At 42.1% G+C, this 120,698-nt stretch overlaps 1 protein-coding gene and 1 non-coding gene across 2 annotated transcripts; one reads left to right on the top strand and one right to left on the bottom strand.

Annotated features, from left to right (window-relative positions):
- The first annotated feature begins 8,416 nt into the window (after positions 1-8,416).
- Positions 8,417-8,545, top strand: LOC138997518 (small Cajal body-specific RNA 24). Its single transcript, XR_011468975.1, has one exon. It is a non-coding gene; the product is annotated as a small Cajal body-specific RNA 24 (non-coding RNA).
- A 10,136-nt stretch (positions 8,546-18,681) lies between these two features.
- CFDP1 (craniofacial development protein 1) lies at positions 18,682-116,090 on the bottom strand. Its single transcript, XM_070399060.1, has 7 exons — positions 115,895-116,090; positions 105,364-105,481; positions 103,747-103,966; positions 102,990-103,117; positions 90,113-90,232; positions 30,835-30,993; positions 18,682-18,996 (listed from the first exon to the last, which is right to left on the bottom strand). The coding sequence occupies exons 1-7, from the start codon at positions 116,088-116,090 to the stop codon at positions 18,906-18,908; spliced, it is 1,032 nt and encodes a 343-aa protein (XP_070255161.1). The 3' UTR covers positions 18,682-18,905.
- Positions 116,091-120,698: the final 4,608 nt, after the last annotated feature.

Here is a 120,698-nt window from a genome sequence, read left to right as displayed (position 1 = left end):
TGACTTTTTTGCCTCTACTTGTATTCTTTGGAAGGAGGTGTTATGCTCTACCTTCCTGAGGACACAGTATCTACATAAATTATTTGGAATTACTCTGTACTGGAAATTTGTCTCTTCTTTATTTATTTATCCAATCATTTATATCAGTGTGAACTCATGGATATTTATTTTACACTTTGGATTAGAAACCCATATTGCTTCATTTTCTTGCTCAAATTGTTCCTGTGTTGGCTATTGGGAGTTCTTTCCGTTGGTAAATAAGATTTTTCAAGAGAATCTAGAAATCCAGATTGTTTTATAAAATCTCTGGATTTTGAAACGTTGACTGAGTGAGCCAAATGAAATTCTTCGGCAGGACAACACCAGGCAGCTCTGGGCTCAGGAGTTGTTACCTGGTTGGAATCCTGCTCTGCTGCTTGCAGCTGAATGACCTTATGCAGGAGTTAACTTGCCTGGGGCTCAGTTTCCTCCTCTGTGAAATGGGAGGATAAAACTCTTTGGGTGGTTGAGGGGGTTCTGTTGAATGACTCAGGTAAAGTTTGGGGCACTGGACCTGACACAGAATCCTGGCTTATTAAACATTGTTGCCACACACATGAGCCAGGTGTGATTAAGCAACTCCCTATGGAGGGCAAGAATTGAGTTTGTTTTGGGGAGGCTTGAGAGGGTTGGGAGTGACTGACGGGACCCTGTGAGCTCTGGAGTAGATGAGAATGGGAACTACCTACCCAACCCTGGGTTTCAACATGAGATTTGAGCGCTACTACTCTGTAGAAGCACCACATTGACAGGTGGGAGAGAACGCAGAACCAGATGTCCTGTTTCACTCACTCTAAAGTGTGAATGGCTACCTCTCTTGGAAAAGCAAGTCAGACTAGCACAGAAAGAGAGGCTTAGTGGAGTGGGTGGGGAACCCACTGGTCTGCCAGGCTAGACCTTGGGGTTTGGTCATAGCACCACCTCACACTGACCCTTATGACCCCTAAGCAAGTCCCAGTTTCCAACCCTTGAGGATAATTTCAGAGTCTGGTCAAAGGTGGGCCCTGGGGGCTGGGACAGGGTACCTCTTTGTCTGTCCTGTATGCGCAGAACCTTGGGGGCCTCAGGTTAAGGGAGCGGGTGATGTTCAGGTCATCAGGCTGCTGGGTGCAGAGGGAGACCACTATCCCTCAGACACTGGGGCTTCGGGACCTGGTGGCAGAGGGGAGATGTATTAGCTTCTTATTGCTGCTGCAACAAATTACTGTAAACTTAATGGCTTGAAACAATTGAATTTATTATTCTACAATTCTGGAGGCCAGACGTCCAAAAGGGTTGGAGGGCTGCATTCCTTCTGGAAGCTCTAGGGAAGAATCCCTTTCCGTGCCTTTTTCAGCTTCCAGAGGCCGCCCGCATTCCTTGGCTCCTGCCCTGCATCACTCCCACCTCTACTCCCGTCATCACATCTCCTCTGACTCTGGCCTTTAAGACTCCCTTTTTTTATTGTTAATCCTCACCTGAGAATATTTTTTCCATTGCTTTTCCGAGAAAGAGTGGAAGGGAGGAAGCGGGTGGGGGGTGGGGGGGGAGAGAAAAGAGAGAGAGAGAGAGAGAGAGAGAGAGAGAGAGAGAGAGAGAAACTTCATTGTGAGAGAGACACATCAATTGGTTGCCTCCTGCACGCACCCCAACCAGGGCCGGGGATCAAACCCATAACCCAGGTAGATGCCTTTGGCCAGGGAATCAAACCCGAAGACTCCTCCGTGTGTGGCTGATGCTCTACCCCAGGGGTCCTCAAACTTTTTAAACAGGGGGCCAGTTCACTGTTCCTCAGACCGTTGGAGGGCCGGACTATAGTTTAAAAAAAAACTATGAACAAATTCCTATGCACACTGCACATATCTTATTTTGAAGTAAAAAAACAAAACGGGAACAAATACAATATTTGTATTTGCATCTGGCCCGAGGGCCGTAGGTTGAGGACCCCTGCTCTACCCACTGAGAAACACTGGCCAGGGCCTGACTCCCTCTTATGAAAACCTTGTGATGACATTGGGCCCACTCAGATAATCTAGAAAAATCTCCCCATCTCAAGATTCTTAATTTACTCATACCTGCAAAGCACTTTTTGCTTTATAAGCTTTGTAAGGTGACCTAGTCATATATTCTAGGGATTCAGATATATAGACGGGGGGCCCTTGGCCCTCCAAACTGCTCCCCTACTTGGCAAGACGGCCTGAACTGCCCCATGGCTGAGTTTGGCCAGCGGGGGATCCTCTCACTCAGTTCAAGCAGCATCTCTCAGTTCACGGGAATAGCTATAAAGAACGTGTGGCTCTGGCATGCAGTCCGGCAAGACGAGACAAAAACCCCTAATAGGCCTTGACCCTTTGACCCCCAAATTTCAGGAATTTACCCTAAAACATGCACTCACAAGTATCCAAAGACGTATGTGCCAGAACAGAACTTGCAGCTTTCCTGCTGATCAGGAAAACATGCAAACAACTTACATGTTCAATAACGGACGCCAGTTAAAGAAACCCCAGAACATCCACAGAATCCAATCCTAGGCGGCACCACAGATGACACAGAATGACATGGAAACACGTTTACAATATCCTGTTAAGTGGGGGGAAATAGTCTGCCAAATAATAAGTACAGTTGGACCCTATTGTCACAAAAATTCACATATTTAGCCCTAGCCAGTTTGGCTCAGGGGATAGAGCGTTAGCCTGCGGACTGAAGGGTACCAGATTCGATTCCCGTCAAGGGCACATGCCTGGGTTGTGAGCTCAATCCCCAGTGTGGGGGTGCGGGAGGCAGCCAGTCAATGGTTCTTTCTTATCATTGATGTTTCTATTTCTCTCCCTCTCCCTTCCTCTCTGAAGTCAATAAAAATATTTTTTAAAAACATTCACATATTTATGTTTATGTCACATTTTTGCATTGGGAAAAGTATGGAAAGATAGATACCAAAAGATCAGCTGTGGTTTTCTTGGGGTGGGGGTTGGTTTTATTTTAACCATTGTGTAATATTATTTAGGGCAGGCCTATTGGGTGCTTAGGACTTACTGTGGTCGTTAGGAAGTAAGACTTTTTCTCTCTTCATGGATTAGAATCTCACAGAAAACTAGTTTGTTTGGTGGAGAAGGGGAGGAGGTTTCAGTGTAAATAAAATTATTTTCTCATGTTACTTGAATGAACATTCATTGGTTGTGCAATTTTTTTTACAGTAAACACTTTTTAAAATTGTGGTAAAACTTAACCTGAAATTTACCATTATACACTGTTTTTAAGTGTATAATTCAGTGGCATAAAGCACATTCACCATGTTGTGCAACCATCACCACTATCCATTTCCAGAACTTTCTCATCATTCCAAACAGAAACTCTGCCCCCATTAAACAGTAACCTCTTTTCCCCTTCCCCCAGTTCCTAGCAACCACCATTCTACTTTCTGTCTCGATGAATTTGCCTATTCTAGGTACCTCACATATAAGTGTAAGTGTGCAATATCTATCCATTTGTGTATGGCTTATTGCACTTTGTAAAATGTTTTCGAAATGTGATTTTTCTTTTCTTAAAATATATTTTATTGATTTTTTACAGAGAGAAAGGGAGAGGGATAGAGAGTTAGAAACATTGATGAGAGAGAAACACCGATCAGCTGCCTCCTGCATACTCCCCACTGGGGATGTGCCCGCAACCAAGGTACATGCTCTTGACCGGAATCGAACCTGGGACACTTCAGTCTGCAAGCCGACGCTCCATCCACCAAGCCAAACCTGTCAGGGCTGATTTTTCTTTTTTAAAGAACACTTTGACAAGTTCTAGGAAATGCAAGCCACGCTGGACAGATTTCCACGGACCCCCTGGGGCCTGGTACAAGGGTCTTTCCAAGGGGCTCACCCAAGTGAGGCTGGGGAGGGGGTACAACTGAACATGAGCAGAGAAAGGCCCTGGGTCACACACACCAATCCACACAGCACTGTCACCCCTGAGCAGGCAGGGGACAGAGAGGAAGGGATTTGACAGGGGCCCCGAGCACCTGACAGCTGAGCCTGTACAACAGCAGGCTCCCACCTGGGCTCCCAGGACCCGGGATGTTTGTAAACACCCAGAGACCAGAGTCCCTTCCAGGAACAGGCTTGTGATCCCGGTGACTGTGACAAGTAGAATTTCACTCTTCACTGGAAACACAATCCCCAAGGCATTGTGTTTCTGAATCCAGAGATGAAACCGCCCAGCTGAATAATATACATTCTCTAAATTACTAAAAAGCCCAAAAGAGGGGCTGCCACACCAGGGTCACCACTGCGAGTCCCCAGAGCAGCAGTTGGAGTTCTCAGCGAGGCAGGACCAACAGGCTCCCACCCTCAACCAGATGCTCTGCTGCCTGGAGGCTAAGGGTCGGCCTGGGGGCGCTGGGAAAGTCTCCCTGCTCCCAGGGTTGAAACTGACCCGAGTGAAAACAGGAAAGTACTCCCTGTAGGGAGTGAGGTCTGCACTTGGGCAGGAGCCAGGCTCCCTGTCACCTTTGACTCCGGCAGCAGGGCAGGCTGGGGTTTGGTCATAAGGCAGGCCTGGGTCTGGTTCTGCCATGTGAACTTTGGCTCAGTGTTTATGCTCTAAGCATGTTTCCCCCATCTGTCAAATGGGGCTTAATAAAGCACCCAAACACCCACAGCCCCAGGGAGCCCATCCCTATCTCATTCCAGATGGGAGCCCGAGAGTGTGCAGTGGGTGCCCTGGTTCAACATCCTGGGAGGATGGGGGTACAAGGCACGTGAGGGCTGGTATGGCTCCAACATGGGAAGCATCAGTTAAACGCTGCTGCTGTCAGGATCACTGACTCGGTCTCTCCACCCTGCACCCACCAGCCCACCCTTCCTGGTCCCGAGCTTCCTACTTCCTGTGCTCCCCTGAGGCAGGAGACACCAGCTCTCCTGAAGGCCCCCCTGCGCCCTGCACTTATAGTAATAAAGATGCTGGAGGCTGCACTTACAGTAATAAATATACTTCCAGGCAAATTCTTTACACAAGGCCCTTGGGCTCAACATTTGATAGAAGGAATGGCTGGAAGAAGGTTCTAGAAAGACAAGGTTGCACATCGCCTGTCCAGATGACCGACCCGTCAAACACCAGGATAAGACCCAGAGACATTGCAACAGACCCAGATGGGGAAGCTGGACTTGGGCTCCGCCCTCCTGGCCAGCCTGGGGTGGCAGAGGCTTCCCGAGGCGGCGGTACTGGAACAGGAGCTCAAAGGATGAGTGAGAGTTCAGGGAGCTGTGTGGGCAGCAAAGCCAATGTGGAGGTTGGTCCCCGCAACAACCCGGTCGCGCAGCCTCAGTCCCATGTGCTCCTGGGAAGAAACACACCAAGGTTCCAGAAAGCAAAGCCCAGTGGGAGGCTTGCCTTCAAACCCTGGCTCTGCCATGCTCTGCCCTGAGCCAGTCACCCCTCCCCAGACCTCAGCATCCTCTCAGTGCAATGGGACAGTTGTGCAGGGTGCTAAGAGAGGGTGCGGGAGAGCTGGGGTCAGCCCTCTTGGGATCCACTTGTTTCCTCAGAACAATGTGTGTGTCTTTCCCCTGATAAACAAATCTCTTAGGGTATTTGAAGGCATCAGGACCAGACTCCTGCTGGGCACTCAGACCTGCGAAGTCCCAGGTGAGCAGAAACTTGTAAAAGTTATTGTGTACCTAATACGTTCAAGACATTGCAGGGGTTGCCATTTCCTGGAAGTAGAGCCTGAGGTGGGGAATCTTTGAAAGTACCTCTTTGAGAGAAGGGGAGTGAGGGAGCAGGAGGGGGCAGAGGGAGGTCTGAACTGGGAAGTGGTGCCCTGAGCCGTAATCCAGCTCCAGCTGGGAGCTCCGGTATATGGATTGCAACACAGAACTGATTCCACCTAGACTCCTGACCCACTGCCTGGCCTGGGGTGAGGGGTAACCTCTGGCCAGACAGGTCTCGCTCAGCCAAAGGCAATTTGCCAGAAACAGGGTGGCTGCAGCAGTTAGCAGTCACGTCTCCCAGCAGCTGGGGGCTGGGCGGGCCTGAGAAAAGGGGTCTGGGCGGCTCTGGCTGGTTACCTCCAGCACCCTCCCCGGAGGTGGATGAGTCAACCAGTCTGCAGCTCTACAGGTCCTTTTGCCCTTAAGGAGCCAAAAACCATTGGCTGCCCTGGGCATGTCTGGGGAGTTGCTTGTGAAAGTCAGTCCGAAAGTCCCTGCATATAGGTGGGCATGGATTTCCAGATAGCCTTTCTGGCCACTGCCCCTCGCCCCACCCCTTAGGATCCCTGCAGCACCCCACTCAGAGTTCAGAGGGAGAAAGTCTCAGCCCACACCCTTCCCTGCTCAGGGGGGCCCCAGGTGAGAAACGGGTTCACCAAGGCACTTGGAACTGCGGCTGGGCCCCAGGCCTCCGATTTCCAGTTCTTTCCCCGCCAAGAAAAAAGCCCATGGCAGACTCCCCTGTAAGCAGGAGCAGGGTCTCCCTTTTGGGGGTGAGATTGGGGAAAGCTCCAGAAGCAGGCTCCCTTCTTACTCTCTGAACACCCAGCCCGCAGTGAGACCAGGGAACAAGGACACAGCAACTCTGGGCCAGCTTGGAGGGAGACTAACCGCCATGACTGGGCTCAGAGACAGGCCGGGCAGCTGGGGGCTCTGAAGGGCGAGGGCTCTGAACATCGAGGGGTGCTGTTCCTGCTGCCAGTGTCTCAGGCAATGTGACTTGTTGGTTTTAAATGGTTCCTCCCAGACGATCCCTTCACCCATCTACAAGGAAGGAATCTTTACCGGTTCTGAGGCCCGTGAGGGCCTAAGCCCCGCTCATCCCGGGAGCACAGACCAGTTCTCCACCTGCAAGCACAGGACCGGGCCAGCGGGCACCCACACTGCTCATCCTCACTGGCTCCCTCCTGTCAAGGATGCACTGAATGGAGCTGTTGCCACAAGTCCAGTCTGCGCTGCTTCCTAATTGTCCGGAGGCACCCCCATATTACAGAGAGGAAAAGTGCAGTTGTACAAAGCAGTCCAACTTACAAAAGAAACAGTGGAGCCAGATCTGACACTTGGGGCCCGATGCTCTGGAATCCTGCATGCAGGTCTGACTGTCCCAAGTCAAGACCAGATGGTAGACCTGGAGACACACAAGGGGCAACTGAAATGACAAAGGGGTGGGCAAGTCATCAAAGGAAGAGGAGCCTCAGTTCGGGAGGATAAAGGCAGAGAGGGGATAAGATTGGAGGATACATGGTTGTGAATAATAGCGAAGGCATACGTGGACCTGCTCACCAAACCTCAGAACCATCTGAGAAGCGTGAGGGAAGTGAAGCCCCACCTCTTATCTGAACAAAACTCACTTACCCTGAAAGGTGACAGGATAAATGGATTCAGAAGTTCAGAGCAATTCAGAAATGAATGGGCCTCAAAACTGGGTTTGTGATGAGTCAAGTCATTGGGGCATATTTCAGATGCACTCGTCAGGGGCCTGAGAAGCAGAGCCAAAGGGATGGATACAGGCAGAAACCCCACGATCTGACCTCTGCACGCTGGAGACCCAGGGGAGCTGATGGTCTAAGTTCCAGTCCAAGAACCAGGTCCTAGAACCAGGAGTGCCCATGGACAGGAGGAAATGGACGTCTGAGGTCAAGGAGAGAGCAGGTTTGCCCTCTGTCCCACCTTTTGGCTCTATTCAGGCCCTCGGCGGATTGGATGATGCCCATCCACACTGGTGTCAATGATCTTTACTCAGTCTACCCATTCAAATGCTAATCTCTTCCAGAAAAACCCTTACAGACATTATTTTGCCAGCTACCTTGGCATCTCTTAACCCCATCAAGTTGACACATAAAATTAACCACCAGATCGACCCTATCCAAATGCCCCTTCCAGAGATAGAGCCCAGGCTGATACCATAGAAAGTTCTGGTACTTAGGGGTGATCTGGTCCACTCTTCTCGAAGGGTGGCCATTTCCCTCTTAGTTCTGGACATGTCTTGCCCAAAGCACTGGGCTCTGTGCTCACAGACAGGCAGACAGAGCTTCCTTGCTGAATCTTGTCTTCTCTGAGGGTTTTCACGGGGAGAGGGCACAACTGCCCTGCTGGAGAGGGGGAAGATCTTTCTAGGAGGTAACTGGGCACTGTATTTCAAGGCCTTGAAAATATGCACTTTCCCTGACACAACTCCCCTTGTAGAAGTACTCTAGAAATAATCAGGGATGCCTGGCCAGCGTGGCTCAGTGGTTGAGCCTCGACCTATGAAGCAGGAGGTCAGGGCTCAATTCCCAGTTAGGGCACATGCCTGGGTTGTGGGCTTGATCCCCAGTGTAGGGAGTGCAGGAGGCAGCCAATTGATGATTCTTTCTCATCGATGTTTCTCTCTCTCTCCTTCTTCCTTCCTTTCTGAAATCTTAAAAATATATTTTTAGTGGACATTTACTTTACTCAGTTTCTTCTTAAGGTGAAGAAAACTCTTTGTAAATGTCCTAGAGAAATATAGTAGCTTTCTGTTCACACTTTGCAAGTAAAAAGGGTGGATTGTTCCACTACTGACATATATATATTTTAAAGGAATAATCAGGGATACAGATCAAGATCTAAGGACAAGGTTGGTCATCACAGCATTATTTATAATAACTACTAGAGGCCCAGTGCACAAAAATTTGTGCACTCGGGGGGGAAGGGGTCCCCCAGCCCGGCCTGTGCCCTCTCGCAGTCTGGGACCCCTCGGGAGATAACGACCTGCTGGCTTAGACCTGCTTCCGGGTGGCAGAGGGCAGGCCCAATACCTAGGCGCAGCCCCTGGTCAGGCTCAGAGCAGGGCCGATTGGGGAGTTGGGGCGCCACCCCGTCATGCACAGAGCAGGGCGGATCGGGAGGTTGCCATGCCACCCTCAGTCACGCTCAGGGTAGGGCCGATTGGGGGGTTGGGGCACCGCCCCCTGTCACACTCAAGGCAGGGTCGATGGGGAGGTTGCGGTGCCACCCCCTGTCATGCACAGAGCAGGGCCGATCAGGGGGTTGGGGTGCTGCCCCCTGTCATGCACAGAGCAGGGCCCATCAGGGGTGTTGGGGCTCCATACCCTGTCACGCACAGAGCAGGGCCGATCAGGGGGTTGAGGAGCTCCCCCCCGTCACTCACAGAGTAGGGCCGATAGGGGAGTTGGGGCACCGCCCCCTGTCACACACAGAGCAGGGCGGATCAGGGGGTTGGGGCGCTGCACCCTGTCACACTCAGGGCAGGTCCAATGGGGAGGTTATGGCTCTACCCTGTCACACACAGAGCAAGGCCCGTGGAGAGGGGTTGGGGCGCCACCCTCTATCACCCACAGAGCAGGGCTGATCAGGGGGTTGGTGCGCTGCACCCTGTCAAACACAGAGGCGCAGGGCAATCAGGGGATTGGGGAGCTCCCCCCTATCAGGCATAGAGCAGGGCAGATAGGGAGGTTGTGGCCCCGCCCCCTGTCACACACAGCCGCAGGGCGATCAGGGGGTTTGGGCGCTGCCCCCTGCACACTGATCCCGGTGCCGGGAGGCATATTACCCTTTTACTATATAGGATAGAGGCCTGGTGCACGGGTGGGAGCCGGCTGGTTTGCCCTGAAGGGTGTCCTGGATCAGGGTGGGGGTCCCCACTGGGGTGCCTGGCCAGTCTGGATGAGGGGCTGAGGGCTGTTTTCCCGAAGCGAGTGACTGAAGCTTCCAACCGCTCCTTGTTTTCTTTTTTTTTCTTTTTTATTCTGGGCCAGCTTTAGCACTGAGGCCTCGCTGCTGAAAACATCGATACAATGTTGCTAAAGCCCGGCTGAATGAAAGCCAGTTTCTGGGGTTTTGTTTATTTTCTTATTTGCAACATAGTACATAGTTGCTTAGAGTTGTAGCTCAGAGGCCGGAAAGTAAGGCGGGGAACGTTGGAGTTCGCAGTCACTGCAGCAAGCAAGCCTCATGTTCGCTTCCAGCTGCCTGGCTGCCGGCCGCCATCTTGACTGACAGTTAATTTGCATATACTCATTGATTAGCCAATGAAAAGGGTAGCGGTCGTACGCCAATTACCATGTTTCTCTTTTATTAGTGTAGAAAAGTGAGTAATCTTAGTGACCAATGGTAAAAAACTAGTAAAATAAATTATGCTACAAACACATAATGTCATATTATACAATCACTAAAAGTCATATTCTCAAGGAATGTTTGAATAAATGTTTGAAGAAATGCTCACAGGGTAGACCACAGGTTCAAAAACCTGGATACACCAGCACAGGCCAATAGGGTTTTGTGATGATGAACATGTTCAGTACCTGCTCTGTCCACCATCATAACCCCGGGCCACATATGACTTCTGAGCACCTGAAATCTTTGGTGGGTGTGATTAAGGAACATCATTTTGAATTCTATGAATTTAAAACTTAAATGTAAAGAGCCACACGTGTAAATATAACTAACTTCTATGTTGAGCTGCAGAGGTGCAGTATAAATTAAACTGGGTTAATAAAGGTGTGCAGAAATAGTACGGAAAGAGTACTCTGAAATGTATATAGCAGTTTTCTCCGTAAGATTATGGGAGATTTAAAATATTTTCTGCTTCCCCATTTCCCAACAATGAACAGTTTCCTTCTAAAATCAGAACAATCACAGAGACATTGCAATGGGGAGGAGAGAGGAAAAGCCTGGCGCAGGTGGAGTTGGCGCTGGCAGCAAGGCCGGGGTGCTGGCCTGGGAACTGGGGCAATCTGCCCTGAGAGGGGCTTGTTTTGACAGGAGTGTTGGGCCTCTGGTGGTTTGGGTCGTCTCCAAGCTGTAGCTGACACAGTACCACTCGGTTTAGCTGGTGTGAGCATGTGTGTGTGCACGTAGGTCATGCCATCTGTTGCCAACCTGGCAGTGAAGTGTTGCCTCTTCAGCTGTGTGTTGGGTCTTGGGGGGGATTTTGTTACTTGAATTTCTCTCTTGCTTCCCAGGCCTGACTTCAGCTGCTTCTCCAAGTTACTCAGAACTTTAAGGAGCTTCCAGCCAAGCTCTCCACTGGGCCTCCAAAGACTTGAAAGTAGGAGAAAGTTCCTGCAGGTGGGTCTCAGCAGACGGACGAAACCTGGACTTACTGATGATATAGTTCACTGGTGCGTCAGGAATTTAAGAGGTTGAATTATTTGAAGTGGAAAGAATAAAGGAAGATGGAATTTCCCTAAATACATAGCTGGAGGCTTTTACATTTTTTATGAATGGGGAGGCCATAAGTAGTGGTTCTCCAACTTCAGAGTGCATAAGAGTGTAAGAGTCACCTGGCTGCTTGTTAGGAATGCAGAGTGCTGATATAACCCCCCGGATTACTCAGTCCTTCCTCATTTTACAGATGGGGACAGGGAAGGCCAAGGGGGCACAAGCTGGTCAACAGAACTGGGATTAGAATCTGGGTGCCCTGACTGTGCTGCGTGCGTGTCTTTCATTATATCACACTGCCTCTCAGTCGCCCGTGGCACATGTTTGGCATTAAGGAAAGTGTTAGACAACAGTGGGGTCCAACCAATTCTCTAATACCAATTGGAGGCCCAATAATTCATTTCTGTCACTAATTACCAAGTTAGTGCAGACCCCACAGATTAAGGGCTTAGTCAGCCAAGACTGCCCCCCTTCAGACACAGCTGCAAATGGGGTGCCCAAGCTACCCACACTTCTGCCCAGCCCACGACCACCCCCACAGGTTTGATATTTGCTAGAACAATTCACAGGCTCAGAAAGGGGCTTAATCACTAAGGCTACAAATGAACAGCCAGATGGGGATGGCCAAGGGTTCTGTGCACCGGAGCCTCTGGGCCTGTGGAGTTGGGCGCGCGCCACCCTCCCAGCACGTGATATGCTCATCAACTTGGAAGCTCCCCAAATTTTGTTGCTTAGGGGATTTTATGGAGGCTTCATTTCGTAGGCATGATTGATTAAATCACTGGTGTTTGTGATTGAGCTGCATCTCTGGCCTCCCTTTCCCCAGAGGTTGGGGGTGGGGCTGGAAGTTCTAACCTTCTAGTCACATCCTGAAGCTATCTAGGGCTCCCTCAGGAATCATCTCATTAGAGTACAAAGACAGTAAATTCCAAGGGTTTTAGGGGCTCTGTGCCAGGAACTGCACAAAAACCAAATATTTTTTTTATTATACCACATGGGGTATTTGCAATCATCTGGAAAATACCACTTGTATTGCAAAGACAAAATAGGCTACTACAATGATGCTTATTCTCATCATTTCTAGCCCCAGTTGTCAACAGCAGTCTCACGGGCACACACAGGTTACGCCAGACGCTGTTGGTGCAGGAGGCTTGTGTGTGTGTATATGTGTGTGTGTGAGAGAGAGCGAGAGAGAGACAGAGAGAGATTGAGGGATGGGCAGTTCCTCTCCCTGTTCTCAGGACCCCCAACCTCAAAGATCCCATAATGGTGCTCAATGGCAGAGCTGTAACAGAACTGCAAGGCCCAGCTAGAGATGACAAAGATGAGGCAATGTGAGGAGGTGTCAGGGACACAGAGGGTCCACCTGCTACTCTCTGGCACCCAAAGAGCTTCTAGACTTTAAAAATGTCTTCCATTTGTCAGTCAGGGTGCCTCAAACTTGGGTAGGTTATAATGCAAAGGCATTAAGTGGGAGAAGCAAGACATTACATCATTAACAGAGATTACTGGGGCTACTCAAAGCGGTTAGTGTCCTGCCCTCCCTGCAGAGGAGAGCAGAGCAGCTGGGCCCGGGACCGTCCTCCACACACAGGAGGGTTTGGCCACAACTCTCAGGGAGAGAGGGCACCCACAGCAGCCTTGTGTCACAGCTCAGAATGCTGGGCAGAGTTTGAAGATGGACAGCTCCATAATTTCTGCTAGAAAACCCAGACATTAACTGTAATCAATTCAGTGTCTTCAAATTTCAAGCTTATTTATCCAGATCAGGAACCATTTATTTGCTATCGAACAAGTCAAGGCCTGCTGCAATATCTGTCTCCATATGGCTTGTGCGTGCCCTGTCTCTGTGCATCTGTCAAGGCTGTGTGGGCGAGAGGAAGGCTAACTCGGCAGGCCTTGCCCATCGGCTAGGCTGGGAGGCAGCAAATGGTCCCAGCCTGCTTTTCAGAGAAAGGGGAATTGGGGGCCCCTGGTAGTTCACCTATGGGAGTCACTCATCTCCTGGAGAATGTTCCAGGAGCTGCTTGGGGGGAAGAGGGGTCATATTGGAATGCCTGCTAGCCCAGACTGGGACGCAGACCAAGCTCCTTGCAAACCCAGCAAGCTCATCACCATGGTAACCACTCCATCCCTGAAGTGCCCATCCTTTGGACATCTCACTTATAAGGAGATTGACAGAGGAGATACAAGTTTAAAATTTTTTCAAGGTGAGATTCACAAACATAAAATTAACTGTTTTAAAACATACAATTCAGTAGCATTTAGTGCATTCACAATGTTGGGCAACCATCACCTCCATGTTCGCGTGTTTTTTAACTTGTATAACTGGGATTGTATTTTAGGTCTTGTGCAACTGGCTTTGCATCAATGCTGCTCAAGAGGTGCAGCTGTAATGATGCATATAGCCCTGGTTCATTCTACCTAGCTGTGCATCATATTCTACCAGTGACTAGTTCACAATTGACTCTTTCTCCTGATGGGCATTGCGGGGGAGGGGTTCCAGATTTGCCCAATCACCAACAAACCTGCCTCCCTGTGCACATGCTGGTGCTCTTTTGGTGCAGGAGAGTGTGAGTGTGTGTGTGTGTGTGTGTGAGAGAGAGAGAGAGAGAGAGAGAGAGAGAGAAGAGAGAGAAGAGAGAGAGTGATTGATTGGGAGATGGATGGGCAGGTTCCCCTCTCTGTTCTCAGGACCCCCAACCTCAAATTCAAAGGTCCCACAATGGCTCTGAATGGCAGAACTGTAACAGAACTGCAAGGTCCGGCTAGAGAAAACAAAGAGGAGGCGATGTGAGAAGGTGTCAGGGACAGAGAGGGTCCACCTCAGGCACCCAGCAGGGTTGCTGTGCAGCTTCAGATTTGTTAGACGTGGCCAGTGTTCTTCAAAGTTGTGCTAATTTATATTCACATAAGCTTGGCTGTCTTGGGAAGCTGGGAGCCAGGTGCACAACTTAATTATAGTAACTTAACACTTAAATAGTGTATTTCATTTCATAAACTGCTGTGAGGTAGGCAGGGCAGGATTATTAACCATTCTCAGCAACCTTTTGAAGACAAGAAATCTGAGACTCAGAGGGTCTCATCCTGGATCCCGGCACTGATTTCAGGGTAGAGGCAGGAGACCAACCCCAGTGTCTGACCCTGGGAGTGTTCTCCGCATGCTGTTTTGCCTCCTTCCCCTCCCCAACACCAACACCTGTACCCTACTTGAGTATAGATCAGGCAGTCTACCCACCAGCTTTCTGGGGTCACAGCAATGAAAGCTCACTGGCAGACCCTGGAGAGAAGGCCCTGAAGGAGAGCCTCTGGTGTGGGCCATTCCAGGCTGCGGGGAACTAGGACAGAATCTTCTGGACTCTCACATCCCATTTTCCTTGTTGTTGTTGTTGTCAACTTGCTTGTGCACAAAGATTGCATTTGATAGTATTTTAAATCTAAGTTGCCCTAGAAGGGTACCAAAACAAAAAGCTGCAGAAAAAAAAGACTGCAGAAAAGTCCCAAGCAGGAACCATGGTATCACCTGTAAGCCAGGGAAGCAGCCCTGTCCCCTGACCTTCCTGGTCCCTGCCTGGGTGCAGAGGGAGTGGCATTTAGGACACCTTGACATTTAGGGTATGTTGGCAGTCATCCTCCTCCCCTCACTCCCTGACACCAGGCAGCATGCCAAAGAGGAGAGGGCACCGCTGTCTACACTGCTCAGCACAGAAACCTAGCTCTGGAACGGAGCTTATGCAGGTGTGACACCTCACCAGGAGGCCTGTCTGAACAAGGACTGAGGGGTCTGGGTGAGGCCACACTCTCCTCCCCCTGCAGGGAGTGTCCCTGGGCACAGGCAGGATGGGAAGTGAGGCCTTTGGCGACTTTGGACACAAAGTCTGGCAGCGAGTGTGCCAGCCACCATGCAACTGCAAGCTCGCCTCATTGTCGCTTCTGTCCCGTAGCACTCAAGTCCTTTCTTCCCAACATGAACCCTCCATCACAGAGATCCAAGGGCGATGAGTGTTTCATCTCGCCTGTTCCCGTTCCAGTCATGAGACATAGGTGTGACCATTGACTGTTTTGCAGTTTGACTTCAGGCAAGTTTCCTCTTCTCAAAAACGAGGAGGATCTGATAACATGTGTGAGGAAGCACCTGGCACATGGAACCAGGCCACCATTTGCTGATGAAGCTAAGAGCTTCTGATCCTTCCCCAGGAGGCCACCATCTCATACCACTTCCTATTTGTTCACTTGTTTGGGGATAATGAAAAAAGGTCATGAACTCTTACCCAACATGCCTGAGCAATTCCAATTCTGAAGCCAAATGCCAGTGTACTCTCATGAGCCTGCTCTAGGTCCTTCCCACCCCTCCCCTCCCCTCACCCCATGCCTCCCCAACTACACATTACACACCCATACCACCCCTCCTCTGTTCTGCCAGTGCCACGAGGAACATAGCACCCAGAGAGCCCTATCCCTTGGCTTTCGTGGTCCCTGCCTGGGTAACAGAAGCGCCATTACCCCATCCTCTCTGTCCCTCTGTGGTTCAGCCATCAGCTGGCCTCCTCCACCTAGATAGGTCTCATGAACTCGGGCACTGGGCTGTCTGCCAGGGCTCTTAGTAAAGTTCCTCCTCATCAGCTCGCTCAAGATTTCATTCTTAATGCGGCCCCTTCTCCCCTAGAGACCTCATGCAGAGCTCCTAATTAGAGCACCGTGTTCCTCAGGAAATAGGTGAGCAGAACACAAAGCGGCTTGTTTTATTCTTTGACCTTATGCTGTTACAGGGCAGTTTTTTCTGTAATGGGAAGGTACCAGAGGCCCTGGAAATCCTACACACCCACCTGGGACAAGGAGAAGACAAAATGGATGGCCAGAGCATGGCCAGGAAACCCAACTCTCAGGGATTCTCTGGACTCCGCAGACCAGCCAGGAAGTGACCTTGGGCTGTCCTCCTCCGTCACTCGTGCTGCAGCAAGAGAGGCACATGGTGCCCAGCAAAGTGGTGCCAAACTGCCTCTTAGCACTGACTCAGTCTTTCCACTTCCCACTTCCTACAAATGTTTTCCTTGACAATTCCCGACTCTCGGATAAAGGGACAGTATTTTTGTTGGGAGTGAGGCAGATTAGTTTTCACTAAATGTGGATGTGAAGAGCTAGATAAAATATTACACATTTGTTCTTAAAACTGTGGGTTAGAGAGTGTCTGCTGTGGTTCAAATAAGACTGATGAAAAAGGTGATTCCTGACTGAAGACGAACACACCTCAATCAAACTCACCACCCAGCCTGGCCTCAGTGGGCTCACCGAGTAAGGCCAGGCATTCGCTGAGGCAGCTCTGTCCTCTGAGTGAGGTAAGAAGAGGTCTGGACAGGTACAATGTTGGCCGAGAAAGTAGGTTCAGATGGGTTTCAGACAGCAGCACAGATGACCAAGAGGAAGGCCCAAGGCTGGACCATGCCTACCTCTAGCCCACCTCACCCTCTCCAGAGTTCACCACTCACTGAGTCATGCAGGCCTGCCTCATAGTGGCTATGCCATTTCCTTCCTATTCTCTTACACCTTATTCCTCTGCTTGGCAGGAGGCAGACACTCTATTCTAGAGCCATGGCGCTCAACCCACTGGGGATGGTCAGGAAGGGCCAAGAAGACGCACATTGAAAAGGAAAATGGGGGGGGGGGGGGGGGGGGCGGGGGCGCTTGTAACCTAGTTCAGTATCTGGTTAAAACTGTAGTCTTAGCCCTAACTGGTTTGGCTCAGTGGATAGAGCGTCGGCCTGCGGACTGAAGGGTCCCAGGTTCGATTCCGGCCAGGGGCATGTACCTTAGTTGCGGGCACATCCCCAGTAGGAGGTGTGCAGGAGGCAGCTGATCGATGTTTCTCTCTCTCATCGATGTTTCTAACTCTCTATCCCTCGCCCTTCATCTCTGTAAAAACTCAATAAAATATATTAAAACAAAACAAAACAAAACAAAACAAAAAAAACCCTGTAGTCTTAAATCCCCACTCTGACTGACTTGGGCGGAGCTGCAGAGCCTAACCCCAGGGCCCCGCCACAGTTGACTTGGGCGGAGCTGCAGAGCCTAACCCCAGGGCCCCGCCACAGTTGACTTGGGCGGAGCTGCAGAGCATGCCTCCAAGGTTCTGCCAAGACTGACTTGGGTGGAGCTGGGGGGACCCTCAGGGGCCCGCCACAGGAGGAGATATATATAGGTCAGAGCCTCCCCACGAGTTCAGTTCAGGCTTTGGATCCGGAATTCCCCTGGACTAGCAGATCTGTGAAATAAAGGTTAAACTTTCCTCCCTCAGAGTGCTGGCTGATCGTTCTCCTGTGCATTCTGCCACAACATCTCCTGGGGCCTGGTTTACACCTATAAGACACAGCCATTCATTTGGAGAGACCAGCTGTCCACGCCCGAGAACCTGTCTTGCTGGCCAGTTCTTGTCCCTTGGAACTGAGCCACACAGTAAAGAGTGAATGTTAGGGTTAGAAAAGGTGCTTCCACATCTGGGAGATGGATCTTAGATGGTGGGGCACAATTCTTCCTATACCAGGGTCCCCTCCAATTCATTCCTGGCCACTGCCAGACCTGTGGGGGAGGGGCTGCTCTAGGAGGCCACCCATTCTGTCCTGGACTAGGCAGAGCACTTCAACCTTTCCTTATACACAGCTCAATTCTGCCTCAATTTAAAAAAGGATTATGAACATTGTAAGTCTATATAAAATTTAAGTCTATATAAAGAACTTGATGTATAGCTTCAATAGTTACCAACACACATGGCCTATCTTGTTTCATCTCTAACTCCACCCACTCCTCTGAGACAATTTTAAAGACCAAATGGAGAAAAGCCTGTTTGTTTATTACAAAGAACTGAGTGTACGAGGTACCACTGGTTGGCTGACCTATCACCTAGCCCTAATCTTCCCCATTCAGCCCACTTCCTGTCTCCCAGGTCAGAGGTTTTTCCAGCCTCCGCCACAGCCAGGGGCGGTCAAAGGACCCAGCTATGGCCAATGACACATAAATGAAAGCCTGCTCTGAGGCTGCTTTTTCTTTATCCTCACCTAAGGGTATTTTTTCCATTGATGTTTAGAGAAAAAGAGAGAGAAAGAGAGAGAGGAAGAGAGAGAGAGAGAGAGAGAGAGAGAGATCAATATGAGAGACACATTAATTGGTTGCCTCCCGCACCCACCCCTACTGGGGCTGGGAGATTGATCCTGCAACCGAGGTAAGTGCCCTTGACCGGAATCAAACCTGGGATCCTGGGATCCTTCAGTTCTCGGGCCAATGCTCTATCCACTTAGCCAAACTGGCTAGGGCTCAGCCTTACTTAATACCAGTAATTGGGATCCCATTCAAGGAGAGAAGCACAGATAGAACCGAGAACTAAACTGCCCAGAGACCTGGCATTGCACCAAGACTAGGGAGCCCCCCTGCTATCAGTCTCCAGGGCCAGGCCGACTTCAGAAAGAGCCCCATGGCCCCCAAGTTCACATCCTCACCCTGGCCAGCTGGACAGGCCTGGAATGTAATAAAGAGAAGGCGAGTGGTGTCATCAACTTCACCAGCCTCTTATAGGACCAACTTTTATTTAAGAACAAACTTTTAAAAGTAAAAATGAATGAAACTGTGAGATGAAGATACAAAGATAGAAATTCAATGTAGAAAAAAAGGTCTTGCTGGGAAACAGTCGAGGAGAAACACTAGAGACATTTCACAGACCCACAAGAAGCTCACATTGTAAACAGGATTAAGCCGCTACGATGTCCCCCCACACCATCAGGGTTTCATTTTGCTCAGCCTGAGATCTCGCTCAATTTCAAACTGCCTGTGATCCACTCGGTCTAGAAAAGCTTTCCGTTCAATGTACCTGGAAGAAAATGAAAAAGATGTTTGTCAGAATCCTGTAAGAGAAAGTGTCTCCACTGCACTATCCCATCCCCCCAGGTGTGAACAGATCCACTTGGGCAGCAGGATCACCAGTCACAGCAAAAACAAACAGATGACCACAGTTGGTGCCCAGAATGACCACCCACGACTCTCAGTAACACGACCCTCACATTTGGTCTAAACAAGGATGTTTCTGGTTTAGATGTGAATGAAAAAAGAAAGCAATAACTTATCAAAGGGAAAGGACATGAGAGGCTTTGGTGGCAAAAAAAGTTAACAAGGCTTTAAAGAGAGAACAGGGGCGGAGCCAAGCACAGGTTCAGAGTCCAGCTCACTTAGTGGTGTGCTGAGTTGATGGGGAGAGGAGGCCATGCACCCTGCATATATACATCAAAATGTCACAAAAGGTCATCTGAAAATGGAAGGAGAAGTGTAGCAAAAACCACCTTACAGGGCTGCAGGGAAGGTGAAGTGAAGAGGTACATAGAGCGCTCACGTTAGAAGGTATTTCACTGCCTCCCCCCTTCCCTTCCCCTCACCCTCCCTCCTCCATATATCCTCCACCCAGTTGGGACCAGGTTGCTTCCAGGCTGACAGAAGAGACCTTTCCCTAAATTATTATAAGTAAATGAGATCAAGTGCCTCTGCTGTCCATAGTCCACATACTGGGGTGCCTTAAAAGGTCGGTGACTAGCTCCCTAAATCTGAGGCCAGGTTCAGTAGACAAGGCTTCCCTGGGTCCTCCCAGGCAGGATGGGAAGGAAGCACAGAGATGAAGCAGGCAGGCGAGACACAGCTGCATTTCAATACTCCTTCTAGCCATAAAGTGTGCCGAGATTTGCCCGAGGGAGGGGGATCTCTACTGCTAATTAATCTATTTGAGAGAGCAAAATTGCCATTGACAATGGGACACATAATTGAATCTCTGCACTAATTTTTCTTTGTTGCATCTTGGAAAATGTGCATCTGTCATTACAAGGTCATTGCGTTTATGGTGAGAACCTTACCAGCTTTAGGAACTTATGCTCCTTTGCTGAGTCCCAGACCTTGCTTTCCCTCTCACAGCACCCTGTGAAATGCAGGCTTTCCTTTCTGCTTTCCAGCCAAGCTGCCCTATGCCTTACTACAGGGAGGATGGCTCTAACTGTGAATCCTGACTCTGCTTTTGCTGGCTATTTGACTCTGACTAAGCCACATAACCTTGCCAATTTAGCTAGCACAGAGAAGGTGCTCAACAAAATGGCAGTGAATGCTATCACCATCACTTTGGGAAACTAGCTTCTGTCAGGGTCCTGAGGACAATTGATCCAAGAGGAATAGTCAACTCTCTAGATGCGTGTTATTAGAACTAGTAGCCAGCTACCACCTGGTCTGGGATCAGGAACTAAGGGGCTGTGTCAAAACTGCCAACTAGAGCCTAGCGTGGTTCAGTGGTTGAGGGTCGATCTATGAACCAGGAGGTCAATGGTTTGATTTCTGGTCAGGGCACATGCCCGGGTTGCGAGCTCGATCCCCAGTGTGGGTGGTGCAGGAGTCAGCCAATCGATGATTCTCTCTCATCATTGATGTTTCTATCATTCTCTCCCTCTCCCTTCCTCTCTGAAATCAATAAAAATATATTTTAAAAAAACAAACAAAAAAACCCCTGCCAACTAGAAGCCAGAATGGCTAGAAACACAAGGGCAGGGTCTGCTCCTAGGTTTGACATAAGCCCTCAGGGTTAGGTTGTCATATTTCCCAAGTGAAATACAGGATGCCCATTAAATTTGAATTTCAGATTCCCTGCTAGACGGAGAAACCACAGACACGGGATCCCTTTTTGATACACAGAGAAAATAAGGGAGACTAATGGGGAGGAAGACACATGGCAGAACAAATTCCCCTTCCATCTGTCACCAAAGGACCCAGGATTCTCCAGTGGGGACTGTTAATCAAAATCAACTGAAGGGCTCTGTCACACTACAACCACCATGTCTCCCCACCCCAGCCAACCAGCCCTGGGTGAAGATCACAGTGGGGATCAGAGTTTTGATAGCAGTGTGCTTTAAATGCCCCTCGAAGTTCCAGCAGAAAAAAAAGGGGTGAGCTGGAGCTCAAGAGGAATTTAGGGCATGTTTCAAGAGAGCCACGATCCAGTGCTACCTGTCTGAGAGAGCAGGTCAGTGGTAAGGAAAAGGAAGTATGGTATGTGGCTTTGAGAATTTGTGGTCTTTCTTCTTGACTTTCTTTTAAAGAAGAGGAAGTGGCCCAGTCGGTGTGGCTCAGTGATTGAGCACTGACCTATGAACCGGGAGATCACAGTTCAATTCCCGGTCAGGGTACATGTCCGGGTTTCGGGCTCAATCCCCAATAGTGGGTGTGTAGGAGGAGCTGATCAATAATTCTCATCATTGTTTCTCTCTCTCTCTCCTCTTCCTTTCCTCTCTGAAATCAATAAAAATATATTTAAAAAATAAAGAAGACAATTAAAAAGAAAGAAAGAAAGAAAGAAAGAAAGAAAGAAAGAAAGAAAGAAAGAAAGAAAGAAAAAGAAAGAAAGAAAGAAAGAGAGCCCTGACCAGTTTGGTTCAGTGGCTAGAGCGTCGGCCTGTGGAATGAAGAGTCCCAGGTTCGATTCCAGTCAAGGGCATGTACCTTGGTTGAGGGCACATCCCCGATAGGGGGTGTGCAGGAGGCAGCTGAATGATGTTTCTCTCTCATGGATGTTTCTAACTCTCTATCCCTTTCCTTTCCTCTCTGTAAAAAATCAATAAAGTATATTTTAAAAAAATAAAGAAGAGGAAACGATACTTAAATTAGGATGCATGCTGAGCATGAATAATGGCCTTGAAGGTTCCTGATAGTTGTGCTGGTCCAGCTGACCTTGAGACTATCAACAGTGAAGCCAGGTTGGGTGCTAAAGAGGCAGATGCAGGCAGAGTTCAGGTTTAGGGGAGGCCTCAGGCAGCAAAGAGGGGCACATGTGCAGAATGCAACTGAATTCTCAAGGGCACTCCAGACAAAGGCCATCAAGACAGGTCTGCTGACTTCATTCCCCCATTCACAACCATCTGCAGCTGCTAACGGGGTCCTTGTGATGGCTTTGGTTTACTGCCAAGAGCTGACCAGGAACAAAATTTCTATTGGACAGGGACGCCCCACCACTGAGAGAGAGAAAAACTGCCAAGGATGAGGATGGCATTTACTATTTGTGTGACTCTGGGCAAGATACGGTGCCTTATTTTTCTTCTCTGTAAAACAGGAATGAAAATTACTGTGCCACTCTAACGATAAAATGAAACCGTGACAACTGCTTTGTAAACAATAAAACCCCAAATAGCTATGAGCACTTCAGGATTCTTGCTTCCCATTTCTGACTTGACTGCTTACTATAAAGCCTCACAATCTGGGACAGCTGGAACAGGGACCAAGGGACCAAATGCTCCAGAAAGGGGAAGGCTCATGGGGAAAGCCCCTCCTCCAAGGTAAACCGAGCCCCAGGAAGTTTCCAGGCACTTTAAGCAGGTTACAGTCCCAGAAGAGAACTGCCAGCTGACAAGTGCTTTTCTGACCTGAAATGCTGTACCCTCACTCGGGGGACCAAGGCTGATTTGGCCTAGTCCACTGGGAAGCGGGCCGTAGGGGTGTCATCCTTTCCCTCCACTACTGCGTTATGTGGCCCATTTAAGAGACAGCAGTTCTTCACTTTCATTAATAAAATGTGCTAATAGCATCAAAACCTCAGGGATTTTCTAGCCTTTCCTTTCAGAACCAGGTTAGACACAACAGGCTCTGACATCTTTTTGCTCTTTCAACCCAAATTACTTTTCTGCCACCAATTTTCGTGAGATCCAGGCCCATGAGGAGGGAAGGGAAAATGGAAAAGGACAAGAGAAGGATAGAAAATGCTTCCAGGGAGCATGTCAGCACCTACTTCTGGAAGCCCACATCACAAACGAGAGGGTGACCACCCATCCTCCTGAGACATCAGAGGTCTGTGAGGGTGGGAAGACCCTCACCTCCAAATGGGTGTGCTCACCCCCAAAAGCCCCGTTCCATGCTGGTCACCCAGCCACCAGAGACCTCTTGCCCACTGGCCAGCGAAGGAAAAAGCACAGGGAGGTGCAGGGACAACTGAAGCAGGGACAGAACTTCAGGGCTGCGTTATTAGTTGGCTGCAAGCACAGCCAATATGCATTCAGTGCAGCACAAACACAAGAAGGAAAGGGGGAACTTCAACACCCAACACCAAAGCAACAGGCAGTGGAGGTGCTCCGAGGCTAGAATAAAGCTATGGGGTGGGTGTAATGAGGTGGGCACTTTTTGCCCTGAGAAATGCAACTGAAAGAAGCAATCTGTCCAATAGTGCCCAAGCCTGTGTCTCCCCTTCCACAGAAGAGCTGAAACTGGCAAACATCTTGAGGGCCGGAGTGACAGGGTGGTGATTTTAACTTTCTTCTCCACTGCTTTCCTCCCATCTCACCTCCACACTGGGCTGGTTCTGAAAGAGTGACTCTTGGGGGTCATGGAAACAGATTCTTTGGAGAATCTGCCTGGAAACTTCCTGGGGCTCGGTTTACCTTGGAGGAGGGGCTTTCCCCATGCCTCTGTTCTCCCCTTCATGCCTCTCCAAATCACAAGCACACCTGGTTTCCAATCATCAGCCCAAACCAAACCTGCATATCTCTCATTTTCTATGCACTAATCCCTTCCCCAAAGCCTGCTGGCCTCTGCTGCTGGGGAACCTGTGGGATCACTTATAAGTGAGAGGGAAGCAATGCCAAACGCCTCAAGTGCAGACTGCTAACACGTATCCTGAAATGCTGGACCCAGCCCTGGGAATCTGGGCTCAAAGGAAAAGCATCTTTGGTATAACCAACTTTTTTTAAAAAAATATATTTTATTGATTTTTTACAGAGAGGAAGGGAGAAGGATAGAGAGTTAGAAACATCGATGAGAGAGAAACATTGATCAGCTGCCTCCTGCACACTCCCCACTGGGGATGTGCCTGCAACCAAGGTACATGCCCTTGACCGGAATCGAACCCAGGACCCTTGAGTCCGCAGGCCAATGCTCTATCCACTGAGCCAAACTGGTTAGGGCTGGTATAACCAACTTTGCTGACCAAAAATGATGCCTGGGTGGAGACATCATTGGGATGTATTCTACCCTTCTTTTCTAGGTGGTGAATTCTAATCCTACTGGGCTCCAAATCAAAGTTATGGCTGTCAGCTAGCCAGAGGGACGAGCACTGAGATAGTGCAGTGGCTCAGCACCTACTCTGGGCAGATGCACTTAGGGGTGCTGGCGACAGAGTGGTGAACCAGACCCCATCCTTCGGAACTTACTATTTAGGAAACCAAACACAATGACATGCACCAGTTGGTAATAAGTGTAATGGAGAAAATCAAACAGGGTGATGTGATTGAGGGTCCCTGGGGTGGGATTGCTCTAGAGAGTGGCATCTGAGGGGAGTCCATTGTGGAGTAGTGTCTGGAGGAGCACTAGAGACTGGACTGCCATGAGCATGGGAGAAGAGGATGAGAGGTGGGCAGGATATGAGTGGAAAGAGAGGAAACCAAGGATGACTCCTAGGTTTCCCTTTTAACAGTTGGGCGGATGACGATGGTGCCATTTTTTGAGAAGTCTAAGGGAGTCTGTTTATGGAAAAAAAATAGGCATGTAGTTTGGGATGTTAACTTTAATGTGTGCCTTGGACATGGAGATGTCAACTAAAAAGTGATATGGGAGTCTGGAGATCAATGGAATGGTCACTTTTTTGGGAGTCATCAGAAAAACATACCTAATCTGTGGAACTAGTGAACTTTGTTAGGGGAGAGAATGTGAGGAGCTCAGCCCTGGGACTTCCCAAGTTTAAAAGCTCAGAGAAGGAAGAAAAGTCTGCCAGGGAGAGTAGGAGGAGATGCCCCCAAGCTGTATTTGCACCCACTGTGGAAAGTATTCCTAAAGGGCTGGCAGGAATACACCAGCAAGGGATTTAAAGGAATAAAGCACCCAGCTTTTCTGTAAGGCCCTAGACTTGGGGTGGTCAATAAAGGCAAATGGGAGAAAGGAGTGGAGGTGGGAGTGGGGTGGGGGTGGGGAGGGATTCCTATTTACAAACATGCCAGGCATTTCCTCTACTTATTTAATTCCCATAATAAACCTGACAGGTATACTTTATAGAGAAAGAACTTGGGACTAGAGCACTTGGCAGGTTGGTAGTAAAGACAGGATTTGTATTCAGTTTCAATTCAGTTTATGGTAAAACATAACACAAATACACAGAGAGAAAAGTATATAAAATGTGCAAGACAAATGAATTGCTATAAAGTAAACAGGCATGTGGCCATCACCAGCTCAAGAAGCAGAATGCTGCCAGCCTCGAGGAGGCCTCTGCAGCTCACCCAGCACCCAGGTTGGCCAGGTGGGAGCTTGCCCGCCTTTCCTTGCTCTCCTTTCAAGTCTCTGTTCCCTCCATGTTACGGGCTAGTTGTGCTGCATTTTGAACTTGACAAAGACTTACACTATGTGTATTCTTTTGTGACTTGCTTTTGTGCCTAACAAACACACTAGTTTTGCCTGTTTTTGGCCTTCATAGAAATGAAATCATACTGCATGAACATCTTTGTGTTATGTTATTAAAATTTATTCATGTTCCTTCCCATTGCTGAAGAGCATCCCCGTGTGTGAACATATCACGTGTTGCCTGTCACACTATTGATAGACATCTGAGTTGTTTCTAGTTTGGGCATATTATGAAAAGTACCGTTATTTAAATTCTCACATTTGTCTTTTGGGGAATATATAACTGAATTTCTGTTGGGAATATAGCTAGGAGTGAAATTGCTAAGTCACAGGGAATAACTATACTGAGTTTCAGTAGATAATGCAAAATGGTATATATGAATTTGCATTATTTTATCTCCCAGATAAATTGAACATTTTTATCATGATGAGATTGCCTTCTTTATTTCTGGTAATGTATCTGCCTTAAAGTCTATTTTGTCTAATATACATTAAGTTGTAAAGCTATCATTTTATTTTGTGCTTATTATTTGTCCTGCATGTTTGGTTTCTTTAATTCTCTTTTAGGGTCTTCTTTCACAAATCATTTCATTATTCTCTCTCCATTCCTTTGGAATTTATCCAAATATGCACATTTAATCAATACCTTTACCCTCCTCCTGGATAATACAAGATCTTTGAAAAACTAAACTCCACTTACCATCTTCCAACTTTTATATATTAGTTGCCAGGTGTTTTAATATTATCTGGCTTTAAGGAAAAAAACCTGCCCTAGCCAGTTTGGCTCAGTGGATAGAGCGTTGGCCTGCAGACCGAAGGGTCCTGGGTTGGATTCCAGTCAAGGGCACATACCTCGGTTGCAGGCTCCTCCCTGGCCTGGGCCCTCGTTGGGGTGTGTGTGCAGGAGGCAACCAATCAATGTATTTCTCTCACATAGATATTTCTGTCTTTCCCTCTCGTTTCCACTCTCTCTAAAAATAAATGGAAAAATATCCTCGGGTGAGGATTAAAAAAAAGAAAGAAAAAAACACCTAACACTATACAAGACATTAACATTATTGTTTTATATAATCAGCACTCATTTAAATTCACTATGTGTGTGTGTATGTATGTATACACACACACACACACACACACACACACACACCTCTTTGTCTGCTAGGGGCAACTCTCTCAGCTTTCATTATTCTGAAAATGTCCATATTTTTCCTCATTCTTGAAGGAGACAAACAGACGCACACACACGTAAACAGATGAGATATGAATCTCATATCTTTATCTATACACACGTAATACAGAAGTCTAGGTTGGGGGCTGTTTATTTTTGCACTCTGAGCAAATCATTCCAGTGTCTTTGGCTTGTACTGTTGCAGATAAGAAGCCATGTGTCAGTCTAATGCCCCTCCTTTCACAGAAATGTCTTTTTTCTGTGAAATCTGCTCTTAAGATTTTTCTGTTCGTCTTTGGTTTTCTGCAGTTTTACTCTTTTATGTCTAGTTTGAATTTCTATTTTATTTATCTTGGGATTTTTTGTGTTTTAAAAAGTCTATAAAGAGGTGTCTTTCATCTTTTCCTACTTTGTCCTCCGAGGTGCTTAACTTCCCTTCCATATTTTTTGTCTTTGTGAACTATATTCTGAATTAATTTCTTCTGACGGTTTTCCAGTTCAGCTGGTTCATCTATTGTTAAATCTAATCATTTAGTTTTTAATTATGGTCATTATATTTTTCTAGAAATTACTTTTGTCTTTTTCAAATCTGTGAGGGTATTTTTTTAAAGTTAAAAATCTGTACCTGATATTTCCATTGCCTAAAAATTCTTTGCAGATCTGATTCTGTGCCTGCTGTTTCTCAAGGCGCCTTGTTCCCTTATGTGAATATTTTAAGATAGCAAAATCATTATTTAAAAAATTGGAAATAATAACAAATCTAGCTTCAAATTCTATCAAATCTTTACAAGGGCAAAAACATGATAGTACTTATTAAACTGGAATTAACATCAAAACACAAAAAGCACAACAACCTTTTAACTCCAATCCAATCTTATTTTAACCAGAACTGCATAACAGGAATAATTTTATCATGGGTCATGACCTGAATTCTTATACATGAGATCAACTTAAATAAGGTGCTTGTAAAAAGGTCGCGATCTCATAATGAATATGGTGGAGGCCAATCATCACGCAAAGGTAGCTTTTTGAGACATTATCGTATGTGCCCTTTCCCCTTCTTTGTTCAGTAAAGATCACTTTGTTCCAGGGGTACACTTCTGGGGATTCGCCACATCTTCATGCAGAGGATCCTCTTCCTAGATGATGCCTTTGGTTTTGTTGGCATCTGTGTAGGAGAATTTGGGGGCCTGACCTGCCTCTGCCCAAAAAGACCTTACAGGTTTGGTTCTTGTGCTTCCCTCTCTTCAACACTGTGGCACTGGGCACACTTCTCAATAGGAATCTTCTTGCCCTTCTTGATATCATGTTTTGAAGTTGGCTCTCTAGTTACCATGTGCTGGAAAGGCTCACCCAGCAGCTGATTGTCTTGCTCTCATCTCTAGACTTTTTAAAATTTTTATTAAATTAATTGGGGTGACATTAGTTAATTCATCTTTAGAATTCTGATGCTGTGGTCTAAGTGATTCTCAACCCTGGCTGTGCATTGGAAGCTCCTAGCAGGGGTGGGGAATGTGCGGCCTGCAGGGCATGTAAGTCCCAGGAAACCATTTGGTCTGGCCCTGCCAAGGCATTAGGGGTGAGTTAATTAAATGTTTGAACAAATATAAGAGGCTAATTTTTAAGTTGATAATTTTGAATGGCCAACAAATGATGTTATAAATATTCAAATGGTCCTTGGCAGAAAAAAGGTGCCCCACCTCTGACTTAAGGGGTGAATTTAAAGAGATAGGTAAGTATGACTCTGACTTAGCAGCTCTGTACAAGGGTCTGTTCCCTGAACTTTGGACAAACACCCAGAGGATGGGGTTTGGGCCCTTTGATCTGTCTGCAGGAGCTAGGTAAGCAAGTGAGCGGAGGGTAAAAATAGCCAAAGGCAAAGCACAGAAGTTATCAGATCTGCCTTGGAAAAACTTGATCAGACCTGCAGAATCACCTGGCCAGGGGAAAAGTCTCAGAGAAGGAGGGAAAAGCAAAGCACTTATCTACACACACGTAATATAGAGACTTCTGTATGACGTGTGTGTAGATAAAAGATATGAGAGACTCATATTTCATCTGTTTACATGTGTGTGTGCGTCTGTCTCCTTCAAGAATGAGGAAACACATGGACATTTTCCAAATAATGAGAGCTGAGAGAGTTGCCCACAGCAGACAAGAAGTTATATATATGTGGTGAATTTAAAAGGTGCACACAATCAATTGTTCTCTAACCCAGTTCCTCGATTTTCCATTGCCTGAAAAGTCCTCCTCATGGAGATGACTTCTTCAATCTCATGTTCTCTTTCAGTTTTAATTTTATTAACTGTCCCTTATCTTTAAAGCATCACTCCTTATTTTTATAAGACCTCTATAAGCTCAAGCAGAATGAACATTGTCCAACCCATATCCTATATAATAAAAGCCTAATATGCAAATCGACCGAACAGTGGAACGACCAGTAGAAGGGGGGCAGGGCCAGCCAGTGGGCAGTGCCAGGCCAGCCAAGGTGGGTGCCAGTGGGCAGAGGGAGGAGACAGTGATTGGGGGGGGGGGCGTCACCGTCCTGATAGTCCCTCCAGTTGCCGCAGAGGAAAGCCACCAGCAGCAGTGGCAGCAGTGGGGCGATGGGGGGGCAGGGCTGGCCACTTGTGGCCGGCTGGCGCTGTCTCCCAATTGGCCCGCCAGTCACCTCCCGTCACCTCCTGCAGACAGGGAGTGGGCCTAAGCTGTCAGTCGGACATTCCCCAAGGGCTCCTGGACTGTGAGAGGGCACAAGCCAGGCTGAGGGACACCCCCACAGTGCATGAATTTTCATGCACCGGGCCTCTAGTAATCAATATTGAGAGAAACACACTGGTAGTTCCTTTGCTGCCTTAGATCACTAGGCAAATGTGAGTGAGTACAGCTGAGTCAAGGAGTGGGGAAGTTTGGGGCAAATGTCAGAAGCCTTCTCTAGATAACACTGACTCCTGTCTGCTCTTTACCTGGGCCTTCCCAGGTGGCTTTGGCACTTCCACCTCTGTTCTGTGACATTCCATCTTTGACAGACTAACTTAGAAGTCTGGCAGTTAAATAAGCTCATAAAGTCAGTAAAAAAAATGTTTTTCTACTGATACTAATCAGCTTCCAAGTACACTCAAATAATCTTAAAGCCTAATTTAAAATACATAACCCTCCAAATAAATCCCTCATCTGTCTTCATTATAGTTTAGCTTGTAAATAATCTAAGTGCCTACCACTTAATGCATGACTTTATGTGACAAGCATTCTGCAAAGGGCTTTATGTATATTACTTGTATGTATTATACATATATTACATGTAGTATTTCATAAGATCCTCACAACCACTAGGGGTGGTATCATTATTCCATTTTATTGGGGAAGGAGCTAAGCCTCAGAGACGTCCAGTGTGCCTCAGAGAGAGCCCTTACTGGTGAGGGGAGGGGTGATGAACATCCAGGACTGTCTGATGAGCCACACAGCACTTCCTGTCACTATTAGGAGTGGGGAGTGTTGACCTTGAACCATGGACCCACTTCCGTAGTAGCTTTTGTTCCTTAGCCTTCTGTGGTTCCTAAGTACTCACTAAACACTTTCTTTCTTGATATTCTTAAATACATAGTTTATGGACATTCTCTTTGTATTGCAAAGTGAAAAGGAAGGGGTTGCAAGTGATGGCCAGGGCTGGCATGTCATACAGGCTGAAGCCAAGGGTGAAGCCCCACCCTAGATCATAATGACATGGATAAAAATAAATCCCACGGTAATGAGACATCTAGGCCTTCTGTTGGCTGCTTTTGAAGCACTGAGTTAGTTTGGCTTCTCAGAAGGCCAAATAACTCAGGTCAGGCCAAGACTGATACAGTGAGCCACATCTGACCATGTGAATCAACGAGGTGACTTAGAGTTCACAGGAGCTGTAATTCAGCAAGTTCAGATCAGCAGAGAAGTGCTGTCCCCAAGAGAAGTGCTGCTCACATGGCCCTCCCTTCCTGTCACCCCCAGTGATATTCTCACTGCCAGGACCTCCCCTACTTAGAACAGAGCTTCACTGACAAACCAAAGTACTCACAGTTTTCATTTAAATTGGGTGGCCTGTCCATAATAAACTATTTCAGAGTTCTTAGGGTTTTTCAGAGGAATAGCAGCTTTTCTTCTTACCCTTCTTTTCCTCGATTGTGGATGGCTAGTTCTTCACCAATGCCCTCTTCCTCCTTGAAGCTCTCCCAGTCCAATTTGGACTTCTCTAGGGTGCTCATCTTCTGCTTCTTGGCTCCAATTTTCCCCAAAAGGCTGCTCATTCCACTGGATCTTTTTAATCTAGGGAAAGCGAAAACACAAAACATGTAGCATGTGAAAACTATAATCTCTTGATTAATGGTTTTTCTGATTGGCATGGGGCTCCCTGGATTCAAGTATTTATCTTAATGGGACATGTTTGGATCTAGGGTACTTCCTGTCTAGTATGGAGAACACGTCAAATAGAGCAGAAGTCTAATGCACTTTTCCTCTGACCGCTCAAGGACCTGGGGACAGAAAATCCCGAAGACCTCTGTATGCTCTGACAGGTCTCTGCTTGCAAGGATGGAGAAGCAGAGCATGATTCAGACACGGCTTTAGGATCACATGCCTAGGTTCATATTCCAGCTCTAACCGACTTGAGGCTAGTTATTTAACCACATCTGCCTCGATTTCCTAATCTACAAAGTGAATAGTTACTCATATGCTATAGAGTATCTTACTTGTAAAGTGCTTAAAACAGCACCTGGCACAGAATAAAGGTGCAATACATGTTAGCCATACTGAATCATTGTCATAATTTGTGGACTAAAGCCCCAGGGAATTCTTTTAAGAGAAAGAGAACCAGATCCCAACAGTGATGATCAAGAAGTCACATATCTTGTAAGGATTCTGAGATCAGTTTCCTTTCAACTCCTGTGAGTCAGGGTCCTGGTTTTTCCCAGGAGGTGGAGAACATTCCTTACCCTGAAAGCAGGGAATGTACAGCCTATGTTCTATTTGCTGGTGCTGCTATCATGGACTGTGGGAGAAACTCCATATGCCCAAGTTCAAGTCTTGGCAGGTCAAATGTTTCCAGTCAATGTTATGCGATAAAATAAGAGAAACAGAAAGCAGCTAGTCAGCAAGAGGTGGTATTAGGGGAAGGATACGGCTTTTGGCCTCTTCATGAAACTAAGACCAGTAATATACCAGCATGCAGGAAACTGGAAGTTATTTTCTGCTTCCCTGGAATATGCAAGAGAGTTAAAGCATTTAAACGCCTCTATGAGCTAACAACATCATAAGACCTACTGATAACATCAATAACTTTCACTTGCCCAGAATGCTGATTCTCCAAGTGCCTTCATAAACATTTTCTTATCTTATTCCCCCAATGGCCTGTGAAAGAGGAGCACTGTGTCTCAGAGTTGGAGGAGGCGGCTTCGAGATGACCCTGTGTCACACTAACCATTCTGAAACCCCATCTCCCTGCAACACGGAGCTGGTGAAGGATGAGTCCCTGTCTCTGCCCTGGAGTGAGCTGACAGGCCAGTGTCCACACTGCACACAAGATTCTTGGGGCTGAAAAATTCCCCTCCACACTCTCATTGTATTCATGTTGATTGAGAAGATGTTAGCTTCCCTGTTGTGGTCCTATCTCATTACATGCTGATAGCTTCAGATCAACTCAGAATAGGCTGGGCAGGCATCCTCATCTCAAGGCTTAATAAGAATAGTTTTCTTGAGCTGAACAAATAAACAAAGTTTGAAGAGGTTAAATGATACAACAAAGGTCAAACCAATAGAAAATGCAGACCCAGGACGAAGCAGTGCACTGTGCTATTTCGCCTCTAAGGTGAGAAGTTACTTGAAATATTTTGACAGCTATTTTACTTCTCAATTTGCATGAGGATTTTCCAAAGGGCTCTTTATGAGCTTTCAATCATGTTTTCTAAAAATTCTTTCCCTACAACAATCTCTTCATCAACACACACACACACACACACACACACACTTTTACCAGGAGCAGAGCATGATTAGAAACTAAATATGTTAAGTCTTTTTACTTCTCACCTGCCTCACCGTCACTAACTTGGTTCACATTGTTATAGCCTTTCACCTGGATAATTCAGGAGCCTCTTCACCCATCTCCCCAACTTGCTCTATCCTGGCATCTATTCTACATGCTGTTATTAGAATGAATTTTCTAAAACACAAAGCTTACCATGTCTTTCTGCTTAAATGTCTCTTTCTGGGCCCCTATTGCTCTCATAATAAGTCTAAACTCCTTAACTTACAAGCTCCTCCTGATCTTCTCTTGCCACCCCTAACCTTGAAACCTATGCTGAACCTCTACCTCACCTCTACTTGCCTCCAATTCATCTGGCCCTGTCTCAGCTTAGAAACCACTCCCTCCAGGAAGCCTTCCAAGACCCTTCCCCTCAATCTCTAGATTAGCTATCTCCTGGTGTTGTTTCTATTGCACCCCAGTCCTTTTCCTATTATAGCATGAATCCTTTCCATAGCAGATGCTCGAGGACTCTAATTTTAGCTGTCCCCCACACTGGTCAATTCTGAGTAAGCTCAGAGTCACTGCTGACAACATTCCACCAAAGCACACACCTAGAGGCTTTCCATTTCTGACTGTGGGGCCTCCTTTGACCCTGCCTACGTGTCACAAGCAATGCCTGGACATGTGGTAGAGTTCATGCCATTGGGACCACCCTCATGGGGACAAGAGCTGGTGGCCAAATGGCCCAGTCTCCTGTCCTCACACAGGCAATTCTGGGAGATACTCTGAATGCTTCTCAGAAGTTCTGGTGGCATTGAGCCCTCGTGGCCTTGGAAATACACAATTGTATCGGCTTTTCCTGATTCCCTATCTCACTGTCCCACCCCCTACCCCCACTCCTGCTTGCTGGGATGACTTCCCAAATAACCTACCTGCACTTAAAGCCTTACCTAAAATTCTGCTTTGAGAGGAATCTAAAAGGTTTAAGAGAAACAGGATTTTCCTTACGTGGATACTTCAAATCTCCCCAGAGAACACGGATATAGTTCTGCAAATAGCAGGCACTTGATAAACCCAATAATGTCACCTAGATCAAAGAACCAATCAGTGGGAGAGAAGCAGCTCTTTGTAGAATAAAAAGTGTTCAAAACACTTTTAAGTTGGGGGATTCTAAGGGGAGCAATTTCCACTTGTATTCACCCATCAGCTCTCAACAACCAGTTCCCCACTGTATCGGGGCAGCAACACAGGCTTTGGACACCATCTGTGCCCCTCAGCCCACAGCTCTGATATTCCCAGATTATACCACCTTTCCCACAAATCACTTTGAGAAGTCTATGAGAGAACGATTTTTTGCTGCATAGCAGTGAAGAGACTTCCAGCAAAGCAAAAACCCATAACCAGCCCGCCCCCCCCGCCCTTGCCTTGTTCACCCTGAACATCAGCACAATGTCACCTGTGCTATTATGCTTTAGGGGAAAGCTTCTAGGTCTGACTTCATTGGATCATTAACATGGTTTGTAATTTCCTAATTTGATAGTCTTGAAAGCAAAATTACCTCTTTTATTTGAAGCTAAATCAAAGTGAATGACACATTTATAGTAGCAGCCAGGACGCACAGAGGCTCATCGTAACAGAGAAACCGGCACTTTCTTCCTGGAACCTGGCATGTGGGGTCCCTGCAGGCCTTCCAGCTCCCACTCACTCTCCCACCTTGACAGGGAGCTTTAGTGGCATAACCTGGCGACATTCCATCACAGGTCTCAAAAAGCAGGTTTACCCTGGCCCTATCTCTGTGTTAAGGTTCACCTATCAGACTTTCAGGAAAGCTGAGGCATGCAAGAAGGAATCAGCTCTGGGCAGGGATTGGTGGCTCTCTGTGCTGTGAAAGGACACTGCAGAGGGCACTGTGGCAGTACATATCCGTCTCTAAGCACTGTGGTGAGTTGAAAGGCAGTAAATCAGCACAGGTTTCCCATAGGCATTTGCCAGCTGTGTAGACTCCAAAGCTGTGGAGAGGGAGGCCAGAATTCCCTTGGAGACCTATTTGCTGTCAGCATGAACTGCTGCAGTACCAGCACCACTGATTTTTCTCTGTTCTGAAGCCTAAGCTGTAAGGGCAAGGTACTACCGAAAGATGGCTTTCACAGACCACCTCTAGCCCCAGCCATGGATTTCTTGGTTTTGCTTCTAAAGTGTGGTGAGCTGTGTCACAGAAGACCGTAGTACTTCACTCAAGAGAATCCTCACCCACCTGTTGCAAGTCAAAGTCCAAAGAAAGGCACTGTGCACTAGCTCACTCACAGATGACATCCAGAATGTTATACTCAGACATGTCCAGAGTATTGTTGCCAAGATGTTTTCAATGTAATAATGATATTTCAACCACCTCCTCCTGAATATCACACTACTCCATTGATCTTACTCCCATAGTTTGATGTAAACACTAATTCTGTCTGAGGAGCAGGGCTTTCAAGGTAACCAGCCAGCTTCCCACCATAGAGAGAGCATGGCTGAGTGCAGCAGGCATTCTGGTGAAAGACACTTACCAAGCTTTTTCTTCTTGTGTATTCTGTCCAGTTTTCTATCAATCAGCAATTATATCTTCAATTCCCTTCCCACCTCGCCCAATGACCTCACCCAACACCAGATACCAGCCAAGACCTCACAGAAAACAATTCAGAAACTCAGAAAAGGAAAAGGGACAAAAACGATAGTTGTCTTTTTCATCTCTGAATCCAAAGTTTACAACGATAATTTGCTAGAATTTACTGTTTTTCTTTAGTTCCAGAAATGTAAGCATGAGAATATTGATTGCAACTAAATGAACTCCATCTGTCATAAAGATATTATAGTAAGTGTTTGCTTGGCTCCAGCCTATGAGCATGGACTCAGGTTCACCCAAATTGTAGCAAAAGCACTCTTCTATATGGCCACCCTCAGTGAGGTACTGGAGCCTGGCTAGTGTGTCTCAGTGGTTGAGCTTCGACTTATGATCTAGGAGCTCAAAATTCGATTCCCGGTCAGAGCACATACCCGGGTTGTGGGCTCGATCCCCAGTAGGGAGCGTGCAGGAGGCGGCCAATCAATGATTCTCTCTCATCATAGATGTTTCTATCTCTCTCTTCTTCTCCCTTCCTCTCTGAAATATGGAAAAGTAACTTTTTAAGTGGAACTAGAAAAGATGACAGAACACAACTGGCTGTGAAGGCTAAGTGGGAACATTTTTCCCCTTATCTTTAAAATCAGTTTAAGCACCCAGTCATCCCACAGAATAGACTTTTAGGTTTGGGGGTACATTTAGAGTCCTTCATCATTGTCTTAATCCAACAGAGATTACTGAGAAATTACTGTATACCAGACATTATACTTGGAACTGTGGACACAATACAAGGCATAATCTTTGGCTTCAAGGAGAAAATCTAACAGATGTAACCATATACTAGGAGGGCACGAAGAGGGAGCAGCTGAGAGGCTGTTTAATCCAACCTCTTTATTTTAAAGAATCCAAGAAGGATTCCAAGAAGATTAAGAAACCTGCCCAGGTTACAGAGGGAGAGTTGGGACTAGTACCCAGTGCTCTTGACATTCAGCCTGTCTTCTCCATCTTCTGATGCTGGAGATGGGGATTACTTTTGGGGATGCCTTCCATACTCTGATTTCTATCATTGCTAATTTTGGGGGGAATGTATTCTTATTTCCCCTGTTGTCCTGGATCTCAATGTAGGATACAGGCCCATGTCTTACTCATTTTTGATTCGGTCACAGTGTAGCACAAAGCCTTGCCATGGTACATGATTGCTACATGTTTAATGAACTAAATCCCCAAGACTTGACAATAGACTTACCCAATTTTTTCTCATAACAAAAAGATTCAATATTATACTTTAACTGACAAGCCAGAAAAGATAGCTCCAAAACTGAACCAGCAAGGATGGGGTCAACACATGTGCTTGGAAGCACTACTGATCTTTATTTAACTTCAAACATACAGAGCCTGGCTCAAGTCTATGCTTTCCATCTCATAACTTGCATAACCATTGAAATGCAAATTATTTGGAACAAAGATTCTTTGGCAGAGATATGCAGTTTTCTTAGTATTTGTCATCTGTTTACAATGCAGGAGTGGACTTTTTTGTAGCTCATACATGGACTATTTTCCAGAACCATACAAGGATCTGGAAATGGCACATGGTACTTTCTGAAAAATGGGAAGAAATTTTATGATGACAATTCTTCAGTGAGAACTGTCTGCTTGAAACCAGTGTTCTCTTTCAGATTTTCTTTGGATTTAGCTGAAATCCATAAGAATGAAAAGTAAAGTCCCAATCCCTGGGCCAATTTCACTCCACATTTGTATAAATCTCTAAGTAATCTCCCCAAAGGCCAGACCATTCAATGAATAGACTGGATGCCAGCAGTACTTTAGGGAGAGAGTTTAAATACCATTCACCACCCAGCCAGTGTGGCTCAGTGGTTGAGTGTCAATTTATGAACCAGGAGGTCACAGTTTGATTACCAGTCAGGGCACATACCCAGGTTTCGGGCTTAATCCCCAGTAGGGGGCATGCAGGAGGCAGCCAGTCAATGATTCTCTCTTGATGTTTCTCTCTCCCTCTCCCTCTCCCTTCCTCTCTGAAATCAATAAAAATATTTAAAATAAATCCCATTCACCTCCCAACCTTGTACTGACAGTATTCTATGGGACATCGGGTTCAGGAAACTGGAAAACCAGAAGTAACACAAGAAGTTCCACATGATCTTTAACATTCTGTGGCTTGCAAAATTGTCAGGACTCTTAAATCTATTATTGACATTGATAAGGTGCCAGCAACAACAACAACAACAGGAAGTGGCATTTATCAGCAAAAGGTAAAAATAAAAGCTGGCAAATAGCAGCAGCTTCACAGTTTTTCTACAAACAGAATTTTTTTTTTTGCTACAAAGTGTTATTGCTCTTATGCCAATTCCAAGAATGAATTGCACTTAAGTTTGTCTGATTTGATTTCAGCTGCTCTACATCTTTATAACATAACTCTGAAAGATACCTACTTTAGTCCATGTTTGAAGTTTCATTAGTCTCCTTTCATCTTTTAATCCAGCATGGTCTGCATCTGTAAATAATGTGTAATATGTAGGACCATACATACTCTCAAGAGTTCTGAATGCTCATTTCTGGTGCCTCACTCTATAATACCCTGACCATGTCTAAGGATCCTATTTATGGACAAATATTCAGAAAATCACAAAGGGATGATAACATTTTGGCTATAAGGAAGTCTCTAAACAGTGAAAAGAGCAGTAACTAGAAAAAAAGCCAGGGTTTATGCGTCATTTAGCAGAGTCCTAGATTGGACAGGCCAATGGTGAGAACAGAGGTCTCCAGCCAACCCAGAAGCATTTACCTAAATGTCTGAACAAGGAGCTAGGGGACTGTATGTATAAGGGTTAAGGGACACAGAAGTCAGTGGCAAAGAAAAACTCTTCTGGTCAGCCCACCAGACCTCTAGAAAATGATGCTTTTGAGTTTCCTTTCTCTTTTGTCCCACTCCCAGGTGGTTTCATCTCGTTCCCTGGGAAAGAGATAATGCCATATCCCTTCCTGCTTCTGCTCCAGTAATTTCCTTCCTGTGCCATTCCCATGGAGGCGGGTCATGGCAAAGCAGAGAAGGGCCTCCACTTTATCACAATTGGGGAGTGAAGAAGCCTGGGGGCTCTCCAAGGAGGAAATGTGTAGTTTATTGGGAATGAGGATAATGCCTGGGGAGGGAGGATGCTTTCCCTCCAAGGTGCAAACTGTTGTTGCTATAATTTGTATGATCAGGCACAGCTGGGGAGAATAATTTATTGACCAACACAAATAGGCCATTGATATTTATGAGACAGAATTTTAAAGGAATTATTAAATACAGCTTCTAACAAAGTGCATAATGACATTTTTCCTTATGCAGAACCCTGGGAGCTCAACTGAGGACAGCATAGCTTATTTTCCAGATACTGGTTCCATATGGGCTCTTAAACAATCACAGCCACAGAGGCAAAGAAAAGATGAGGCTGAATCAGGATCTGGTAGCTAACAAGTCAATGACTTCTCTAAGGTGAGCTCTGTTGGCTTTCTCCTGTGACAGAGCTAAGCCAGGGCGGGTCTGCGGCCAGCCTACCTGACAGGGCTAAGAACAGGAGCCTTACTCACTCTGATCACTCCCATCAGGAAAGTGCAGTTGGGTAAACAGGACATCTTTCAAACTAGCTAACTTGAGAAGCAAAGCACGGGGCATGTAAGATAAATGTGCCTCAATTATGGGTTGTTTGGCTAATTGCTGATTAGGGAGTTGGCATGCTTTCTCAAACCTCAGCATTCTGCTTTTTCTTTGACGTTCAGCTTTCTTTTTCTTCCAGGCAGATCTCATCTCCTCATGAAAATATCTGACGATGTCAACATAAAATACATTTTAAATTCCTGGGTACCACCCAGGTTGACATCAAGGTTAAAGTTTCAGGATGTAGGACTGTTTTCAGGCAGACCAGAAGTATTCTTAGTCTGACATCACAGAGACCTCACTGAGAACAAGTCATGCCCGTACTCCTTTTTAGAAATGGGTAAGCACATTAACCACTTGGCTTTCTATGAAACTCACAAGTTGGCTAGCATACATTTTATAAAATTACTCCCCCCCCAAAAAAAACCCCCACCAAAAACCAAAACATCTCACAGCTACTAAATAAGCATGCTAAATTCCAAATGAGAAGGATAAAGACGTTGGACACAGCTGTGATTCCTGACACCTCAAAGTTCTGTCTGGAGAGGAGTGTGTTTTATGGTCCTTTCACTAACGAGGCTAAAGTGGTAACAAAGGTCCTTTGCAGCACTTGGCACTCCTGCTGGGGCCTGACTCCAAATCTCTCTCATGATGGCATCTGTCACGGTGCTTGCTCACTTAGTTGCCAGGGTATCTTCTTCTGCCTCTTAGAAGCCATAATCCTGCTAACTCAATGGGCAACTCCAGGCTCAGACCTCAACCTGCTCCCCTCCCCAGGGCAGCTCCCCCTGCTCCTCAAAAAGCTAGGGCACACTATCACCAGCATCAGCAGTTTCCCCGTGACACAGTACCCTTACAATCCAGGACTTGAAGAGCAATTATCTGCACAAGAGTGATCAAAAGAAGGGGGCTTTTTCAGCCTGAGCTCACGATGTCACTTTGCTAAGGCAATGAAATTTCAACAAAGAGAAATATCTGTTCCCACAGAGTTTGTTAGAGAAAGCAGGACACTTTCTTTTTACTTCACGCAGGAAATGGTTCTCATAGAGGCTAACCACAGCTGGGCAATCTGTATAACCACAAAATAGTTTCTCTTTAATAGATGGAAGATGTTTACTCATTGCATCACTCATTGCGTTGACCACCAAAAAAGAATTCCCATCCTCCCTCTCTAAGGCAAGAGGGAACAGTAAGTAGAGTCTCTTTCCTTAATCTGCCAGCTCGGGTTGCTAAAGCAGCTTTTTCATTCAGACATGTAGATTATTCTTCAAGATTCCTGTCACCCAATCCCACTGCTGAGTGATGGACAAATCTCGAATGAATCTCGTTTCTTTGCACTCGGGGATCCCCTCAGAGCATTTGCTTTTATCACAACGATCCATAATGTGAATGCATGACTGCGCCATGGCCAAAATGTTAGAAAAAGGTGCTTTAGCAATCATTGGCAGGAGATAAGTTCTGCTAAAACGAAGCTGGCCAACCCTGCCATATATAAATGATTTGAGGGAATGAAAACAAAACAAAACTAATGTGATTAACTAAAGATGTGAAGGGTGGACTATTGAATTCTTTGATTCAATCTCACATACTATCAACCATTTGCTTTGGGAAATTAAGGCATCACTCTCTCCCTGCTGTGAGAGCAAGGCTCCTAGCCCGGAAGCCAGCATAGCAGCCCATGAGAGTCTATGACCCTCTCCTGGGGGGCCGGGGGCTTCACGATGCCCTTCCCTTCACTGTGAGGCTCAGCTGGTAATTAGCAGACTCTGTGAGCGTGTTCATTATGCTCACTGCCCAGATGAAGGAAGGAGGCTAGGAGCGAGGGGACACTGATATTCTCATTTGAGTGACACAACTAAAACTAAAAGGGCACACATATAAAAAAAAACCACACACACACACACAAACACCCCCAACTACTTAGCTGTACAGAGGAAGAGTTTTCCTCTAAGAGTGAAGATAATAGAGACAATAACCCAACTACATATAAGCTACTGAATTCATTTGTATTCTGAAAGAATGCTGGAAAATCTGATGACCAACCATTTCTTGTTCCCAGCTAATGCCTTTAAAAGGGCTTTACTGAGATATAATTAACATACTAAAGAATCCACCCATTTAAAGTATGCAAGTCAATGGTTTGTAGTACATTCAGTTGTGCAGCCATAACCACAATCTAATATTAGAGCGTTTTGTCACACCCCTCAAAAAAACCCTCACACTGGTTAGCAGTCACCCCGTTACCCAACTCTAGGCAACCACTAATCTACTTTCTGTCTCTATAGATTTGTCTATTCTCTCAGCTAATACTTTTAAATCATTCAGAAGCAACATGTCTCTCAGTTGATGTCTATTACAGCTTCCTACAGGAAACACATTTAAACTTTTAATTTGTCCTTTATGCTGATGGGCATATTTAATTTCATAGGGGCCAGGAAAATCCAAAATCTAGCTTTCAGACAAGAATACTGGAATATCTGAGCACTGACTGGAGAAGTCCCCATATCACCGATACTATTTTGGAGCTGTGTTTTTTAAGCAGTGGGGTAGAGTGGCTTCACACCCTGTACAGAAACCTGCCCTTGCCAATTAATCTTTTTTTTAAATCCCTGGACAAGTTAATTTCTCTGAGCTTCAAATAACCAATTAGTAAAATGAGGATAATAACTACCTTGAAGAGTGATGATTACATGAGCTATTAGTCAACTCAGTGCTTACTTACTAAGTGCCTTCAGCGTGCCAGACTCCTCACTGGCCACTGGAGTTAGACACACAGATTTCTTATCCTCATTTAATTCATTTGCGCAAGGGACAGATATGCAAACAAATAATTACATTACGAGAAAACAGCTGCACAGAAAGCAGCAGCAGGAGCATAAGAGTGTGAGTTGGGGAAGTGCAGAGGAGGAGGGGAGATATCTGCAATGTAAAAGCTGGGACAGAATTTGCCAAGGAGACAAGCTGGAATAGAGAAATCCAGAAACAATGCCTTCAATGTATGTGAAAACACTTAGCACAACGCCTGGCACATAGATAATCAATACTTCCTGTCATCCCCACTCTTATCCTCTTTGAAAAGATGCTCTCTGGAATCCAGAAAGAAACAAAAATCTTGCTGCTGCTGAAGAAAAATTAACGGATCTGAAACTTAAGTAGGAGTTGCTTGTTTGTTTTTTTTCCTGTGGCTGATTATTCTTTGGCAGCAAAGTACATTTTAAATTTTGACTTCCTTTTCCCTCACACACTTTTCATTTTGAAAAATTTCAAACCAAGAAAATTGGTCTCCTTTAATCTAGAACAGTTCCCCTGCCTGTACAATGACCCACGATTTGGACTCGTCTGACTGTTAATGTCGGCTTCTTTGAAGGCATCTGGGAATCTTCCAGCATGCAATTCTTGGACTGCTTTTCTCCATCCTCACTCACTTCCTGAGTGACTTCATCCAGTCCCAAGGCTTAAATACCAGTTATATGCCTCTAACCCCCAAAAGTCTTATCCTCAGCCCAGACCTCTCTTCCTAACTCCAGCCTTACACACCAAACTGCCCACTGGACATTTCTACTCAGATGCCCAGTGGACTTTCCCTCAGCAGCTTTCCACATCTTAGTAGAGGGTAGCAACACCTGGCCCAGGACTTAACTCTCAGACTTCCTCTCCTACAACTAACCCCCATTCATTCCATCTCAGATTTTCTTGTCTCTATAATACTTGACATTTTCTAACATACCATATAATTTATATGTTTATTATCTACTCCCTGCTGAAATAGAAACTCCACACAGGCTGGAACCCATCTCAGTTTTGTTCACTGATATAACCCAAGCACCTGGAACAATGACTGGCACATGGTAAGCATTCAAAAAAATTTGTTTTGCCGAAACCGGTTTGGCTCAGTGGATAGAGCGTCGGCCTGCAGACTGAAAGGTCCTGGGTTCGATTCCGGTCAAGGGCATGTACCTGGGTTGCAGGCACATCCCCAGTAGGAGATGTGCAGGAGGCAGCTGATCAATGTTTCTCTCTCATCAATGTTTCTAACTCTCTATCTCTCTCCCTTCCTCTCTGTAAAAAATCAATAAAATATATTTTTTTTAAAAAGTAAAAAAAAAAAATTTGTTTTAAAAAAGTATGAGTATTGGGAAAATACATCAACTTCATACATTGTAAACAGATTCCAATAATGATATCTACTAAAGTAACAATTCTCTGTGTTGGCTAATCTTGTAGCTGCTGCCCATCCTTAGCTAGGTTTTCTCCAGGAGAACTAACTACTTCAGGGCAGGAACAGGAAAGGCATTTGTTCACTGGAACAGATGACAGACCTCCTGGAATGGCTGTCAGTAGCCTGGAATTTGTCCTAGACTGGCCTTGGCACCACCCCATGAGAGCCTGAAGAGTGCTCGACAACCCTGTCATTAACTGTAGTCTGAGGGACAGGGGCTAAGATATCTTAACTGAAACAGAAATGAGGGACAGAATTAAGGGCAATGCCGGACCAATCTTTTCTTTTTGGTCCTTTGCAAAAAAGAAAAAAAAAGTCGTATTTGGATTCATTTTATGTGAAAATCTACTGAAAGACTTAGTTGTATGTGGCAAATGAGTTTTTCCCTTGCTATTGGCTGCCCCACAGCTTTTTTTTGTTTGTTTGTTTGTTTGTTTGTTTGTTTTGAGGGGTAGTTTAGAGTCACATACACTAATATGTTATGAGCCAGAAGCAATGCCTGCGACCATCCTTGAAGCTAAAACCAACACTATATGGATGTAATTGGAGCAATTAGCTAACTCAATATTCAGCCAACAGAACAACTTCTTGTCAGAATCGGTCAGAAAGAATTATTCAGGTTTGCTATGGGCAGCAAACTGAGCTTGGGCAAAGATGACCACTCCCTCCAGCTATCACAACCACCAAGATAAGAGAATTATGCAGACACTAACTTTCTCTCTTGTTTAGTGGGAATCTGAGCTCTGTACACAATGGAAGGGATAAGATGGTGACAAGCAGCTAGAAAAGGATGCAAAAAGGAATTGGTGGTTCTCACTGCTCATGAGAATCCCAGGGGTAAAAGATCCTAAAAACTTCCAGGAGGGGGCACAAATGAGATCATATACAAAGATTCAAGACTTCCAAATAGCTTCAGACTTATAGACACCTGACTGGGAACAATGTCCTCACAATTCTGAAGGAAAATAATTTTCCTCTAAAATGTTACAACCCACAAAACCACTAAAAATGTGAAGTTAGAACAAACTTATTTTTAGACAGGCCAACTTTCAAAAAAAATTTTTTTTTAAAATATATTTTATTGATTTTTTACAGAGAAGAAGGAAGAGGGACAGAGAGTTAGAAACATCGATGAGAGAGATAGATCAGCTGCCTCCTGCATGCCCCTCACTGGGGATGTGCCCGCAACCAAGGTACATGCCCTTGACCAGAATCAAACCCGGGACCCTTGAGTCCACAGGCCGACGCTCTATCCACTGAGCCAAACCGGTCCGGCAACTTTCAAAAATTTATCTCCCATAAACTGTTTCCTCAGGATGTTACAGGAGGATGAGCTATATTAAAACGAGGGAATAAACCCACTTCAAGGATGGGCCTCTTCTTCCATCAGGTACTGCTTCCTCCATCTACTGTGTGGGGGTGCCAAGCACTGATGGCCACACTTCAAACCTGCCCCCTTCCAATGGTGGCCAAAGGCAGTCTGTGGTTTGTCTTTTTAATTATTGTCATAGTTATATATATATATATGGCAGGTATATATTTTTGCAAATATTTTTTTCTTGCCTAATCACTTAATAATACCTTTTGATCAAAAGAAGGAAGGGTATCTGTATGGCTATTGGTTCAACATAAAAAGGAAAAAAATGGTAATGTTACAGATTTAAAGAAAAATCCATCAGCATTTCTTCTTTAAACTATGTGCTTTTAGAAGCCAACTGTATATCTTAGTGAATGCAGAACCATCATAGTCATTCCACTGTCTAAGAGCAAGCTAAGTTTTGGAAAGGCAAAGTCTTTGATGCTGCCCCTTTAGATATACACTGTGCTGCAGAACCAAATCACAAAAATGGCTAAGAGACATGACTCTGTCAAATGAGAATTAGGGAGGAAAGTCCTGAAATGCCACCAAGAATGTCGTCAAACCAGAAAGTTTTTGTTTTTGTTTCAAATAGGGGAAGGGAAATTTAAAAAAAAGCAATGAAAGGAAGTCGTTAAAGCCTTCCATACCACATTCTGGTTATTAATACAGCCCTTTCCTTCTTAAACTGATTAAAAAATAAGGAAGGAAGTTACGGTGGTTACAGCAAGGCGCTCAGATGATACAACTTCTGAGGTGCACTCCTAATTCATCTGCTGTGTGGACTGCCCCCAGCCTCGATAAATCAGTCCTACACATTTTCTACTTTAGTGACTGAGACACAGAGAGACCAATTTAACTGTGAGAGACTGTGAGCATAATTAATCATTAATGCTCTGCAAGAGCCTCTGTGGAAACAGTATTGCAATATTAGCTACTCATGATCATCTAGAAAGGCCAACAATCACTGCCATCCACCCTTCCTCCCCCATCCACGACTTGCCTCCTTGTAGCACCTGAGCCACAGAAACTGTGGAAGTTTGCTTATTTTTTCTCTTGTAATTAATTAATATAAGCAAAACCTTTTAAAACAACAGAAACAGATGAAAAGGAACAGGAAAGCGGATAATAATAATAAAGATAAACTGTTGCAGCAATCCCACATGTCCAGTCTGAGATGCTCTGAGAACATCTGCACTTCCCTGGTATGCAAGCCCAGAAAGAGGCTGCCGGCCAACAGACCTAGGCTGTGCTGCAAAGCAAAAGCCATCAGCTGAAGGTGATGCAATGGGGGAAGGAGGTCTGCATCAGAATAAAGGAGGGAGGAGGGAGAAAAGTCATGTAAGGTACAAGAAGAAATCTCTTCTACTATTCATGTTAAACTTGGTCAAAACAAGGCTGAAAAAGAAACAAAAGGTGGAACACTCCCAGCACAACCTAAACCCTACCAAACTGAAAAAAGCTGGAGACAACAAAAAACATCTACTCAGCAGATCATTGATAAGCTAAGGAAATGTCTATGGATGGTGAGAAAGACTCATGCATCCCTAAAATTAATCCCCCTATCAATACCTCTTTTGTTTCCTTTCCCTCTTTTTTTTCCCCCTGGACAACATACCCCTGGTAGTTCTATAAAATAGTGGCCACAAATGAGAAACTGAGTTCTTTTGTTAAAAAATTTGAGTTTATTGGGGTGATGTTGGCTAATAAAATTATATAGGTTTCAAGTGTTCACCATCCAAAGTAATCTCTTTCCATCACCATTTATCCCCCTCCTACCCTCTTCTACCTCACCTTCCCCTCTTGTAATCACCTTACTGTTGTCTATGCCTATGAGGTTTTTCCCCCTTTTTCCTTAATCCCTTCACCTTTTTCACCCAGACCTCCCAACCCTCCCTCTCCCCTCTGAGAGCTGTCAGTCTGTTTTCTGCATCTACTAGTATAAGTCTGTTTCTAAACTCAGTTCCTGTGTACCTGAAAAATGTCTTCATTTGCTCTTGCCATCTGAGGAATAGATTCCCTGGATATGGACTCTTAGGTTCCACGTCAGAACTATAAATATGGTGCTTTATTGTCTTCCTGCATTTGCGCTGCCACTGATGTCAACCTGATTCTTGCTTCTTTATAGGCTAGAACAGTGATGGCGAACCTTTTGAGCTCGGCGTGTCAGCATTTTGAAAAACCCTAACTTAACTCTGGTGCCGTGTCACATATAGAAATTTTTTGATATTTGCAACTATAGTAAAACAAAGACTTATATTTTTGATATTTATTTCATATATTTAAATGCCATTTAACAAAAATCAACCAAAAAAATGAATTCGCGTGTCACCTCTGACACGTGTGTCACAGATTCGCCATCACTGGGCTAGAATGTTCTCTTGCTCTGTTACCTTTTAGAATTTTTCCTTATCCTTAGTGTTCTGAGACTTCCATTATTTGTGTAAAATGTGAGTCTTCTTAAGTTGATAAATTCACGGTGAGCACTCTGTGGTGGGCCCTTTCTTTTTTTTAAATTGAATCTTTATTGTTCAGATTATTACAGTTGTTCCCCCCCCCCTCCATAGCTCCCCTCTACCCGGTTCCCCCCCACCCTCTGCCTTTATCCCCCCCCCCCACTGTCCTCATCCATAGGTGTACGATTTTTGTCCAGTCTGTCTGCACCCCCACACCTTTTTCCCCCCGAGAATTGTCAGTCCACTCCCTTTCTATGCCCCTGATTCTATTATATTCACCAGTTTATTCTGTTCATCAGATTTTTTATTCACTTGATTTTTAGATTCACTTGTTGATAGATATGTACTTGTTCATAATTTTTATCCTTACCTTTTTCTTCTTCCTCTTCTTAAAGAATACCTTTCAGCATTTCATATAATACTGGTTTGGTGGTGATGAACTCCTTTAGCTTTTTCTTATCTGTGAAGCTCTTTATCTAATCTTCAATTCGGAATGATAGCTTTGCTGGGTAGAGTAATCTTGGTTGTAGGTTCTTGCGATTCATCACTTTGAATATTTCTTGCCACTCCCTTCTGGCCTGCATAGTTTCTGTTGAGAAATCAGCTGACAATCGTATGGGTACTCCCTTGTAGGTAACTAACTGTTTTTCTCTTGCTGCTTTTAAGATTCTCTCTGTCTTTTGCTCTTGGCATTTTAATTATGATGTGTCTTTGTGTGGTCCTCTTTGGATTCCTTTTGTTTGGGATTCTCTGTGCTTCCTAGACTTATAAGTCTATTTCTTTCACCAGGTGGGGGAAGTTTTCTGTCATTATTTCTTCAAATAGGTTTTCAGTATCTTGCTCTCTCTCTTCTTCTGGCACCCCTATAATTTGGATGTTGGTTCGCTTGAAGTTGTCCGAGAGGCTCCTTACACTATCTTCATATTTTTGGATTCTTTTTTCTTTTTTCTTTTCCGGTTGGGTGTTTTTTATTTCTTCGTATTTCAAATCTTTGACTTGATTCTTGCAATCCTCTAATCTGCTGTTGGATCTCTGTATAATATTCTTTTTTTTTTTAAATGGATTTTAAAAAATATATATTTTTATTGGTTTTTTACAGAGAGGAAGGGAGAGGGTTAGAGAGTAAGAAACATTGATGAGAGAGAAACATCAATCAGCTGCCTCCTGCACACCTCCCACTGGGGATGTGCCCGCAACCAAGGTACATGCCCTTGACCGGAATCGAACCTGGGACCTTTCAGTCCGCAGGCCGACGTTCTATCCACTGAGCCAAACCGGTTTGGGCTGTATAATATTCTTTATTTCAGTCAGTTAGTTTCTAGTTGGTCCTTTTTCATATCCTCGAGGGTCTCACTAAATTTATCGGTGGTTTCTAGAAAATTCTTGAAAAACCTTATAACCGTGGTTTTGAACTCTATATCCAGTAGTTTGTTTTCCTCCATTTCTGTCATTTGTGACCTGTTTCTTTGTCTCCGCATTTTTTATGCTTCCCTGTGTTGATAGAGTGGCTTTCTGTGCTAGGTGTATTATAGGGCCCAGTAGCTCAGCCTCCCCAATTACCTGAGGTGGACACTCTTGGTGCACCCCTTTGTGGGCTGTGTGCACAGTCTTGTTATAGTTAAACCTTGATTGTAGTTGCTATCACTGGGAGGAATTGACTTCCAGGCCAATTGGCTGTGAGAATCAGCAGTGTCTATGGTGGGAGAACTTCTGTGCTGGAGACACCCTTCTGGGGCAAGACTTGCTTCAGTGAGGCTTTGGTGCTCACTGAAGTCTGCCCCCTGAGTGTGTCCCTTATGCATCTGAGGAGTTGTAATCTGGATGGTCCCACTCTGACCACTGGGTACACTGGCACTTGGATCTCTAAGGAGGTGTTAATTTAGCCTCTGCCTGAGGCTACCCAGCAGGAGCTACAGAGAGATCTGCAGATTCCGCTTCTTTGTTTGGGATTTGGAGGTGCCCAGATGAGGCCCAGCTGTGAAGCAATGCAAGTTGCTGTGGGGCCTTGGGCCTTCTTTTGGATGTTCTGGGTCTGTCTGACCCAGCTGCAGTTTGTTATGTAATTTTAGATTGCAAAGGGTCAGGTCATTCATACGCAAAAGCCTCTGCGCACAGGTTGGGTGGGGCAGGGTCTCAGGGAATCAATAGGGCGGAGCAAACAGCTATGGCTGATCCTCAGTCCTGCCCTAGGAGGCCCCGGGTCTCAGTGTCCTGGTAATCACTGCAAGCACCTCTGAGAGAAAACTGCCCTCGAGTTCCGTCCTCTGCCAGACAGTCCAGTTTCTCCCCGTATGAGTCTGGGTCCCCAGAGACTAGCCCAGAACTGGAGTTCAGAGCGGGAGTCTGTGTCTCCCTCCCGACTGAAAAAGACAACCGCATCCTCAGTTGCCAGCCCTTTCTGCGTGCGCCTCCGTACCTCTGCACTTTACTTCCGCACCTCCTCTGAGTCTCAGTGTGCTTTTCTCTTTCCTTCTAGTTGTAGAATTTCCACTCAGCCAGCCTTCCTGTGGTTCTGGATGATGTCCATTTTGTCTTTTACTTGTATTTTTGAAATGGTTGTTTGAGGCAGCAATTTCAGGTGTTTACCTATGCCGCCATCTTGATTTCTCTCTCTGTGGTAGGCCCTTTCATTCTAAGGATTCTTGCTTTTCTTCTGTTTGGGAAATTTTCTTCCCTTATTTCTTTGGGTATTTGCCCACCCCCCATTTTCTCCTCCCAAAACTCATACTGGATGAACTCAAGAAGTTCTTAAATAACCCCCTCTTTTTATTATTTTATATTCTAGGAAAATTTTTTGGTCCTTTCCTTCTCACTAATTCCCTTTAGTTGTATCAATTATGCTGTGCAGCCCTTTTAACAAGTTTCCAGTTAAATAATCAGGTTTCAATTTCCAAGATCTAGGAAATAAAACTCATTTTTTTCCATAATAGTCTGCTTTTGTTTCATGAATGCAATATTCTCTTTTTATCCCTTTCAGGGTATAAACACACTTCTCTTAAAGTCTCCTTTTTTGTGTTCATTTATTTAGCATTTCAATTTCTCAAGCATGGCATTTTCTTTATGACATTGGTTTTCCTCTGATATTTGGCAACTCTTAGTTATTTCCAAATGGCATATGGAAAAGGTGCCTTTGAGAGACAGACCAGTTTTCATTTCTTTGCTCACCAAACAAATAAAGCCTTCTGTCACTTTTTATGATTTTCCAGGTACTGCTTTTGGGATGCCTCAATAGGACAGACTCTTCTGGTTAATGAAATAGTAATGATAAGTTAACAAACAAGCATTCTAAACCAAATGTAATACCAGCCTTATGAGTATGGCTGCCATGAATCAGCTCTTTGGAATCACATGAACTGATAAAATCACATTTCTAGAATTCACAGCTGAGAAATAACCCTGTACAACAACAACAACCTTGGGGCCCCTTCAACTCATGGAACACCACCAACAATCAATCACTAAGAGAAAAAACAGTGTAAGAGAAGAAATCACTTCTGGTTTTCAAAGATAACTAATATAAAGGAGATTTTAGCTAGTAAGCTAAAAAGAGAATCTGTCCCTTTTAATAAATGCTAGGTTAATAACATTTACGTACAGAAGTAAAAAATTTATTTTCTTTTCTCTACAGTTAGGTGTTTTCATAGAACTCAAGTACTTATGTTGCTCAATTCAAAGTAGTTTCTGATCAGAGTAATGAGTGGGGAAATCCCTCAATACAATGTCATTTGCCTCGGGTAACATAGTAAGTACAAGGCCAGTTTTATTCAGGTTCTGCAATAAAAGGAAAATATTTTGGGGGAAATAAAATTTCTGTCTGCAAATGAAGTTAATGGTGTTCAATTTTTTAAAAAAAGAAGCCCCTTAGTAGACTCTCTACTTCTCTGCCTCACAGGTCCTTTTCTCCCCCCTGTTTCTAATTTGCTAAGTAAGAAAGAGTTAACTCATAAATTAGAGGAATGTTGTTTCAGCTCCACAGAAAGCTTTTAAGGATAGGGTCAATACCAGGACCAGATTCTTCATTAACTCATTAACAAGACAGGTCACTGTGGCCTCAGAGTTCATTTATCAGCAGGAAAACCTCAGCTGGTAATGGCTGGTTGTTTCCTGCACATCTCAAAACCCAGAATGGAGAAGTAGACTCCATTGTGAGTGTTTCCTGGCTTGGAAGGAAAAAAAACATTTTCATGATGACTATTCTTTTCTCAGGCGGGTGTTACATTTGGCCCAAAAGCACAATGGGCAAGCAAGGGGCTCCTACTCCCACAGCACTTTCTAATGCTGGTTTGCTCCATTAATTATGTTCTAATGATTCTATGTGTAACCTCATTGGGTTTTACTGACATGGCACTAGTTTTTAAATAAATTTGTATGTAAATATTAATAGCTGTAAACTAGGCACATTTCAACACTAATTGCCAGCATATCCACCTGCACCACATACCATCAGCTACAATTCTCCTAGATGGCTGCTGTTCTCGACTGTGACCTACAGTTCTTAGTACAAATGCGATTCAAGGCTATTAATAACCCTATGGAAACCCAACTGGTTTTGCTATAATACTCAAAAAGACATTCTTTTGTACTGCTGAACCTGGCATCTACCTTGAAGACAAAAATCATGAAAGACTGAGCAATCATCACACTCAAAAAAACCACAGGTACTTTCTCTCCAAAGTAAGTGATTGGTTGGATTAGCAGAATGCTTAAAGCAAAACTCCAAAGTAAAACCTCTCAGCTGGGGTATTATAAGCAGAACTCCTGTTATTTGGCATTGCTCTGGCAATGATGCCTTGGGAAGGCTTGTTTTACAACAAATAGGAGAAGGTTTCAGTAGCGTACAAGGAAAAAAGACATGATTTCCCAGTCTCCCCTCCCAGCCCTGAACCAGCAATGCTGACACACCTTCCATAACTCCACGAGAAGAAAAGGCAGCCGAGGCACTTCATGAAGGAGGCAAAGCTGTTGTGTTCCCTTTCCACTCCTTGCTTTGCATTTGCCACCATTTCTAAGGCTCCCTTTATGTGTTCAGTTGATTGCTCTTCTCAAGCAGCCAGCTCAGGAGGCAATTCGGTACAAAAGACCTGGCTGGAGGAATCAAAAGGCCTCAGTCTTTTAATTCTGCTCTAGTCGTTAGCCTGTCTCGGCTCCTTTCCCATGGTCTCTTTCACGTCTAAATCTCTAGTGGCTTTCTCTTTTTAAAAAGTCCTAATACTTGTATGGCACACATATTCCAAGCTAAATACTTCAAATATGCACTTCAGGTACCTGAGTATCTATCACAGGCCACACCAAGGGTGTTAGCTGTTGCCAGCACCATGTCACAAAATCTACTGCCAGGACCAATCTGTGGCATGGGATGCAAAGGGTTTTATAATCCCCAGTTGACACCAGAGTTTACTTTTTACTATAAGATGTAGGAAATAGTGGTACTTCCTAATGGTTACAGTTGTATAAAAATCTCAGACTTACTGTTTTGAAAAACTGCTACTCACTATTGTCACAAATCCATGATGGCACTTCCATTTTTTACTGGGATCCTTCCCCACTCTCCAGGAAGAAAAAGTCACAACAGGAACTTATGTGTATAAACTCTGCTATGCCCCTACCCCACAACAGCTTTGGCAAAAGAAGAGTGTTTTCTTTACCAGATGACTCATTAACAGAAAGACCATAAAAGTTTGTTTAATTAGAACAAGAAGCCAGGTAGTAAGAAGCTCACTCACTGCTGGCTCATCACTTCCCATTCCCCGCGTGGTTGTCAAAGATAAATCCAGTTACAGTTCTGACCAAATCCTGTAGATCAGCACACCCACTCTCTAATCTGCACACAAAAGTAGAAGAGGCATTCTTTCTCTAGACTCTTGAGAGAGGAAAAAATATTTTGAGGTTAGGTAGCTAGGTGAAGAGTTAGGAACCCTCATCTTTACTTTGGGAGAAAATGTAGGTCTGTGATTCTCAATCTTAGGTGACTTTTGCACCTTACAGAACATCTGGCAATGTCTGAAGACATTTTTGGTTGTCACAACCTGGGGAGGGGAGAAGAGGTATGACTGGCATCTAGAGGGTAGAGGCCGGGGATGTAGCTACACATCCTGTAACTCAGTTCTCCACAACAAAGGACTATCCAGCCCAAATGTCAGGGGTGCAGAAGTTGAGAAGCCCTGCCCTAGGTGAAGTGGTAGTCCTTCTGTCCAACGGGAACAACTCTCTAAATCTGCTGCAATGTGGACAGCAGTCTCCCTGATAATGCAGTCTGAGCTCCTTGAAGAAAACTAGATTTAAAGTTGGGTCCATCAGAGAACATACCCTACAAGTCCCAATTTCTGGTTGTTGTTGGGGGAGATGGAACTGGCTTTGTCCTCGGGAAAATGAAAGAAGTCTAAATTTAGATTCTACTGCATAACACTAAGCGTTCCTAAATACCATTCAGCGAAAACCCTTTCACATCTTAGCAGGTTGGAGAACAAAATGCTGGCAGCACTAGATAGCCAGTTTCCTCTGTGTGTTCTTCTCTCTTGTTCAATAGCAGTTCCTTTGTTGAGGATTCCACCTCTGAGCAGCCCTCAAGTGGCCTGGTAACAGCCTGGCTATGATTCCCTCACACTAATGTGTTGAGTCCATTTATTTTCTCCAGCAAAAAGGTGCTGGTCCACATCATGTAGATGAGAAACAAATGCTAATGGAACTGTTCCAAGATGGGAAGGAATTTTAGAGAAAATATATGTATATGACAAAATAGGAGCAATTCCCACAATCTTTAGTGGAGCACAAGGCCCTAGAGCACATGAGGGAAGCCTGGGAGGGAGTTCATGATTTCATCACTAGCTCAATTATTTTAAAAGCTTTCAAACAGAAATTGAGCAATAAGCTTTGCAACTGCCTTAGCTAGTAAACTAAGTAGAACTCTCAAAGGTGGCCTGATGAGCTGAAAATGATCAATATCCTAATAGTGACTAACCCTACTCTCTTTCCTGTCATACTACTGTAAATCAGTTAATCAATGAAAGATTATGCAAAGCAGATTTCCTAAGGAGGCAAAGCAAAGAATAATTTGGTGGATAATTTGTTAAGTAGCCTGGGCAACAAATGAATATGCAACCATTTGTGGAAAAATTTTAAGGCATTTGTTTAATTATGAGATTTTAAGAATCTCTATTATGAAACAGTTTTCCCCTTATTTCAAAATTAAAGCAGCATGAACAATTTTAGAGCTACTATTTAGTGCAATTATGGTTTGACAATGAGCTATAATAAACCACAGTTACTTAAAACCCAATGGACCAATTGTTCGGCTGTTGGATGAAACTAACTAATCTCTAGAAATAGTGCCCAAATTCTAAAACTAATGAAAAGCTTGCCCTGTTGGCATATATAGGCTTTGGGTGCTATGCATGTTTTTCTTCATTGCTATTCACAAATATAAAAAGAAATCAGGATAATGATTGCACAAAAATGTGAATGTACTAAATACCACTGAATTGTACTCTTTAAAATGGTTAATTTTATGTGAATTTCACCTCAAAAAGAAAACAAAGAAATCAGGAGTTAAACCCTTTTAATTGCTTTAAAAAGCAAAATCATGGGAAGTATGCTAATTAGAAAGATACCTATAAAATCCTATCTAGCTGAACCGGTTTGGCTCAGTGGATAGAGTGTCGGCCTGCGGACTGAAGGGTCCCAGGTTCGATTCCGGTCAAGGGCATGTACCTTGGTTGCGGGCACATCCCCAGGGGGGCGTGCAGGAGGCAGCTGATCAATGTTTCTCTCTCATCGATGTTTCTAAATCTCTATCCCTCTCCCTTCTTCTCTGTAAAAAATCAATAAAATATATTTTAAAAAAATAAAATAAAATAAAATCCTATCTAATAATAGACAAACAGGGTAATTGACTGTATCTTCGCTATGCCTCCCATTGGCTAATCAGCGCGATATGCAAATTAACCACCGACCAAGATGGTGGCTAATTTGCATATGTAGGCGCCAAGCGGCAGAGCGAAGACGGAAGACGGCTCCGGCCAGGGCCGCGAAGATGGAGGACAGAAGGCAGCTCCGGCCAGAGTGAAGGCCTGGGTTCTGGGTGCCGGAGGAAAACCAGTGCCGGCAGCCAGAAGGGAAGGCCTATTGCACGAAACTCTTCGTGCAACAGGCCTCTAGTAATGGTATAACTGATGACCATCCATATTATAGCTCATGTTTAGATGTTTTATTATAGATGTATATTCTCATGAGGAAAGCAAAAAAGAAGGAAAGCTGAATGAAAAACTACTTAAAATAAATTTTTAGGATGAAAATAATGATCCTTAAGAAAAGCCCAGAAGCAATGTTATTTAGAAAGAACATCCCCCAAAGCTGAGAGTTCGGTAATAGGAGATCATGATCATTTGTTCCTATTGTGATTGGTTTGAGGTAGACCAGTGTGGAAGCTCAAATAAGAAATGTAATCAAGTGAACTTTAAGATCTGAGGAAATGTTGATCCCTTTAAGACACATATTATTTGGTCTTAAGTTGGTGTCCAGCTGCCACAAGACCTGGTAAGTAACCAGTGACTGCACTGAGGCTGCACAAGGGAATAATCAAGGTCTTCTTGAGATGAAATCTGGAGGTTTCCAGGTCTCCACCCAAGAACTCGGAACATCCATTAAGAGAGAATAACAGAATTGGATGACAGTGTGAACAATACTGAGTGATAGCTCAAATGTAAATATTCAGTGTTTACAATACATCTCCCACAAGGACTCACCTTTCATAAATTTCACAGTGTTTACTAGGATCTACCTAGTGTTGATAATAGAAAGGTGGTAAAGTCATGTCCTGGATTCTGACATAAAAGTTCCTGGTGAAATGTAAATTAAGTAGCCCAAAGGACCAGGAATGTTAACTTGCCAAAGTTATCAGGGAGTAAATGCTCTACCACACATAGTATCAGATGGACAGATAGGATGAAGGAAGCCAAGAATAAACTATTATGTTTCTAGATATTCTACAAAACTTGCCACTTAATAAAAGTCAACACTCCCTGTGAAAGAGATGGGTATACCATCCAGACTCTACTCCATTCCTTTCCTCTAAGGCAAGACTGTGCTGACTAATAAAGACTTGAAAATCCAGTCAGTAGGACTTCCCCACCTCACCCTCGAAAAGTGATTTAGCTATTTTGGGAAAATGCAGATGGTCTCATCTATGCTTCCTATGTAACAGGAAATAGTTGCTGCCACAATATGTTCTGGGAGCTCAAGTTCAGTAATAAGTGTACTCCTTTATTAGTATCAATAGAACACTAATGCAAAGTGACCTGAAAAACTTGAAAAACAAAGCAATAAAAAAAGATCAATTTAAAGGGGAAAAATACTAACTTTACAGTGGAGAAACCTAGCAATCCACTTCGACCAAATGATCAAAGTTAACATCACCAGTAAAATGTTACCATGTGTGTTAAGAAGGGCATGCTATCTCTCTGGCAGTCTTTCTTTCTTTAAAATATATTTTTATTGATTTTTTACAGAGAAGAAGGGAGAGGGATAGAGAGTTAGAAACATCGATGAGAGACATTGATTAGCTACCTCCTGCACACCCCCCCACTGGGGATGTGCCCACAACCAAGGTACATGCCCTTGACCGGAATTGAACCTGGGACCCTTCAGTCCGCAGGCCGACGCTCTATCCACTGAGCCAAACCAGTTAGGGCACTGGCAGTCTTTCCAAAGAACCACAATCCCAGTCTCATCATGTGAAAACATGAGGCAAACTCAAATGGAGGGACATTTTACAAAATACTGTACCTGACCAGTATTCTTTAAAAATGTCAAGGTCATGAAAAATAAAGACTTAGAAATTGTCACAGATTAGAGGAGACTATGGAGACATGACAACTAACTGCAAAGTGAAATCCTGGTTTGGATCCTGGAACACAAAAAGTGGGAAAACTGGTGAAATCCCAATAAAGTCTGTTGTATAGTTAAAACTGTAGTATACTGCAAGTTGTTTTTCCCTTTGGGTTTACCTTAAATCAAACTCTATTGAGGTAATAATTTATTGCAAGCTCTTTTTTTTTGATTGAGATACAATTTGATATCATAAATGTACTCTTTTAAAGTGTTCATATCAGTGGTTACTAGTATAGTCACAAAGTTGTGTAACTAGTCATCACTACTAATTCTAGATTTCCACTGGCCCTCCCCCTGCCAAAACAAACAACCCCTGTACCTATTAGCAGTCTCTCCCCATTTCTTATCCTCCCTAGCCTCTGACAACCATTATTCTACTTTCTGTCTCTATAGATTTGCTTATTCTGGATGATGTTTCACAAAAATGGAATTATACAATATATGACCTTTTGTGACTTCTTTCACTTAGTACAAGGTTTTCAAGGTTCATCTATTTTGCAGCACTAATTAGTGCCTCACACATTTTCAAGGCCAAATATTCCATTGTATGCATTTTATATACTTTATTTATGCATTCGGGTTGTTTCTACTCTTTGGCTATCTATAATAATAAAAGCATAATATGTTAATTAGACTGGACAGCCAAATGACCTTCTGGATGTCTTTCCTGATGAAGCCGTGGCAGTGGGGGCCAAGGCAGAGGCAATTAGGAGTGATCAGGCAGGCAGGCAGAGGCGGTTAGGGGCAACCAGGCAGGCAGGCAGGCAAGTGGTTGGGGTGAGCAAGCAGGCAGGCAGAGGCGGTTAGGGGCAATCAGGCAGGCAGGTGAGCAGTTAGGAGCCAGCAGTCCTGGATTGTGACAAGGATGTCCAAGGGGTGCTGGATTGCAAGAGGGTATGGGCCTGGCTGAGGGACACCCCCACCCCCATGCACAAATTTCATGCACCAGGCCTCTAGTTACAAATAATGCTGCTATAAGAGTTACCCATTTGTCCCAGTACCATATGTTGAAAGACTATTCCTTCCCCATTTAGTTGTCTTGGTTGTCTATTCAAAAATCAACTTACCATACATGTGAAGGTATATTTCTGAACTCTCAATTCGGTTCTATTGATCTATATGGCTGTCCTCAATTTGATTACTGTACCTTTGTAGTAAGTTTTGAAATTGGAAAATGTAAATCCTCCAACTTTTCAAAATTGTTTTGGCTATTTTGGGTCCCATGAGTTTCCAAATGATTTTTAGAATCAGCCTATCAATTTCTACAAAGAAGCCAGCTGAAATTCTGAGAAGAACTAAATTGAATTTGTAGATCAATTTTGGGAGTACTACCAACTTAACAATATTGTCTTCTAATCAATCAACATAGCTGTCTTTCCATTTATTTAGATCTTTTTATTATTTGGACAGAAGTGGCCCAGGACTTGTACTTGGCTTCTGAAGTGGGGGCAATCTTGTGGGACAGAGTCCTTAAGCTGTGAGATGTACACAAACTCTAAATAGTGTAAGATTTGAAATAAATCGTTGAACACCCAGTTGGTGTCTGGGGAATCAGACAACTGGTTGTTGGTGTTAGAAAACACCTCAGAATGAATGTACAACATTTTGCTTATCCATTCGTCAGTTGATAAACATTGGGTTGTTTCCACTTTTTGGTTACCATGAATAATGCTGTTATGAACATTTGTATACAAGATTTTGTGTGGACATATGTTTTCAGTTTTCTTGAGTATATACCTAGGAGTGGAACTGTTGGGTCATATCGTAAATCTATATTTAACTTTTTGAGAAACTGCCAAATTCTTTTCCAAAGCTGCTAGATACCATTCTACATCCCACCAGCAACATAAGGGCTTCTTTCAATTTCTCCACACCTTCACCAACACTTGCTATTTCCATCTTTTTTTATTAAAGCCACCCTGGTAGGTGTAAAGTGTATCCCATTGTGGATTGATTTCCATTTCCCTTATAAATAATTACATACAAGCTCTTTTTAAAATTGTGTTATTTTAGAATTACTACAGATATTTAATTGGATACAACTTAAATAAGGATAGCCTTAAATCACAGAAATCCTTACCAGAAACCACAAAAACACATAGGCATAAAACACATTCATTGTGGGATTGTTTATAATAACAAAAAACTAGAAACAACCCAAATATTTATCAAAGAAAACTAAATGAAAAACTCCGGTATACTCAGACAATGAAATAGCTTCCTTCTAAAAAATAAAAAAATAAAAAGAATGAGGATACTCTCTAAAGTACTACTATCAATTGACCTCCAAAATATATTATGTGAAAAAAGCAAGGCAGAGAAAACTGTATATACTATAGTACTGTTAATTTAAGTAAGGGGAGATAAATGTTATCCTTTTTTTTGTTAACAGAAAGAGAAACCAGTAAAAAGAAAAACTCCAAGTGACTTCAGAACACAGTAATTTGGCTATATATTTTTAGTGAAATAAAGACCAAAAACCTAACTTAAACTATTTATAATAATCATTCTTGTTGGCAGACATATCAATATAGTCATTCTGAGACTTTTGTGTGTATACTGTAAAAAGAAGTGATATTCTATAATTCCTGTTGTTTATTCTGTTTATGAAGATAGAAACTCCACATATAAGATAACGTGAGGGTCCTAAAGTAGAAATTTGATTTAAAAGTAGTAAGTAGTGCCCAGCCAGCTTGGTTCAGTGGTTGAGCGTTGACCTATGAATCAGGAGGTCACGGTTCAATTCCCGGTCAGCACATACCCAGGTTGCAGACTCAATCCCCAGTGTGGGGCATGCAAGAGGCAGCCGGTCGATGATTCTCTCTCATCATTGATGTTTCTATCTCTCCCTCTCCCTTCCTCTCTGAAATCAATAAAGATATATTTTTAAAAATAGAAGTAGTAAGTAGTATTACTTTTAGAAAAACAAAACAGCCCTGGCCGGTATGTCTTAGTTGGTTGTCCCTGCCGGAGTCCATTCATTGTCTTCACTAGCTGAGTTTAAACAGAGACCCCCAAAAGCTAGTAACCTTTGAAGTCCTAGCAAAGGTCAGAACTGCACCACCCAGTTAATCTAGGAACCACCCAGTTAATTTAGGTAATAATAGCTGAAGCATCCCCACCTTAGTTCCCTTAATTCCCATTTATTATTATGTAAATCCTTGCTGATGGGCTAGTCTGCCTGTTAATGGGGTCACCTGCCAAAGGGCTATGCTATGAGTGCATCCCAGATCAATAAAAGCTTGGTGAGACCTAAGCACAGAGGAGGAAGTCCTTCGGGACTTGCCCGCCTGGTCCCCCAATATTGCAAAATTATCTCGTGTCTTTTTCTTTCATTTGTTGTGCGGCTCCACTTTCAGATACCGAACCCTACTCCACGCAGAACGTGGAGGGAGTGTTACTCGACATGTCCCATACACCCAAAGGTTTCAGGTTCAACCACCCCTCTCATCAATAAAACAAAAAAACTGAACTCTGCTCTGCATACTGAAAAGTCCTTGGGACAATGACTAACTCAGTAGCAACTAATACTCCTTATCCCCAGTGTCCTGAAATAATGTTTCCCATTAAAAAGCACTAGGAGCCCTAACCGGTTTGGCTCAGTGGATAGAGCGTCGGCCTGCGGACTGAAAGGTCCCAGGTTCAATTCTGGCCAAGGGCATGTACCTCGGTTGCGGGCACATCCCCAGTAGGAGGTGTGCAGGAGGCAGCTGATCGATGTTCCTCTCTCATCGATGTTTCTAACTCTCTATCCCTCTCCCTCCCTCTCTGTGAAAAATCAATAAAATATATTTAAAAAAAAAAAAAGCAGCACTAGGTTAGATAACTGATAGCAGGTCTGGGGGAGGAAATGTAAAAAACAAGCCTGGAAAATTTTGTCATACCAGAACATGGAAGCTATCAAAGAAAATTAGGGTCATTGTCAAAAGGGCTTATGAACTTACTTAAAGTACTTACTGATCAGATGAAACAATTTGATGCAATGCATTGAAATAACATCAAATGTTTTCATTCATGAGTTATAATAAAAAATACCAATTTGTTATTACTAGAGGATGTTAGTAAACCAACTCATTTTGAAAATAGGTAAAAAAAATAAAATCAAGCATTTAGCATTTATCCTATCTTTCTTATAGGAAGCGGGAATCAAACAGATGAGGAGAGGTTATTATACAAGTATTACAGCTAATAAATGAGGAAGGAATGATGTCACTGCTATAGAATACTTGTGTCCCTCCTCCCCCAAATTCATGTTGAAACACAGTCTCAATGCGATGGTAACTGGAGGTAGGCCTTTGGGGAGATGATTAGGTCATGAGGTGGAGCCCTCATAAAAGTAATTAGTATGATTTTTTTTTAAAAGTATGATTTAAAAAGAAGCTCTAGAGTGCTGGCTGGTGTGGCTCAATTGGTTGGTGCGTAGTGCCGTACACCAAATGGTGGTGGGTTTGATGCCTGGTCAGGGCACATACCCAGGTTTTGTGTTTGATCGCTGGTCGGGCATGTTTGGGAAGCAACTAATCGATGTTTCTCACATTCATGTTTCTCTCTCTCCCCCTTCTTCTCTCTAAAAACCAATCAATAAAAAGAGACCCCAGAGAACTTGTCCCTTCCACCAAATAAGGAGAGTGAGAAGAGAGCCATCCATGAACCAGGAAGCAGGTTCTTACCACACACTGAGTCTGCCTGCGCTTTCATATAAGGATAATAAAATGTTAACATTAGGGGAAGCTGAAAAGTATATGGGGACTCTGCATAATTTTAGCAACTCTTCTGAAATAATCCATTCAGAGTATCCAATATAAAATTACTCCAAAATAAGAATTTTATAAAAACAAAGAAGTGCCCTAGCTGGTTTGGCTCAGTGGATAGAGCATTGGCCTGCGGACCAAAGAGTCCCAGGTTCGATTCTGGTCAAGGGCATGTACTGCGGTTGCAGGCTCCTTCCCGACCTGGGCCCTGGTCAGGGCATGTGTAGGAGGCAACCTATCGATGTGTTTCTCTCACATTGATGATTCTCTCTGTCTTTCCCTCTCTCTTCCACTCTCTCACAAAATCAATAGAAAAATATCATCGAGTGAGGATTAAAAAAAAAAAAAAAAAAAAAAAAGAACAAAGAAGTAACAGGTAAAATGAATTTCTATATACCATATTTACTAGTATAATTGTATTTGTAATTAAATAAATACAACTTTATTAAAATGAGGTTAATTTATTAAATCGTAATTCTTAAAATAGTTACATTTTTTATATTCTATTTTACAATTTAGGAAGTGAACATAAAGCACTTCTGCTGAGAGTGGTGATCTCCAGGACAAGCATTTGTGCAACTGAGTTGCTAGCTAAATAATCTGCTTTATCCAGATAAACTGTGGTTATTCATATTGCATACTTGGCAGACATTTTCTCATTTCTGAAAAGTGAACGAAGTCAGTTTGTCACTTCAAGGAGAACGACTGACAGTATCTGCTGCCAATGATTAGTTTTCAGCTTTAGAATTTTGGAAAACTCATATCTACCACTGTGAGCTTGACAGCTTCCCAATACTTAAAGACTTTCTGATAAGACTAGCAGTAATATTAATGTATGTGGCTTATTAACAAAATTAGTCAACACTGGATCTGTATAACCCAGTGAAATAGTATTTTCCAAATGACTAATGCATGGTGTTATATATCATGCATATTGATAAAAAAAAATTTCTTTCAAAGTGCAAGTGAGACCAAAGATATTAACGTAAGAGTACAAAAAGTTTATTGATATGGTTTTAGATTCCACATTGCAGCTAAACTTTAAGAAACTGCCACTATTCATATTTTGGTATAGTATCATAGGATGATTTCCAAAATTATTTTAAAAGCTATTAAAATACTCCTTTCTTTTCCAAATACATACCTGTGTGAGGCTGGATTTTCTTCATATAATTCAACCAAAATGACATATCAAAACAGACTGAGTGGAGAAGCAAATCTGAGAATCCAGCTATCTTCTAATAAGCCAGACATTTAAGAAATAAAAGTATGCCCGGCCAATGTGGCTCAGTGGTTGAGCATTGACCTATGAACCAGGAGGTCATAGTTCGATTCCCAGTCGGGGCACATGTCCCAGTTGTGGGGTTGATCCCCAGTGGGGGGTTTGTGCAGGTCACAGCTGGTCAATGATTCCCTCTCATCATTGGTATTTCTGTCTCTCTCTCTCCCTCCATCTCTTTGAAATCAGTAGAAACATACTAAAAAAAAGATAAAATTATAATACTATTCTCCTCATTAATTTGGGGGGAAATAGTTACTTATTTACACTATATTAACATGTACTGGGTTTGTTAATGTTATTGAAAAAAGAATAAATATTTTAAGTGGTTCTGTTTTAATTTTTATAGTATACCATAAATGAATTATAACCTACTCAATAATTCTGAAGAATGCAAAGAAGTCCTGAGAACAAAAAATTTAAGAACTGCCAATATAGGGTAATGTGCACACAGCTCTTTTTTTCCAATAGGAAATAGAAAAAGCAAAATTCTTATTAACAGGGAATAATTCACACCACTGGTTCCAAAATAGCAAAGCTCTGCAGAGGTTGGTAAGCTTTAAACTGGATTAAGTGTTGAATTTTTAGTTAGTCTGTGCAAATTCCACCCCACCAAAAAAAAAACCACACACACACAAACACTTAAAGAGCAAAAAATAAGACAAAACAACAAAACTACCAATCCCCATGCCGTGTATGTGCCAAACCACTAAGCCAGTCTTTCCTGAGACTTTGTGCTTGAGCAGCCTATAAGCAGTTTCCCTGATCATCACCACCTCTACCTAGTGTTAAAACACCTCCTATCAGATTCTCCTATCCTTCCTCCCTGAGCAAAACTGGAAACACATTCAGGACCATTAAAAATAACTCGTTTTGAATTCAGAACAAAAGGATAACAATCTCTGGCTCAAAAGGGATGTGCTTTGCTGTCTACTTGACCAAAGTCTATTTCTGTGAGTGCCAGTGTTTCATAAGTAGCATCTAAAGTTTTCAATGTTTTGTTTATTGTGCTATCAAACCTCACATTTGCATTGCTAATGGCGAGACTAGTTTTCTATTTGGCTGAATACTGTATACTTTCTATCTTTTCAAATGCTGATCTCCCAGCAGAGCTTGGAATACCTGTTCTGTGACTTACCCACACATACCTCTTATCACATTAGATAAAAGATGGATTCTGGAAAGAGGTCATTTCAGAAAGTAAACACAAGGGTCCTTGTACTACAATACAGTTTAATTTCATAGACTTGGAGACTTTAGGGTGGAAGGCAGGAAAGGGCTAGAGATATCTCTGAAGAGAATAATGCATCTAATTAGTCTCAACCCCTGATTGAATGTTGAGTCAGATGACTGGGTAGTGAATAAAGTTCCTTGAAGCCAAAGTAGTGGGATAAATTTTAAATCCAGGCATTAGATAAATAAGAGAAATCCTAGAGGCATCCATGTGAGAGACACATCGATTGGTTGCCTCCAGTACTCGCCCCAACCGGTGCAGGGGATGGAACCTGAAACCCAGGTATGTGACCTTGACTGGGAATAGAACCTGTGACTCTTCAGTGTGTGGCTGATGCTCTAACCACGGGTCCACACTGGTCAGGGCTAAACAATTCCTATATAATAAAGAGGGAATATGCGAATTGACCGTCACTCTGCCACAAAGATGGTGGCGTCCACAGCGAAGGCAGGGTTCCCATAACAAGCCTTAATTAGCAATCAGCAGGGACTTGAGGCTGCGCACCCCGCCCCCCACCCCTGTGGGACTTGAAAGGGGACCTCAGGCCGCGCCCCCCACCCAGCAGGGCTGGACGGGGGACCTCAGGCTGCACCCCTGCCCCGGTGCCAGGCCAGGGGACCTCAGGCCGCACCTCCCACCCCAGTGCCAGCCTGGGGGACCTGAGGCCGCGCCCCCCACCTGGTGGGGCCGGGGGACCTCAGGCTGCATCTCCCACCTGGCGGGGCTTGATGGGGGACCTCAAAGCGCACCCTCAGGCCATGCCCCCTGCCCCAGTGCAGGGCCAGGGGACCTGAGGCTGCACCCCCCTGCCCGGCAGGGCTTGACAAGGGTGGGACCGGCAGAGTCTGGATCTAGCCCAATTGGGGGGGGGGGGGGGGGGTAGCCCAACCGGGTCTGAGTCTTGCGCAATTCTGAGGCGCACGTGGGTGGGCGGGGACTTGACTCTGGGTCCCGTGGTGCGCCCCAGACTCTGACAGGAGGAAGATTTTCATATACATTTTATTAATTTTCTTTCATCTCTGACACTTCTATTATAGAGAAAGGGCAAGTAGCAATATTAAAATATTTCCTCTAATTAATTCCCTTTTAATGTGCACGAATTTCGTGCACCAGGCCACTAATTTTTCTTATAAGATCAATTTACGCATGTAGAATTATACCCACTTATTAACTGTGTCAATTAACATAAACACATTATGTTGTGTATAAGTGGGGTCCATGTAACTTTTATCAATTACCAAGGTGTCACCAAAGCCTCAAAGCTACTGAATTGTCCTGTCTATTAAGATTTAAATAAGCCCTAACCAGTTTGGCTCAGTGGATAGAGTGTTGGCCTGCAGACTCAAGGGTCCCAGGTTCAATTCCAGTCAAGGGCATGTACCTTGGTTGTGGGCACATCTCCAGTAGGGGGTGTGCAGGAGGCAGCTGATCGATGTTTCTCTCTCATCGATGTTTCTAACTCTCTATCCTTCTCCCTTCCTCTCTGTAAAAAATAAATAAAATATATTTTTTTAAAAAGATTTAAATAAAATAGGTTCAATCATCTTATATAGGAAAACATGCATCTGGCCACTTTCTTCTGGATATTCTTAGGATCTTTTATCAGTTGCTTCCTGCTAGCTTCAATTTTTTCGGTTACGTTGAATTCATAATCTCTGCTCTGTCTTTCATCTTCAGCACACACTGTTTATACACACAATGTTCTATATAGTATATTGGGGCCCCATGATGGACACCAACTCAATTCTGCCACCAATGAAAGGCTGTAGGCCATAACAGACTTTTACAGGTTTCAGGATGGGGGGGCAGGCAGGGTATTGGCATCAAGGACGAGAGAAATCCCAACCAAACACTGTAAATGACTTAGAGTGGAATAGAAAATTAGCCATTTTTCTTTTGGGGAGTTCCTGGGAACTTCTTATCAGTTACTTCTTCCTCTGAAGGTCAAGTTCAAAAACAAGTGAAAATAAATAATTATTTAGGGGTACTCATATAAATGGTAAAAACAACTAAAGAAAAGTAAGAGAATGATATAAACAAAAATTAAGATGGTGGTTCCTTATCTCTTTGGAGTTGAAAGGTGATGCAATTCAGATGGATACATAGGGAAGTTCTGAAGTTTAGTAATGTTTTCTTTAAGCTGGGCAGTGAGTATCTGGGTATTTGTTTTGTTTGTATTTCTTATGTACACATCCCATATACTTTTGTATGCAGGAAATACAATGAATAGGAAAAGAAAGCACTGTCACTAAGATTAGTTTACAGTAACAGCAATAGCTTTGCTGGTCACCACCACTCACAAGCTCCCTTGAGTCCAGATTTTTATCTCAAATAGTACATTTCACTGGATTCCTTAGATAGGAGATTACTCCATGTCTTAGGGCAAGAAAAAGATAAAGAGTGTTCTGGTAGCCCCCTGGTTGGGTCGCTCAGTTGGTTAGAGCATCGTCCCAATACTCCAAGGTTGTAGGTTTGATCCCCAATCAGGGCACATATAAGAATCAACCAATGATTACATAAATAAATGAAACACATTGAGATTTTTCTCTCCCTCTCTCTCTCTTTCAAATAATTTTAAAAATATATATTTGTTTAAAAAACAAATAAAAAACAGTGTTCTGGTACTTTCTTGTACTGTCAGAAAACAAAAATACTTTTAGGTCTGTCAGAATTATGCTAAAAGGACAAAAAGTTGCTTAAAGACAATGCTGTTAGTCACTGGGACAATTTGAGCATCGAAAGAAAATAACTATGGTTAACTGAAACAAATTAATTTTGTAAAGCTAATTTAGCATTACAAATGGATGTTCAGAGGGTCTAAAATGGGTTTTTGTCTAGAAAGTGATAGTATCCTCTTCCTCCATCTCATAACACCCAATGGGGAGAATAGGTAAAGACAAAAACAGCAGATATGACAACAGCCTCTATGTAGCTGACTTAAATTGCCCTTCTCATTTTTCTATTAATTGCAAAAAATCAAGATAACTAGAAATTAGCTTCTAGTTTTACCCCCCAAGCCATACAGTAATAAATTTCATAATAATTGTATTTATAATGCATTTTATCTGTTAAGCTATTTAGTGTCTAAAATAAACCAAATTAAATTTTAATTGTTTCACACTCAAACATTATTTTTTCAATAAATTAAATAACTGACTATTAAACAACCCCAAAAAGTTAGATAAAATATTAAAAAGTTGTATATAAGACTTCCTTTTTGAAAGCAATAGTAAGAAATAGCAGTTGAGAATCCACATGGTTTCTAATTATATCCAACATCTTGAATATTAAGATGCATTTTTGCCTTTCTTTTCAAACACACCACCTATTCCTCAATTTTCTTCCTATAACCATTAATTAATTAATTAATTAATTATTAAAGTATTTACTGAGTGCTTATTTTTAACATAAACTGTTCTAGATGCTGCGGATATAGAGGTAAGTTAAACAAACCAAACTGGGTTCTCCACTGTCCTGTGGCTTATGACTTCAGTTATACACTGATAATTCCAAGCAACTACCCGTAACGAGAACTTTCATAGGTGATGTTCTGGGTTTAAGCCACAGATTCAGGTCCCCATAAATGCCTCCCAGTGTTACAGAGTTTGCTGCTTTGGGACAAGAAAAGGTACACTGGAACTATAAATCCCATCTCAAAACAGAATGTGAGGTCAGATATACAAAAACTTAGAAAGGGATAATGATTTGAAAAGCTCAGAGAACAAAAACACTTCTACAATACACAATAGAATTGCTAAGGCACCTGTCCTCTCCATAAATATACTGTAGAAAATAACTCTGAACACACGCACATGTTCTCTACTTGTAAGGTTTCTTTATGAATTTCTCATGTCTGTTTCCTCTTTGGATCCCCTGGTTTCCTTGTATTTGTTTTCAGAACCTTTGTTATTTCTTTGCTCCCTTCCTTCTCCTATTCCACTGTGTGTAGCTATGGAATGGGCTGGAAGTGAGGCCTAAGGAAAGCAAGCAAAAGAGCCTGTCTTGACCAATAATTCCCATACTTACAGGAAGTTATTTGTATAAGATGAAAAAAACTCAGAAAAGCCCAAGTTATTCTTTCCCAGAAAAGGTGCTTTTTGCCATCATCAAACACTTGCGAGTTCCTACAGTGTATGATCTACACAAACTAGGTGGCAACAAATGGAACAGTACTAATCGCTGTCTGCTCCTCTTTCCATTTGTCTGCTCTACAGGCTTCAAGGCAAAAATGTCCTTCATACCAGAAAACAAGTCTCCACAGAGACCAATGGTTTTGCCCATAACCTATCGTATAGCATCTTTGGCTACAGAGGCAGGGCTAGGCCGCAGCTCTAGGAGTGTTTGATACCAACACTGTGCTGAAAAGACCAATAAAGTGGAAATTAAAATACAGCATAATGCTCTTTCGAAGAACCAACCTCCTGTCTTTCTTCCAGGGAAGATAACCAAGCCTGTTTTGGATTTTCCTAGACAGTCCCAACTTTTTCATTTTACTCCTTAACGTATAAACTACATTTCACTATAGCTGAAAAAAACATGTGGCACAATAATGAAGCCAATTTCAATCTACAACACAAGCTGTGAGCTGTGGTACCTTCCAGAAGAGAACTCTCTGCTCTTCATTCCTACACTTAGGAGCAAACTTAAGCTAAAGTTCTGTTTATAAGAGGGAAAATACTTTACTATAAGATGGTAGTTCACTGTGGGCCTCCTACTAAGGACTATAAACCTTCTGCTCTAAGGGGTTATTTTATATAAAACAGATCTTAATTCTTTTTAAAAACAATGATATTACATAAAACCAGAGGCAAGGACAGGTGGCCACTAACTAGATCTCAATGGCCGCAGCAAGAATTCCCGCTGAGGTTTTGTTACTATGGCAGTGGCAGATCCTGTGGCAATGGAGGGCCTTGTATCAGAAAACTGCTGGCTCTGAAATCAGCTGCTTGCCTCTGATGACCCAGTGATGAATGAGCTGAGAATATTGAAAGAACCATCACAAGAAAACAGATGAAACATTTGGCCAACTTCATCTAGGCACAAAGAAGTGTTTGGTGTAATGCTATTTACTCTGGCACTAGTGTCAGGTTTGGTACAAAGCCAAATGAGGTCTTTTTTAAATGTTTATTTTATTTAGAGAAAAACATAACAAATCAAAGAATGAGACAGAGAAGGAAATCTTTATAGCAAACAATAATAACAAAAGGCAAAATGAGCACAAAAGAGTCATTTTGTGACCCCCTCATGACACTTGCCTTCTAAATTGCTCATTAATACTTACTGCTCATCTAGTGCACAATCTATGGGGACTGGAACAAATGCAGGAAACTTTACCAAACTATCCAGGGCTGCTTAGTACTGATAAATGGGAAACTGATGCGAGTTCCCCAAAGATCCTTGTTCATACATTTAATAAATACTTACTGACAAACTATTATAAACCGAATACTAGATTGAAAATAGTGAACAGACCGGATTCATGTGTTCAGGGAGCTAACAGTCTATTGGGGGAGAAGAGAGGTGAAAAAAATAAAACATACATGAAAATCCATGTAATTACAAAAGGTATTTGAAAATAATACCAAATTCTCCCTCCCCTAAGACAAATATTGTTATTAATTGCTTAAGTATCTCTCCAGAGATATATTAAACCTGCAGTTCTCAAAGTGTGGTCCAGGAATTCCTCAGATCTCTTCAGGCAGTCAAAAAGGTTAAAACTATTTTTATGAAAACACTAAGACATTATTTGCCTTTTCTCTTTCATCTCTCACAGTGTACAGTGGAGTTTTTCAGTAGCTACATGATGGGTGACAATGTCAATACTCTGATGGCTAATGGAAAGTGTAAAGCAAGTATGAGATTTTGGCTATCTTCTGTTAAGACAGATATTGAAAAGATTTGTAAAAATTTAAAACAATGCCACTCTTCTCAGTAAATTCTTGTTGTTGTTTGGAAAATATACTTATTTTTCATAAAAATGTTACTTATACTAACATGTAATGAGTTTACTACTATTTGAAAATGTTTTAAATGTCTTAGTTTTAATTTCTAATATAGTAAATATCAATTGATAACAAAAGCTCTTTGGGGTCCTCAACATTTTTGTGAATGTAAAGAAGTCCTAAGAACTGGTCATCAATTACATCATTTTGGTGGATGTTTTCAAGTAATGGGAAGGAAACCAAGTTACTTATTTGCAGCTACAATGTATTGTGGGTTATCTGGCCATCAACATAACACAACACAAATTTCACCATGGTGACTGGTTAGTTGTTTTTCCATATCATCATAAATATTTGATGTATTAACATATGGATTTACTCTAAGCCTATAAAGAGCTTACTACAAATCGTAAAATAATTATAACACATGTGTGATATCTGAAATTGAATAACAAGGTTAAATACATAAAAAGCTATTTTTAAATGGAATAACATAGTAATGTGGAGTAGCTTTTTTGTACTAACCCTTTCACAGTTAGAAAAATTATAAACTCTGGACAAAATATGAAAAACAAGTTTTAAAAGCACAAGACAGCAAGCAAAACGAAGTAGAAATTGGAGTGAAATCAACACTAAGGATACAAATGACTCTGAGGCTGAGTTACAGCGCTCTGCCAGTGGGCACTGGCCAGTTTCTGTTGCATGAGTGGATAGAACTCAAGCAGAAAACTGCATTTTCATGGCCTGAAGAACAGCTGAAAAGTGAGGGGGTAAAATCCCACCTCAATAAGAAGATACACAATTCATAGCCCTGTTCAAAATAGGCAAAACATTTTAAAAGACATTTAATCAAAGAAAACATGCAAATGGCAAGTAAATGTCTGAAAAGATCCTCTACATCATTAATCATTAGGAAAATGCAAATTAAGTACAATGAGTGCCAATGCTTTAAACCACAGAGCCAAAATGACCAGGGCTCAATTAACTATTCTTTTTATTTTTTATTTTTATTTATTTTTTACAGAGAGGAAGGGAGAGGGATAGAGAGTTAGAAACATCGATTAGAGAGAAATACCGATCAGCTGCTTCCTGCACACCCGCTACTGGGGATGTGCCCGCAACCAAGGTACATGCCCTTGATGGAATCGAACCCGGGACCCTTCAGTCCGCAGGCCGATGCTCTATCCACTGAGCCAGTCAGGGCTCAATTAACTATTCTTAAAAAAAGAGGGAGGGGGGAGGGAACAACGACGAATTTTTATTGAGCCCTTCTTTGCCAGAAACTTTACTAAGACACTTCATCTAATTTCATTCTCAAAACAGCTCTATGAGGTAGGAATTATGGTCCCCATATTACAGCTGAAAGACTCATGAAAAATTAGGGTTTGAAATAGGCAGGACTGGCCAAATCTAAGGCACATATGTACTTCCAAAGAAGGAGTGGGCAGTAATATTCATTCTCTTCCCTCTACTTTAAAATACATGAAGTTCAAAACAATAGCTACAAGAAGGGTCTCAATCTAAAGATTTTGACATAAAGCTCAGAATCTCCAAATAAAAAGTGAACACAATCTAGTGGTAACAAAATTCAGATGTATACAGTTTTCATTTCTGTTCACGAATAACCCACTACTGGGTAGCAGGAACACACCCACAATTTCAAGATTCCAGCCAAGAGTACGGACTAGCCTCAATAAAAATGACAACTTATTGCCACAGGATCCAGATCAGTGACCCTCTATCCTGCCTAAATGCCTGTGTAACTGATTATGAACAAAAGACAGGCATAATTTGAACTCCAGCAGGAGAAATACACTATATTTAAAGGGCCTGGCCCCTCTAAGACTGTTCTGATTATAGTTATGAAGCCATTTTGTCCTCTCCCCAATTCACCCATTCTAGCTGCAATAACCATTTCTATTTAACAAGAAAACTATAATGAGTTTTATTACCCCAAGGAATCCAGTGCCTCTGTTTTAGCTTAAAAGAGTTTTAATGCCCACTGTGTGAAAATATTTTGAACAACTTTCTTCTTCTTTTCCAAGTGTTTCCCTTTTTTTGGGAAGAAATAACCTTCCTAATATTTATAAAACTTAATATATAGTCAGTCATTTTACACTTACAGTACAACTCAATTTGGACTAGCCATATTTCAATGCTCAATAGTCATATATGGCTACTGGCTACTGGACAGAGGAGGCCTAGAAAGAGATACATTAAACTATTAACTTTCATTTTGTCTTTCATATCTTTGTGCATTGTTTAAATTTTTAAACAACAGCCAGGTGTTAAAAACACACACAAAAAACAACAACTAAAAACTAAATGTTTATATATAAAAATTAATTCAAAATAGATAAAAAAAAAAATCCAAACATGTAAGTCAGAACCATAAAGTTTCAAAAAAAGGAGAAATTTTCTCAACCTTAGAATAGACAGAATTCTTAGGATGCAAACAGCAGTAACAATAAAAGGAAAAAAATTAAACCAATTAAATGTCATCAAAACTTAACATTTTTGCTCATCAAAATGTACCAAAAAAAAGAATGGGCAAGACACAGACAGGGAAAAATACTCAGTAACATTTACATCTGACAAAGTACCCATATCCAGGATACAGAAAGTACAAATCAAAAACAGACTAATGAACAACCCAATAAAAAAATGAGGCTGGAAGAGATAGTTCACAAAAGAAGATATACAAATGGCCAATAAACACATGAAAAGATGTCATCATTCTTAGTCTTCTGAGCAATGCAAATTAAAACCACAGGAGATACCATTTCTCACTCACTGAAGAAAAAGGACTGACAACAAATGTGGGTAGGATATGGACCAAACTGGTGGCAGGAATGTAAAATACTAGAATCTTTTGGAGAACTCTTTGGTAGTTTGTTGTAACATTAAACATACACCTAGCAATCCTATTCCTAGGTATTTATTTAACCAAGAAAAATAAGAACGTATATCTTCAAAAAGATTTGGAAATAACCTAGATGTCCATCAGCAAGATGAATAAGTTGGTATAATAATCTCATACAAAGAAAATAAAAAGGAATGAACTGTTGATAGACACAGCAACACAGATGAGACTAAAAAACACTATGCTGAGTGAAACAAGCCAGGCACAAAAGAATTACAAAAGGTATGATTTAATTTACATGAAGTTCTGGACTAGGCAACACTAATCTATCATAATAAAAATTAGTGATTACCTGAGGAAAGGGTGCAAGGGGATGGGAAAGAGAACCAACTAGAAAGAGACATGAAGAAACTTTCTAGGATAATGAACTTATACTACACTTATTTTGGATGGTGGCTACATGGATTTATACAACTAACTGTCAAAACTCACTGAACTAAATGCTGTTCAATACATCTTTGGAATAGATGCAGATTGAGAAAATAACGAAGTGTGGAGTAGAGAGAATTGTCACTAAAATGCTCTCTATCATTCTTTTTTAAAAAAAATATATTTTATTGATTTTTTTACAGAGAGGGAGGGAGAGGGATAGAGAGATAGAAACATTGATGAGAGAGAAACATTGACCAGCTGCCTCCTGCACACCTCCCACTGGGGATGTGCCCGCAACCAAGCTACATGCCCTTGACCGGAATCGAACCTGGGACCTTTCAGTCCGCAGGCCGACGCTCCATCCACCGAGCCAAACCGGTTTGGCTCCATCATTCTTCTTGATGTGCAAAGACAAGAATCTCTTCAATGTACTTTCCCTCTAGTTTTGTTATTTATTTATAATAAATTTTTATTGATTTCAGAGAGGGAGGGAGAGAGAGAGAGTGATAGAAACATCAATGATGAGAATCATCTATAGGCTGCCACCTGCACGCCCCCTACTGGGCATGTGCCCTGACCGGGAATTGAACCATGACCTTCTGGTTCATAGGTGGGCACTCAACCACTGAGTCACGCCAGCCAGGCTCTAGTTTTGTTATTTATACATGAAATAAAGGAATACTAATCACAACTAAAATAATATCCTGATTTCTCTGAAATCTTGTTTTATTTATATCTCACCCCTTTCTTGAATATTTTCAATGAATGTCCAAAAAACAAAAAAGGTAGCAAAGAAGAGAAGAAACTAAGCATGAGAAAAGATAAATAGAAAAGACTTCAGCCATAGTTGGTTTGGCTCAGTGGATAGAGCTGAAGGGTCCCTTCCCTGCCAACTGAAGGGTCCCGGGTTTGATTCTGGTCAAGGGCACATGCCTGGGTTGTGGGTTCAATCCCCAGTAAGGGGGTGTATAGGAGGCAGCCAATCAATGATTCTCTCTTATCACTGATGTTTCCATCTCTCTCTCCCTTCCCTTCCTCTCTTAAGTCAATAAAAATATATTAAAAAAAAAAAAAGACTTCACTCACTCATTTGTGGAATATAATCAAACATTAACTAATGAACAAAAATAAATCCAGAGACATAGAAGCATCAAACAGACCCTCAAACCTCAGAGGGAAGACGGGGGAGGATTAGAGGGGGGTAAGAGATCAACCAAAGGACTTGTATGCATGCATGTAAGCATAACCAATGGACACAGACAATGGGGGGTGGTGGTGAGAGCCTGTGCTGGGAGGTGGGAACAGGCTGGGAGAGGTCAATGGGGGAAAAAGGAGACATATGTATACTTCCAACACTAAAGAATTTGAAAAAATACTTCATATGTTCAAGTGCAATTTAGTCAATTTAGTTTCAAAGAAGCAAAAACATGAAGCTATTAAATATACTCATGATTGAAAGTCCCAGGCAATTGCTCAAAAACTTTTACCCCCACTGCCCTTCTCCACAGAGTCACTTAGTTCTATATTTTTCTCATAATAAAAGCCGTTAGAAAATCCTCCAAGCAACCAAGAGGTAGTCAACCTGAACTGGCTTAGCAATACATAGGATATCATGCCAAGTGGCATAATGTTTAGCTCACAACTCTGTTGTATCTCCTACAACTATTCCATCTACTCTATGTAGCAACTTTGCTAGTGGTCACAAGCTACAGCCTGAACAGTTTAATAATGATGTACATCATATATCAAAATCCCTTATGTACATTTTAACTGGCACCTATGTTAAATGGGAGGAAACAACTGAAGAGTTATCCATAAGGAAACACAAAGTTAAGTGCAAGAAAGGCTGAAGGAATAGCATGTGTTTCCTGATTGGGGAACAAGGGTTCCAGGCACATATTAGAGCTTTTGCTCATTCTGACAGTAAGTGCACTGTGAAATGTACTGCTGTGAAAACAACTCTTCTACAACAAGGAAATAGAATGAGTTATGAAATAAGTTTTGTGGAATGAGTAAGGAACTTCCCTACATGTCTATGCTTGAACTATGGCATGATTAAGCTGAAATACATTGTCATTCCAATCATATAACAGACATTACAGTCTGTTTCCAGGGTCAGTTACTTCCGGAGCACAAACTATGTAACCAAAAACATTCTGCTTTAAAAAATTAAGAATATATATAACCAAAAGAATAAGAATGAAATCTCCTTAGTCAAAGTTTACCCAAGACTTTTTAAAAATGGTGATCATTAATAAAAGCTATTCATTTATTCATTCATTCAACAAATACCTATAAATTATTTACTATGTACCAGACTGGACATACAAAAGAAAGCCACTGTGTGGCTCAGTGGTTGAGAATCAACCTATGAACCAGGAGATGGATGGTTCAATTCCCAGTTAGGGCACATGCCTGGGTTGCAGGCTCGATCCTCCAGAGTGAATGTGCAGGAGGCAGCTGATCAATGATATGCTCTCATCATTGATGTTTCTATCTCTTGCTCCCTCTTCTTTCCTCTCTGAAATCAACAAAAGTGTATTTTTAAAAAAGATTTTTTTTTAAAAAAAGAAAGAGCTCTGGCTGGTTTTGCCCAGTGGATAGAGCGAAAGGTCCCAGGTTCGATTCCAGTCAAGGGCACATGCCCGGGTTGCGGGCTCGATCCCCAGTAGGGGGCGTGCAGGAGGCACCTGATCCATGATTCTCTCTCATCATTGATGTTTCTCTCTCTCTCTCCCTTCCTGTCTGAAATCAATAAAAATATATTTAAAAAGGAAGGAAGGAAGGGAGGGAGGGAGGGAGGGAGGGAGGGAGGGAGAGAGAGAGAGAGACAGAGAGGAAGGAAGGAAGGAAGGAAGGAAGGAAGGAAGGAAGGAAGGAAGGAAGGAAGAAAGAAAGAAAGAAAGAAAGAAAGAAAGAAAGAAAGAAAGAAAGAAAGAAAGAAAAAGAAAGAAAGAAAGAAAGAAAAAGAAAACTAAAAACCACCATAGCAGCATATGAGCTGATACAGAGTTGGGGCGGGGGGGGGAGGGTTGTCAGTGGGGTAAGGGAAGAAGTTTCAATAACTTTTGACATGGGTTTTATTATCCACATAATAACAGAACTGATCTTAAGCTTATAAGAAAGTGGAAATCTAGAACTAAAACCCTAAAGTGGAAACTATGCATCCTCAGGGAAAGGACAGACTAGAAAACATTCACCTAACAGCACAGGAAACAGACAAAGTTTCTCTCGGCTTGGGCTATAGGGAATGGGGGGGAGGGGCGGGGGGGGGGGGGGGGAGTGGCTCCTGACAACTCGTAGTCTGGGCCTGCAATCACATGAATTTGTGGCTCATAATTTTTGCAAATATAATACCTGAATATTCCAAGAACTCCAAAGTAAGAAATTAACATAAAAATAATCCCAAGCCAGGACATCTAAAAAGAAAGAACTTTATCTCCACTTTAGAGAAATACAACTTCACCTCAGGCCACCTGAGATCACCCCACAGATAAAACCTTGCTAAGGATAAGTACAAAAAATACTAAACAGGAAAGGAAATAATCTACTATGACATCCTACAAGTAAAATAAAAACAGCTTTAGAACCCCAAGAACTTCTGATTAAAAAAAAACCCATCAGACAGCAACTATAAAGAAAGTATACTTAAAATTATTACACATATAAAAGAAAATCTCAGATCCTGTAGAAAAAGAACAGGTAGATTTGAAAACTAACCAAATAGAATTTTTAAAACTAAAAAATTTAGTCACTGAAATTAAACTCAATGGACAAGTTGAAATAGGTTAAACACAGCTGAAAAACACAAACTGGAACATAGGGAATAGCCAGAAGACAACTCAGAGAAATAATGAAATGGAAAATACCAGAGAAGTAAAGTGATAAGGAGAACAACATGAGATCTGACTACATAACTGAAATTCTAGGAGATAATAGAGTGCAAAGGGGCAACATTCAAAGAGATAACACCTGAGAATCTTTAAGAACTTTCAAAAGCCACAAATGCTTAGATTTAAGGAACAAAATCCACATCATGCACATTATTGAAACTACAGAAATCCAAAGTCAAAGAAAAGATCTTAAGAGTCTTTACTCTCTGTAGGGCATGAATAAGAAAGAATAAAATAACTATACTTCATGGTCAAATATTTAAAGGGCCATTAGTGGAACAGGAGTACGAAGAAAGAGGACATGTATTAGGGAAGGGTTTGGGAAGGCAGAGGTGGGGCTTGAAAAATGGGCAGGATGGAGAGAAATGAGGGCAACTGAGGAGGGGGTCGAACAGTTTGAACAAAGCTGAAAGAGGAGAGAAAGGGTCAAAGGGAAGGACTCCTTTCTGGCTGCCAAATAAAGTAACTCAGAAAAAGGTGTGGTTGGCTGGAGCTCAAGTGTGGTGTTCACTAATATCAGGCTAAAGAATTTGAACTTAATATTAGGCAACAAAGATCAAATTTTTGAGCAAGTGGTATGATCTAAATTAAATCTCTACCAAATTATCCTAGCAGTGGCATGTAGAGTGGATATAGAATATTGTAATTTAGGAAACAATTACAATAGTCCAAGCCTTTCAAAAGAAATTACATGAAGTCAGATACTTCAGAAAATCCAGAAAAAAAGGCAATGGAATTAAGATGAACTATAGAGGAAAGAGGGGGAGGAGGAAAACAGGAAGAATATAAATGAATATTTATAGACATTTTGAAGGTGAAATTAAAAGAAGGTAATGGATTGGGCAGTTGGGTAGGGGGGGGAGGCAAAAAAGAAAAGGGAAGAATTGAAGATGGTACTGAGGTTGGGGCCTGAGTGAATGAGAGAATAGTGCTGGTTCACACTTCGGCCCAGCAGATTAGGAAACTGGATTGGAAAGCAGCCTTACATTCTAGTCTAGGCTCTCTCTCTTCTGCAAGCTATTTAACTTCATAGACTCTATTTCTTCAGCTTTGTAAAATGGGAGGATTTAGAGATAATGAGTTAAACGTTGGACCAATGTGGTATTAAGGGAATTCAGAATACATTTCCACAAGCAGGAGCTCAGGAAAAAGGCAGTCCTAAAGATGGTTAAAGCTGTTGGAGTAGACGAATGCTATTATTAAATGCATAAGGAGAGGAGGCCTGTGAATCTGGGGAAAACTCTAAACAAATATAGAAAGATGACAGTAGAAAGCGCAAAGGTGTACCAGTCTTATCAGAAAGAAGTGTCTTTGACCTTGGATTTCTGAGACAGTATATCAAAATTAGATGACATATCTTATTAAAAGCAAGGAGTTGTGTTCCATTTTCCACTGCCAACCAATTACCTCAGTGATTGATACAATGTAAGGAAAAATAAAAGTCTTTATCACAGACTTTCCCTTCCATACCTGGGAAATAATGATCCTCTGCTTTCATTATGGTGTTAAACAAAGTCCTAATATCGAAGAAGTTTTTAAAAAATATAACTCCAATTTCATAAAGACAGATACTTCATAATCTAAACCTTCACAGAGCTGAAATTCTGCCTGGCTCATTCTTGTACAATAGTGTAAATCTCACAGCAGACCCAAGTTTAGCCCAACAGGAAAATTGGCTTCACCACATCAAGACTGAGAAAATACGGTTCAGATTGGTCCAACGCAAGTTAAATCAGAATGACTTTCTGAAATGAAATAAAAAACTTGAATTTAGTTAACCCACACACAGTACAACACAGAAACATAGCTGAGAAGCAGACACAACATTTGTGGTTACTATTTTAAAGGAAACTTTTCCTCAAATCTTTTCTTTGAAGCTAGCTATACTAGACAAAAGACCAAGATCAAGAGTGTTTGGTACATGGTATTCCTTGGATCATTCTAATTCTCACTTCTGGTCCAAATAAGTCATGTGACATTCCCTCTGACTATAGAGAAAACTCTTTTTTTGGTTTCTGACTCCTATAGCTCACCATCTCACAGGCAGCTAGGGCTAAGGGATCCCAGTTTCAAGCAGAAGTCAATACAAAGGACGGTTTTTCCCTGCTCATTCTCAAATTAGCAGCCATTGAATTGTAACACATTTCAAAGGAAAGGAAAGGTTAATAATCAAAAGGCTGTGACTTTTTTATGGATCATACGCATCCAGAATTACTAGACCTAAAGATGAAGACTTGTTCAGCTCTTCCATTTTCTCAACGATATGGAAATATTAGCCTCGTTTAAAAGTTTTAAATTATTTCAGCTTAAATTTATCATAGGTCCCCTTGGGTAACATAAGGCTTTGGCAAGAATCCAAGGCTAAGAAACTGAATACAGTAAATGCTCAACATCAGATCAGCCGGCTCTTCAATCCCTAACCAAAATAATTAGAACACAGCTGCTCAGCCTCTCCCATAAGAAAAATTCCCCAATCCAAATTAAAATATTTACCCAATATGAATCTTTGTATATAATCATAACCTTCCATGAAATGGCAGCAAAATACCTGTATTAGAACCTGATGAGAATATAAGAATCATTGATTGTCATGCTTTGAACAAATTGTTCTTCGCTAATGTTGAAACATTTGGAAATACGTAACTTCCAACATTAAGGACCTAAGAGAGAAGTAGCACAACGTTTTAAAGGATCTATAATATACAGTCCCTAAATTGGCTCACAATTTTCCCCAGTATTTTAAAACTCATATTTTTACATGAATTCTTAAGTGTAAGAATGAGAATTAACTCTGATGATTTGATACAATATGATATAGATGATACCCCAAATCTTAATTTATTCTTTTTTTTGTAACACTTGACAAAAGCACAAAAATGTAACATTAATTTACTTCTTGAAAAGAAGTATGTTTTTGGTAGAGGTTTTCAAAGGAGGGGAAATTTTAAGCCACAACTCAAACCAGCAGTTTGTGAAGATATAGTTAGCATAATTGTGGAGAAAACCCTGACGACTACTGGTAATGGTGTGCAGAAATGGACCCTTGCGTAACAATGGAGAGATTTCAAATTGGTGTTGCCTAATTGGCAACATCTATTAGGATTTACAGTGCACACACATCTGGTGACCCAGCAATCACACTTCTAAGAATCTATCCTCCAGGAGTAACATATACCGTATGTGCAAGGATTATTACAGAATTACTCATAACTGTGAAATTTGGAAAACCAGTATTCATCAATAATGAAATTGTTACTCAAATTATAGATTATTCACACAAGAAAGTACCATTCAGGCATTAAAAAAAAAAAATGGAGGTGTTTATACTGAGCCTGGAAAGATGCCCTAGATTGTTAAAAATTCAAATTGCAGACTAAAATAGAGTGAGTCCATTTTTGTTTTAATGTAAATATAATTACAATATATTAGCAAAGCATATGGAAGAATAAGCGCAAAACTAATAAATAGTTTACAACAATTAGCCTCTTAGACTGGGAATGAAGAAAAGGTAGGTAGGAGAAACTTTCACTGCCTGCTTTCTGAAAAAATTTAAGCGGTGGGACTATGCGTCATTTTTACTTTCTTATTTGTAATAAAAAACAACAATAAAAGCTTTGCATCTCAAGGAAATAAATGAGAAAAGAAAAGTCATCTTCTCTAAACACAATGGTAGAATTTGAAACAAATTCTAATAAAAGAAAAATGTAGAAACTATATAGCACATAGAACTCTAATATCGCCGAAACCGGTTTAGCTCAGCGGATAGAGCGTCAGCCTGCGGACTGAAAGGTCCTGGGTTCAATTCCGGTCAAGGGCATGTACCTGGGTTGTGGGCACATCCCCAGTGGGGGATGTGCAGGAGGCAGCTGATCGATGTTCCTCTCTCATCGATGTTTCTAACTCTCTATCTCTCTCCCTTCCTCTCTGTAAAAAATCAATAAAATATATATATATGTAAAAAAAAAAAAGAACTCTAATATCAAGAGACTAATCTAATTAGCCAAAGAAAAATGTGACACACTCTTATACCAAACCTTGGGAACGCTTCAAGTTCCTGGGATCTTGCCAAAGACAACTAACTGTCTTTTCAGGGGGGATTCTGCCCTCTAGTGTACAAAGAGAAGTTAAAATACATGAAGCCGTTAATATATTAGTGAAATTAAGTGATTTCATTAGTGAAATGAAGTATTTCCACTTCATTCCTAGAACATCACAATTTTCTCCTTCAATGGAAGCTCCCATATCCTTGTTTCTAAATCAATTTCCTATAATCAGACTCAGTAAACTTTGTGACCGTCATAACTTTGGCTACCGATTCTTCCTATTCTTCTTTACATCTCCAAGATCCTCACTTTACTGACTCATAATTCACACCAAGAGAAATTTGGCACAACTAATGATATAGAAATATAGCAAAATAAAGTTTTTAAAGTTTATAACAGATATAGGCACTTGGCTCTTACTAGTAAACTCACATTTCTGAAACTTCGTGGCACTATAGCTCAAGAATAAAGGTAAAGGAAAAAGCCTGCACTATACAATAAAGTCTTTCTCCTCAGAGGATTTTCTAAGAACACCAGAATTAGTTTACCTCTCAGCAACTTTGAAAACCACTAGGGACACTTCCTAGATTCATAGTATTTGATGCAGGTATTTAATCCAAATTGACAGAAATTACCCAATCCTGGTGACCACAAATGAAAAAAAGGTCTTGCTTTGAAAGCTTTTCATTGTTTGGGATCTCACTGAGATGCTCACATTGGCAGGCTCTTCACTGCTTGATTCAAGTGTCAAATACTGCGGGCCCCCCAACAACAAAAAGGTTATCACTTTATAATCCTTCCAGTTACCCACTTGGCCTGGAACAATCTCTTCAAATCAAGAATGTGAATGAGCTTTTGCAACAGCATGGATGGAACTAGAGAGCATTATGCTAAGTGAAATAAGCCAGTCAGAAAAAGATAAATACTACATGATCTCACTCATTTGTGGATTATAGAGAACAACATAGACTGATGAAAAGGGACAGATCCAAAGACTGAGAAACAGCGATCAGGCTATCAATCCCCAGAAGGAAAGTAGGGGAGGGCGGGGGTAAGGGGAATAGATCAACTGAAGGACTTGTATACATGTATATAAGCCAAACCAATGGGTAACTAAAACTCCTAGATATTTCTCTTATGGCTCATTCTCCTTTTCAAGACCATATTCAAATTACCATATGACCCAGCAATTCTACACCCAGGTACATACACGAGTGAAATGAAAATTCATGTCTATTCAAAAATTTATACATTAGTGTTCATAGAAGCATTATTTGTAATAGCCAAAAGTAGAAACAACCCTATGCCCATTAATTAATATACTATAAAATATATACTATATATATAGTATATACTATAATATATATATACACACACACACTATATAAGTATATAGTATATATTTTATAGTATATTAATTGATGGGCATACTTTATAGTATATACTCATAGTATATATTTTATAGTATATATATATATATCTTTTTGTTGTTGTTGATGTAAATACATTTGCTTTGAATAATTTAGGGGTCTTTTCTTCCTTGTTTGTAAAAACATGTGAAATATATTTGCTTTGAAATGCTCCTCTCAACATGAAAGCAATTCCTTTAAAACTAAAAGAGTCTAAAGACATAAATTAACATAGGTCAGAGGTCTGATTGATCACATAACAAGAGAGTCTGATCAAATATTAGAAACAGCCCAGCTGGTGTGGCTCAGTGGTTGAGCATATTCCCATAAACCAAGAGGTCACTGGTTAGATTCCCGATCAAGGTACATACTTGAAGTTTCAGACTGGATCCCCAGTAGAGGGTGTGCAGGAAGCAGCCAATCGATAATGTTTCTTTCTCATCAATGTTTCTATCTCTATCCCTCTCCCTCTAAATATCAATAAAAACATCTTTTTAAAAAAAAGTTAGAAACATTTTTCCTGGCCAGTATGGCTCAGCGATTAGAGCATCGGCCTGCACACTGAAGGGTCTCAGGTTCGATTCCCAGTCAAGGGCACGTACCTGAGTTGCAGGTTCGATCCCTGGTACCGGTCAGGGCTCATGCAGAAGGCAACCAATTGATGTGTTTCTTTCACATTCATGTTTCTCTCTCTCTTCCCCTTCCTTACACTCTCTAAAAAGCAATGGAAAAAATATCCTGGGGTGAAGATTAAAAAAAAAAGAGGAAACATTTCTACCTAACACAGTGGCAATATCAGACTTTTGTTACTTTAAATGTTCAATGCTCTCTATCAAAAGACTATATATACTGAAAATTTTTTAAATGTTAAAAAGCCAACAAAGTTATATTAACTTACGTTCAGGGAGTTTGGGAGACAGCAGATTAACTGTTCGTACAGAAATCCTCTGTTGCACAAATTAAAGATTCTTGGGAACTGGATTGGTCAACAGCCTGAATACTGACTGACCAACCTCAGAAAGTCAGGCATTTTTCCTGTCTTCCCAAGTTCTGGGTCTTCTATCTTTACTATGACTGTAAAGAATCCTCTCTCTCCTATCTTGGGGGCAAATAATGCTAAACTGACACCACCCATAAGATTGTTTAAGACATCAAGAAAGCCTTTTTTTTTTTAGGTCATTCCCAATCTACGGGAATGGGCAAAGGTAGGTTTACAGTTGTGAGAATTCAAAAGTTTACTCTTGCATTATTACTTATATATTATTTTATTATTTGTCAATGCCTTATTATTTCATATCCTTACTTATGATTGTTTATTGATTTTTAGAAAGAGAGGAAAGAAGAAGGAGGGAGAGAGAGAGAGAAACATCAGTGTGAGAGCTAAACATCGATCAGCTGCCTTCTGCATGCCCCTTACCAGGAATGGAGCCTGTGCCCTGTCAGGGAATCTAACCAGCAACCTTCTGGTGCACAGGAAGACACCCAACCAACTGAGCCACACAGGCCAGGGCTTATGATTTATCTTTTAGGTAATGATGACTGGTAACTCAAACTACTTTTGTCTACCCCTGTATAAGGAGGCAACTAAATAATAAGCCCTTAATTAAACAAGTTAATGCCTACTATCGGAGTACAAACTTTAATGGGGCTAATAGCCCAGTGCTGGAATAAGGTTAAGTAATGAATGTGGGGTTGAAGGCTAACCAGCCAGATATGCACAAATGCTGGGAGAAGCTGGATGTAAGTGGCCAACAGTATTGGTAATTATGATGGGGTGGGGGTGGGACAGAGGGAGGCGTGCTCACGAGCTTAAAGTAACAAAACTACAGGAATTTAGACAATGAGCATTGTGCTTTCTACTACCAAATGTAGAGAGTGCTTTTTTTCCTCTCTAATTCCTGCCTCTAATTAAAATTGGGTATTTGGTTTACTCCATTCCCAAAGCATAAACTTTGGCTTTTTATAGCCTAAGCAGTGTGCTATTTTAAACATGTGGAGGAAATGCATTTTCAGTTACAAACATTTGCTGCTGTAAATTTGTTCTTATTTGCTAGCAAAGGATGTGGGACAGGATGTTTTACTCTGCTGCTCTGGTTTTCCTGTATTGCTTCAATCTGTTTAGAGAGAAGAAAAATAAATAAATAAAGTGTTTCTGCTGGACAATTTCTATAAACTGAAGCAACTCCAAAAATTAAAATAAAAAGTCTGTGGAAAAAATATTAGAATAATTTTCTTTTAATACATTAGTTTATTCCTATAGATTTTTCTCCCTAAAAAGATTTTCCATAACATGCATGTGCAGCCTGCAGAAGACACTAATGTTGGCACTGAGAAAATGTGCCCACTTAGACACCCCAGGTCAGCTGAATTCTTCCTGATCCTGTCTTTTCCCAAGCACAATTACAACTGTAGAAGCTTTTTGAAATGTAAGAAAAACAATCAGGCCAACCTTGAGGGTCATCTTCTAGATTTATTCAGAAATTCAAAGTATACTGCATCATAATTCAATGAGTCCCCATTTTCATATACTACTCTGAGGGCTTTTTTACTCAGGCAGACATATCCCTGTATCTGTTATGTTTCATTATTACTTTAAAAAACTGATTTTGATCAAATTTCACTTTACCCCTTTATAAGGGAGTCAGTAAGTAGTTCATTAATCTATTGAAAGATATTTTATCAGTTGATTCCCTTTAAGCCAGTGGTCTCAACCTTCCTAATGCCGCGACCCTTTAACACAGTGCCTCATGTTGTGGTAACCCTCAATTTCATTGTTACAAATTGAACATAATTAAAGCATAGTGATTAATCACAAAAACAATATGTAATTATATATGTGTTTTCTGATGGTCTTAGGCGACCCCTGTGAAAGGGTCGTTCGACCCCCAAAGGGGTCGCGACCCACAGGTTGAGAACCACTGCTTTAAGCCCTCCTCCATGCTGCTCTCTACCCCAGATGCTGTCCTGGATGGGCAAAGACTTTCTTCTGGATCAAAGTTTAACCCTGACCGGTTTGGCTCAGTGGATAGAGAGTCGGCCTACGGACTGAAGGGTCCCAGGTTCGATTCCGGTCAAGGGCATGTACCTTGGTTGGGGGCACATCCCCAGTAGGGAGTGTGCAGGAGGCAGCTGATAGATGTTTCTCTCTCATCGATGTTTCTAACTCTCTATCCTTCTCCTTTCCTATCTGTAAAAAATCAATAAAAAAAAAAAAAAAAAAAGCTTAGTCAAGCTTCTGTGAGCCCTCTTCTCTACTAGGCTTCAGCCTTGGGCCCTGTCCTGGCTGGGCTTGCATAGCCCAGTTTTAGCAAGAATCCTGCAAAGTCAGTTTGAAGAGAATCCCCCATTCTTAGTATCTAATCACTCTCATTATCTGATCGAATTCCTCATTTCCCACCGTTGATATATAATTCCTAGCCTGCCTTCAGCAAGAATCCTGTTAGGTAGGTTCAGCAAGAATCCCCCCACCCCTGATGTCTCCTCTTAGTCATATTCTACCCACTGATCCCGCCCCCTCTCATTCTGCTCCTTGGCTATGAATCCTCAGCTGTCTTTATTGTTTTTCAAAGTTGAGCCTTCTCTCTCTCCCATGGATATTGTGGTAGTCTTTTTTTTTTAAAATATATTTCATTGATTTTTTACAGAGAGGAAGGGAGAGAGACAGAGAGTTGGAAACATCGATGAGAGAGAAACATCGGTCAGCCGCCTCCTGCACATCTCCCACTGGGGATGTGCCTGCAACCCAGGTACATGCCCTTGACCGGAATCGAACCTGGGACCTTTCAGTCCACAGGCTGACGCTCTATCCACTGAGCTGAACTGGTTTCGGCTGTGGTAGTCTTAATATCCACTGCAATAATCCTGAGTAAGTCTTCCTTACCATTTAAAAAAGTGTCAGAATAGCTCTGATTGGTTTGGCTCAGTGGATAGAGCATCGGCCTGGGGACTAAATGGTCCTGGGTTTGATTCTGGTCAAGGGCATGTACCTTGGTTGCGGGCACATCCCCAGTAGGGGGTGTGCAGGAGGCAGCTAATCGGTGTTTCTCTCTTCAATGTTTCTGACTCTCTGTCCCTCTCCCTTCCTCTCTGTAAAAAATCAATAAAATATATTTAATAAATAAATAAATAAATAAATAAATAAATAAATAAATAAGTGTCAGAATAACCTTTTCTTTCACAAGACTCAGTGGTCACTGGAGCATCCTGGCAAGAGATGGAAGAAGGGAGATCTGGGTATTTATTCCCCCAGGACCCCCTAAAAGGGCCCATCACTCAAGTGAAGGCCTCAGTTCCTGTCAGGAGGCCCTCTCTGTCTGTCATAACCTGCTCTCCCTCCTACCCCTTCAGGTCTAGGGGTGGTAATGGAGCCTCATTATTACCAGCCCTGCGGATACCGCACTATTCCTATCCCTGTGGTTTTTCAGCACTTTGTGAGTTATTAAACTCTCCTCAAAGTATTCTAATATGAGGATACCATCTGTTTCCTGCTGGGTCTCCCTAATACAGATCTCATCTCTGCATATCCTCCCCCCCCCCCCCTCGCCCCCAGCAGATTTCTTATCCTAGAAAGGCTATTATCCCCAGAAAGAAAGGCATGGTTACAGGATGTAGTGATCTTTCCATGTGAGTGACTTAGTGACAAACAAGTTGACTAGTTAAGCTGCCACTTCTCCCTTCTCTAGTTAGCTTCATAATCATAGCAACAGGGTATTTTCTGAAACATACTGATTCTCTAAGTATTAGTAAGAATTATATTAAGAAATGCCTTGCCCTAGCCGGTTTGGCTCAGCGGATAGACCGTCAGCCTATGGACTGAAGGGTCCCAGGTTCGATTCCAGTCAAGGGCACATGCCCATGTTTGTAGGCTCAATCCCCAGTGTGGGGCATGCAGGAGGCAGCTGATCAATGATTCTCGTTCATCATTGGTGTTTCTATCTCTCTCTCCCTCTCCCTTTATCTCTGAAATCTATAAAAATATATTTAAAAAAGAAAAAAAAAATAAAGAAATGCCCAAGGAGGGCTCCCCTCCTGGGAGCTCGCCTGTGCCTTTCCCTTCCCCCCTCTTCTCTCCCCACCCCTACACCCCAGGACTTTACCATTAGCTTCCCCACTCCCAAGTTCCAAGGGCCCTTCCTTTACCTCTAGAACTTGTTTGCTAAGCCCATTTCTTCTAGGAATTACTTTTTCTACCTGTATAATTTACCAAATAAATGTTCTCTTTTTTTTTACCCCCCCCCCCAAATAAATGTTCTCTTACAAAAAAAAAAATACCCAAGGGGGCTAGAAGTGAAAATTGTGCTAGTTGAAACTATGCTAGAAACCTAAGCTAGAAGAACCTTTGCCTTTATATATATTTGGTACTTAATCCAGAGGTAACATTCATAGTAACACTATGAATAAATGCAAGAGACAATACTTAATAAATATCAGTAACCCAAGTAGAAGTCTGCAGAGGCTAACTCCATATATAGTCTAAAGCAGGATTTTTTCAAATTCAGGTTGTAGTAGATTGTAAAATCAATTGAGTTATAACATTTTTAAAAATAACACATCCTTGACATAATAACGTAAGGCAGAAAATCAGAGTTCATCATATATAGTAAAGGGAAATACTATTTCACTTTTTTACATACCTATATTTATGGGTGTACTAGGGCATACTGTAAAATGTATTCTTTACTTTGAGTGGCAGCCAATAAAGTCTGAAAGCTACTGGTCTGAAGAGAATTCCTTTCAAACAATATAATGATTATAAGGCTAAAAACATGTTACTTAGCCTACAGCCTCACTTTTTAAAAATCTCAACCCTCACTAAAAATAGTTTATTTTGTGACAAACACTTCAATAACTGAAATAAAAATGTTATGAAACAATATTTACTCTTAATATGTGATGTCCTCTAATATTTTTTATTCCATTTTATTTCTTTTAAATGATGATTGCAAACCACAGCTTAAAAAGTTCAGGGCCAGGCCTGGAGGACTCTGTTCCCATACCATGGTCCTTCCAGAGCCGCCTTCGTCGGTGTTTGTATCACTCCCTCTGTGGTAGCAAGCACTCCCTCCTTTCGCTTCCTAGGTTTCTGTGTAACTACTACATGACCTCTGCAACCCAGTTTGTCCAGCGAGAGAAACACTTGTAGTCAGAAGCAGATACAGAGCATGGCGCAGATGTGGACAGAGCCCCAGCCACATGTCCTCGCACTTACCACCACGGCATACCGTGAGAGCAGCACCTTACTACAGCCCCTGCAGCCCCCAGCCTGAGGACTGATGGGAGCTGGAGGATAAATATCCCAGCCTTTTCACCCTGGCCATGTTCTTCACAATCTCCCTGAGTTCCTCAGCAGGACTGAATACCAGCCACCACCAGCAGCAACCTGCTGCATAATGCACCCTGCGCTGGCTTCCTTCCCACCCCTTCTCACCTCCCTACTGGGGCTTCCTGGAATCACTCTCACATTAAAGACTTGCACTCAAACCTCTATCTCAGGGTTTGCTTCTGGGTAAATGTGACCCTAGGGAGCACACCCGTCTAACATAGCGTTGTTTGGAGCCAGGGCTGCAGAGATGAGAAGGCCTGTCCTAGAAAAGCTCATAATCTGATAGAAAAACCAATTACTTTTTTAATGTAAAAAAACAACAACTTTGCTATTCATAGCAATGACATAAGTATGTCTGGGGAGGGAAGAAGCAGCAAACTCTGACAGAAGGGTCAGAAAAGCCCCTATTGGTGACTTTTCTACCCCAAACATCTCAAGGACAGAGTTCCCCAGAGGAGTAAGCAGGTAGTCAGTGCTACCTATAGGGGGGGTGGTCCATGTTCACTTCTCTGTAGGCTAGTGCCCTGGTTTCTCACATTACTGTGAGGCTTTACTTCTTACATCTAGGTTAAGAAGAAAGAGGTTTTTATTTTCTCCAAAGAGAAAGGTTTCTATTCTAGTCTTCAGCTAAAAATAACTCAAGTAATATAGATTATATGAAGGAAGAAAATCTATTAAGTTCCTGAAAATGTGCTAATAGAATTATTTGTAAATCAGCTTTAATCTTTTTATGTTCCTTTGAGGTCCTTAGAGGATTGGAGAACACGACCCAAATCTTCATTAGATGTTCTGAAAAACTGCTGATATTTTTATTTGTAAGTTTTTTTTTTTATGTAAAGTTTACTACATGTTCAGCCCTGTGATCAACACTGCAAACCAGGACTTTTTTCAGACTGGTATCCAAGAGAGACCTTTGGCTAATTTTCCTTTGCATCTTCCATTTAGCAAATATTTCAGCAAAGGCAGAGCAGCAACATAATTCCTTCCCTTTCAGGAAAGGAGTCATGACAGTGGGTCCTTATACCGAAAACAGCTTCTCCAATGTGCCAGGTACACCTGGGCCTGGGACTAGAATACTCACCCTGACCCGGCAGGGAGTGACGCTAGAGTCGAAGGGATATGAGTCTGTGGTTTCTCTTTCTCATTTTGCTTGAGGAAGGATTTGGCCTCTTTAGATGTAGCATCCACCTCCTTAGTCACCCTGTGCCAAGGAAGGAAACATTAAGTTTACAAAAGAATTAAAAAGACAGAAACAAATCTAAATAAAGGGAATAAATGATAAGGAAAAACATCCACTGGGCTTTCAATAAGTTCTGGCTGCTAAGCTTTATGGTTCAAGTTTACTACAACAGATTTAACATTTTCCCATGCTAAATGAAACAGCAATGCATATAAACTTGAACTCTCTAAAATCCCCTCCATTACTTCTGTCAGCATGAAACACTCCAGTAGTCACTACTGAATCACAGTCCTTGTGGGTTATTGATGTGAAGGCTGAAAAAGGCTCTCCTACTGCACCTCACATGTAGATTAGGACTCACATTTAAAGGCCTAGTAAAGCCCTAGTTGGTTTGGCTCAGTGGATAGAGCGTTGCAGACTTAAGGGTCCCGGATTCAATTCCGGTCAAGGGAACATGCCTGGGTTGCGGGCTTGATCCCCAGTAGGGGGTGTGCGGGAGGCAGCTGATCAATGATTCTCTCTTATCATTGATGTTTCTCTCTCTCCCTTTCCCTTCTTCTCTGAAATCAATAAAAAAAATATATATTTTTAAAGGCCTAGTAAAAATTGGAATGGGAAATGAAATATTTGGGAGAAAAATACTGGTTTTATTTCAAAGAGAAAAGCAACAGTATAAAATTTGAAAATACTCTGCAGAAGGTCCTATTCTACACCCAGAACCTAAAGATGAAACAAGATCCCTTAAAGCTGGCTAATTTGGCACTAATTTGGGAATGGAAGAAAATTATAGTTGAGAATCCTACCCAATTTCAAATCTGCAAAAATTGCCCTCAATAAAACTGATGATCAAATAAGGAGCAAAGAAGGATATTCATGGTGCCGGAAATTTCAGATAAAGAAAGAGAAATGCCTAATGCCTGCCTAGGCTTGCCAATTCAAAAACATCTGAGGAATTTTGTTTAAATTCCAATCCATCTGTAGGAGGGTGGAAAATTATAGTCATTGTGTTATGGGTGTTCAACCAGGTCATCGAGAATAAGACTGGCCAAGAATAATGACAGGCGAATCCTATAAATTCCATCTTTGCAGGAATGTAAGTCTCTATCTCTTCTCTCCTTCCTTGTAGGCTACTTAGGAGCAGAACCAAATTTTCTTATCAAGAGCCATCTCACTCCTGCACTCAGTACTGTGTCACCCACAAAAGTGACACAGAATATATAATTTTGAGAGTTTTATATTAAGAATCTTCACTGGGGAAAAAGAAAAAAAGGAAAGAAAAAAGAATCTCCACTGGGAAAGACTGAGGAGTTACTCTTGAAGAGTGACTTAAAAAACTCAGTCCCCTACTTAAGTTCTTGTGATGGCTCAGTATTATTCGAGAATCAAACATAAGCTGCTGAACCTTGCCTTCAAAGTCCTCTAAAATCTGGACCTACTTTCTATGAGGTTTGTGTCTTCTCAACTCTCCCAAACGAACCTCTCAGCAGTAAGAGTCGAGAGTCAAAACTAAGAGAGAGAATGTATATGATAGATTAAACCATCATTGAGCAAATATTCACTCCTTCCCTCTTAACCTACTTCCCCACCCCTCTGATGTTAATCTTGGACACATGACTTGTTTCAGTGATCTGTCAGATGCTAACTGATCTGACAGCAACAGAAGCTTTAAATGTTTCTGTTGTTTCATGAGCCCCTTGACAATCTCTAGCCATAAAAAGAATATGCCTCAAGCAGCTGCTGGTCCAAGGTGGGTGAAAGACACATGCTGCAGATCTGAGCCAACCAGTAGCTTGAAGCCAAGCCTAGATCACCTGAGCCCCAGTCATCCAGAAACACACTAGCAAAAAATAAATGCTTATTGGTGTATATCACTGAGTCTTGGGATGGCTTGTTATACAGTAGTTCCGCAGCAACAGCTAACACATTTACATTTTATGAGTGAGAAAAATTAAATCTTCAGGGATTCAGTTACTTTTTTCAAGACTAGTCAGAGATTAAGTAGCAATGCTAGAGAGAACCCTGTAGATGTGGAACCTATAAAAAAATGACATGGCCTCTGCCCTTAAGGGGCTCACAGTCTATCAGGGCAGCCAACCACGAAAACAAATATGACAATAAATGATCTAGAGTTAAGTGCCATTAAAGGGAGCATGGAAAAAGTATAACTGTGAGAGTATCTCTGTTAATTTCTAGTGTCAAAGTCCTATTCATATTGACTAGGAAACACGTTCTATAAACTGGTGTATTTCTCTCAGGGTCTTTGCTAATTGACATAAAGTAGTATTAGCATAGTGGTTCTCAACCTTCTGGCCCTTTAAATACAGTTCCTCATGTTGTGACCCAACCATAAAATTATTTTCGTTGCTACTTCATAACTGTAATGTTGCTACTGTTATGAATTGTAATGTAAATATCTGATACGCAGGATGGTTTTTGGCGACCCCTGTGAAAGGGTCATTCGACCGCCAAAGGGATCGCGCCCCACAGGCTGAGAACCGCTGAGTTAGCAGATTACTCTTCATTGATAGTACACCTAAAAGAACTCCTTTTAACAAGCAATAAGAAGAGATCCAGCTATCAAATATCTTCAAGTAGGAGTGGTTTAAATTACAGACCACTTCTAATATATAAGAGGGAATCCTGACAGGAAAATGCCCACTATTAGCAGTAGTTAATTCAAGTGTTATCAGCAGAAATTACATTTTAAGTTCATTTTCACTTACTCAGAACTTCCTGAAAAGTATTTATTTAGGCACAAACTTTCCATGACTAGCCTTTTCCAAAAGGTGAATCATTTAGGAAAGTCTGAGCTAACTGGCTCAGATGGTATGTGATAGGGAAGGATAAAAAATACTGCTTTTCCTCATTCCCCTGGTTAATAAGCTACCCATTTTTCAAGTGTGTGTGTGTGTGTGTGTGTGTGTGTGTGTGTGGGCGGGGGGGGGGGAGTAAAGACCCAAAATTTAACTATTAAAGTATAATTAGAAAAAACTAAAAGACTAACTTTGTACTAATGCTACCATATGCTTATACTTACAAATTCTTCCCAGTCATCACTAGTTCTTTCCCACATTTCTTAAAGATGTAGTAATGCTCTTAACTTCATACAAAAAGAAAAAGCAGAATGACATGAAGAGAGTAAAGATATGCTTGAATCGAGACACTACGTTTGCATCTGGTTGTCAATTACAATTCAGGCCATAGCAGCACAATTTGCAATAGCTAAGATTTGGAATCAGCCTAAGTGTCCATCAGCAGATGAGTAGATTAAAAAACTTTGGTACATCTACACAATGGAATACTGTACTGCTGTATAAAGGAAGAAACTCCTACCATTTGCAACAGCATGGATGGAGCTGGAGAGCATTATGCTAAGTGAAATAAGTCAGTCAGAGAAAGATAAATATTACATGATCTCACTCATTTATGGATTATAATGAACAACATAAACCAATGAACAAAAACAGATCCAGAGACAGAGAAACATTGATCAGATGCTCAAACCTCAGAGGGAACGTAGGGGAGGGTGGAGGTTAAGGGGGAGAGATCAACCAAGAGACTTGTATGCATGTATATAAGCATAACCAATGGACGCAGACAACAGAGGGTGAGGGTAGGATTGGGTCGGTGGGTGGTGGGGCAATGGGGGGATAACCACACATTTGTAATACCTTAATCAATTAAAAAAAAATTCAGGCCTTCCAAGTCACTACATGAGAGTTCCTTATGATAAATTTAAATATAATTTAAGTTTAAAAAAAATCCTGCCAAATTGCTATTTAGTTTTCTTTAAAAGAGTTAGAGAACTTTGACTTGTCATGTTATATAGCTCTATAATGTGTGTTTTAAAAGTAATAAGCATAGCCCAAACCGGTTTGGCTCAGTGGATAGAGCATCGGTCTGCGGACTCAAGGGTCCCAGGTTGGATTCCGGCCAAGGGCATGTACCTTGGTTGCAGGCACATCCCCAGTAGGGAGTGTGCAGGAGGCAGCTGATCGATCTTTCTCTCTCATTGATGTTTCTAACTCTCTATCCTTCTCCCTTCCTCTCTGTAAAAAATCAATAAAATATATTTTAAAAAAATAAGCATATATTACTTTTGAATGTTATATTTATGAAAAAGTGCTTCCCTGCTATTTGTTGACAGATAATGGTGCTGCCCTCTTGTGACAAATCATAGAAATAGCAGTCTCCCTGAACATCCATCCAGTATTTAAAATTGCCATTCATTTGCTTTAAAAGTGAAATAGGAAATTTGTGTCAAACAACTTTGTTAATAAATAGTAGTAAGTCCATAAAATTTAATTTGATCAGGAAATTTAATGATTTCTCAAAATAACGGTTACCAGCTTTTCTTACTCTCATGTAGAGTCAGTGGTTGTTATAATAAATCTTTCTTAGATGTCCTATATGACACATGGAAAATAAAGCAAATCTTATTTCTAAAGGTATATTAAACACTTTCAGTATTATTTTTGTAGGCCTTCCAAACCATTAAAGGTTTAACATCAGTGTTCTGCTAGACCCTCTATTGGACAACTCCATAGTTTCCAGGGTGATCTCTGGTCAAGAATGGATCTGCAAAATGACTGTTTAGCAAGGAAAAGGGTATTTTTACAATGGAGAATTCTGAAAGATATTGCCTTAAGTGGTCTAACTTATCACCACCAATACTGGGTGCAGCGAGGAGGAAAAAGCATCACCAATGTAGCATTTTTATCTAAAGTTACTCATCTGACTCTACGCATGAGGAAACAATTCAACAATCCAAACTAAGGGACATTCTACAATACAGACGAACTCAAACAATATATGTCAAGAAATACAAAAAGGCTTTAGAACAGTTCTAATTTCAAGGAGGCTAAAATGCAGTATGTAATCCTGGGTTGGATGTTGGACTGAACAAGAAATAGTTATAAAGAACATTACTGGCCCTAACTGGTTTGGCTCAGTGGATAGAGCGTCGGCCTGAAGACTGAAGGGTCCCAGATTTGATTCTGGTCAAGGGCATGTACCATGGTTGCAGGCACATCCCCGATAGGGGGTGTGCAGGAGGCAGCTCATCGATGTTTCTCTCTCATCGATGTTTCTAACTCTCTATCCTTCTCCCTTCCTCTCTGTAAAAAATCAATAAAATACTTTTTTGAAAAAAGAACATTACTGGAATAACTGGGGGGAAATCTGAATAGAATTCTATAAAGAGCTACTTAAAATGTGGGCTGCAAAACTATCTGTTATTGGCCCAAAACAAGGTAGGTACAGAATAGTATTTAGAAACTTGTTTGCAATTTGACAATGTCGTAATATTCAAGATATGATCAGTGCACTCACTGCATTAAACAGAATAGAGATCAATTCAGGTACTGTCAAAATTGCAAGGTGGTCACATATGATAGTATATTAGTCATGTGCAGAAAGACCACATTAGAATGTGTTTAGGTGATAAAACCCAAAAATGTGATAAAATGAAAGCACTGATTTTTAAAATTATAATTGTCTTATTTTTTTATTACAGTTGACATAAAATATTATATTAGTTTCAGGTGTATAGCATAGTGGTTAGACATTTAACTTACAAAGTGATCCCCCTGATAAGTCTTGTATCCATCTGATACCATACATAAGTATTACAATATTACTGACTATATAATATTCCCTAAACTGTACTTTACACCCCCATGACTATTTTGTAACTGCCAATTTGTACTCAATTCCTTAACTTTTTTCACCTAGAACCCAACCCCTCTCCCATCTGGCAACCATCAATTTGTTCTCTGTATAAGTCTATTTTTGTTTGTTCATTTATTTTCTCCTTTAGATTTCCACATGTAAATAGTATGGTATTTGTCTGTCTGACTTATTCATTTAGCATAATACACTAGGCCCATCCATCTTGTCCCAAATGGTAAGATTTTATTCTTTTCTTATGGCCAAGTAATATTCCATTATATATCTGTACCACTTCATCTTTATCCATATATTGATGGACATGTAGGCTGCTTCCACGTCTGAGCTACTGTAAGTAATGCTTCAGTGAACTTAGGAATGCATATATCTTTTCCAAATTAGTGTTTTGGATTTCTTTGAATACTCAGAAGTGGAATTATAAGCATTTATTTTTATACATTATACATATTTTTAAATATATTTTTATTGATTTCACAGAGGGAGAGATAGAAATATCAATAATGAGAGAGAATCATTGATTGGCTGCCTCCTGCACTCCCCCTATTGGGGGATCCAGACCACAAACCAGGCATGTGCTCTGACCAGGAAGAGAACTGTGACCTCCTGGTTCAAAAGACAATGCTCAACTACTGAGCCACACCAGTCAGGCAGCCTCACTGTTTTTGTGAAGAAAACACATCTTTTCTTTTTTCTTTTGTAAACTAAATCTTTATTGTTGAAAGTATTACATGTCTCCCTTTTCCCCCCATTAACACCTTCCAGCCTGCCCCCACCCCCAACCCCAGGCCTTCACCACCCTATTGTCTGTGTCCATGGGTTATGCATATATGCATACAAGTTCTTTAGTTGATCTCTTCCCAGCCACCCACCTTCCCCCTCCTTCCCTCTGAGATTCTGCAGTCTGTTCTATGCTGCTATGTCTCTGGATCTATTTTATTCATCAGTTTATTTTGTTCATTAGATTTCACATATGAGTGAGATTATGTGATACTTGTCTTTCTCTGATTGACTTATTTCGGTTAGCATAACACTCTCCAGGTCCCTCCATGCTATCTCAAAGGGGGGTAAGAGATCTTTTTTTTTTTTTTTTTTTTTACTGCTGCATAGTATTCCATGGTGTAAATGTACCACTGCTTTTTTATCCACCATCTGCTGATGGGCACTTGGGCTGTTTCTCGATCTTAGCTGTTGTAAATTGTGCTGCTATAACATAGGGATGCATACATTCTTTCTGATTGGTATTTTGAATTTCTTAGGACAGGGGTCCTCAAACTTTTAAAACAGGGGGCCAGTTCACTATCCCTCAGACCATTGGAGGGCCGGACTATACTTTAAAAAAAAACTATGTACAAATTCCTATGCACACTGCACATATCTTATTTTGAAGTAAAAAAAAAACAAAAACGGGAACAAATACAATATTTGTATTTGCATGTGGCCCACGGGCTATAGTTTGAGGACCCCTGTCTTAGGATATATTCTTAGAAGTGGGATCACTGGGTCAAATGGCAGTTCCATATTTAATTTTTTTAGGAAACTCCATACTGTTTTCCGTAATGGCTGCAGTCTGCAATCCCATCAGCAGTGTACTAGGATTCCCTTTTCTCCACATCCCACATCTTTTCTGAATGCAGCAATAGTAATAAACCATAAGACAATAATGGAAATAATTCCAAAGAAATGAAAGACAACCAAGTTCACACTGTTTTTATTCTATGAGTCCTCTTATTTTTTTAATGTATTTTTATTGATTTCAGAGAGTAGAAAGAGGGAGAGAGATACAGAAACATCAATGATGAGAGAGAATCATTGATCAGCTGTCTCCTGCACTCCCCCTACTGGGGATCAAGCCTGCAACCCTGGCATGTGCCGTGACCTGGTTCATGGGTCAATGCTCAACCACTGAGCCACATTGATCATGCAGTACTAAAATCAAAGTGAGTTCTTTGCAGTGATGTTTTGGCTAATGCAGCATTTACATACAAAACATAAAGAAATAAGTTCAAATCAAAAGAATTTTTCGAAAGAAAGAGCACTAAACTAAAAAGCCAATAAAAACAGATGCAAAATTCCATACATTAACATTAGTGAATTGCGGCTTTCTGAGAAAGGAGCACATTTGGTTGCTAACTAAAAAACATTACCAAGACACTAGTAAAAGACTGTATCAAAGATGTTTGCTTGGAAATCTGTGACAAAGAAAGTAATTCAGGTACAACTTTCCAATGACACCAAAGCTTGAAGTAGTTCAGGCTCTGGCTTATGGTAGTGAAAACTAAAATAAAGTTAGCAAAGTGATTTTTCAATGCAATTTGAAGAATGCCAGATTACTTCAAACATGAAAATTATCATGGTATGTTTGTGATTTAAACATAAGGGTGATATAAAGGATTCTTTTATCAGTTTCTTGCTGACAAACATACCGGACACTAATCTGTATTATAAAACTAGGGTCATATTGTCAACAAATATGATTTGAAGTATAAAGTGTTTGGAAGAGTATATTCCAAAGACACAGCTGGCAAGGTGGAAAAACAATTTAGATTGAGAAGCTTGTGCTAGAATGTACATTAACACACTGCTTCCTTCACGGATAAAAGTCTTGCTCCAAAAAAATCTTGCTACAGCAGTAAAGATTATGAATTATCTAAGGTTAATGCCTTAAAATTTTAAATGACTCTATATGTGATAAACTGAAAGCAGATCATAAATGTGTATATGCTATACTGCATGCTAAAATACAATGGTTATGGAAGAGAAAAATGCTGCTGAGAATGATGAACTAGGAAATAAACAGTTTTTCCAAAAGAAAAAAGAATCAGTTGCTTCCCAATTTTAAAGATCTAAACTAGACAGTAAAACTTGCTTATTTCTGTGATATCTTTGGTATGTTTAATAATCTTAGTACTCCCATGCAAGGACATGTCAACATGTTTTTCAGTAGCAAATAAAATATAAGGGTAAACAATGAAAATTAAGATGCCTGGAAGAACAGAGTTACTATAGATTAACAATTTTATAGAAGGTTTAGAACTGTATTTTCTATCAAAATAAAACCCACACACAAGAATTCATGCATCCAGAAGTATAACTTAAATCCTATCTAAAAAGAGGGAATATGTTAATTGACTTCTCTGCCCTCAAAGATGGCGGCACCCACAGCCAATAAGGAGGGAATATGCTAATTGACTGCCCCCCCCAAGATGGCAGCATCCATAGCCAATAAGGAGGGAATATGCTAATTGACTGCCACACCCTCAAAGATGGTGGCACCCACAGTCACAAGATGGTGGTGCCCAGTCCCCTCTGCCCCACCAGGGCGGCAGGTGCACCTGCCTCCAGAGTCCCTCAGTCCCCTCAGCCCGAGGCACAGGCAAGCCTCAGATGGCAGCTCCCCAGCCGCCCAGCCACCCAGCCGCCCAGGGCCGGTCAAGGCTTGCGCTGCTGGCAGTGGTAGCAGCAGAGATGTGATGGGGCGTCACTTTCCCCTGATCGCTGGGTTGACTCCTGCCCCTGAGGGCTCCTGGACTGTGAGAGGGGGCAGGCTGGGCTGAGGGTCCCCCCCCCCCCCGTCCCGTGTCCAGTGCATGAGTTTTCATGCACTAGGCCTCTAGTCTATAATAAAAGTGTAATATGCTAATTAGACCAGATGGCCAAACGACCTTCCGGACGTCCTGGACGAAGCTGGGGCTGCGAGGGCTGAGGCACGCTGCCTGGGCTGCGAGGGCTGAGTCCCTTGCACGAATTTTGTGCATCAGGCCTCTAGTTTAATTATAATTTGACAGAATAAACTATTGATATGGGCAGGATACTGATAAAGTACTAAAGATGAACTTTGAAAATACAGTATCACTGGCTTCATTTCAAACAGAAGTAAAAATGAAAATCTTGAACTTAGTGAAATGGCTTTAAAATCTAAATTTCTATTCTCATGGGAATATCTGAGATTAATTTCTTTTTTTAAAATATATTTTTATTGATTTCAGAGTGAAAGGGAGAGGGATAGAGAGATAGAAATATCAATGATGACAGAATGTATTGATTGGCTGCTTCCTGAACGCCGCTACTGGGGATCAAGCCTGCGACCAGGGCCTGTGCCTTTGACCGAAATTGAACCTGGGACCCTTCAGTCCACATGCCGACACTCTATCCACTGAGCCAAACCAGCTAGGGCTGAGATTGATTTCTTTATGATGAATATTATCTTTTTAAAAAAAGAAAACAACACAGAAATAATTTACATATACATTATCCTCCAGGAGTAGTATTGTCATCAACCCAACTCAGATTAGATACATTAACATGAAAAAAATAAGCTATTTTATTTAATTAAAAACTTTAAGTGAAATTTTTCAGAAGAAAAAGTTGGGGAGAAAATTTTTTTTAAGTATTAAAAAGTTTTGCTCCGCACCATTTATAAAACTAACTAGAGGCCCAGTGCACAAAAATTTGTGCACTCGGTGGGGGGGGGGGGGGGGGGTCCCCCAGCCAGGCCTGTGCCCTCTCACAGTCTGGGACCCCTCGGGAGATAACGACCTGCTGGCTTAGGCCTGCTTCCGGGTGGCAGATGGCAGGCCCAATCCCTAGGTGCAGCCCCTGGTCATGCTCAGAGCAGGGCTGATTGGGGAGTTGGGGCGCCGCCCCGTCATGCACAGAGCAGGGCGGATTGGGAGGTTGCGATGCCACCCTCAGTCACGCTCAGGGTAGGGCCGATTGGGGGGTTGGGGCACCGCCCCCTGTTACACTCAAGGCAGGGTCGATGGGGAGGTTGCGGCGCCACCCCCTGTCACGCACAGAGCAGGGCCCATCAGGGGTGTTGGGGCTCCATACCCTGTCATGCACAGAGCAGGGCCGATCAGGGGGTTGAGGAGCTCCCCGCTGTCACTCACAGAGTAGGGCGGATAAGGGGGTTGGGGCACTGCACCCTGTCACACTCAGGGCAGGGCCAATGGGGAGGTTATGGCTCTACCCTGTCACACACAGAGCAGGGCCCGTGGGGGGGTGGGGGGTTGGGGCGCTGCACCCTGTCACACACAGAGCAGGGCCGATCAGGGGGTTGGTGCGCTGCACCCTATCAAACACAGAGCTGCAGGGCAATCAGGGGATTGGGGAGCTCCCCCCTATCAGGCACAGAGCAGGGCAGATAGGGAGGTTGTGGCCCCGCACCCTGTCACACACAGAGCTGCAGGGAGATCAGGGGGTTTGGTCGCTGCCCCCTGTCACGCTGATCCCGGTGCCGGGAGCCTCACTGCTCCGCTGATCCCGGTGCCGGGAGGCATATTACCCTTTTACTATATAGGATAGAGGCCTGGTGCACGAGTGGGAGCCGGCTGGTTTGCCCTGAAGGGTGTCCTGGATCAGGGTGGGGGTCCTGACGGGGGTGCCTGGCCAGTCTGGGTGAGGGGCTGAGGGCTGTTTTCCGGGTGGCGAGTGACTGAAGCTCCCAACCGCTCCTTGTTTTCTTTTTTGTTTTTTTATTCTGGGCCAGCTTTAGCTCTGAGGCCTCGCTGCTGAAAACATCGATACAAAGTTTCAGTCTGCCTGGCTTTCAGTCCAGCTGGTTTCTGGAGTTTTGTTTATCTTCTTATTTGCAACATAGTATATAGTTGCTTAGAGTTGTAGCTCAGAGGCAAGTGAGGTGGGGAACGTTGGAGTCTGCAGTCACTGAAGCAAGCAAGCCTCATGTTCGCTTCCAGCTGCCTGGCTGCCGGCCGCCATCTTGGCTGACAGTTAATTTGCATATACTCACTGATTAGCCAATGAAAAGGGTAGCGGTCGTATGCTAATTACCATGTTTCTCTTTTATTAGTGTAGATATTACCAAATTCTTTTTTCCAAGATGTATTTTCACTGGATGAAATAATTGCTGGAAACTTAGATATTATTTTTAAGAATATTTATGTTAGCCCTGCCCAGGTGGCTCAGTTACTTGGAGTGTCATCCCATATACCAAAAAGCTGCAGGTTTGATTCCCAGTCAGGGCATATGCCTAGGTTGCGGGTTCCATTTTTGGTTGGGCACGTATGGGAGGCAACCAATTAATGTTTTTCTCTCTCACATCGATGTTTTTCTCTCTCTCCCTTCATCTCTCTCTAAAAATCAATAAAAACATGTCCTTAGGTGAGGATTAAAAAAAAAGAATGTCGATTTTAGGGGAAATTATCTTTTCAAAGAGCATACAGGTCTAATTAATTACTGTTGAAAAAAATAAATGTGACTATCTAAAAATTATTAATTGGCACTTCATGTATTCTCATTTAGCTCTAAAGTACAGAGCTACTGTTTTCACATAATAAAGTTTAAGTAAGTAGGACAGAGGAAATTCTCAGCATGTGGCTATTACCTGGAATGGCCAGGAAGTTATTAAGTCCCTAACTGTTTTTCTAAACCAGTAACAATAACAAACCTTCTGAATCAATTTAAAAAATAATATTAATGCCCTAGCCAGTTTGGCTCAGTGGATAGTGCGTCGGCCTGTAGACTAAAGGGGCCCCGGTTCAATTCCGGTTAAGGGCACGTGCCCAGTTTTTGGGCTCGATCCCCAGTAGGGTGCATTCAGGAAGCAGCCAATCAATGAATTTCTTTTATCATTGATGTTTCTATCTCTGCCTCTCCCTTCCTCTCTGAAATCAATAAAAAACAATAATAATAATAATAGTAATAATAATATTAAGGTAAGGAAATAATATTGGAACCAAATTTCTCTTCTGGCACTTTTAATTCTTATCTGATTTCAGAGGCTTCACTGGGGCTCATACTTCATAGTCAAGTAAAGTAATAAATGGAGAAATGACAGCCGAAGTCACAAGACAGGTCAATGAGTATGTGGAACCATATACTTTACTCATACATTTTCCTGTTTCTGTTCAGCCAACCACTTCATAATATTCCAAAACTAGATTCTGATATGTGAAAGGCCCTTTCTCACATTCTCTGATAATTCATGGAACCACTGTTTTCTCTGAGATCAAATATAACTCTCCCAAAATATTATGATGGGGTGGAATGAGAACAGATGACTCATAGCACCATTTAGAAAGATGCTCATTTTTAAAAGAACTAATTTGGAAGTTTGTGAAGGTCATCTTACCTGACTTCTTCACCAGCAAAATCAAACACCTTGGTGATTTTAACTTTTTCTGTTTCTTTAGGTTTCTCTTGCTCTTCTGCTTTGACCAACAGTTTATTTGAACTAGTCTCTTCAGTCTCTTCTCTTTTCTATGAAAAGAGAAATGTAATCAGTTTCACATAAGAATTAAATATAAACGAACCATTCAAACATGCTGTTTATGGCTATTCATAAATGTTTCATCTCTAAACAGTTAAAGATCTACTGAATATTTATTTGATTGGAAAAGCTAATTTTTCCTACCAGAGGGAATGCTTTACTTTTCACTTAATAGAGTTACTATCAAAAGGCATCTATGTAGTCTTTCTTTTTTTATTCTTTTAAATCTATTTTTATTTTTGCAACATAATGTTGCAAACTCAAGAAAACTTTTAAATCTAGGACTACTGATTAAGATGCACACTGGGGGATATAGAGAGGAAGGAAGAGGGAAAGAGATACAGAAACATCAACGATGACAATCACTGACTGGCTGCCTCCTACACATCCCCCACTGGAGATCGAGCCCGCAACCTGGGCATGTGCCCTTGACGGGAATCGAACCCGGGACCCTTCAGTCTGCAGGCCGGCACTCTATCCACTGAGCCAAACCAGTTAGGGCTACGTAGTCTGATTTCTGCTAGAAGATTCAAATCTCAGTTTGTAAATGTAATAAAATCTATTTGGACAATTTAGGGTATTTCTGGAGAAACTTCATCTCATTCACTTAGCAACTTACTTTAACTTGTGGACTCGAGGGCACTTTAGATTTTGGTCCCACATCGTTGAGGAAGCTGGCCCACAGTTCATCCTCCTTCTTTTTCCTTGCATCCTCGGACCTGGTGCCTCCTTCTTGCTCTGCAGCTGTGTCTTCCTCCTCATTGCTGCTTCCTCCAGATTCCCCACTGACATCCTCCTCTTCCTCTTCTTCTAATGAGAGGCCACCTTGTTTTCTCTTCCTAATCACCAACATTACAAGGAAAAAGAAAGAGAAGACATGCAAAATGATTTCAGTTATCCTTTCCTCAATTCCAAACATAATGTTGCAAACTCAAGAAAACTTTTAAATCCGGAACTACTAAGATGTACACTGAGGAAGCATAGAAGAGGTACACTGAGATTTTGTGGAAGAAAAAAAGAATTGAGCTCTTAGTTTCCTCTAAAACACTTGGAATCAAAATACAGTGTTCTACTTCTAAGTCAGGATCAGCTATTTTCACCAAGAAACATCCCAAATCACCTCACAGAATCAATCTGTCTAGCAAGAGTGTTCCAAGAATATATATAGATTTTTTTGACTTTTTGAAGTCAACACATTTGGAGAATATGCTTTATTGAGGAGAGTCTCAAATTTATTTGCACTGTTTATTCTTACAGTTCCCTAGGGACAGGATCCATATTTCTTCCCATTTTCTGAAGATATGAAAGCTGGAATACAGAAAATTTCAAAGACAAAGAAACTGAACCCAAAACTTATGCAAGTAAATTGATTTTAACTTCAAGTGAATTTAATACCTAAAATTCCTTTTTCCCTTTTTATAAATTACAATTTGCTTTTTGCCAGAGAGATGGAAACACCAATCAAAGAGAGTAAAAGACTTCTATGGAAGATTCTCTTATGTGAGTTAAATAACCCAACAGAATTTTCATAATTTTTGGAGGGAGTGTAATTCAGTACCAGGTCTATGGAAGGTAATTTGCTAATATCTATAAATAATTTTTTTATTGCATATAACCTTTGATTAAACAATTCTACTTCTACAGACCTGATTTACAGGTATACTTCCACATTTACAAGAAGATATATATAAAAAATATTCACTGCAGTCTTGTTTGTTGTAGTAAAGATGAGGTACAAATTAAATATGTCTCAATAAGAGAATCCTTAAATAAAATAAGGTCTATTCATACAGTGAAATATTATGCAGCCACTGAAAAGAATAAAATATAGCTAGATATATTTCCATGGTATCATCTTCAAGATGTAAAATAATGAAAATAAGAAACGATATGCAGAGTATGCCATTTGCTGTTGTTGTTTTTAAAGAAAGTAGGAAATATATACATACACACTTGCACATGCACAGAATATCTCTGGTAGCAAAGTTCTTCTGAGGCACAGCAACAAGGGCTAGAAATGGGGTACACATTTTGGTAGTAACTAAGTTTTTCATTTTAATTGTGTACATATTACCTATTAAATTTTTTAAATTAGTACTCAAAATAATTTTAATCCTGAAATGTCACCAAATGTTTCCCTTCAACGGTAAGAAACCCTAGCAGCAACTCCAATCCCAGCAATCAGGATGGTAGTGACACTAGCCCTGACTTCTAAGGGCCCTGTGGGCAGCGTTACCTGGCAGGAATGCTCTGAGTCTTTCTTTTTTTCCCTTTGGTTTTCTGTGTTTGCTCTTCACCATCCACTTCATCTTCCTTCACTAATTCATTTACATCATCTTCACTATACTCTCCACCTGAAATCACATAATAGAGTGGTCAGACAGGAATAAAGATTTCCATATCAAGTTGAGACATTTGCATTAAGAAAAAAGTCTAGTACTTCCCTCTATTCTTCACCTAACTACAATATTTACTTCCTTAGAGAAAGCGTCCCTATCCCTGGAGACTAGGCTAGGTTCCCGGATTCTACGTTTCCACGGCAGTATATATTTTCTTCCATAACTCATCCCACTTAGAGTTAATGTTTGCAATTTCTACTCTACTCTACACACCATGAGGATATGGATCCTGTTTTGTCTTTATAGATTTTTTCTGAATAAATGAATGAATAGAAATTCCAATTCTACCTACTATACTTTTCAAAGAAGAACCTGATGTTCCCACTTTATCTTGGATACATTTCAAAAGTGAGCAAGTAATACCTTGTCTTGTCAATAACGAAGATTTAGAAAGAGGTCAAAAGACTTCCAGTTAGACATAGCAAAAGAACAAACATATCTATTCCCCATCCTCAGACACTGACATTCAGGCATCCCCAATGAAAGAGTGTTGCTTGGATGCCCAGACTGACCACACTGTGGGCACCAGTCAATAAATCCTGCTCACATAGATATTCAACTAGCTTTTTTACTTCATAGAAACTTTTTGTTGCCGAACCGGTTTGTCTCAGTGGATAGAGCGTCGGCCTGCGGACTCAAGGGTCCCAGGTTCGATTCCGGTCAAGGGCATGTACCTTGGTTGCGGGCACATCCCCAGTAGGGGGCGTGCAGGAGGCAGCTGATCGATCTCTCTCATTGATGTTTCTAACTCTCTGTCCCTCTTCCTTCTTCTCTGTAAAAAAAAATCAATAAAATATAAAAAAAAAAAAAAAAAAGAAACTTTTTGTTGTTGTTGTTGTTAATCCTCATCAGAGGATATTTTTCCACTGATCTTTTTAGAGAGTGGAAGAGAGAGAGAAAGACGGAGAGAAACATCGATGTGAGAGAAACACATCGATTGGTTGCCTCATGCATGCACCCGGACCAGGGCCAGAGCTGGGGAGGAGCCTGCAACCGAGGTACGTGCCCTTGACAGGAATCGAACCTGGGACCCTTTGGTCTGCAGGCCAATGCTCTATCGACTGAACCAAACCGGCTAGGGCACTTCATATAAACTTTTATTTGAAGCATAACACATGTATGAAAAAACACACAAATCTAATGTACACTTCAATAAAATTATGTGAAGTGAACACACATAGAACCAGGACCCAATTCAAGAAGCTGAACATGATGATCAGAATTCCATAAGGCCCCTTGGGTCCCCTTCCAGTCACTAGTCACTGGGCCCATCCCAAAACCAACCACTATCCTGACTTCCAATACCTCAGATTAGTTTGGTGTGTTTTTGAGCATTAAAGAAACAGAAGCCTACAGTATGTACTCTTTTGTGTCTGGTTGCTTTCACTCAACATTCTGTTTGTGACAGGTGCCCTTATTATTGCACGTAGACGTAGTTTATTCATTCTCACTCCAAAATAGTATTTCATTGTATGACTAGACCACAACGTATTTATCCATTCTTCTGTTGATAGACATTTAGGTTGTTTCCAGTTTGAAATCCTTAGAAATAGTGCTGTTTTGAATATTCCTTACATCTAATCAGCTTTTAAATATCTCACTCACAATGAACCAACCACTTCAGGGAGGCCTCCAATATGAAAGGCAATACTGAAAACAAGCAGAAAGAAAATCAAAAGAAACAGAAAAGAAAAATACCCAAAAGTTACAACTCTTTTTTTTTTTAAAAAAGCCTTTATAATTAATATCCTCAAAGAGACATCCATGAAATAAAAATGATTTAAAAATATTTTTTTCAAAAAACTAAAACAAAACTCTTGAAAACTACAACTCTGATAGCAGAGATTAGAAAAAGAGAAGAAGTAAGATGCTGAGAAGCAGCCAGCCATGTGATAATCTGGAGAACAATTGAGGCTGAGGAAACAGTAAATATAAGGGTTCTAAAATGGAAACAAGTTTGGTATCTTGACACCAAGTGATAGGTAAAAGTGTTTCATGAAGGAGGAACACTTAACCAGGTTAAGATGGCAGTCTGAACACACAAATGTAATTTTGATTCCTCCTGACACCCCAGTAAAATCACTACAGCAAAGGACTTTTAAAAGACATGAACTTACAATGGTGGGTACTTAATTGCATTGTATTTGTTTATATTTGCAAAAGGCAACACTAGAAGGATAAACCAAAAAAAAAAACGAATGAAAATAGCCATCTATATGGGTTAGGACAGAAGAGGGTGGAGTAGGCAGGGGCAGAAGCTAGAGTTCTCCATGTTTATCTTTCTACAGAATTTTGAACATTCTCTTAAGAGCAATTTAAGTAAATAAATATAACTATATGCCCAAACAATAACATAACCCACAAAAAAGGGATTCCAAGGAGTTAGAAACATAGTATTTTGATTGTGCATCCTTAGCAAGATGCAGTGTAAAGATGAAGAGTTCTAGTCCTTGTAGTTATATCAATGTTGGTATTGTGAAACTATTTCCATTATATGTTAGGTGAAAGCAAGTAATGAGTTATGTTAATCACGTTAGGAATCTAGATGCTGAGAATAAGAGAAATGACACAATGATAAAATCAAAGAAATTAAGAGAGAAAACACAAATGTTAAAACAGAATTTAAAGTATCAATATGAACTCTCATTTTAAGATAAATATTTTCTAGTTCGTTCACTCAAATGGCACAGAAAAAATATCATACTAGTAGCAATGATAATCTCTTTAAAGTTCAGATCTCATTCTTTGATATGTTTCATCACCAAAAGTGCTCCCTGAAAAAAAAAACAAGAAAAAAAAAACAAAACGAGCTAATTTCAGGTTTAAAAGAAGGAAAGCACAATGTGAAACTGGGTCGTTTTGCTGTGCCAGAAAGCAAGGAATGGGTCACTTTAAAAAGTTTTAAGACCCAGCTTGAAAGAAGTCCTAGTGGCCAAAAGTGGTAACATGAGCATTAAAAGGAATAACTGTTGGTAGATTAAAACACATGTAATGAGCCCTGACCAGTTTGGCTCAGTGGCTAGAGCGTCGGCCTGTGGACTGAAGAGTCCCAGGTTCGATTCCGGTCAAGGGCATGTATGTACCTTGGTTTCGGGCACATCCCCAGTAGGGGGTGTGCAGGAGGCAGCTGATCCATGTTTCTCTCTCATGGATGTTTCTAACTTTCTATTCTTCTCCCTTCCTCTCTTTAAAAAATCAATAAAATATATATATTTTTAAAAACACATGTAATGATAAAAATCTGTGAACCTGCCCAGACTTCGTGGTTCAGTGGTTGAGCGTTGACCTATGAACCAGGAGGTCACAGTTAGATTCCCAGCCGGGGCACATGCCGGGTTGTGGGCTCAATCCCCAGTAGGGGTCGTGCAGCTGATCGATGATTCTCTCTCATCATTGATGTTTCTATCTCTCTTCCTCTCTGTAATCAATAAAAAAATTTTAAAATCTGTGAGCCCTTTATGATATTCAAAAATACTAAAAATAATTTGTACCATTTTAGGGTACTATTAAAATAACTCCCCATTTTACCCTGGCAGGGTGGCTCAGTTGGTTGGAGCATCATCCTGCATATCAAAGGTTGCAGGCTCGATCCCCAGTCGGCAAAATTGGACAATATTTGTCCATTTTGTGCTTTATTGTCTACTAGAGGCCCAGTGCACAAAATTCATGCATGGGTAGGGTCCCTAGGCGTGGCCGACGATCAGGGCCAATCTATGGGGTGACCAGCAGGGCGATCAGGGCGGGGTCCCCACTGGCACCCGCCTTGGCCAGCCTGGCGCCACCCGCTCCCCAGCTCTGCCCCCAACCCCCAACCCCTGCTGGTCAACTCCCTCTGTGGGGTAACCAGCAGGGCTGATTGAGGGTCCCCGCTGGCACCAGCCTTGGCTGGCCTGGCATCACCCGCTCGCCAGCCAGCCCTGCCCCCTGCCACTGCCAGTCGCCTCCCTCTGCAGGGCGACCGTGGGGCAATGCGGGGGGGCCCCCCTCGCACCCGCCTTGGCTGGCCTGGGGCCTGCAGGCTGGGGGCAGCTCCTGCATTGAGCATCTGCTCCCTGGTGGTCAGTGCACGTCATAGCGACCGGTCGTTCCACCAGTCATTCTGATGTTCGGTCAACTTGCATATTAGGCTTTTATTATATAGGATAGGGTTGTTATTCTGCTTCTTATTCTCTTCCCTCCCCCAACCCCCTTCCCCATAGTAGCTGCATGGAATTTGAGGCAATTAAGAGAGGTCTCTCTCTCTCTCCCCCCGCTTCCTCTCTTTCTAAAATCAATCAATAAAAATAATAAAGTAACTCCCCATGTTGAAAATTGACAATTAAGGAAAATGAATTAAAATTTTATACTGTCCCAAGTGATGAGGGAAAACTATATATACTTTACAGAAGAACATCAATTAATAAATGTAAAAAAAAAACAACAAAAACCATAGAATTAGAAAAACAGCACTTCTCTAATAATAGTAGTAATTTAGGCAAGAATTATCAAGTAATGTTAAAAAAAAACACCCACACACAGTTTAAGTTTTAACCATTAGGTAAACTGCCACAGAGAATACTTTCAGTTCCAAGAAGGTTTACATAAAGAGAGATCAGACTCTCATCATCTTGATTCAGTAGTCACAACTATGGGAATCAACTAGGTATAATGTGTCTTCTGATTTTATGCATTGTGTAACACACAAGTCATCTATAATATATTCTAGCCAAAAATATTTTATTTAAACCAACTGAGCATTTAGATCTAACTTCTAATGTATGGTAAATTCAAGGGACAAAGGAACAACTTAAAACAATACAATGAGGGGGCAACAAATCCTGAAGGTGAGACATTCTGCAGGACACATGGCCTGATCCTCTTAGGCAAATCAATGTCATTAGACAAAAGCTTCTATTAGATTAAACAGATTTCAGGGATGGAACAACTACATGATATGTATAGTCCTGAACTGAACTGTGATTTGGACAGACAAGCTATAGCTATTTTGGGGTCAACTGGAAAAATATGAATATGGTCTGTATATTAAATGAGTTGAAAGTTTACAGAAATGGATAGGAAAAGATTCATTCACTGGAAAGAGGAGGTTACAAAGTAACATGAAAAAGTATAATTTCAGGTTGATGAAAACACAAATATCTATTTGTGGGTGTAGAAAAAGATCAGAGTGAATATTTATTAAGGAATTAAAACTGATAATCTCTGGGTGGTGAGAATGTAATGATTCTATTTTTTTAATGTTTAATTGCCTGCATTTTCTAATTTTCTGCAAAGCCCGTGAACTGCTTTCATAATATAAAGTTACTTTTCATCATATATCAGGGGTCCTCAAACTTTTTAAACAGGGGGCCAGTTCACTGTCCCTCAGACCGTTGGAGGGCCGGACTATAGTTTAAAAAAAAACTATGAACAAATTCCTATGCACACAGCGGCGGCAAAAACACCCGGCGGGCCGGATAAATGTTTTCGGCAGGCCGCATGTGGCCCGTGGGCCATAGTTTGAGGACCCCTGATATAAATGGACAAATGTTGCATTGCAGACGGTTCAGGCAAGAAGATGCACATGGCTCTGGATCCCAAACACGTAAAAAGATGCTCAATCTGACTGATAAGAGATAAACACATTTTAAATTAAACAAAACAAGATCAAATTCCATGCAGCTACTATGGGGGCAGGATTGGAGGGATGGGGAGGGAATAAGAAGCAGAATAACAACCCTATAAACAATAAAGCACAAAATGGACAAATACTGTATTGTCCAAAGACTCAGAGATTATATCACCTTTTTATTCCTCCATGCTTAAATATGAGCCAAACAACTAAGAATCACAGAAAATCTGAGAAAGCATCTAACACAGTGATGGCAAACCTATGACACGCGTGTTAGAGGTGACAAGCGAACTCATTTTTTTGGTTGATTTTTCTTTGTTAAATGGCATTTCAATATATAAAATAAATATCAAAAATATAAATCTTTGTTTTACTATGGTTGCAATTATCAAAAAATTTCTATGTGACATGGCACCAGAGTTAAGTTAGGGTTTTTCAAAATGCTGACACGCCGAGCTCAAAAGGTTCGCCATCACTGATCTAACATAATAAAGCCCAAAACAAACAGCAATGTATAAAAAGAATATATTATGACCACATAAGTTTATCTCAGTATTAAAAGGCTGTTCAAAATTTAAAAATCAATTAACAAGCAAAATGGAGACAGATTCATAGACAGAGAGCAGGCTGACAAATGGGGGCTGGAGGTAAGTGTGAGGGATTGAGCAAAAAAGAAGGAAAAAAAGAGAAAAAATTCATGGGCAGAGACAACAGTGTGGTGAGGAGGGATGGGGGATAAATGGTGATGCACTGAGACTTGACTTGGGGTAGTGAACACACAATACAGATGATGTGTTGTAAAATTGTGCATCTGAAACCTGTATAATTTTGTTAGCCAGTGTCACCCCAATAAATTCAATAAAAAGGTAAAAAAATTTTTAATCAATCACTAATTCACCACATTAACAGACAACAGAAGAAAAACACATAATCAATAATAGAGAAAAGGCATTTGACAAAGTTCACCTCTCAGCAAATTAGGAATAGAGGGAACTTTAACCTGATAAAGAGCATCTGTGAGAGGCAGTATATGCAGAATGCCAGCGTTCAAATCCCAGCTTAGCTACTATTTAGCTGGGTCACTTTGGAGGCCTCAGTTCCTTTATCTGTAAAGTGGTATTATGTGATTTAGTTAGTCAATGTAAAATGCTTAAAACAAACACACACACAGAAAAGTCAACTGTGAAAAATCTATAGCTAACATTTCACTCTGATTCTTTCAAGGCAAGGATGGTCACTATCATCATTATTATTCAATATCATACTGGAAGTCATATCAAGTACAATAAGGCAAGCAAAAGAAATTAAAGATATATCTAGGGAAAGGAAGAAATAAAACTGTTTCTACTCACAGACATGATCCATGGTGGGGGTGGGGGGGAATAAGCCTTGGACTTGTTGATTTTGGTGGTAGTTACACAATTCTAAGCATTTATAGAAACTCATAGAGCAGTACACCAAAAAGAGTGAATGTTACTGTATGTAAGTTACAATTTTTTAAAATGTAAGTATCATTGCCGTAGGTCAGTGGCCGGCAAATTGCGGCTCGAGAGCCACATGTGGCTCTTTGGCCCCTTCAGTGTGGCTCTTCCACAAAATACCGACTTCTGCGCATGGCCACAAAGTTTTAATCGCACTGTACGTGCACGCCCGCACATGGTATTTTGTGGAAGAGCCACACTGAAGGGGCCAAAGAGCCGCATGTGGCTCGCGAGCCGCAGTTTGCCGACCACAGCCCTAGGTGGTTTGGCTTAGTGGATAGAGCGTCAGCCTGTGGACTGAAGAGTCCCAGGTTCAATTCCAGTCAAGGGCACATGCCCGGGTTGAGGGTTCGATCCAACCCCCACTCATCCCCAGTGGGGGACATGCAGGAGGCAGCCTATCAATAATTCTCTCTCATCATTGATGTTTCTATCTCTCTCTCCCTTTCCCTTCCTCTCTGAAATCAATAAAAATATTTATTTTTAAAAAAATTCAAACAATTCATGCCCTAGCCAGTTTGGCTCAGTGGATAGAGCATCAGCCTTCGGACTCAAGGGTCCCACGTTCGATTCTGCCCTTGGTTGTGGGCACGTACCCAGTGGGGAGTGTGCAGGAGGCAGCTGATCGATGTTTCTCTCTCATTGATGTTTCTAACTGTCTATCCCTCTCCCTTCCTCTCTGTAAAAAATCAATAAAATATATATTTTTTTAAAAATTCAAACAATTCAATACTAAAACCACAAATAATCCAATTTAAAAAATGGGCAGAGGACCTAAATAAACACTTCTCCAAAGAGGACATAAGATGGCCAACAGACATATGAAAAGATGCTCAACATCATTAATCATCAGAGAAATGCAAATTAAAACCACAATGAGTTATCTCCTTATACCTGTCAGATGGCTATCATCAATAAATCAACAAACAATAAGTGTTGGTGAGGAGGTGGAGAAAAGGGAGCCCTCCTGCCTTGTTGGTGAGAATGCAGATTGGTATAGCCGCTATGGAAAACAGTATGGAGGGTCCTCAAAAAATTAAAAATGGAACTGCCTTCCCTGGCCGGTCGGCTCAGTTGGTTGGGCACTGTCCTGTGCACCAAAAGATTGCTGGATTCAAGTTAGGGCACATGCTCTGGTTTGGGGCTTGATCCCTGGTAGGGAGCAGGAGGCAGCCCACTGATGTTTTGCTCTCACAATGATGTTTCTCTCTCTCTCTTCCTTCTTCTCTCTCTTTAAAAAAAATCAATAAAAACAATAAATAAATAGGCTTATTTTTGCCTTAAGCAAAATGCCCCCTTGGAAATAACCCCTTTCAGACCCTTCCTCCTAAATCGGGCCACATAACCTCAATTATCCTGTAATCTAATCCCCAATCTCCCCTTGCCTTCCCCCACTCTCAGTAATCTTCCTTAGGATCCCTCCTTAATCTTTTTAAATATATTTTTATTGATTTCAGAGGGGAAAGGGGAGGGAGAGATAGAAACATCAGTGATGAGTCATTGATCAGCTGCCTCCTGCACACCCCACACTGGAAATCGAGCCCACAACCCAGGCATATGTCCTTGACCGGAATCGAATGAACAGTGACCTCCGGGTTCATAGGTCGAAGCTCAACCACTGAGCCACCCCTGCCGGGCCCTCCTTAATCTTAAATGCATAAAAGAAACTGCAAACTGCTATTCTCTGGAACATATGAGATTTTGCTACCCAACTGACATACATCATCTATTTGGCTCAAATAAAATCTTTTTTTAAAAAATATTTTTACTGATTTCAGAGAGGAAGGGAGAGGGAGAGACAGAAACTTCAATGATGAGAGAGAATCACTGATTGGCTGCCTCCTACATGCCCCCTTCTGTGGATCGAGCCTGCAACCTGGGCATATGCCCTTGGCCGGAATCAAACCCGGGACCCTTCAGTCCACAGGCCCAGGCTATATCCACTGAGCCAAACCAGCTGGGGCTCAAATAAACTCTTATAAAAAATTCTCTACAGGTTTGGGTATTTTTTATATCAACAAACTGAGTACTGATCTAACCAAAATTGGACATAAGAACAATGGCAAACTGGAGAGTTGCTCAGGACCTGAGGTGGAGGGGTGTCTGCGCTGGGAGTGGGAGGAATGAGACTGGGGATGATTGACAGGGATGATGGGAACTGCTTGGTTTCAAAACAAGCCTTTTTGATGAAAATGAAAACTAGTCTTCCAATGATCACTCTGGCCATTACTGTAAGACCAAAGCTGGTGGACAAGACTGGCATCCGGGAAACCAGTGGGGAAGCTGTGACGAGCCCTAATGAAGGATCCCCGTAGCTCAGTAGCAGTGAGATTGGCAAGGGCGTGGCCAGAAACGTGTTCTCCACGGAGACACAACAGAACTTACTGACAGGTTGGACCAAAAGTGAGGAATAAGGATGACTCCACTCCTCGGGGGTTTTGTCTGCTTTCTACCAAAGCGATTGTATGGATACTTCTAATGAGATGGGAAAGTCGGGGAAGGCGCAGGATGGCGGACGAGGTAAGTTTGTTTGGGTGACGATTTATTTTGACCCCGCTCAGTTGGAGGTCCCTACACAAAACAATACACAAAATGAGTTCTGAGGCCCTGGCCGGTGTGCAGAGTGGTTAGTGTTGGCCGCACACAGACGCTTCGCGGGTTCCATTCCCGGTCAAGGGCAGGATTCGCTCCCCGCCGCCGCCCCGTCGGGGCTTGGGGAGGCAACCAATCGATATGTGTCTCTTGCTCTCTCTCTCTGAAAAACAATGGAAAAAATATTTTCAGGTGAAAATTAACAACAACAAAAAGTTCTGGGAAGGGAGCAATGGGCATATATGTTGCAAACAGGCAAAAAGCGTCATCATGTGAACTTTCCACCAACCAGACCCCTTCTGAGGGCAGAAAGCGGACAGATCTATCTTGGACGCGATGCTAGCTGGCCATAACCTCGGGACGGAATAAAATACCTTCCAAAGCTCAGACGGTCGGACCATTTCAGCACTGGCGTGACTAGGGGACAGCGGACCCCGCCAGCGCCCCCTGAGGCAGGGCCGTGTTCGCGCGACGGTTCCCGCGCTCCCTCAGGGGCTGCGGCCGCAGTCAGGCCGCCGGCAGCGACCGCGCGAGATGTCCTCACGCACACGCCTCGGGCCACAGGGACGGAGCGGTCAGGGATGCTCTAGACCCGCGCCACGGGCCACCGGGCCCACGAACGCCGAGCCAAGCGCGCCTCACGTGGGTCGCGGGGCGGGGCAAGCCTCTTCAGGAGGAATCGCTTACCCGAAGGCACGTAGTCCTCGTCCTCCTCTGAGGAGGAGAAGTCTTCCGAGTCGAATTCCTCCATATCGCTGCCACGCGGGGGGAGCCAAGCCACAGGACCGCAGCGGCTGACCCCAACGCAAAGGTCTGGGGATAGACCAAAAAGTAGAGGCGGGGGCAGCGGCGGTTGGGGCGAGCCCCCGCTGCGTGTGCACATGCGCAGAGAGTGTACGTGATAGTAACGCGACACTTCCGGGCCAATCCCGTGGCAGTTATCCCAGCACGGGCTCCGTGACGAAGCGATGCGTACTGGGACTTGTAGTCTTTGGTGCTACATAGCCTCGTTAATTTAGTAAATGTGCTTTACATAAAATTACATATCTATGGGAATACAGTTGACCCTCACTATTCACAGGTTGGTATTTTCGTATTCGTTTACTTGCTAAAATCTATTGTAACCCCTGGGATTATTTGCAGACATGCACAGAGGGTGACAATTATGAGTCGATGCATTTTACCAGCTAAGAATGAGCAAGGCAGACGATCAGATTTTTGGTTCAGCTCTCATACTGTGTATAAGTGTACTTTTTGCAGTCTATTTAGTGCCACATGGGTTTTGTTTGTTTGTTTTGCTCCCACCATCCCTGCTGTGCTGGCCAGCTGTGAGCCCCGCTTCTGGCTGAGTGGGGCTCCCGCTGTGGGAGCGCACTGACCACCAGGGGGCAGCTCCTGTGTTAAGCAGTTGCCCCCTGGTGGTCAATGCACATCATAGCACTGGTGGTTCTGGTCGTCCGCTGTAATGATCGCTTAGGCTTTTATTTGATGGATAGAAGTGTCAGATAAGCTTTGTTCAGGCATAAGTTGTAGCGCTGTTGGCTGAGAGTTCAATGTTAATGAATCAACAGTAAGATTCTAGTTAATGTTCTTATAAAACTTTAAATACTTAATCTTTACCGTTTTTCAGGATTTTATTTGCATTACAGTGTACAGTATATGTTCAGAGTACTGTGTATGTTCACAGTATGTGAATTTTGCATTGTATATTATACTGTGTGTATTATATGTGTACTGTATGTGTGTGTGACAGAGGGAGAGTTAAACTGTATTGTAGTGCATTACATAAAAATTCTGTAATTGAAATAATTGTTTCATTGTGAAGAAATACAGCAAATAGTCTTAGCCGGCGTAGGCCTGTGGACTGAAGAGTCCAGGGGTAGATTCCGGTCAAGGTCACATGCCTGGGTTGCGGGCTGGATCCCCAGTGGGGGCATGCAGGGGGCAGCCAATTAATGATTCTCTCTCATCATTGGTGTTTCTCTCTCTCCTTCCTCTCTGTAATCAATAAAAAAAATATATTAAAACAAACAAAAAACTCTCAAAAAACAATGAAATACAGCAAATAATTATTTGTAAGAAGAACATATTAAGGTGTCTTTGAATAGAAACGCACATAAAACATTGTGTATTAATCAGTTGTCAAAAATGTGATCAAACAACCGAAGGACTTGTATGCATGCATATAAGCATAACTAATGGACATAAGACACTGGGGGGTAATGGAGGGCAGGGGATTGTCAAGGGCGGGGGGGGGGGCGGGGAAGGACACATATGTAATTCCATTTGTAATACTTATTATAATATTTTTTTAAAAAAGAATTTTAAAAAATGTGATCAAAGACTCACAGGAACCCAACTCCACTTTTCCCCCAACAGTGGTTCAGTATTCACTAATTGAGTGTGTGATGACTTTATAGACATAACTACCAAGAACAACATTCTACAATTCAGACATCATCCACATGAATCCTTCCTTCAAGTTAATCCATATGGAAGTGCAACTATATATAAGTTTAACATTTAATCAGACTAAATTTTTTGTTTGATTATAATCCAATATGCAAATGAGACATAGACAACTAATATCCTGTTTGTTCAGGTTTAGGTCTTGTTTTTTGTTTTTCACCTGAAAATTGCTCCTTTTTGATACTCTGTACTGGACTGGATCTGTTATCCAGTCCTAGAGTTACCTAAATCAAGGCATAGATGAAACACGTCTGTGCTTTATGCCAGCAAACTTTTAGAAAGCCTAATTGAAACATAATTCACACACCATAAAATGTACCCATTTAAAGTGCACGATTCATTAGTTTTGGGAGTCACAGGCTTATGCAATCATCACCACAATCAATTCTGGAACATTTGCATCACCCCAAAAGGAACCTCTTATCCATTAGTCACTCCTCATTTCTCCCCAATCCTCAGCCTCAGGCTAATCCTTTTTTTCTCTATAGATTTGCCTATTCTGGATATAAATGGAATTATATTTTCAGTCTTTTGTGACTATCTTCTTTCACTTAGCACATTTCGAAGTTCACTTGTCTTACATACATATGGAATTGCTTGATCATATAGTACTTGTGACTTACCTTTTGAGGAACTGCCAAACTGTTTCCCAAAACAGCTGCACCATTTTATATTCTCACCAGCAGTGTATGAAGGTTCCAATTTCTCCACACCCTTGCCAACACTTGTTTTTATTATAACATCCTAGTGGGTGTGAAGTGGCATTTTCATTGTAGTTTTGAATTCTACTTCCCTGATGACTAGTGATGTTAAGCATCTTTTCATGTCTAATTGCCCATGCTATGTTCTTTGAAGAAGTGTCTATTCAGATCCTTTGCCTATGTTAAAATTGGGCTATTTTATTGTTGAGTTGTAAGGTTTTTTGTTTTGATGGGTTTTTAAAAGATATATTTCTTTATTGATTTAAGAAAGGGAGGGAGAGGGAGGAAGAGATAGAAACATCAATGATGAGAGAGAATCATTGATTGGCTGCCTTCTGCATGGCCCCTACTGGGGATCAAGCCTGCAATCGGGCATGTGCCCTTGGCCGGAATCGAACCCAGTACTTTTCAGTCCACAGGCCGACGCTCTATCCACTGAGCCAAATCGGCTAGGGTGAGTTGTAAGTTTTTATATATTCTAAATATCAGTCTTTTATAAAATATAGGACTTGAAAATATTTCCTCCTATTCTGTAGTGTCTTTTCACTTTCTTGATGGCATCCTTGGAAGCATAAAAGTTTTACATTTTGATGAAGTCCAATTTATCTAGTTTTGGCTTTTGTTCCTTGTGCTTTTGGGAGTGTATCTAAAAAGGCTTTGACTGCCGAAACCGGTTTGGCTCAGTGGATAGAGCCTCGGCTTGCAGACTGAAAGGTCCCAGGTTCGATTGCGGTCAAGGGCATGTACCTGGGTTTCGGGCACATCCCCAGTAGGAGATGTGCAGGAGGCAGCTGATCGATGTTTCTCTCTCATCGATGTTTCTAACCCTCTATCTCTCTCCCTTCCTCTCTGTAAAAAATCAATAAAATATATTTAAAAAAAAATAAAATAAAATAAATAAAAAATATAAAAAAGCTTTGACTAACCCAAGAGCACAAAATTTACTTCTGTTTTCTTCTAAGAGTTTTATAGTTTTAGTTCTTACATTTAGGTCTATGACCCACTTCAGCAGATCTTTCTTATGGGAGAATAATAGAAAAATAGATATGAAATTAGGATCCAGTATTTGGGAGTTTATCATTCTTACCATACTTTTCCTTGAACAGTTGAAGGGACCCTGCAGTGACAAACTGGGATGTAGTTGTTTGCCCCATCACTGGGATGTGAGTCTGGGGAAAAGGATACATTGGACTTTTCCAGCATCATCCCATTTCTCTCAGTCTCCTCTTTAGCTCATCAGGATTCTATACATTAGTTCAAATTCACAACCAAAGTTTCCAACCACATTAAGGGTGACCAGGGGAGGAACTATTTTTTATTATGTCACATAGTTTAGTAAAGAGGTCAAATATTGGTTAGCAGGCCAAATCCAGCTCAAAGACATGTAATATTTGACCTGAAAAGATTTTACATGAATTTAAATTAAGTTGCCAGCACTTACAAACTGAGAGATTTCAAATAATCTAGATTTCCAACTTCCCTTGAAAAACTGGAGAGCGTGTCAACTCTGGGCTCATATTCTCACAAAGTAGAAATTGCCTGGAACTGAGCAATGGCTTTAGACTGGGCTCTCCAGTGGCCACAATACAAATCCCAACTCCCTACAAGATTCCTGGTTAATTACTACATTATCTTGGCAATAATTACAGGGTCCTCTCTGCCAAACTCAGCACCTTTAGCCCTTCACCCGCCATGGTCTCTTTGCACTATCCAATCTTCAGTTATCACCCTTTTGAAAAATTGAAAGTTTTTCCTCTGTTGGGTCCTGGATACATACAATCTTTTTTTGAAATATATTTTTATTTATTTCAGAGAGGGAGAGGGAGAAATGGAAACATCAATGATGAGAATCATTGATCGGCTACCTCCTGCACTACCCTTACTCGGGTACAAGACTGCAACCCCGGCAAGTGCCCTGATCAGGAATTAAATCGTGACCTCTTGATTCATGGGTCGATGCTCAACCATTGAGCCACTCCGGCTGGGCAGATCTTGAGGGCTTTTGGCTAAATTCTGCATGTATCCTTCTGGGATGCTAAAAACATTCTGTATCGTGATCTAAGCCATAGTCACTTAAATGTATAAATATGTAAAAACTCATCAAGCTAAGCATTTGTGCACTTTACTGCACAAATGAATAGGCATTCTCTTGCCAGACATAGTATGTCTGCTTACAATGCCTGGAACTGTAGCGGTCATCTCGTGACCATGGGGTAAGATGCCCAAGCTGGACAACCCAATTTGCTAAACATGGCAGAGCAAAAAAAGATTTATGATGTCACAGAAAGTACTAAACTAACCTTGGAGTCTCTCTTCATGTA

The sequence above is a fragment of the Myotis yumanensis genome, unplaced genomic scaffold, assembly GCF_028538775.1.
Source record: "Myotis yumanensis isolate MYYU_CA2020_CCGP unplaced genomic scaffold, mMyoYum1.0.hap1 SCAF_18, whole genome shotgun sequence".
NCBI classification, from domain to species: Eukaryota; Metazoa; Chordata; class Mammalia; order Chiroptera; family Vespertilionidae; genus Myotis; species Myotis yumanensis.
The sequence above is the reverse complement of the archived record's forward strand: the minus strand, read 5'-3'. Positions and strand labels throughout refer to the sequence as shown.

Coding starts and splice junctions, on each gene's coding strand:
- CFDP1 (XM_070399060.1), bottom strand. CDS start 116,090: ATGTGCACACGCAGCGGGGGCTCGCCCCAACCGCCGCTGCCCCCGCCT. Junction 103,118..103,746: donor CCTCGAGTCCACAAGTTAAA/GTAAGTTGCTAA, acceptor CTCTTTTCATAG/AAAAGAGAAGAGACTGAAGA. Junction 90,233..102,989: donor TTTGCTGGTGAAGAAGTCAG/GTAAGATGACCT, acceptor TCCTTGGCACAG/GGTGACTAAGGAGGTGGATG.